General features: G+C 40.2%; 11 protein-coding genes and 1 non-coding gene across 21 annotated transcripts; 7 read left to right on the top strand and 5 right to left on the bottom strand.

Moving 5' to 3' along the window:
* The first annotated feature begins 2786 nt into the window (after window positions 1-2786).
* On the top strand, window positions 2787-24234 carry acsl1a (acyl-CoA synthetase long chain family member 1a). Of its 4 annotated transcripts, none has more exons than XM_035144642.1 (21): window positions 2787-2899; window positions 13664-13876; window positions 15678-15792; window positions 15897-15961; window positions 16045-16146; window positions 16939-17038; window positions 17139-17308; window positions 17590-17622; window positions 17796-17847; window positions 17932-18005; window positions 18584-18661; window positions 19446-19580; window positions 19746-19880; window positions 20258-20353; window positions 20732-20804; window positions 20899-20987; window positions 21099-21215; window positions 21308-21451; window positions 21536-21637; window positions 21740-21811; window positions 22309-24234. In XM_035144642.1, the coding sequence occupies exons 1-21, from the start codon at window positions 2885-2887 to the stop codon at window positions 22447-22449; spliced, it is 2121 nt and encodes a 706-aa protein (XP_035000533.1). In that variant the 5' UTR covers window positions 2787-2884; the 3' UTR covers window positions 22450-24234. The 4 variants fall into 4 exon arrangements, with proteins under 4 accessions (XP_035000533.1, XP_035000542.1, XP_035000559.1 ...); XM_035144651.1 differs by lacking the exon at window positions 18584-18661 and adding an exon at window positions 18724-18801; XM_035144668.1 differs by lacking the exon at window positions 2787-2899 and adding an exon at window positions 3620-3748.
* An 8-nt stretch (window positions 24235-24242) lies between these two features.
* Window positions 24243-29727, bottom strand: primpol (primase and polymerase (DNA-directed)). 3 transcript variants are annotated; one of them, XM_035144687.2, is made up of 15 exons: window positions 29624-29727; window positions 29044-29090; window positions 27833-28129; window positions 27616-27710; window positions 27391-27529; window positions 26893-27040; window positions 26698-26800; window positions 26469-26617; window positions 26221-26383; window positions 26049-26140; window positions 25835-25921; window positions 25281-25389; window positions 25127-25203; window positions 24962-25008; window positions 24243-24858 (listed from the first exon to the last, which is right to left on the bottom strand). In XM_035144687.2, exons 3-15 carry the CDS (start codon window positions 28004-28006, stop codon window positions 24625-24627), a joined length of 1617 nt encoding a protein of 538 aa, XP_035000578.2. In that variant the 5' UTR covers window positions 28007-28129; window positions 29044-29090; window positions 29624-29727; the 3' UTR covers window positions 24243-24624. The 3 variants fall into 3 exon arrangements, with proteins under 3 accessions (XP_035000578.2, XP_035000586.2, XP_035000571.2); XM_035144695.2 differs by lacking the exon at window positions 29624-29727 and adding an exon at window positions 29530-29566; XM_035144680.2 differs by lacking the exon at window positions 29624-29727 and having other exon boundaries at window positions 29044-29313.
* si:ch211-145b13.6 (GPI-linked NAD(P)(+)--arginine ADP-ribosyltransferase 1) lies at window positions 29701-33623 on the top strand. Of its 3 annotated transcripts, none has more exons than XM_035144719.2 (4): window positions 29701-29753; window positions 31276-31379; window positions 31482-32185; window positions 32773-33623. In XM_035144719.2, the coding sequence occupies exons 2-4, from the start codon at window positions 31320-31322 to the stop codon at window positions 32846-32848; spliced, it is 840 nt and encodes a 279-aa protein (XP_035000610.1). In that variant the 5' UTR covers window positions 29701-29753; window positions 31276-31319; the 3' UTR covers window positions 32849-33623. The 3 variants fall into 3 exon arrangements, with proteins under 3 accessions (XP_035000610.1, XP_047200546.1, XP_047200545.1); XM_047344590.1 differs by having other exon boundaries at window positions 29741-29768; XM_047344589.1 differs by lacking the exon at window positions 29701-29753 and adding an exon at window positions 30065-31022.
* A 113-nt stretch (window positions 33624-33736) lies between these two features.
* Window positions 33737-41882, bottom strand: tacr3l (tachykinin receptor 3-like). Its single transcript, XM_035144705.2, has 5 exons — window positions 41364-41882; window positions 38829-39017; window positions 38131-38281; window positions 35048-35244; window positions 33737-34953 (listed from the first exon to the last, which is right to left on the bottom strand). The coding sequence occupies exons 1-5, from the start codon at window positions 41729-41731 to the stop codon at window positions 34728-34730; spliced, it is 1131 nt and encodes a 376-aa protein (XP_035000596.2). The 5' UTR covers window positions 41732-41882; the 3' UTR covers window positions 33737-34727.
* Window positions 41883-46014: 4132 nt separating this feature from the next.
* LOC118121144 (N-acyl-aromatic-L-amino acid amidohydrolase (carboxylate-forming) B) lies at window positions 46015-53441 on the top strand. 2 transcript variants are annotated; one of them, XM_047343629.1, is made up of 8 exons: window positions 46015-46162; window positions 47403-47505; window positions 49083-49309; window positions 49403-49595; window positions 51783-51876; window positions 51984-52091; window positions 52320-52432; window positions 52972-53441. In XM_047343629.1, exons 3-8 carry the CDS (start codon window positions 49083-49085, stop codon window positions 53164-53166), a joined length of 930 nt encoding a protein of 309 aa, XP_047199585.1. In that variant the 5' UTR covers window positions 46015-46162; window positions 47403-47505; the 3' UTR covers window positions 53167-53441. The 2 variants fall into 2 exon arrangements, with proteins under 2 accessions (XP_047199585.1, XP_047199586.1); XM_047343630.1 differs by having other exon boundaries at window positions 46139-46157.
* trnag-ucc lies at window positions 50546-50617 on the top strand. Its single transcript has one exon. It is a non-coding gene; the product is annotated as a tRNA-Gly (tRNA).
* A 295-nt stretch (window positions 53442-53736) lies between the features above and the next one.
* On the bottom strand, window positions 53737-58295 carry cldnd1b (claudin domain containing 1b). The gene is made up of 5 exons (XM_035176853.2): window positions 58139-58295; window positions 57233-57758; window positions 56648-56755; window positions 56338-56475; window positions 53737-55188 (listed from the first exon to the last, which is right to left on the bottom strand). The coding sequence occupies exons 2-5, from the start codon at window positions 57504-57506 to the stop codon at window positions 54968-54970; spliced, it is 741 nt and encodes a 246-aa protein (XP_035032744.1). The 5' UTR covers window positions 57507-57758; window positions 58139-58295; the 3' UTR covers window positions 53737-54967.
* An 872-nt stretch (window positions 58296-59167) lies between these two features.
* Window positions 59168-66959, bottom strand: glb1 (galactosidase, beta 1). The gene is made up of 16 exons (XM_035177294.2): window positions 66776-66959; window positions 65800-65969; window positions 65053-65203; window positions 64771-64831; window positions 64591-64685; window positions 63770-63950; window positions 63141-63199; window positions 62940-63061; window positions 61933-61973; window positions 61729-61841; window positions 61527-61601; window positions 61310-61399; window positions 61097-61210; window positions 60824-60955; window positions 60142-60381; window positions 59168-59764 (listed from the first exon to the last, which is right to left on the bottom strand). Exons 1-16 carry the CDS (start codon window positions 66836-66838, stop codon window positions 59507-59509), a joined length of 1965 nt encoding a protein of 654 aa, XP_035033185.1. The 5' UTR covers window positions 66839-66959; the 3' UTR covers window positions 59168-59506.
* A 403-nt stretch (window positions 66960-67362) lies between these two features.
* ccdc86 (coiled-coil domain containing 86) lies at window positions 67363-70402 on the top strand. Its single transcript, XM_035177305.2, has 4 exons — window positions 67363-68039; window positions 68763-68892; window positions 68984-69058; window positions 69736-70402. Exons 1-4 carry the CDS (start codon window positions 67513-67515, stop codon window positions 69880-69882), a joined length of 879 nt encoding a protein of 292 aa, XP_035033196.2. The 5' UTR covers window positions 67363-67512; the 3' UTR covers window positions 69883-70402.
* Window positions 70403-73889: 3487 nt separating this feature from the next.
* Window positions 73890-75171, top strand: LOC118123974 (spore coat protein SP96). Its single transcript, XM_035181723.2, has 3 exons — window positions 73890-74010; window positions 74145-74199; window positions 74289-75171. Exons 2-3 carry the CDS (start codon window positions 74163-74165, stop codon window positions 74723-74725), a joined length of 474 nt encoding a protein of 157 aa, XP_035037614.2. The 5' UTR covers window positions 73890-74010; window positions 74145-74162; the 3' UTR covers window positions 74726-75171.
* Window positions 75172-76810: 1639 nt separating this feature from the next.
* Window positions 76811-103705, bottom strand: rnf24 (ring finger protein 24). Its single transcript, XM_035166062.2, has 6 exons — window positions 103175-103705; window positions 90614-90763; window positions 87859-87901; window positions 86948-86989; window positions 82324-82403; window positions 76811-81207 (listed from the first exon to the last, which is right to left on the bottom strand). Exons 2-6 carry the CDS (start codon window positions 90754-90756, stop codon window positions 81066-81068), a joined length of 450 nt encoding a protein of 149 aa, XP_035021953.1. The 5' UTR covers window positions 90757-90763; window positions 103175-103705; the 3' UTR covers window positions 76811-81065.
* An 18577-nt stretch (window positions 103706-122282) lies between these two features.
* smox (spermine oxidase) lies at window positions 122283-136888 on the top strand. Of its 2 annotated transcripts, XM_035175665.2 has the most exons (8): window positions 122283-122468; window positions 127737-127784; window positions 128569-128803; window positions 129804-130030; window positions 131351-131524; window positions 132941-133682; window positions 135006-135166; window positions 136313-136888. In XM_035175665.2, the coding sequence occupies exons 3-8, from the start codon at window positions 128596-128598 to the stop codon at window positions 136463-136465; spliced, it is 1665 nt and encodes a 554-aa protein (XP_035031556.1). In that variant the 5' UTR covers window positions 122283-122468; window positions 127737-127784; window positions 128569-128595; the 3' UTR covers window positions 136466-136888. The 2 variants fall into 2 exon arrangements, with proteins under 2 accessions (XP_035031556.1, XP_035031550.1); XM_035175659.2 differs by lacking the exon at window positions 127737-127784 and having other exon boundaries at window positions 122286-122468.
* Window positions 136889-140974: the final 4086 nt, after the last annotated feature.

A 140974-nucleotide genomic window follows, 5' to 3' on the forward strand; every position in this document is an offset into this window, starting at 1 on the left:
ACAAGCCTCCAGCCATTAAGCCTAATTGTATGTTGTGTGTGTGTGTGTGTGTGTGTGTGTGTGTGTGTGTGTGTGTGTGTGTGTGTGTGTGTGTGTGTGTGTGTGTGCGTGCGTGCTGTGTGTGTGTGTGTGTTGTCAGGCGCTGCGCTCTGACCCGTGCTGACCTCAGAGGGTCCCCGACACAATCCTTTGGCTTGGCGCGCCCCCCTCAGCCTGAACTGCAGCAGTTCACACGGTCCTATTGAGTCCAAACTACATGGTTCAGCAGAGTTTGAGGAACAAACAGCAACCAGTTAAGTGAAGGTTTTACTGATTCAAGCTTGTAAACATGCGACAAGATGTATTTTATATTCATTTGCGCGAAGTTTGCAGCTCTATCAGAATATGAGTTTGATTTTCCAGAAGGTAAAAGAGTGAAAGTTCACTCATTGAAGCTCCAGTCAGGATCATCACAGTGATATTGTGACATTTAAAGCAAAAATTGTCAATCTTGATGAATTTATCTTCTATGGGAATTTTTTCTCACTTATGTTACTTTTTGAAAATAATTAACATTCTTAAAAAGTTGATTTGTAAATAAAGAACTCAACCTCGAGTATTCCCTTATAAACGCAAAACTGCTACCTCTTGTGGTACAACATGCAAACTGCAATGACCTGCATGCCATCTGGAAGAGGTAATAAAGAAACTGTTAGATTCATCTTAAAACCACCACAGTAACTGAACGCCCTCCTAAAATTTTAAGATGTACAGTTCCTGTTTTATATCCCATTTGCACATTTTCGGTCGTTTTTGACAATATGATATTAGGCCTGAAACCTGCACGAAAGTTTTGTAACCCACAGTATTTTCTTCTAAGTTTAGATGATCCTCTGTTTATTCATTAGGATCCCCATTAGCTGTGTCTTAATGCACCTTAAAAAACATAAAATGGAACAAACTTGAAACTAAATAACAACGATAATGAAAGATCTTATTTTACAATAATACACCAACAATAATGAAAATAAAACATTTATAAGAACAGACCTACAGATGCTGATGTGGTGTTTAGCCCATAAACTCTCTGCTTTGTGACTTTAAACCTAAAATACCTTCCCTTTGAAATATAAAAGAAGTCACATTCAGGATGTTTTGACCTCAGCTTTTCATGTTGCTGCTGTGACACAGTGTCAATGATTACTACATATTATTACTTCATTTGGATCATACTGCAGAAGGTCCTATTTTTTGTTGTTGCTGTTGGTTTTCTTCTGCTTCTTGTACCTGGGTCTCTTTAGTCGGTGCTTTTTCGTGTATTCACTACTCATTAACAAATGTAAAATGTATATAGTTTCATGTGGCTTGAATTAATTTGACTGACTGTTGTTACAGTCAATAATCAACAGTTAATGTCAGCCCAGGTAAAATGCATGTGGAGTACTTTTTTCACTGGTTTTACAGTGGTGGAGGAAGTAATCTGATTTTTAAGTAAAAGTATCAGTAAAACAAGGTAAAAATACCCCATTACAAGTCAAATGTAAACTTTGAATTTATTAATAATGAGTCAGAAGTAAAAGCACAAAGCACAATGTACCAATAGCATCAAAAGTAAAAACGACCTCTGTTACTGATGTATTAATCTTGATTTCATCATCAGTTTGTTGATACAGTGAAGTACTTCACTGTTATAGCTTATCGAGGTCGATCTATTATCCGGTGGTTCCCAAAGGGCCACAAGATAAATCTGAAACGGTTTGAGATGATTAATCTGGTGTTAAAATGAAAACACTCAAAGCTAATTTTAACTTGATGTTTTGTTTGACTTTTCACATTTGCACTTTTGTGTCACAGCATGATGGTTCTGGGTTTGAACCTGACAGATGACCATGCAGGGCCTTTCTATGTGGAGTTTACAAGTTCTCCTTGTGTCTGTGTGGGGGTTTCCCAGGTAATCCACCTTCCTCCCACAGTCCAAAGACAGGCAGTTTACTTTGAGACTGTAATTGTCCTTTGGTGTGAGTCTGAGCGTTCCTTTGTCTCTTTGTGTCATCCCTGTGATATGTGATCTGTCCCTGGTGTAACATGCCTCTGACACAATGTCCGCAAGGATTGGCTCCATGGGTGGAGGCAGGGATGGAGGGATGGACAGAATTGGATCGTTTTAGTTCTTTGTGACTCAAACTGCCATTAAAAGTCTCTTTGGTTCAACGGATTGTGACTTGTGACAACTAAAACTTCAGTGGAGTCCAGTGGTGGAAAATGACTCACATTCAAAATGTCAGTGTAAAAAATACTCTGTTACAAGTGAGAGTATCCAAAGCAGAAATACTGAAGAATGGTCCTTATCACAAGCATAAATGTTTTAACAGCATTTTACTGTTGTAGTACGATGGTGCAGTTGCAGACAACTTTATATTTTATACTGTTCAGTTCAGTCTTTAACAGTGAAAATGTCACTTATGATAATATTTATGTCTATATTGGGATCAGTGGTGGAACTACGTCCTTAAGTACTGTGATGGAGGGGAATAAAATATCACTGTACTTGCTGCATGTATAACATGTGGTCTAGGATGCTTTGAATTTAAATTAGACCTACAAATAATGAATTAGATTGCGAACAGACTGGAGTATTCTTACTGTCACCTGTTGATGACTCTGTGTATTTATTCAAGTACTAACTTCGGCTCTGATAATAGTGGATCTGAAATGTATTTGGGGGAAAAAAATAAAGGCAGTGTGGGGAACAGGGTTAAGAAGGGGACCAATAAGTGAGGGGGGGAGGTCCATGTGTGATACTTGGGGGAGGAACTCAGGTGGAGGTGCCGGTTCAGGCCGGTGGAGTGAGACAGCTGCACACACAGACACCTCAGTCTTTGTTGGAATACAGGGAGAAGAGCTGATGGCTGAAGAGGAGGTAGGTGTAGACTGGGTTCTGGGGTTTCTATGTGAACGACATATTGTTGGTGTGTAGCGGCTGGCAGTCGGAAAAAAAAGTACATCCACGTACCAGGAAGTTAAAAGTTCAGTTGTGTAAGATTTTAACATTTAAGCAGGTTTTAATATCTGTTTAAGAAAAAGTGGTGCATTGGCTGCTCTTGCTGTTGGATTATTCTCGGTTTATTTACTTTTTTTAGGGGGGGGGTTCTTTTGTGAGTTTGACAGTTTGATTGTTTTTTGTTTGTCAACCTCTTGTTCGCCCCCCCTCCCAAATAACCTCGTTGGTCCCCTGACAGGCAGGCTGGAGGTGTAACGTGTTTTTCATTGTCTGCAGTGGAAGAATCGTGTAATCGGTGTGTTAACCCACTCCTGTGTTGAACTGAGTGGGTTGAGGGCGATGGAGGTGGTGTGAGGTTAAAGTCAAAGTGGCTGAATATGAATTATAAACCTGGATTTCTGTTATAAAACTAATTGTCGGTTTCCTCTGTGAGGGTCGCTCCTACTGACTTAGTGGGTGTAACAAGAAATACTACGGTATAGTACTTGTGTAAATATACTCCGTTACGTTCCACTACTGAAGGTGTGTCTAGTATTTTTTTTTTGAGGTTGTGGTACAGGATGTAGCTGCTTCGATTTACATGCCATACAGGCTCAACCGCCTTTGTCACGACCGATGTCGACCAATCGCAGGGGCTCTCTCAAACTGTAGGCAGAGCATCGCGGCCCGTGATTGGCTGAGAGCCGACCACAGCGTAGACCATCACTGCTGCTGCTGTTGCTTCTTCAAGAATCAGGCTCGAGTCTCCGGATCTGTTGCTGCGCACTGGTCAGTGGAACCCTTTTATTAAACCACAGCTCGGGGTGGATGAGTTCAGACTGTGTGCAAGTTGTGTGTCAGCGGAAAGGACTGCGGGTCTGCAGGACGAGGCCGCTTTGTGTTCTTCTTTGTGTTGGTGTCTTCAAATAGAAACCTGAGATCGAGCCACGTTTTCCATCCGCCTCTCCGAACCTTTTCACGTTCATTCCGCTCCGATCTCACAATGTCCACATCGACTGCGTCTGTCCAGCGACTGTTGTGATCTGATGACTGTGCTCGTCTTCTTCTTCTTCTGTGCCCGTCAGTGTCGCCGAGAAACCCCAGTGTGTGTGTGTGCGTGTGTGTGTGTGTGTGCGTGCGTGTGTGCGTGTGAGATGACAACAGACATGGACACGTAGCGTTGGATCTGATCAGACACCTTGTGAGAGCAGACACTTTGATTTCCTTGTCTAATCTGAGTCTTATCCAGCGGTTTTTAAAGGGCCCTGCGCACTGACGCCATTTTTTTGTGAGTGAGATAAGATTGTGACGAGTGAGGGAGGGAAACAATGAAACAATTATCAAGGACACGTCGTGGCATTCCCACCGTATCAGTTAGAACTGTGTGTGTCTGTGCGTGTGTCTCTCTGTGTCTGTGTGAGACCTGGTAACCCCCTTAGTGAGCCCCCAGAAGGAAGTTAGAGTTGCACACAAACTCCATGCTTTCACTTCCATTCATGCACTATTACGTTATTTTATTTCTTCTTAATTATCATTTCAAGTTACTTCAAGTTATTTATTGCATGTGTATATATAACCAGAGGTCAGCATTGTATCACGTGTAATCATCGACCGTATACAAAGATGGACGACGCCTCTCCACTTCCTCCCGCTATACTGAAATGAAGCCAAAATATCTCGGAGGCCGCCATCTTGCGCCGATGATATTATTTGAGCCAAAGTCTGTGCGGGAGCAACCGATGGGTGTAGCTGCAGTATATACGTCTCCCCCCCGTCATGTTTTATGGTGATGACAGTTCATGTCTGATGCCAGGCTCCTGTCTGTGTCAACTGCTGCAGATTCTTGCTTTGATAGTCACCACCTTGTTAGTCAACATCTCACCTTTCCCTCATATCCTCAGTAACATGACCAGAGGGTGGGAGGTGACTAACAATTGCAAAAATTTGTGTAAACATGATGTATTGTGACGACTGGATCATGTTTCTGCTAGCTGCTAAATGTTCAAAACCACCATCAAACTCTAACCTCAATAGCACAAAATGTACTTAACGCAATTAACTTCAAATACCAGTGATGTGCACAACCTTGTTACTCTTACTAGACAGCATCACAAATACTAGTAACTTAACAAATTATTCATATTTTATTAATAAGCATTGCCAGTTCACTGTTGTGTCTAAGAGGTTACACAGCCGTCTGTCACTAGCTGACAGCATACAGCCGACAAACAGGCTTTTACAACCAAAATATTTCCATATGCGGGCATCACTCTGGGTCCCCAGCTGGCTACTGTTTTCTTTTCCCTGTCCGTCCCTCTCGTGCCATAAAAAGCGGTGTATTCATCTTTTAAAGTTTGGCTCTAGCGGCCTTTAGGTTTGGTCTCAGTCTTGCACCTTGAAGCTTAAACTCTTGCGATCAGCGCTCCCCTAGAGGTCGGGAGAATTTCTGATATGTTGACCGAACGTGCAGCATTTTTCTGTTGAATTTGTTCTGTTTTTAGGGTGTCTATGTTTGGCTGGTTCTGTTATTTGCTCTTAATGCATTTGTTTGGTCTTCTTGCAGCAAAATGCTTTACATTTTCTAAAGTTGCTTCGCGTTTGGGAAAGTTTTGGATAGTTCCAATGTTGTCGGCCACCACAACCATCCAGAGCAAACACACGCTCCTTTAACTTTGCTGCAAACATCAGAGAAACAGCAGTTAAGCAAATCAGTGAATTATTTCTGTAATTTCCTCTTACAACAGAGACGACAGAAACTCTCTGACTGTAAACGACAAAGTTCGATCAAGTTTGGGAGCCCTGTCCTATGAAGTGTCAGGATGTGTAAGGATGTCAAAGCAGATCATAACACCAGTTCTGAGGGGTGTTGCAGTTCAGGCATGTGCTTGGTACTGGAGATGTGTTTAGGGAAAACTTCCTCAAGGAATCTTTGGAATGTAGCTCCACTGTTGCGTTTGTCCATTTACTCCCCTTTGAGGAAAAGAAGAAGAGAAAATGCTCTTTTTAGTCACATGAGCAGTTACATGACAGAGATGGCAACAAAAGTGACTGTGCAGACTCGGTCATGTGTCTTTGCCTTTGAGTACAGGAGTAGCTTTCATTGACGCACACAGAGGGACACTTTGTGGTCTTGTGATTCCGAAGCAGACTGCCACCCTGTCATCACTTCGCTTTGCAGAGAAGCAAGCTGAGGATGTGGCGCGACAAATCAAATATTTCTATCAGATGATTTTCTGATGGAAACTCAAATAAAGAAGTAGAATATTAGTCAGCTACAAAGGTCGTTGACCCCAGAGAACATTGTTGGAAAGCTGAACTCTTGGACTCTAGGCTGCCAGTTTTCTGCATTGAAACAACAAAGATATAATGTGGATGTATTGCTTAAAGTTTAAGAAAATAACTGTTAGATGTATCGACAATGACAGTAGTTTTTAAAACGAATTGCTTTATCTCTACAGTACAGGCAGCACAGCGGTGTCAGTTTTCTCACTTAAGTCTAACCAAGAAAGGGAATCACCACAAACTCTTCCTGTAATAAAAGCGGAAAAACAGTAAGTGAGCCCCTTCTGGAGTTTTTCACCTTTAAATCACCAGAGCAGAAGCTGAATTTCAGTTTGATTTGATCACTGAGCGTTCTCAGAAATGACGGTAGCTTTTTATTTGACCTGCGGGTATAGCGGTCGTGTGGCCTGACGCTGTGTTGGCAGCAGTTGACGTGAGCGTGACCTTTGTTCCACTTCACAAATCCCCCCTCCTCCACTCCCCCCTCCCCTCCCCTCGTACATTTCTCCACTGTTTGACCATGTGACTGTGAGTGTGCAATTTCACCAGGGGGGGTCAGGACCTACAGTCTTGATCGCGGTTGTTTTGTGCAAGGTCAGCCTTTTGTGTCTTACATCAGAGGTCAGGAGGAGTAACCATCTACCCCCTCACCTGATTTCTCAACGTCTTGTCCCTGCATGTCAGCTCATGTCTCTACCTGTTCACCTTCACAACCTCCCTTCAGGCAGTTCATCTGCTTGACTGCTCATCCAAAGTTACCTATGGAGCATCTTTGCTCAATTCCCCCGTTAAACCTTTATATATTGAAGTTTTTACACAGGAATATGTCAGCTCATCCCTCTGTTTAGATCCATCCCCTCGGGACATGCTGCACTGTTTGTAAAACAGTCGAATTATCAATGAGGCCCTGGCAGCTGCATCCACGTCAATACCACAACATTTTTGCATTTTTAGAACTGAATCGATAACGAGCCACTGCATTGGCTTCTACTTGTACAAATCAGTAGTAGGCAAGTTTGGAGAAGTAAGTACTACACCAGTGTGGCCTGTTATACTGTGTCTGGGCCATTTTTACCCCCTTTATGAAGAAGTCGGAAGCAAACTCTGTCTGAGAGTTTAGTTTCAGTTTTACAGAAAATGTCCTTCCTCTGTTGTGAGCTATATTAAGCAGACAATCTGTAACAGACACTCATTGATGTATAGCAAGGACATGGAGGAGCAATGATTTACAGACTTACGTGAGATTATGGCTGTAACGAATAGTCGCTTTCGTCATTCATTGAACGCCTCTAACCTCTGTTTCTCTTTAGAACAACTTTTATGTTGTGACATTTTCTTGCCATTACATACTAAATTGCTCCAATTCTTCTTGCTATAATGGCATATTTCATTAATTTTATGCTGTATTCACACTGGACAAAAAACCCACTGTAAAACACACTAACATCTTGCTTTTGTCTTCAGTGGGAAAGGAAACAATGGCCGATAATTTCCAGGTCAAATGACTCGGCAGTAGTCATGCGTATCTGTATGGAGATGACAATCAGCGCCTGTGTGTCTCCAGCTATTTACAGACAGGAACTCCGGACAATGTCTTTACCCCGCTGGATTCACTGCGAGCGATTAGGGGGGGGGTTAATGCCGCTTCTTACACGCGACAGACGCAAAAAACGAAGCGGTGTCATAGAAGTCAAAAGCCGACGCTGATGTCTGTGTAATGTATCACGTATCATGTATCACGTGATCTCCGCAGCGGAGTTAATTCGTCACTTCCTGCCTCTGCCTGCTGCACCCGGCTGCTCCACCTCTCACCTGAATAATGCGGAGGATTTGTTGCTGTTGCGAACGCGTCTGTGCAGAGAACCCCCCCGCTGCGTTTTGTATGCGTGAAAAGCAAAGTGCGGGTAGGGTCCGCACCCAATTCTCCAGACTTTATCCCCAGGTCATGTCTTCAAAACGGCTTAGGGGACGTTTTGATATTATCTAGCTCATTTGAATGACAATCATGTGAAGGGGGTTTGTGTCAAGAGGCTAAAGCTAAATGGCAACAATCCTCCTCATCAGCTGCTACATGAAGAAGACATGTTATACTAATGCAAAAAAAAAAAAGCAGCACTGTTCTGTACTGTATGTCAGTGTAAAGTTCATCATAGGAACATAAGTGTGGTAATGTTAGACTCATGTTAGTCTAACGTGATGCTCTCCTTGGCTTTGGAAGTAACATTTAGTCACCGCTGTAGATATCAAGCTGCTTGGCCAGACATGCCAGCACTTGCATCTTTACACCACATAAATGCATATAAATGAAGTCTTTACATGTCTGCACTTGTGTTTGAGTATGGGAAAGGCTAGAAGCAAACTCCACCTTTTAAAAACGAGTATTGCTCTTCTATGGCTCCATGCCGTGCCAGGTCAAACTAAACTTCAGTTTAAGGGAGGGCTAATTGGCAATCTGGGACAAGAAGATGTTTGGCATTTTTGTGTGATGATAAATGAGTGTAATAATGACTCATCAAAAATAATTCCGGTCGGTTCACATAGCAGCTGTGAGAAGGATACTAGATTTGAAAGCATCTGTCTAATCAGAATGGGATTATTGTGGTGTTTTGAAGGCTCCATGTGCTAATGCTCCGGTGGTGGGGCCGTAATAATGAGCTTAAATCATCTGACCTGACGCTCAACACCCAAACCCATTATCAGCTCAGTGTCACACTGGTCTGGGTTCTTTTGAGGAAGAGGAACATGTACAGGGGAGTGCGACTGTCCTGCCATCTTTTCTTTGTGCAACTTCCTGGTTGTGGATTGCGCATTTTCAAAACTGACATCTGTGGTCTGCGCTCAAGCTGCAGGCTGCTGCCAACTAATCGTGATGTTCTGTCATGTGTCAAATGAACCGGCTGCCCTCTCCCCCTCTTTTTTCCACTGTCTTGTGTGTGTGTGTGCCGGGGTGTGGGGTGACCGGAGAGCTGGCCCTGCCATTGGCTTGTCATGCACCCAGGCCAAGTATGGAGAGTGGAGGTGGTGGTGGAGCAACTTTTGCTAGCATGTGACTGCTGTTGGCCATTGGACAGAGAGACACACAGTGAAACTGCAACTAAAAAAGAAAGTTCAAATATATGCCAAAGAGGTGTGTGTATGGACCAAACATATCTTAAAGTGTCTTAAATTTCTATAACAGACACTAAAAAAGACAGATGAAGTCATGATTTCAAAGTAATGATATGAAAAGTTTGTAATTTTATAAATATTTGACTATATAAAAAGTAGAATTGGTAACATGATTTTATTAGTGCAACATGACGATATGCTGTGGACAATAAAATAATAATATAAATTTGTTGACCATTAGAGTTAAAGTTATAATATTTCTTGATTACATTTATTTATGGTTTTTGCATCAATGGACAAAGTTCCTTGTTTTGTCTATTAAATTGACTGAATAGCCCAGAATCTGACATATCTGTTAATTCTATCAGTACCAGATGATATCTGACTTTATTGCTGTATCTATACATTCATATAATGACATAATTACATATGCCATGGTGGGATATGTTATAGGATTTTATTGTAACACATGGTTTCTGTTTCACGCCACAAAGATCCATGTGTATTTTTCTTGCCACAGTCACAGCTGGTTAAACTGAATTCACTCTCAGGCTTCTTATGTTTTACTGTCTTTGTTGTAGCTGATAACGTCAGCATGAAATGTGTGAATCCACGTGTCCTTGGTGTCCACATGTTTTGTCCACTTTACACTGGTCTCATCAGCTGAAACTGTTGGAAAATAAGATGTAGATTTTCTCCTGTTTAGATAATTAACTGGGAATCCTAACGTCTTATCCAGCTTAGATTCGGAGGAATTTGCACTTATACTCAGCTTTGTGTGTATTTTGGTTACAGTCAATACTCTGTGATATCCGTATGCAAATAGGGTGATTTGTCAACATATCTATCTTGAAGAATACACAGACTCTTTGTAACTGGTGTAATTCTTTATTCATCCGAGGTTCGGACGCTCAGCAACACTAGAATTGGAAAAACCGTGTTCAGATAATGTAGGATAAGGTGTTGGTCTTTGACCCTTGAATAAACATTTAAAATCACTGTTGCTTCTCAATAGTTTCGGACATTAGTATGTTTGAACGTCTCAGACACGTGGGTTTGCATTTTTAATATCCGGTTATAGACGACCTTCATATATACAGTACATGTTGAGTTAGGACAGTTAGGACAATATGCTCAAGCCAGTCAATGTGTGAAGCAGAAAAAACCCCTTACATCATCCTGGGTCTTGAATTGCTCTCTGAGTGGCTAGCGGTGTCTCATGCGTCTGTGTTTCTGTTTGAAAGGGGCGTGTTCCTGCTATTCATAGTGGTGAGAACCTCGGAGGTGTATTAGAGGTCAGTGACAGTCCTGCTTATAGCAACTATTGCAGCACGCGGTCATTCAGATAAACTACACCTCTAAGAAACTGATTCTGCCTCCTCTCATACAAACACTGCTGACTTGTGAGTACTGAGAATTTATTTTTCCTTGGTTCGGCATCTAATTCTTGACAAATGTTCTCGAAATCAATTGAACCGCTGTTACGACTTTTACCCATTTTATCACATTTTGTCCTGGAGAGGACTTAGAAGTGGTCCGATCACTGCTTGTCTTTCATAGTGGCTCATAGCTGAGCTTTATTCTTGAATGTTTTTATTATACATCTACATACAACATTTACTTCCATAGAGAATGAATGGATCCAAACCACCTAATCCTGCTGCTGCTACTTTCTCTTTAATCCTTTAATTCTTTCATATAAAAACTAATGGGATTTACCATGATCTCACTTGAGACACAATTTGTTGAATTGAAGTTGTAATTAAGGCGCGTTTGGCTGCTTTTCTGCAACACTTTGACCCAGTTGGCACCAGCCACATGTGTCATGGGCGAGGCTTTAATAATAGAAGTAGGTGAGAAGTCAATTATTGCCACTGAGGTGGTTGTGCACTTGTTCATCTGGCAGCGGAGCCGTTACCTTACAATGCAGAGGTCAAATGAGTTTAGCTTTGAGGTGCGTAAAGCCGCCTGTCTGATAACTAATGAGATTATAATGAGAGATAAAGAAACATTAAATGAAAGATAAGTCATTCCTTAGATGTAGATATCGATACTATATCTATACGATGGAGACATCTATATTAGTATATCTATTCTGTATACTATCTAATAGATTATTATATATAATAGCAGACTAATAAATTAATTGTAGTAACTGAACAAGTTGGATATCTTAGTCTGATACAGGCTCAGGTGATTTGCACTTTAGCATGTATTTAAAAATCCTCATTATTTCTCAGTTTTAGTCACATTTTAGTCAGACAGGGGGATTTATCTGGCACTCCAGATAATGTGGTTTCAACCCAGTGAGCTCATTCCTTAAACATCCCGACCTCAAAACCTCATTCCCCTTCAGAAATGAGTTTCAGTATTGCCGGAGTGTGTCTGTGGGTAGTGTCTGTTGTCTTGTCCTTTTTCCCCCTTGGAGGCCCGTGTTGCGAAAAATATGTGTGGAGTCATATTTCCTTCCTGTGCCTTTTGTTTCCAAAGTGCACAGCTGTTGAATAGGACAGCACGTCTACCTTCTGTGTACAACATGTGGAAGTGTTGAATAGAAACAACAGCAAACACAAACACACACATGCAGCCCGCACAGCTGCTTATTTTTCCACCGTTTGAATTTTCTTTTGGAAAAACCTCTTCTAGGTTTTATAGATTTGAAACTGCTCATAGAAAACCTATTCAAAATCTTTTATAATAAGAGGAGACCGTCTGTGAAAACCTTTTTTAATACAAGGACTTTAATTACAAAACATTACTCCAAGGATTTATTTTCATGTTCTGCTCTATTGACTGTAATGACTGTTTTGACAATTTAACAATGACATTCAGTGAGTATTCAAACTTTTTTAATTTGATCACATTTTGTCGTGCTTCAGCATTGCGCAAAATCTGTTTAAATCCAAAACAGAATTTTAGAAAGCTGAAAACTGAAATATCACATAGACACATTGAAAAGTATTCTTCTGCTATGACGTGTGAAATTTGACATTACTCTCCACCTTGACCTGAATCCACCTGCAGCATTGTGTGGAGGCCCAGATCTGGAGAAGGCGACCTTCTTCAGTAGCATTGAATTCCCTCATGAACACAGTGACCTCCATAATTATTAAATATATAAAATAGAAGATGCTTGGATCAACCAGGACGCTCGGCCAAACTGAGACATATAGGGGAGAAGCTGGTCTCACACATTCATATAGGGCACACGACAGTGGGACTGATACAGATGACTCTATAGAAGGAATCGCAGCTTGTTCGTGTACAGTTATTTATTTACGTCAAACGTAAACAAAATAAAGTAGCTGGCTGAACTAAATTGAGTTGTCGGCCGTTTGACCAGCAGCCCTGGAATGCTCTGCGCCCACTTCCCATTAGGTTTTGATGTAAAAAAACCGCTGGAAAAAAAGAAACCCTTGTGTAGATTTACATCCTTAGCTGACATGAGTATTTATGCTTCGGTCATTAACTGTCTGTTTACCTTCCAATCAGCCCACATTCTTTATGTAACATTTACATTTTCATAGCGATGAGAGCGCTAATTCTTGGAGAATGTCCTTAATAAAATCTTCAGCGCTCAGGACTTCAGTCTCGATCGTTCACCTTCCAACATGACAACAACCTTTTGCACACAGTCCAGACAACACGGGAGCGGCTTAGGGACAACTCTGTGAGTGTCCTTGAGCCCTGACTTGAGCCCACTCGACCAGCACTCCACAAATGGCTGACAGACTCGATAAACCTGACGGAGCTTGAGAGGAGCTGCAGACAAAAATCGAAAATCCCTAAATCCTGGTTTACAAATCTTGTTGAGTCGCACCAAAGAAGACCTGAGGCTGTAAATGCTGCCAAAGGTGCTTCAAGTGCTGAGGAAACCACTTATGTCGATATATTTCAGTTTTGACTTGAGACTGAAGGAAGGAATACTGAATACTTGCTGAATACAATGTGTGGGTGCCTGCGTGTGTATGTATGTATAATCAAGTCTTACTTGGTGATTTGTAACTTCTTTATTTTGAAGGATATAATGTCAGGATCTCAGGTGTCTGTCATTTTTTGTTGTTAAGAAATATAAATTGAATGTCGCGCCTTGTTGGAGCCATTCATGTACAACAGTTTTCAGATTACGCTGGTTTAACAAATCCTGAAGTATTAAGATAAAGCTACAGTTTTTTTGGTAAATAAATCCCTGAGATTTGAATAGACTTAAAGATACAGATATTTAAACAGAAATATACATATGGTAGAAGAGGTGCTGCAGAATTGAGACTAAAACCTTCCATGTGTAATGCTCCCTTCTCTGTTTGGCTGCAGGGTGAGTGCAGATCAGCCATGCAGGCTCAGGAAGTCCTGAGACAGCTGCGCATTCCCGAGCTGGATGACCTCCGGCAGTACGTGCGTGGCCTGCCTACCAACGCGCTCATGGGCATGGGTGCTTTCGCCGCCATCACCACCTACTGGTTCGCCACGCGGCCGAAAGCCCTCAAACCTCCCTGTGATCTGGAGATGCAGTCGGTGGAAATGCCAGTATGTGATCATTTTCTTTCCTTTGGTCCTTTTAATGTAGCAAATGTCAAATTGGGGAAAAAACAAGATATCTCTGTCCACCCACTTTCCTGTAACACTGTGTGTTACTGGAACAACTGAATCATGATCCAGCTACGAGAACGAAAGGGGGGAAAAAAAACCTAAACAGCAGGTCTCATTCTGAAGGAATGTTAATGGATCCGCTCCAGGAACGTAATCACAGCTGTAGTTCTTCAAATTACATGTTTGTTTTGACGTCCTCACATATACAGAGCTTAGAAGTTTATCTCGGACCTAAACCAGGATGTGCTGGTAAAGAAGGCTTTGATATTTTTGGGTTTTTATGGTGCCACTTTCTAGTAAGGAACCCTTTAAACTCCTTGGGTGCTAGGTTGTGACGAATCCCTTCAGTTCACTTAATTCTCCTCCTGGAGATGTTCCGATACCAGCATAGAAAATCCAGGTCTGAAAGTGAATGTACCAATCTGAGAGCACATGTTTAAAGTATATTAGACTCACCCAGAAACGGCTGCAACTAGAGTGGTGAAGAAGAAGTGATTAGCCAGAGCTAGCTAAAATGTCAATTGGCAATATTTCAATAAAATGTCAATTGGCAATATTTCATTCTGGAACTTCCCAAAAGTAAAACTGTAACGTGCACCACATGAAAGACTTCAGTTTTGAGGGGTGGCACTAGTGTTGCCAATCTCCACACAAGGAAATAGACCATACAACAATGATGGTAATCCTCATTTCCATTCAGGGTTAGTAGCACACAACTGTTAAAATCTGTTCTATAAGTTATGTTTTTAAAATGCACTGGTACGGGATCGGTACTCGGTATCGCTCGATAAGCAAAGACCAGGTATTGGGATCACTATCTGGCAAACTGGTATCAGAACAGCTCTACCTCCCCCTGCAGCAGAGTGCTCATTGGTCTTTAGTTCTTGGACTGTTGACAACCGACCTTCCAGAAATTGGCCCAACAAAATCAATCTATTAAACTGCCAACTTAATGGATAAAAAGCAGTTTATTAATAACTTACTGACATCCGAAAAATGATTTGCGTATAAGAAAGATGAATTGATGAATTCCAGAGTTTATAGTGATGGTTTACAAATGTATCTTTACCAAATAGAACAAGGCTGTTCCACAATCTTGCACGATCCAAGATGACGTCCTCTAAAAGTCTGAAGGTATTTCATTTGTTATTACATGAGGCAAACAGAGAAACATCAGATCTGCCATCAGATGAGTTGGAACCTGTGAAGCAGTTTTCACAGATATTTCGCTGGAAAAAAGACACGAAGCAAAAAGACAAATCAATATCTTTCAGTTGATCATTTCAGCTTTAGCGGCAGCTGTTGGTGTCTGGAACGAAACATGCAGATCGGGAGATAGCGAACTGGAGTGTGAACTCTGCAAAGACAGGAAACGGATGAAGGAGAAAATGAACAGCATTGATTTCAGTCTCCACTGACAGTGTCATATGACTGATGACACAGATGACCTGTGTTGGGAACTGACTGAGTTTCATAAAGATGAATTACATTACTAACACAGGTCTCTGTGTATGTAGTGTACATGTCTTGCAGCTTTTTCCTTGATTTTCTGGTTTTTAGCCACAAACCAAAACAGCACATGATCCATGTTTGTGTCAAAATATCAGAGAAACACATTCTCCAGAGAGCAGATTTACCTCAAAATAAATCTGTGTTCTCCATAATAAATCTTGTCGTCATGTGCTATGTGGAAGGTTTGCCCTGTACTGGTTGTAAGGTTTTGACTTTCTCTTTGTAGGGTACAGAACATGCAAGGAGATCGGCTCTGAACGAGAGCAGCGAACACATGACTCACTTCTACGACGATGCACGCACAATGTACCAGGTGTTCCAGCGAGGGCTCAGAATATCGTGTGAGTGCAGAGCTTCTATCGGATATATCCAAGTCCCTGGAGATAAGAGATCAACCTTTTTTCCTGTGAATGTAGATAAATGTGTGATTTGTTTACCCTCGCAGATGACGGACCTTGTCTAGGATCGAGGAAACCAAACCAGCCGTACGAGTGGCTGACCTATAAAGAGGTGAGACGAGGGGAATGGGGTCTGCTGTGGTTCTCTGTGCCGAGGAACAACTGAACAAGCCTTTGTGTTTTTGTTTTGCACAGGTGGCAGACAGAGCAGAGCACATCGGTTCCGCTCTCCTTCACAGAGGACACTCTCATACAGGAGACAAGTTCATTGGCATTTTTTCCCAGAACAGGCCTGAGGTAAAACAACATTTTACATTTACACGCCTGTTTCTCCGTCTGTCACTCAATCTATAGAGCAGAGATTTGTCTGTCTCCAAAATCGCTCACCGCTCACTTCAGTCCAGTGTTTAACATTTTAACCATTTTTATGGCCTCATATAACAAACTGAAATGATCAAACAGAGCAACATTATTGGTGGTCACTAACCCAGAGCTAATGACCCTCTTACGTAAAAGAATGATGTAATAAACTTACATAAACTTATATAATTACAAAATACATACAATATTATCTGAAATATACAGTCTGCATGCCAGTGATAGCTTGTGGCCAGACGCATCATATGTTTGAGTTGTCTGTCCATTCGTGTCAACATAATATCTGAACAACACCTTGAGGGAATTCTTTCAGATTTGGTACAAACGTTCACTTGGGAACTGATTTTGATTACGGTGATCAAAGGTCACAAAACCCTTTTTGTGAAGGATTTCAAAAGAATAAACTGATTGGATGTGGTTTGTCAAAGGTCAAGTTCACGGTGGCCTCACTAAACATGTTTTAGTCTCTTCAAGGAAATTTTTCCAAATTTTGACCATTTGTCACTTGGACTCAAAGATTAATAAAGATTCACGATGTCTTCATGTGAGTCTGAGAGAATAAATGTATACAACCACAGGGCGGTAAATGTAGTTTAACCCAGGTTAAAATAGTCCATTAAGTTTCTAGCCTTAGATTCATTTGGTACTGAAATTGAAAATCATCGCTACATTTTTTTATTGTTTGTTAATAATGTTTATCTGTTCCCTCAGTGGACCATTTCAGAGCTGGCCTGTCACACATACTCCATGGTAGTCGTTCCACTGTACGACACACTCGGCACGGAGTCCATCTCCTACGTTATCGACACAGGTGAGAGCACCAACCACGCACGTAAACCACGCACCACCGGCGGTGCTTTAGATCCAGGACGCTGATGTAGTGGGTAATTTGGCGCCACCTTGTTTTGCAGCTTCCATCTCCACCGTGATCTGCGATGTGCCTGAAAAGGCTCAGATGATTCTGGACGGTGGGAACGAGCGAACCGTGAAGACGATTGTGCTCATGGAGGCGTTTGACAGCGAGCTGGTGGCCCGTGGACAGGAGTGCGGCATCGAGGTTCTCAGTTTGAAAGACTTTGAGGTGAGAATAACAACTTCATCCTTATGTCTCAATTATCTTTTCCGTGCCTTATCAAAACTTGTATCTATTGAGCTTTTGCGACCATCAGCGGATGCTCTGGAAAAGGACACGTTCTTGTTATTGTCCTTCGCGTCGCACTGTCAATAACTCATTTTCTGGTTAGATCTAAATTGATATTAGGGCCCCGGGTGCTGTGTGTTTTTTAAAGTGCGATTATTATTAGCTCTTCCTGCAGACACACACTCTGTAACTCAATCTAATCATTTGTTTATATTTTCCAGGCCTTGGGCAGAGCCAACCACCAGAAACCAGTGGTGAGTAGGAACAAAAAAAAGTCTCTTTATTCTTACTAAATTCAACTTGGAGCATTTGGATTATTTGTAACCACAGGACACTGTCAATGTTTTGTACTTAACATCATGTTTGCATCATGCACCAGCACCTTAGCCTTCAAATGCATTAGTGCAGATCTGTGCTCTGATTACAGCCCCCCACAGCAGAGGACCTCGCGCTCATCTGCTTTACCTCTGGAACCACAGGTAACAACACAACAACAACACAACCTTTTACAAATGTTTGCTTTTCTACGTCGTGTTTAATCATGAGCTTTAATGTCTTTTCAGGGAATCCTAAAGGTGCAATGCTCACTCACGGAAATGTGATCTCCAACACTGCAGCTTTCCTTAGAGTAACGCAGGTAAACAAACACAGCAGGTGACTCACCCTCAAGATTAGAGCCCAATTGATACGGATGTTTCAGGGCCGATGGTGATACTCATATTAGAGAGTATCAGTATAAATATACATATTTATCAGCTGATAAATATGTATATAAAAATTTGGCAACAATTCCTAAGACATTGTTCTCAAACCCTTACGACAAAGAAATGTGAATAAGAAGATTAAAAAACTATAAATAAAAAGAAAACACAAATACAACCAAATACATAGAATTTTAATTTTAAGTAATGTGAGTAAAATGTAAACTTAAATGCATCTTTTCTGCATTTTAAAAAAACAACCAGCAGGCAAAACTCAGGGCTGAAAAAAGTAGTTCCTCCTCTTCCCTATTTGTTTTTTTGACCTTGGACTAAATTGTGCCTCTCCCACTTCTGAGACCAAACCTGAGATCTGTATCTAATCCAACATGAGCGTTTTGTTTTTTCTCAATGGGCCTTTCTTCAGTTCTAATCTCCTCTCTGACTCACACTGACCTTCTCTGAACCTCTATATTTTCCTTTCCTCTTCATCCCCTTCGTCTCTGACGTCCTCCAGGCCTCACTGAGGCCCAGCCCTAAAGACGTGCTCATGTCCTTCCTCCCTCTGGCCCATATGTTTGAGAGGGTGGTAGAGGTACAGTACGCCGTGCTTGACCAGCGCACGTGCGTGGGTTTTGCTTTGTGTGTTCTCCCCAGGTACACTGCATGCTGGACATTCGTGACATTCACATGTCCTATCTCCCTCTAGCTCACATGTTTGAGAGGGTTGTACAGGTATGTTGTGGACTTGTTTACTTAACATTTGTCATAATGAAATGATAAGAGATTTAAGAATCAGGAGCATTAGGTCGAGTCTGTGGCTCTTTAATGGTTTTTAGAGCATCTCTGAAAACAGCTGTATTTTACGGTAGGTTAATTTTATTTGTGAATGAGAAAAATAATAAGTCAGATGTTTGGAAATGTTAAAAGCATCAGTGCTTTGTCACTTTTAATTCAAAGTTTTAGGAGCATGTTGTGATTTTCTTTTGAATCTAACATCTGCCGCTTGCATCATACGTTTTGAGAACTGAAATTTGAGCGTCAAATGTTTATTTAATTTTCATTTTCTTATCTTAGTTTCATATTTAAATTATAAATCTGCTAATTTCTGACTGTTTTTTGTCAAATAAAAATTTAAAACAAAAACATTTTTACAAATGTGACACACACAAGTCAAGTTATTGTCATTTGTAGCTGTTTAAATTAATAATGAATGTTGATAAATGTTGATTGCTTTTCAAAAATATCCAATGAGCTAAACAGTAAATAAACAGTGGCAGTGTAGTGTCTCCTAGTGGAACAACAGTGCCCTCTTGTGGCTAGAACATCACACTGACTCAACTTGTACATGGAGGAATAAGCAGCTGTGTCTTCATCAGGGCGTCATCCTCATCCACGGGGCTCGAATCGGCTACTTCCAAGGAGACATTCGACTTTTGATGGACGACTTGAAAACGCTGCAGCCGACGGTCTTCCCCGTCGTCCCACGTCTCCTCAACCGCATGTTTGATAAGGTCAGACACAGCGTCCCTCCTGTAGTTTATTTGATGTTAAAGTCTACGAATATTATGAGTCGGAAGATTCAAGATTTTCCTTTTTGCCTGCCTCACTTTTCTGTGGTCTGTCTTCTCGTGTAAACGTTTTGTATAAATGCTGACGGTTTCCTCCCGTGTCTACAGGTTTTCAGTCAGGCCAACACGCCGCTGAAGAGATGGCTGCTGGACTTTGCCTTCAGGAGGAAGGAGGCCGAGATGAAAAATGGTGTGGTCAGAACGGACAGCATGTGGGACAAACTCATCTTCAAAAAAGTTCAGGTAAATGCGAAAAACTGCAGACAGTTTTTAACTTCCTTTAAAATAAATAAATCCCAAATATGACATATTTATCTTTGAATATGTTTTTTTCCTTTTAGCCGCCACATAAACTGATAAATATGAAATTCTATCTTTGTGCATCTTTAAAAGTTTTTTCTCTTTTACAATGTTTCATAAAGTTTTTGTCAATCCTATACGATGCATAATAGATGACGGCAAGTCCAAAAGTAGCTACATTTATTGTCCCCGACAGCACAAAGTGTGAAATCGCTCTGAGTGCAACTAGACAAGTTTGATGTTATTACAGTCAATTTACCATAAAGACCATTTATTCAGTTTGACATTTCAGTCTTCTGGTTTTGTTTCACGCTCTGCAGGCGAGTCTGGGCGGACGTGTGAGACTCATGATCACAGGGGCGGCACCGGTGTCACCGACCATCCTGACGTTCCTGCGAGCTGCTCTGGGCTGTCAGGTGACCACACGCACATCTCCCTCGAACCGTTTCTTAGACATGAACTCAGGAAAATATCCAAACATTCAGGCGATGGGCGTTTGGGTTGAGCAGACAGGAGGCAGTGACGCGACACATCAATTCTTCTGCGGTTATCACGTGTTTTTGATCACAGCACATTGACAACGGCATCGACCACTTTTTCATCCTGAGATTTTGTTATTCCTTCATCCGTCATGTGTTAAAAATGGATATTTATCTGGATATTTTCCTGCTGTGTTCTCACATGGGCTCACTTGGACGTTTTATCAGGGGGCTGACAGGAACAGTTCTGGAATATTTATTACAAGCTTTATAGTTTCCATGAATGTGACTAATAAGTTGTTGTTTTCTTTGTAGTTTTATGAAGGCTACGGTCAAACTGAATGCACAGCAGGCTGCACCATGTCCTTGCCTGGAGACTGGACAGCAGGTAGAGCTTCTGCTAACTGTTGCAATAATTTTATAATAATAACGATAATTTCTGTCGACGATGAAACTGACCCATCTTCAATCTGTGTCCTCAGGTCACGTCGGGCCTCCTCTGCCCTGCAACGCTGTCAAACTGGTGGATGTGGCAGAAATGAATTACCTGGCAGCCAATGGAGAGGGAGAGGTGAGGAGCTCTGCTTCATTAGAAATGAGATGCATACAGAGGATGAGGAAAAACCTTTGTTCCACTCCGAACTCACCATAACGTCATTCTTTTTACTTGTTTCCTCTGTAGGTGTGTGTCAAAGGACCAAATGTATTCCAGGGATACCTGAAGGACCCAGAGAAAACAGCTGAGGCCATCGACGATGAAGGATGGCTGCACACAGGGGACATTGGGAAATGGCTTCCTGTAAGCTGAACAACACTGATCTTAAAAAATCTGATTGTTATTATCACGGTAAAGTTGAGCTGAAGTCAAGTTTCTCTTGTGGTTCATGGCAGAGCGGCTGTCTTAAGGTCATCGACAGAAAGAAGCACATTTTCAAGCTGGCACAAGGAGAATACATCGCCCCCGAGAAAATAGAAACTGTCTATAACCGCAGTGATCCAGTGGCGCAGATATTTGTCCATGGTGACAGTTTACAGGTGAGTAATTCAGCTTGTATCCACATCATCTTGTCTGATAGTTTGTGCTGTTTGATCTTCATCTTCTCTGTGCTGTTTTTTAAGGCGTTCCTGGTGGGGATAGTTGTGGCTGATCCAGAATATTTACCAGTTTGGGCCAAGAAAAAGGGGTTTGAAGGATCTTTCACTGAACTGTGCAGTAAAAAGGTCAGATTCATTTCCGTCAACAGTCCGACTTTAACCTAACTCAACCTTCAACTGTGTTTTTCTGACTGTCATTTTCATTTTGCTGACTTGACAACTCTTTAGGAGGTGAAGGACGCCATTCTGGAGGACATCCTGAGGTTGGGTAAAGAAGCAGGACTCAAGTCATTTGAACAGGTGATTTCTTCCATGTTTGACTCCATCACAAGAGTTCAGCTTTGTTCATTTAGCTACATTTGGACAGGAAACTATAAAGGAGTATAGAAAGAATAAATTTGTAATATTACAAGAAATAAAGTCCTGAATTTATTTTTTTCATAATGTTACGAGAATAATGTCATAATATTGTTGTGAGAAAAAAGTTGTACACTTACAAGAATAAAGTCGTAGTATTATGAGAGGAAAGTACAATTTACAAGAAAAAAGTAAAATTTTTAGGTGTCATTTTACAGGGAAAATATTAGAATCAGCCTGTGACTTTTTTACTCGTTAAATTATGACTTTAATATTACGAATTTCTTCTCAATTGCGATATTCTCAAAATCTAGCATTTGATTGTAAACACTACTTTACAGTTTTGGACACTTAATTGATTGATATATATTATTGATGATAAAAAATCCCTAGTTGCAGCACTATATGAAACTCAGTGTTTATCTCTGTTTGTTCTGCAGGTGAAAGATATCGCTCTACACCCCGAGATGTTTTCAGTGCAGAACGGCCTCCTGACTCCCACCCTGAAGGCCAAGAGGAACGAGCTGCGGAGCCACTTCAGGGAGCAGATCGATCAACTTTATGCCAAAATTAAGTTGTAAACTGGGATCTGGGACTAATGTAGGGAGGTGAGAATCATTTAGAGCAAAGCCAGAACCAAACTAGTCTAGTTAAGGGGCCTTTACTCAAATTTTTCTACCTGTTACAGTTTTGTGGGGACAAAAAAAACCAAGTGAAACTTCAATTAGTGATTGTACGGTTTAATTTCCCCTGCTATTACTGGCTAATTAGTTCAGATTATCCCAGAAGATCTTGTTATTGGCATAATTTAAAAAATTTAATTACATTCTACTTGTACAGCGCCAAATCACATCATACAATATTTCAAGGCACTTTACAGGAATAAGGGTTAAAAAACAAACGGGGAAGATGTGACATGCTGATGCCTTAACCAACATAACTCTTCATGGTTACAAACATTTCTGTCAGATAAACCCCCACAAATATGCTTTTAAAAACACGTATGCTGTGTCTCAAATCAGATGCTTTCATTCATGCAAACCCACCATGTCCATGATGTGCCCCTTTTCCATATAGATCTCATTTTCACAAATTTGAAAATGGTGGTGCCCTCTTTTCACTGTGTTGCCAAAATGGCGAGAATTTAACTTTTTTTGATGTTTTTTCTGTGCAACATGTGGGTACTTATGCTGCCTTAAAATGGAACTCATGAGCTTGTGGTTCCAGTGCGGTGACACAGGAATTTGTGTACGCAGTTTTTTTCAGGTCAGGATAATAGGGCTGCTAGGCGACAGCAACATGGACGCTAAGAGAAACTTTACCGTCGGTGTCTAGAAGCCACAGAGGTTTGGCTACTTGGCAAACGGGTAACGCAAAGACAGAATGAAAAGATGCGGCTGATGAAAGAATATCAGCGTTTGCCTCAGACATGTTAGGAATTTCTGTCACTGTTAAAATTGCTATATATCCATTTACCATCTATTGAAAAGGTGTAGCATCTAATGAGCTTGGAGCTTTCAGAAAGGTCAGAGGTTGTGAATTCCAGAGGGGTGCATTCACATGAACTCTTTCCGTAAAACACGAGCCCAGTTGAAGGCTGCGTTACAGTGCACTCCATACTTGAATTGAGACACAGCACAACAACATGAACTATTTATAAACCAGACTATTTAATGTTATGGTTATCCGCTTAAGCCGATAACCTGTAAATATTGTATCTGCTGAAAATGTGTACGCAGTGTCGTGCCTGATACTCCGGCTTGTTAATTCCCTGCATTCCCATGTTTCTCAGTGCTGAAGGCTAAAGGACTGATGAACCTGTTCCTGGCGCACAATGTAATGAATAGCCGACTGGGAATCATGTCGCTGGAGAGACGTTTTTTTGCTCTTTGGGGCTGTTTGTGTTTTCTTTTAAAGACAGCATAGAAAATATTGAAGGTTACATTATTGTACATGCAGCTTCTCCTTTGAGATTTCAGTGCCACTAGCTGCGAGGTAAAATAAAGTGCATTCATTCGAAGGTATTCAAGGGGAAATATGTGGTAACACTATCACATTTCATATTAAAAGCCCAGTGTTTTTAATTTTAGGCCTTTGTCAACATTTCACAACAACTTTCCCTGATGGTCACATCAGTGTCGTGAGCAACGGAATGTGCATTTCAGTCGTTAAAGTAAAGGCTTTGTGTTTTTCTGAATTGTGATCATAACACACATCTAAATCGTGTTGGTGACGGACAGATCGAGCCATATTATAGTTTTTGTGAAAGACTTATGATCTGAAAAGGGCAACAGTACATTGTGCTGGAGGAAAAGAGTACAGTATCTATATTTGTCAACTGTACCAAATAAAAACTTTCTTCCAAACGCAGGTGTTGAACTTTTGTTTGCTAGAAAACTGTTTTATTGCAAATGACAAAGTGCATTAAATATGTATATCTTAAGTAAAACAGCATATAAACATTTAATTCCTGCTTTACAGGTAAGTGTTTTTATGTATGTGCAGTATTTGTCAGCAATTTTAACTTTTCCTTTGAAAACATTTTATATTTTTATAACTTGACAAGGTCATTCACTATCTTAAAATACAGCAGCTCCATTTGTATGTGCCTACAGGGAGAGCTACAGTTGATGGACTTTTTCTTACAAATATGTTGCTAAAACATTTATAACGTTTTTTAAAACCTTACAGGGAGTACAGCAAATAAAACAGTATGTGTGATGCTTTACAGCCAGTGCAATATAACCTGTTACCTTCTACTGGGAATCAAACTCTCCCATGCAACTGAGCAGCAGCTGATCAGAGATCTCCGCACTGGTTTGTTCAAAGTCGTCCAGGCTCTTTAAATAGTCCTGCTCGTCCTGTCCGTCTCCCCACAAGTCAGCTGGTTCTTCCTGTGGACACACTGTTCTCTGCTGGGTCTGGTTTGGTGCCTGGCTGGGCTCAATGTTTCCAGTGTCGTCCATTAAGTAAGCCTGGTCCTCATCGTCCTGTCAGTGAATGAGAGACGTGATCAGACGTTGAAGAACATTTGTCTTTGAACATAAACAGACGACAGAGTTTCCTGTCTGGATTGAGGAAACGCAAACAAACCAGTGTCATGATGTAGCTCACGCAGATCTCCTGTGGCAGAGGGTAACCTACAACAGGAGAAATGTTCAGGTGGTGTTAACACAATTCTGCAATTACTATAAGGTGCCCTTAAATTATTTTAAATATGAGAACTAAGAGGAGCAGCTTTGTAGATTCATAACCTACTTGAGGATCTGAAGTTCCTGCAGTCAGGATCGTGACACTTCTGGTACCACGCTTCCTCTTTGAGATCCACAACAATCCTACAGAGGGGGATGAGACCACATGAGGCAGGTGGCGCAAAGTCAAAGAAACGTGTAACATGAGACACTGCACGTACATTATGTTGTTGCTTTTATGAAACGTTCCCACATTTTCACACCAGCGGTATTTGACAATGTCGTAGACGAGCAGTTGTTCTGCGACAAAGTAGTTCCATCGCCTGATGCCTGTTGAGGTAAACAAGAGGAACTGGTGATATCATTTGCATTGTCCAAAATAAATAAACATTAAAATCAAGGGGCTGGATAATATGTGATGAAAGAAATATGACAGTAATTTGGACCATATACTATGTTGTTTAAGTGTGAGGTTATTTGCATAAAATTACTTTCCGAGGAAGAAAATCTGTAATTTGTAGTGGATGATCAAACATCTACTAAGATAACCCTTTGTTTACTAACTCAACTACAACACACCAACGCTTTTTGTCGTTTAACTTAAAAAATAAAAACAAATAAAATAAAATAGAGTCTGAGAAAATTATTCCCAAAAAATCAATTTATGTTGTTATTTTGTCCAAGAAAAAAGATAAAAAAATAAACATTAATTGTTCCAGTTTTTCATACATGAGGGTCTATAGAAAACACTTCCTGTATCAACCCAAACACTTACTTCCTTGAATACCGTCCTTTCTAACCAGGGTTAAGACAAAGTTGTCCACTTCTTGGTGAGGGGACGACAGGGAACCAGAAAGTGAGTCTGTGAGGAATGGATTGAAAAAAAAAGTTACATACATTTAAATGTAAACTATATACATGTTAAAAAATATCAAGGTAAAATGTTGTAATATATTTCAAAGAATCCTTTGTTTTCAGTTCAGTGTCACCTGGAGTAGTGGCTGATCCCTGCAGAGGTCTCTGGGTCATGGATGTCTTTGTTTCTGGGACATCCCATGAGAGAATCCTCTGACCTGTGAAACTGATGATATTCAGAAATAAGCTCTGGTGCTGTGGTTTAATGACACTTACATAAGTGAGTGTCAGAGTGCTCCAGTGTACCTCACATTACAGACCAAGGACGCCAAGAACACACTTTCCTCATAGGAGATCTCCTTCTTCTGTTTGGCAGTAAACTGGTTGTTGTCTGCCACACTGAAGGCAGCGTTCTTTCCCACTTTTGATGACTTGTAAAGGCGGAAATTTCTGTTCTTGGTGTAGACACCTACATTGAAGACATTGCAAATAAAATCCATGTGTACATACTAGTAAGGTTCACAAAGAATGATTTGTAAAGTGGTTTGTCTTACCAAGATCAACAAAGAGACAGTCCTGGCCGTCCTTGTTTTTCACCTTGAGGAAACTCAGGTCTGTCTCTTCCTGCTTCCGTCTCTTGGTCTGAGGACTTTCAACGACATCATCCATTTCTTCTGCTTTTCCCTCAGGAACAACACGTGTTCTGTGTCAGAATATCAGTGATTTAGAGATGATGAGGACAGAGATCAAAATTTGTGCATCACAGTCCTAAAGAAAACGAACCGTGTTTCACCGTTTTCTGCTTCCGGATGAATCCCACCATCCAGGCAACCTCCATGTCTGGCTTTGATCAGGACGGGTTGAAGAGCTGCGTGGATAAACCGACCTAAAAAACAATGAATGATCAAACAGAATATATGAATAAGATACCAATTAAAAATTATGTTTTTGGTTGCCTCCATGTGACCTGAAACATACCAACATGTATGTTGTCTTTGAACACTGCGTTTTGCAGATTGAAGATGAGATGTTGACTGAACTTCTCCTCGGTGCTGGACTCAAGAGTGAGGACGTTCTTTACAGAGCATTCAAGCCCATAAACCTCCATCAGTTTGTTACAGACAAACTATGGACAAACAAAACACAGACAGGTCATAAACATACAAACACCCTGGATCTCTAAAGAAAGAAAGTAACAAGATACAGAAAATGATTTCTATCGAGATCTTTCTTTAATATATACAGTAATTATTGAATTATTATTTTTAAAGATTTACAGTGGGCTCTGAGAAACTGTTTGATAAATTTCTGACATTTTATAGACGTAATGAATGATCAATCAATAATCAATAGATTAAATGACTCGTCCTTTGGCCTTATAACTCATAAACTAAACAAATAAATCATTATCTATATGTAAAACAAGCTGCTCAATAAAAACAGAAAGTAGGTAAATGTTGAAAGAACGAACCCAACCTGGATTAGAGAAGACACCATAGTTTTCCCATTAGCCCCTTTGTTTGAGGGCTTGTGAAACTCCAAGTCAAAGTAAAGCTTACAAACGGCGCCCTCTGGAATCACCTCGTAGCAGTGCATCAAGGACTGAGGGTAGGTCCTGAAGAAATATTGACAAAATCCCCATCAAGGCCCAGAGCACGAAAAAAGGCGCATCTGATTTTGCAGAATGAAGCTACTAATCACCTGTAGTAATGCCACAGCTCAGTGTAACTGGTGACCAGGTAGATCCTCTGACCTTGACTTGACTTTTCTTTTTCGAGTGCAAAAACATGTATAGCCTGGAAAAACAGTAGCGTACAAATGTGAGAATTTTTTCCTGATAAGACAGAAAACAACTTCTACAACAAGGTCAAACATCAGAGAGATGAGACTGTCCAGTGTCACCAGTGTGTCGCGTTACCTCTTTGCAGCTCTGAGCGAAGCCGATGGCCAGACTTTGACGTGGGAAGAGCTTCCAGACAGACGAAGGCTGGCACGGCCACAGTCGAGGTTTGTAGGGAGCGGAGAGAGGTTTGTGCTGGAATGACTGAGCGAGCTGCTCGACCTTCTTCAGTCGCTCTCCCCACTTACTCATCCTCCAGGTCAGAGGTCAGCTGCGGCGTCCTGGAGCTGGTAAAAATTCAGAGAGTTGGTCGAAGACAGTTGAGCAACTCTCTGAATGGATGGATGAGCCGTGATCGTCCCGTCATTCTCCCACCTGAAAAAAACAAACACGTTAAGCAACAGATCATATAAATCGGGGTTTCTACCCTCACCGAAAAAACGTGTTTTCAGATTTTTGAGATCCGACTCAATGTTTACTTGATAAACTCAGTTTCTTGACTGACTGCTGGATTCTAAAAATTAAAGAATTCGCTGAGATTAGTGGAATCCATTCTTCCCTCTCTGCAAACCGGCTGCCACGAAACAAAGCCAAAGCTGATTTCCTGCCACCTGTTTTTAGTTAGCGAGCTGGTGTTCTCATGAAATGCTGCTCCTGTTCATCTCCCAACACAACTTTGGTCTTTGAGGCTCTTTTTTAATTTGTGTCCAAAGAACTTGTTTCCTTGCTTTGCAGACTTTTGTGATGAGGTCGCAGGTGAGATTTCCCTCTGATGACTCTTCCATGCAGATGATGTTGTGCATCAACAACACACAGTGTAAGCAGTTCACCGCCACCACAACTTTCTGGTCTAAACCCACCTGGAGCTCCTTTGCACTGACGGAGTTGTGTTGCGACTTTTGCCGCTGTGTCGTGGTTTTCGCAGTTGTTGTGTCGTGGCATTTGTAGTATTATTGTGGTGTTGGTGTTAGTTGTGTCGTGTAATTTTGCATTCGTGTTTTCCGTTGATGCACTAGTGTGAGACGTCTCGGCCACCGTAAATAAGAACCACAACAAATAGCAGGACGTGGAGCTAACGAGGCGAATCAATTACATGTCACCAGTTTGTTTATAGCTCGATACACTTCATGTGACACAATCACATTAGGATTGTTATTAACAACATCGTTCACCTGACACAGTTCAGTGGAGGAACCAGGCTGCTCCTCCTGTAACACAGACTGAAACTCTACTTCAGCAGCATTAACTCTACTGTGGCTGTCAGCAGGACACAGTCGGCCATTACTCACCATTAGTTGAAAACAAACCAGTCCGGGACGTTTCTCTTTGAGTCGAACTGTCAAAACAAACACAAGCGTCTGTCACCAGCGTCCATTTTCTATTTTGGCGCGCCTGGAACCGGAAACGGCGCTATTTCCGGTCATAAAACTATATCCGTTATCTATAACAGAGATAAACTGACTCTGATATTATTCCTACATGTTTATCGCACGTGAAGAAGTGTGACTGAACCATAACAAAAACACACAATGGACCGGATCAGCATCGACCACACAGGGGGCGTACTTCCGGTTGTGTTTTTCAAAATAAAACCCCCCACCACAACGACAGTTGAGTGAAAAAACAAAGTCAGAAAAAATGTATATATATAAAAGATATTATAAATTGAAACGCACATGTGACACACAAGGTGACACTGAACACTGAAGGTGAGTAATACGAATCCTCACATTCTTCCCTAATAGGTAAATATACTTGTACATATATGTACTCACATTACACTGTAGTTTATTTTTTCTGATCCAATTCAAATTATAATCAACCACAGAGAAATTGTCAAAGTATTCCAGACTTCACATTGTGACTCACCTACAGCCTGGAAAAACTGTGTCAGTGAAGAAAGAAGGAAGGAAGTGAGAGGAGGTCACAGAATGGGAGGTGTTTATAACAAGCCCTATCTCCAGGGAACACCAAAGAAAACGTCATTCACATTCATCAGGTCAGTCTTTGTACAGTAAGGAATGTTATTTCACTTTATAAGCTGTTGAAAACCGGATGGGCATCAAATTATTTGTCTGTTATTGTTACGGCTGCCAGGCTACCTCCTTGGGGTATGTCATTTCTGTGTGTATTTATGTTAAGTAGCTTGCGAGAGGTCCGGGTTCATATCCCGGATGAGCCCCCATTTATGTTACGACCCAAGCTCGTAGAGGAAAAGGGAAGTACATACACCAGTTTCAGTTGCTAGTGGAAATAAAGTCATTTATTTACAGAACAGAAAATAAATAGTGTACTTACCTTTTCCTCTACGAGCTAGGGTCTTAACATAAATGGGGGCTCATTCAGGATATGAAAGTCATTTATTTCTTTAAAAAAATTACTTTAATTTCATCTACCAACTCCCACTGGTGAATGCACTTCCCTTTTCCTCTATGAGCTAGGGTCATAACAGTAATGTTTTTATGTAAAGGAGCTTTTTTTCTCACATGAAACAAAAGACTTCTGCATTCCTTCTGTACTAAATGACAGTAAGAAACAGGCCATTTGAAAATCATACAGCAAAAAAATGAGAAAAGATTAAAAAGAAGATTTGAACGAGAATTGATTACAACAGTCGTTAAGATCAGGGCTAGGAGAAAGCAAATGTGTCTTAAAGATAGATTTAAAATTAGACAATAAGTTTACCAGGATATCCTCAGGGACATTGTTCCAAAGGAGGCCCGGTAACCTCTGGTCCCCCCCAGCCACGGTTAAATGGCGAGTAGCACCTGAGGTAAGATATGGTGTCAAAAGATCCAAAATGTACTTAGGTGCAAGTCCAGAAGGGGCCTTAAAAGTCAGAAATGAAATCTTTAAAACAAATCTAAACTTTACTGGAAGCTAAAACCATAGTAATATATTCTAGATTTGGTGAGGAGTCTAGCTGCTGTGTTTATAGGGGGTCTTACAATATTAGAAAAAAAGATGAACCTGTATTTTCAGAAACAACCCGAGAAAACAACCAAGTTTGTTAACACATCACAATCTGGAATGAAGAAAATAAAAAAGTGTATCTTAAAAAGCTGGCGTAGAACAAGTAAGTAGACATCAGGGGGCCGATGAGGTTTCCTTCCACAGGAAAGGAGAAGGAGCTGCCTGGTGAGATAAGTATTTTTTTTCCACTTCCCAGTAATTTGATCTGCGTACGATCATCACACCCCTGCAGTTTTCAGTGTGTGGACTTGATTTTATTTTCACTGCTACCAGAAATAAATTCTCCTGACTTAAGGTATGTGCTTTTCAGCATTTTCAACATCTGTTTTTCATTTTAGCGTTGACACTTTAGTTACATTTAGTCTTATCTGGTGTCGGGTGGTGGTTGCTGTGTTCGGAGGAAAAAAGAAAACTGATAAAGGGAGATTGAGGGCTTGTCCAAACAAGGAAAGCATTAGAGGAACTAACCAGACCAGCCAATCCTGACACAGACATTTTTATTCAAGTTGGGTCCTGAAATTCTTCTCTCTGATTTCTGGTGCATGCAGCAGTCTGTGTGTGGACGGACACAGACGAGAGGAAGCCCTTTAAAATGTGGAACAGACGAAAAGTGCTTCTTGCTGCAGTTGTTTTCACAGCCCTCTACTACAGCGTAAGTATTCTTTACCGTACAAATAACAGTTGATTGTTATGATGTTATATGATAAAAATGTTCTCCTCTCAACAGTATTTTAATTTCCATATTCAAATAAAGGTGGCAGCAGAGGAACCGAAACAACTGGACATGGCCCCAGATGCTGTGGACTACCTGTATGATAAATGCAGAAACAAGGCCATGGATAAGTTCATCCATTCAGGCCTGTTAAGACAAGAGCTGAACCTCACTGTGGGTTTCCGGACAGCATGGAACGTCAGTAGCCAGTGTTCCAAGCTGATCCCAGGAGGAATCAAAGAACATACTGCTGCACTGGGGGCATACGTCAACGGGGACTTTAAAGACACCTTTAACAGCCAAGTGGAGACCATGGGCGGGAACGTTAGCACCTACGAGAACAACTTCAGTTTCAAGTCGCTCCACTTCCTGCTCATGGATTACATGGTGCTGCAGAAGCCCCAGACTTGCAAGAATGTGTATGTTTTACCAGATAAAGCAGTCACGGCACAAGTTGGTTCAAAAGTGAGACTGAGGAGGTTCACCTTGGCCGAGTTGAGCTTCAGCACGCTAGAGAAAACACATGATTTGGACGACGAAGTGATTTTGAACATCACGTCTTGCTTCTTTGCCGAAGTGGGTGAAAACATTTGCATGAAGCAAACAAACACTGTCTTGTTGAGTCCAGCTGAAGAGTTCACAGTGGAGAGTAGAAATGTCACAACTGATCACAATGGGGAGTACACTGTGATCGTCTTGAAAGCCTCAGGTCAGCAGGGCTCGAACAACTGCGACATCTTCTCACGGTAAGAGACAGATTCTTATTGAACTCAGATATGTTTCTCAATGTCATGTGCATTGTTGTAAATTGTCGGTGTTATCTTAGAAAGTTAGTCATATAATCCTCATAGAGGTTGAATGCACAACCTACCAACCCTAACCTCTAAGAATTGTTTGGTATCAGATATATGTAATAAATACAAAAAGCATACAACCTTATGTGCTTTCTTTGTACCAACTCTGCTACATAGTGGTTGCAAGCTGTCAGTCTTTCGTGTCAGATGAAGAAACTGAGAAAATGGAAATAGAAAGAAAATCTCTCTGTAACATTTGTCAACAGAGCTGATTAGTTGTCAATTCAATATTTGAAGTTAAACTTGTTTTCTCAAAATCTGTTAACTCGGCAGCTTTATACATGTAAACAACTTTGAAGTCATTGTTCGACGAATTCAAGTTCAATTGACTGGCACAGAAATAAAACAGAAAACGGGAACATTTCTCACGTGGAATGACCAGAACTTTAGCAAAAAATCTTCTTTTTGGAACTTGAATGTTCATGCATGAATGTTCATGTATGACCAACTAAACATATTTATCTCTCTTTGTCTCATAGGTCTCCAGCTGTCGTCTCCACCCATGTGTGGCTTGTGTTGGTGCTTTTGTCTTTGTCTCTTTCCTTCTTTTGTTGAGTAAAAGAAATCTCAGACCAGTCGTTAAAATGCAAAATACTGGTTTGATTTTACAGTTGCACAATGAACAACTTGTTTTGCTGTCATGCAATTAAGATGTTGCAAGCTGCAAAAACATTGTCGCATTGCTTTTTAAATCACTTCTTCCATATTTTAATCATTGATTGTGTAATAAAGATGTATAATACGTCCTCCCATTGTGCAAAGCCCAAATATTCCAGATACATCTTACGCTGGTGTGGAGCCAGAAGTGATTGAAGAGTGGAGCTGTGGTATTGAGGTCCCGCTAATACACAAAATTGAGCAATCGCAAATCAGTCTCAGTTTAATATATCATGACGTTTAACCACATTTTTATAGCATCAAATAACTAATTACAACCAGACTGGAAAAATTACCACTTGAACAAACATCAGTGTGATAAGAAATGACAGAAAACAACTTTGAGAAAAATATATTCCACTTGTACTTATACTGAGTTTTTAGTTGTCTTTTGAAGGTTCTATTTTATGATGTACAGCCACCAGGAGGCGATCCAGATGTTTTGGCCTCCCTTTCGAGGTGCTTTGTTTATGCAAATCAAGCAATGCTTACTTTAGTAATTCAAAGATAGTCTAGTTCCTTTTTATCGATGTGTTTGTATTTTATGCTTTTATCAGTGAACGCACGTTAAAAAGATGAACTCTTACCTCACCAGGATGCTCCAAAAGAGGCAGTCTCAGTTGAGAACAGCAGCTTTTAGACGTACGAGTTGAAATAAACTGGTTGAACTCCCCTCGTCTTGCTTTATTTTGACTGGTTGAGAGAAAGGGGGCAGAGCCAGTAAGCTGCTCCTTTCATGTTACAATAAACAGGTCCAACAATATTACAGAATGACAAATATAAACGTCAAGTTCTAAGGCACATTTATTACGTACAAAAGTCCACAAGAAAGCATAATTTGCATAAAGTCCACAAGAAAGCATAATTTGAGCACATTTAAAGATGGCACAGGCTTTCTCCAACTAACAAAAACATGAGCGAGCCCTTGTGAATTTACATTTGGTCATAAAATGCAACGAGCTGCATTTCATTTCAGATTTAAGGGCATCAGTGTTGTTAGAGCGTCACTGCTGGATGAAATCACTGAGTCGTGGTCTGATGGGATTAAATGTACAGTATGTCTACAGTGAGTATGACATTTAATAAATCCATAAAGTACCAAGTTATGTAATATAGCATGCAAGGATAACGTGACGATAATGCAGCTTAAAGTACATGATGCTGACAAAGAATCTTATAAAACATACAAATATGATGTAATCATTTAAAACACCATGGCTCTAACCATCAACCATGTTTTACCAAAGCGTCAACATTATTTAATGACTATAATCAAAATGTATCAAACCCAAGGAAGTACAGCACATGAGCATGAATGCGATATCTCATTAGGAAAATCAAAGGCATTTAGCAACAAATGTCTTCATGAAACACTTTCTAGTAATACTACTGTTACGAATCCACATATAAATTAATTACTCACTGACTAGTTGGACTAATTTTTTGGGGATTTTGTTAGGATACATAATAGCAACAAAATAAGATTGCAAATTTATGAATAGCAGCATTTTACAATTTAAAAGACATTCAACTCTAAATTCTGAAATAAAGACATTCATGTATTGGGTTGAGTTAAAATTCCCTAAAGCTACAATATGAAACTCTTTTTATGACATTTTTTTATTATTATATGTGCTCGAAAACATCCTCGCCCCATATTGTACCACAGCCCATCCCTATAGCTCACATCTCTATAATTAAACAGCAACAAAAAACACTGCAATCTGCATTTATCAACTCGAACAACCCTGTCGACATTCAGCTGGCGTGTGTCCAGCTAACTGTCTTTATTATTGGGCTCAGAGTTGAGTCTTCTTGACCTGTTTCCATGACAATAAACACTCTTGTCTTTGCTGAGGATGCTGGTGTCGACCCGTGAGAGGGTGCACATGCTGCTCTGGTAACCAGGTCGCAGTCTCGTGTTTCGGAGCTCCAGCTCATCGTAGCTCGAGACGTGGACAAAGGGACACCAGCGGAACACATGCTTGAAACCGGCCCGAAACCTGCAGCCAAAATCAAACCCGTTAACTACGCTGTTGTGTATCGTGTAGTGTACTTTCATGTGGGTTTTTTGGGTTGTGCCATATTTGTACCCACCTGCTGTTGAGGCAGCAGTAGATGATGGGGTTGTACATGGTGGAGCTCATCGCCAGCCACAGCACCGACAGGTAGACCTGCTGGATGTTCTTCCACTTGCTCAGACGCTTGTTGAGACCCGTCACGATGAAGTAGACGTGATAGGGCAACCAGCAGAGGGCAAAGGTCACCACCACAATGATCATCATCTTCACCACCTGCAAGAGAGAGAGGGAGAAACGCAAACGTCATCACAACAAAGTCCAAAGATAACGCTGAATTGACAGATGCTGAAGTGAAACACTGCAGAGCTGAGAGGATGTCGGATGATAATTTCTTCCGCCAAGCAGGTTATATTTGCTTCTGCGATTGTTTGTTTGTAAGCAAGATTACGCAAAAAATACTAAACAGATGTCCACAAAACTTGGTGGAAGGAAGAACCCATTCAACTTCGATGCAGATCTAGATTTTTTTTTTTTTCACTTCCTTTAACGTTGTGAGATACTGCGTTTGTGTCCACATTTTCCTTTATTTCTCATAGAATAATTGATGGATCTTGATGGAAAAATGTTTAGGGGACTGACGTCTGTGAGTGTGTGGAATTTGGTGCAGCTTGATTTAATTCTAAGGGGACTGTTGGGCCTTGGTGGAGATAGGAGCTCTACTGACTGACATTCTTGTTTGTTGGTTTGTTTGTCAGCAGGATCACGTAAAAACTACGAAACAGATTTCCACAAAACTTGGTGGAAGGATGACACATGGGTCAAGAAAGAAACCATTAAAGTTTGGCACTGATCCAGGATTTGTTTTCCATTTTCTTTAGCATTGTGAGATGTGATGTTTGGACATTTTCAACAATTTCCCATTGAATAATTAATGGAATCTTGATTATAAATATATTATTGGTTGGATTGAAGGGATAATTTGGCCTTGGCGGAGCTTCGCGCTCTAATGAGTAGCATTCTAGTTTGATAAATTATAAATAAAACTAGACGGGCACTACCGCCAAGGCTAACGTTCTATTTCACCAAGTGACCAACAAATTCATGGTTCTATCAAGATCCACTCTTCTTTGGGTCATGCCCCACCCCTCCACAAAATATTTCATGGAAATCGGTTCAGTAGTTTTTGCGTATATCAGACCAACATTTTTCTGATAGACTTCCTCTCTGCATCATCTCGTCCTGTCAACTCAAGAATCATCGACAAAAAGAAGGAACACACTCTGACTGACACACAGTTAGAACCCATGGCAGCTCTTTATGAGCACATGAAGAGTCACTGAAGAAGTGGGTTTGTTGTCTGTTTCTCTTCATTCTGAGAACAATGGCGTCTCCGGCCGGCGGGTCCAGAAGGTCTGCCATACGAGGAGAGGGAAATGTCAGTGATGACGCACCAGTCCCAGCAGGTTTCAGGTAGAGCAGATGAGAGAGAGAGCTCATCAGTGTGTTACGGCACAAAACAGAGCTGCGGGGGGTTAAAAAAGGGAGTAGGCGTCCGGGCACCACCGAGCTCATGTGCGAGACTGTGATGAGAGAGCGACCTCCTCTTATCTCCTGTCCAGATGGAATCCTGTCATCCTCTGCCCCTTGAATCAAGCCCGACATTGTCTTGTAGCTTTCCCGACATTTAGAAATCTCTTTCATGTTTCTCGGCTCAATTTCGCCGGCAATTTCGGTCTCTGATGATTTTTTTTCGATGAAACCCCTATAACAAGATTGTTGCTGCACCTGCCGCCGTCTCTATTTCTGTGCACTGAATATGTGCTTGTGTCTGTGGCACAAAAGAAAATGGAAATGTAGATCTAAGGCAGACATCTATTCTCCAGTGAAGTTCTATTTTGAAGTTTACATTTTTCATCCCACTTCATCAACTACAGTTTATCAGAAAAATATGAAAGTTGATCTTTTTTTCCCATCCTAAACATCTGAATACCTCCGCAGCCGAACCTTTGTACCATGTCGGAAAATAATCCGACATTATAACCAGCAGTATTTGTGACTTTTATCAATCAATGTTGTTCTTTGGCGTTAATCCCAGATCTGTCTCGATAGATGCTCGTCATGACAGCTGTGATGACCTTAATCCCTGTTGAACCCAACCCTCTTGCTCTAAAGCACACTGTGTCGTCTGGCTGAAGACGCCAAACTACGATAAAGCAGGTGCCGCTCGATGCTTCTCTCTTTTTCTCGTGTGCAGCTGAATGATAAGCGTTTATTGCTGCATCACGACAAAACATGATACAGTTTCTCTGCCTGTGGTTTTCAGATTATAAAAATAAAATAAAAATGGGAGTTTCCTTCATTAACCAGCTCTGCACGACACATTCAGCCGCTGTTTGTCACACGAATGATCAAATTGCTTTTACTTGTTTGTGCGACAGGCTTCTCCAAACAGCAGCTTTCTTAACATGGATCCTTATTGCTGCTGTAGACCAGAGTCCCTGCTGCTCAGATATGATGAGGACAAACAAGTAGTATGTGAGCTTTGGAATCGCCTGGTTATTAATTAATTAATTAATGATTAATTTATCATTAAATGAGATCTGATCTTCATCTAAATCACAGATACAGGCAAACACAGTGTAACTAGGATCATTACAAACAATATGTAGGTTTTAGTGAACATTTAGAGTGCGTGCGTGCGGCTGGAAAAGCTAAGTGTACCCTTGAATTTAATATGTGGTCAAACCTCCTTCAGCAGCAATAACCTCAAACCAGAGCTTCCGTTGCTGCAGATCAGAGCTGCACAATGTTCAGGCTTCAAAGCTTCTCTATTGGTTTGTGGTCTGTGTATATAAGTATATAAAAGTAGTAGATATGAAACTTAACTTTATTCATATTGAATACCTGAGGTCAAAAAAATTCAGTTTAGTTGCACTTATATTGCACTTACATGTAGCGCTTGTAGTTTGGCTTTTTTAAAGCTAATTGTATTTACTTGATTCTTGTAGTTCTGGGTTTGTACCCTCATGGTTGAATGTACTTATTGTAAGTGGCTTTGGATCAAAGCATCAGCTAAATGAAATGTAAAAAGCATAATGCTTCCAAACCAAAAAACAAAACAAACAAAGTGTAAATATGTTAAATAAATGTGTGGTTTACCTTCCGCTTGGCTCGGAGCTGCCCGTGATAGTTATCGGACGAGTCTCCGGGGATCTCCCCTCCCCACAGAGTCACCCCCACAATGGTGTAAGTGATGCTCATCACCACTAAGGGCAGCACGTAGACCAGAACTGTCACTATGATGTGATACCTGCACAATTGAGGAGACAAATCACCAGTGTATTCTGATGTACTGGATCTGGAGTTACACATTAAAACGTTTCCAGAAATATTCAAACCAAGAGAAATCCATCATTTTAAACAAGGCAAACCTCTTACCGCTTCTGAGCCACATTTTTAAGTAGTTTATAGATCATTGTAATTTTTTTCAGCAGTGTCCAGTATGAGACAAATAATGTGTATTTTAAACATTACAGCATGTTAACGTAGTCTTCTACATCCCCAAATTAAAATCATGAATCTGTAAATGGCCAAACTCTGCACCATTTAAGGATACACAATCAGCTGATGCACAAATAAAGATAAATGTAAGAAACTTGATTTCACATTGAATGATACTGAAGCCTGAAATGAGCTTGAATAAAGACAGTTGTCAGTTTGTGTGTGTGTGTGTGTGTGTGTGTGTGTGTGTGTGTGTGTGTGTGTGTGTGTGTGTGTGTGTGTGTGTGTGTGTGTGTGTGTGTGTGTGTGTGTGTGTGTGTGTGTGTGTGGGTGGGTGTGTGTGTGTGTGTTCTCACATGAAGGGGTCGTTGGCCATGCGGGGCCAGGCCACGTAGCAGAGCGTCCTGTGAGGCAGAGCTCGGGTGGTGGAGAAGAAGCAGAGGGGGAAGGCGAGGACCACGGCCAGACTCCAGATACAGGCGATGACTCCCATGGTGGCCTTTGCCGACAGACGCTGTTTCAGAGGGTGGATTATGGCCATGTACCTGCGAGGGGCAAAAACGGACTTTAGAAAAATAACAGTTGCTTGCTGTGCTTAATGAAGACCTGTATTTATAGACATGACCATTATCACAGCTGGCATCTGGTGGGATAGGTCACTGTGTCCCACTCACTCAAAGCTAAGGACGTTTTCAAACCATTATAAATTGAATTCCCTGCACTGAAAAGACCTATTTATCATTATCCTTACTGATCACTAAAGATTTTGTTCAGTGCATGTCTGAAAGCAACTATGGAGACATAGAAAGTAAAATTCTTTCACTTTTGTAACAATTATGGTTAAAAAATGCTTTTTCAAATTGTTTTTAAAATGTATTTGATTTCTGGAATACATCCTGCGACCCTCCATCTGTGGCTCGACCTGCCAAGGGGTCCAGACCCCTAGTTTGGGAACCACTGGTCCAAGTCATCAAACCTTTAAGCAACATACACTGATCCTAATTTCTGAGTTTGGTGAACAAATTACTGTAAAATGTAAGTTGTATGTGCATCACAGCGCTGCACCGACTGCCCGACGGTCTTTGCTCCGTCCACTGCTGTTTTAAAAACCAGGTTAAGAACCTTTTTACTCATAAGCTCATCGCTGTATTCTATGCTATTTTGTATCTATTTTTCAGAGTTCTATCTGTTTTATTTGTATAACTTTTCCACTTGTTAAGTTTTCATATCCTTTTTATTTCTGCAACAATATGTTTTACCTCTTTTATTTAACCCTTTTAATTTTTTTATTAGGGCCCGAGCACCGACGGTGGGAGGCCCTATTGAAATTGTAAGGATTTTTATTATTAGGACCCGAGCACCGAACGGTGGGAGGCCCTATTGTATTTCAAAGGATTTGTATTTCCCTTTTGGGGCTTTTTCGGGGCCTAGACATGCTCAAATTGTTACCAAAGTTTGCAGGGAATTCAAAACCCCAAAAAGTAATTGTATTCTGGAGTAATTTGAAATGGACGTGGAAAAATGTCTCAACAGCGCCATCTAAGGAAAAGCCCCTCAGTTAGCTTTCACCGATCTTCACAAAACTCGTAGCCCAGGTGTATCATGACAAGACAAACAAAAATGGTCAGAGGTGCAATTGGAAAAAAGCAACAGGAAGCCGGCCATTTTGACTTTAGTGGCCATATTGGCCATTTTCCACATTTTTACTTTGACGAACTTGTCGTAGGGCTTTCATCAGATCAACTTCATATTGAGATTAGTGTCATTTAAACAAGATGGAGATAAAAACTAACTCAAAGATTGATTGTTCGTCACACGGTGTGACCGTGGCGTGGCGTCAAAGTTTGATTACACGCCATCAAAACATGAGGTTCTGTATCTCTGACCTATTTGTTCCAATCGAGTTCCAAACTAGACATGTAAGACAAGAGTCCCGGCCTGATGACATCGACACAGAAATCTTGACTTAAAATCACAGCGCCACCTGCTGGCTACAGGAAGTGACATGTTTTTACTTTGATGAACTGCTCCTGGCTGCTTTACAATATACAGCTCAAAAGAGCTCAGTCAAGTCAAAGGACCATGGTCAGAATTGTGACATTTCCTCAAACCGTGTAAACATTGAGGTGCGGCGAAAGTTCATCCTTCGCCAAAGGACACGATGTTGTCATAAGTCCAGTGTGCATTGTCCTATCACCGCCAAACTGATGTCTCATGATCAGAGACCAAGCCTGAACAGCTCTATGGTCAATATTTCCTCAGTGTCATAGCGCCACCTACTGATTCGCCATGAAACAGGAAGTACTTTGTAAATCCACCCTGCAGTATCCAACCGGCTCCGAACTACTGACCTATGATCACATTCCTGACCTGAACACATCCATATATTAATATTAGTTCAGGGTCATAGCGCCACCTACTGATCAGTGTGATAATTACGTTGTTGTAACATTGTCCAATTGACACAAAATTGCTCACGCTACATCAGAGCCCCTACTTGAACAGATATATTAGTCTGTATGTAATAATAGTGATGGCGCCACCTACTGGGAACAGGAAGTAAGCTATGTTTTACAACTATCATTCGATTTACATAAAATGTTCACAGTGTGATGTGCAATTGATAGCGTGGACCTTAATGAGCAATTAGCAGGCAAGGATCGACATCGCGTGAAAAAAAACACATGCAACGCAGAGACCTGCGCTTGGTCATTGATCCACTAACCGCAACAGGCTTCAAAATGTTGTTTTTGAATGGCCCCATACAGCAACTGGATGTGTGTATGAAATGTGCTTTATAAATAAAACTGCATTACAAAAATAAAACAAGGAAAAATGAATGATTATAGGGAAGAAGAATTAAATGCATGACACACATGGAGGTGTGTTACCTGTCGATGGCTACCGCGGTCATGGAGTAGATGCTGGCGAACACAGCGGTGACGGGGAAGAAGTTGTGGAACCGGCAGTAGACCTCTCCGAAGTACCATTCTCCGTGCGCCGCGTAGATGAAGTTGACGAGCGTGTTGAACGCGGCCATGGAGACGTCGGAGAAAGCCAAGTTGAGCAGAAAGTAGTTGGTCACCGTCCTCATGCGTTTGTGCGCCAGGATGATCCAGATCACGATCAGGTTCCCGAACACGGCCACGGCCAGCACCACGCTGTAGGCGATGGACCAGAGCGCGACGCGCCACGGCGGCTGCACGAACTGGTTGGTCAGGTTCCTGGTGGAGTTGGATCCGTCCCGTTCAGAGGCCATTCCCCAACGAGGGTCCCGGCTCGGGTCTGTTTTAAAAGCGCTGCTGCTCAATCACTCTGGCACATCTGATGCTGAGCAGTGCGAACATGTGACCAGCGAGGCAGAGGACAGAGGAGAGAGGGATGCAGACACTCCCCGCGCCATCACCCACTGAGGCATCGAACACTCAACATCACTTCATCAGGTGCTTTTGTTTTTTAACACAGGAAGAATCACTGATCTTAATACAAAAGAAACCATGCGAAGCTGATATGAGCTATTATAAAACCTTTATTTTGTTCTCATGAGGGTAAATGAGACAAGTATAATAATATAATATTAATAAAGTTTATTTTTGTGGCATAAATAAACGTGCTGAACATATACAAGCAAAATAATCACGACAATTATGATAAAACAATAGAAACAAGGAAGATAAGATAAAATACAGTTGAATTATATATACATCTGACATAAAACGATAAATTACACAGATATATAAATACATAAAACACACGAAAAACTCTCAACAAGATTTTAAAAAACACTTCAAGAGAAAGCAATGTTAAAAAGATGCATCTTAAGATTTCGTTTGTAAGCGTTAATAGATTTTGAGGCCCTAAGTCCTTCAGGCAGACTGATTCAGAGTCTTAATTGTTTTATTGTTTTATTTGTCTTTTATTTTAAACGACATTGTAGTACATTGTTTTTTGTATTTGTGAAGCACTTTGTTTTGAAAGGAGCTAAATAAGTAAAGTCTTTATTGAATGAAGTTGTTATTAAATAAAGTTTTGGATTTTAACAGGGTTTCCTCAGGTTTAGTTAAGACCTTTTAAAGGTCCAGTGTGTAAGATTTAGGTGAAAGGGATCTATTGGCAGAAATTGAATATGAAATAATCCTAGTGACGTTTTCACTTGTGTGTGTTGTTGTTTTCTTTACCCTAGAATGGGCGTTTTATATTTACATCAGGAGTGGGTCCACTGAAGGTTACCACAGGTCATCTTTCATGCAAGGGGAGGGGTATTCAGCTGCAACATGATACTTCACCAATAGATGTCACTAAATTCTACACACTTAACCTTTAAGACCATAATGACTGAAATTAAAGACCAATATGTCAAGTGTGACACATATGAAGGAAAAGCTGAGTACCATCATTTACATGTTTTGACGATAAGGTGAAGTAGCTGAGTGGAGAATAACCTGGGAAAAGCAACGTTACAACTACAGACAGAGACAATAGCCTCTGACCACAGTGTTTGTAGACTCTTCATCATCAGTTCCACATTGGTCTTTTTTTGTAATGACTAAACATGGAGACATTACAAACTTTGCATGTCGTACGTACTGAAGCTGAAATACAAACCTGATCAACAGGTGTTTATCGCATCTGTTTTTGTACAAGTTCTGCCCATTGGCTTATTTTTCTAATAATGACTCTGAGTGCAAAACTCTGGTAAAAGTCCAATCTTTGTTTTATGCCAGAGATTAATCGACTGTGATATCCTGCATTAGCACTGTAGGAAGCTTGGATCAGTCTGAGTGTGATACAGTTAATCCTCAATAGCTGTGACACAAAAAGCAAAGCTCAGCTTCTGGATTTAGATTTGTTTGAATTATGCAACCAAAAACTGATCACTTTAGGCCAACAACAAACACGTAGGATAATTCATTCTTCAATCATTTTATAAAATGTTTTATTTTAGTCAAAATCCTGATCATGAAAAGTTGTAGAACTTTTAATTGCATTTTCTAAACAATAAATGAAACATAATAAATGTTAAAAACATGGCGGCCGCCGTAGAGAGGACCCGCCCCCAATGTAAATATAAAGTATTAAAATATAAAGGCCCCATTCTAGGGTAAAGAAAAACAATAATTTGTACAATTTAGATGAAACACACTAGTGAAAACATCACAAGGATTATTTTAAATTCAACGTCTGCCAATAGATCCCTTTCACCTAAATCTTACACACTGGACCTTTAAGACCACAAGAAGGTCAGAAAGGCTGTTTCCTCTCAGCGAGACCTCATTACCCAGAGGCCACCTCTTTTGGGCCACTCCCTCTCTCAAATGTCACAGTTCGAACCTCCTCTGAATACGCCCTGTCGTCCATACTGAAAAGGTCACAAGACGATAATCATTAGCTGCATCCAAAAAACTTCTCCTCTATTTTACATAATTCAGGCTTGATTTAATCACAAGTGGAGTGAGCAGGAGTGAGGTGTGTGAGTCTCTGTGTCTCGTACATGTGTGTTTGACCTGTGTAAAGAAAATAACAGTGAAGTTTCATACAGTGGAGCCAAGTAAACACAATCCTGAAAAGATGTTTTTAATCATTTTATGTTTTCCTTCACAGCTCTTGTATACTAAATACTATTTTACTTTTTAAGTTTGTGCACTTTCTCTTTCCATTCCACAATTTCAGAGAAAAAAACTACTCCTGTTGTACTATATTTATAGTTACTAAATACTTTTCAGATTGATATTTTAAATTAAATACACAACAATGCTTAAAAAATGTTATTAATTGTTTCCAATCTTTTTCAGTGTATAGTTTGAGCCTAACTATACAGATAACAAAATAATAATACGTAAACTAGTAATCAACTTTAAATGCAGAACTTTTACTTGTAGTGGAGTATTTTCATTTTTGAATAAATTGATTTTAGTAAAGTAAATATTAATACTTGTGCACAGCCATTAGAGAGATTTTCAGATCAATCATTTAAATATATTTCACTCAAATCATGTTGAACTAAAGTGATTTTCAAAAAAACAACAAAGTAAGCAAGAAAATGTCAAGGTCCTTTAAACCCACGTCAAACTACTGCACTTCCTGTACATCATTGCACACAGAACAGCAGTAATAGTAATGCGTGGTTCTAGTTCAGTAGAATTGGACATTTATCTTAAATTTAACACTGCCCCCTGGTGGCATGAGGATGGTATGGATCAGATCTGGGGACACTGACAATAAACCTGCGAAAAACAACACAAACCGCACACAGCACAAACTTTCCCCAGTAACATCTTTACAAACAGAAAAGTCTGCGATCAGAATCATTTCAGGGATGATTTCAGCTCCAAGTACATTTGTTGGACAGCGACACGTGTATATATGATCCATCTGAGCTCAGTCTGTTGGAGGGAGGATCAATGCTATTTATATCATGTGAGCTATAAATACATTGTGCAGTTACCGGATATTACAACAGGAACTCGGCTGGAATTACTAAATATGATAGTTCAGTTAGAGTTATAATAATGAAGGCTGTTTAGTGCAGAGTTTTTTTGTTTGCTTTTGCCTTTTATGATATTCTTTTTTTCCACCTTTAGTAAGTCAGTATATTTGTCTGTCCTGTCCAAATTGTGTCTTTCAATTTATTTCTTATTCTTTATGAGTTATAGATGAAGTAAATTCGGACACATGCAGCGATATGTAAATTAACTATGTTCACTCTTACAAATAAATCATTAGTCGGCCTCAAGGTAACGTTGTAATTCCTACATTTATTGTTTTATTGTACTATTTGTTCCTGTCACAACAAAGTCAGGATAGTCGTTATCTGTGTCTTTCCTCGAGCTGCAGCACCTCAAGCTATTGACCTTATTTAGAGAACAATCCTTCAGTAAATGGATGACTACAATCATTTGTGTTCAGGATGATACTATGTTAAGTGAAATTATAATAAATGAAAAGCATCATGGTAACAACCTGCATGCATTATGTATATACCTCAATAAGACAATGCTAACTTTTTATTAATATAGTAATGATAATAAAGCTCCTTCATCATGGTTCATTTAAACCATATGGTAATCAATGATTGGTAAATCAATATAAATTGTAGACCATAGCTCTAATATTATTGTCTGCAAAAGTGAATGCATTCCTACAATATATGACGTTATTTTTCTGACTTATGGTCGTGAGATCATGATGACATCTTCATGATTTTAAGTGAGGACATGTCTCTAGTCCAATAGGATACAAAGATACCTGGAAAAATGCACTTCTGAAATATACCTGACGACATTTTCGGACTTCTCCATGACGTCGCTGATCATAAGACACCTGATGGGGACATTTCTGATCGATATAAGCTTTAGATCAGGAGAGGTCAGCTCCCAGGTCATTGCTGTCACACAGGACAATGAATTGAAATGAACTGAGGGAAGGAGAGAATGATGGAGTGAGAAACAGAGTGAACAAGTGAGAAGAAGCAGCTTACGATCAAGTGACTAATCCTGCAGGATTACATGTCTAAATGGAGAGAGTGAGAGAGAAAGAGAGAGAGAGAGAGAGAGAGAGAGAGAGAGAGAGAGAGAGAGAGAGAGAGAGAGAGAGAGAGAGAGAGAGAGAGAGAGAGAGAGAGAGAGACCATGCAGGAGGCTTATGGGGAGGGGAAAGACATGAAAGACATGAAAGACATGAAAGATGTGAGGTAATTACATTTTTTTAACATTTATAGATTAGTGATTCCCAACCTGTGGTTCAGGACGAAACAAGACCAGGAAGAACAAACTAAGTTCTGCTTCATTCGTCATCCCTGTTTTGTTTTAATCTTGAAACCTTGAACCTTGCAGCCTTCTGAGGGGTCACTTATAGAGACCGCTTCACTATGAACTGAGATAAGTCAGAGAAAGAATGTAAAGAGAAAAGGTAAAAACAAGTGGGAGCACATGACTGAGCACCACGAGAATGATGTAAATGTGATGTTTTGTCTGAGATGGTTTATGCAGCTGTTTTGGCCAGCTCTCTCCAACTGGACTTCACTAATACAATAAAGGCTATGTGTGTATACTACATAGTTAAATCTTATATAAATATTCATTCAATAATAAACCAGCAATAATCAAGAGTAAATGTTGACATCTGTGTGGTTACAGCTCATGATTAAACCACTTAAACTACCATTATCCTTAGCATATTTGCACATTGCATATTTGCACTATTGTTTTTCTTTTTCTTTAGGTGTATATATATATTTTAAATTTTGATTGAGCATTGTTATAAGAGAGCCTGTGACCCAAGCATTTCATTGCAAGCGACTGCTTAATGTTATCGTTGTGCATATGACAATAAACTCTTGAATCTTGAATCTTGAATTAGACGGACTTGTGTACACCCTGTTAAACAGGTTGGACTGGTGAAAATGTTTGTCACTTTCTTCTTGCAAACATCCACCTCTGCCTGCAGCACTTTTCAGAACCGTCACAATATTTACAGTGAGAACCCTGCTTTCCCCCCCACAGGACCCCACATTTAACAGACTTCACAGACTGATCATTATTCAATTATGAGATGTAGCGTTTCAGTGCAGCTGCTTCAGTAGATTATTTTGTTTTGCAGCAGCGGTGAAACTTAAAACAAGCTCTTGTTCTTGTTGGACCTCAAAGTTTCAAAACAGACCACAGAGCAAAGCGGCTCCCACTGGTTTGAAGGCAAATAATAGAGTCTGAGGTCACGTTGCATCATAAAAACTCTGACCGCTTGAAATTTGATCTGCAGTAATCAAAAGAGGATGGGCAAGGGAAAGATAAAGAAACACCAGGAAGAAGGAGGGCCAGTTGTAAAACCTAAACCTCGCATATGACGTCTGGTTCATGCCTGATTGTGCACGCTGCAGGACCAGGACAGGAGAGCAGCTCGTGGAGTTTCACTTGTGCTTGCTTTGGTTGCAGGTCATGAAAAACTGCATCGCTCTCTTCATACAACCTGCTGTGCGAGTTCAAAGGTTTACTGGAGTTTAGCGAGTGGCGACCAGGGACGAGTTTTGACAGAAAGGTAAGGCTTGCAGCCGACTTTTGCAAATGTTGTGTGGAACTGACGGACATGTTAATGTTTATCTCACTGTGCAGATAATGTGACTTGAACAGAGCAGCACAGTCAGCAGTTTGTGAAAAATAACTGACTTTCAAATTGTTTTTTTCAATTTGTTTTGTGATTGTTGGATCAAACTCAATGTTAAACCTGCTGGAGCTGGAACAGTCTTAAAACTGAGTGTTGACCAATGCACATGTGGTGGACAGATGTGTACAGATGTGCACAACAATGTCACACTGGCAGCACTAATTGTGCAAAGATTGATATTGAAAAAACAGTTTCCATTTATTCTCAGTTATTTCTTTCATTCAAATTAGAAATGTAAAATGCAGTTATCTCCCAATTTAATTTTTTTTTTTTTACAGAATCTTATTATAAAGTATCAAATAAATTATTAACTGAATGAATCAGCAGCATTTGCAGATAGAATAAAAAATTATTTAAACTATTTAAAATTGCTGCGAAAAGGGTGTGTGTGTGGGGGGGGCAGTAGCTTCTTCATCAGCATTTGAAAACTCTGAAAAGTTTCTTCTCTCCTCAGTGACTTGCACGTACTCGCTCACACATCAGGCTTCAGTGATTTTATACAAAAACAAATTAATTGACTAATTGAGTGGAAATTTTATGAATTACACCTGAAGCTGTTAAACGTGTGTCCAAGAAGTCGTCTGTGCAATTACTCACAAATACAAACTGGAAAAGCTGCTTTAACTGTGGCAAAACAAAACTCCTGGGAACTGCAAGAATGTGTTTGAGACTGAGTCAGCTATTATATGAAATGACTCACTGACCTGTGATCCCGGACAACGTCTGCACTTGTCACCCTAGTTTCTTACCAGGAGTCTGGTTTATATGTAACACGCTCACATTTTAGACAGGTTAAGCTAACTTCACAAATAATTACTTTTGAACTTACTGGCTCGTTCCAGGATAGATATTTCCAGGACTGAAAGACAACACAATAATCACCTATCTGTGAGGATTCTCTCTCAACCAGTTGTACAAGTGGACGTTGCGACTGGACTTTGTTTCTTGAAGAATGTGAATTGCTGACCTGCACATTATGGAAACAAAACAACCAAAGCAGAAACAGATGGATGAAGGAACGTTTCTTCATTCCCACCAATCAGAAAGGAGAATAAAAGTTGCACTGTTTTTCACATCAAAACTACTCACCATTACTTAAATACTTAAATGTTCAACTTAAACTTAACACAAAATTCCTTTTGCACATTAGTGTCCTCTTGCACGCTTGACTTTTTATCTGTATTATGTATTCTAATAATATTATTTCACATGTATGACTCTTATTGTGAAATTCTCTCCACACACATATAGAATAGACAGACAGAAAGACAGAAGAAGATAGAAAGATAGATAGATAGATAGATAGATAGATAGATAGATAGATAGATAGATAGATAGATAGATAAAACATCTTCAAGAAACACAAGCATGCCTAATTGCCTATGTACACTTGAACAACTCCTGACGAGAATAATCACTTAATAATCTCGTTTTTTTTCTCCTGCTGACAGATGGAGTGTGAGTCTTTACCGCCACTGTCCCGATTTGCCATTTCTGGTGGCACCCACGGAAATGAGTGGGCCGGCGTGTATATTTTCAGGGAACTGCAGAAACACAAGGCAAGAGAGGCTGATTCTGTCTCAATAACCACCGTCCTGTCAAACCCTCGAGCCGTGGAGGCTTGCAGAAGGTACATAGACACAGATCTGAACCGCTGCTTCACAGAAGATTTACTGAGGTAAGTTGAACAACAAAAACCTTTGTGGGAGAACTGATTCCCCTGATGGACAAGAATATTTATTCATGAGAAAACTCTCTGTCTGGTTTCCAGTTCCCCAATAACAGATTCCTCAACCTACGAGATGAGGCGAGCCCAAGAGCTGAACGCTCAGCTCGGGCCCAAAGGAAGTGAAGAGGCCATGGATCTGCTCTGCGATCTCCACAACACCACTTCCAACATGGGCCTGTGCATCATATTTAACTCCACAGACTGGCTCATCCTGCACATTTACAAATACTTGCAGGTACGATCAGGGACACAGGGACCCATGAAAAGATATGAGGCCCCAACAGCAACACCAAGTCACTATTTGATGCTTGACTGATATGGGAATTAATAATATGGATAAATAACAATTAACTTTCCATTGCTCCTTTCAAGAGTTACAAGGTGCTTCACAAAATAAAATATAAGAGCAAATTGTATAAATGCTAGATCATACTCAGCAATGCAATAAAGCAAGACAGATAAAAGAACAACATTAAAACAATAAATAATAACAAAATATAAACATAAAAATGCTCTATACAAGTGACTTTTTGAACCGAGGCCCTGATTCTACTGATTTGCTGTTGAGGGCAATAGACAACTGAAAGTTTAGCATTAACAAATAGCATATATTAAATAAAACTTAAATTTACACTAACTGGTTCAATTAAAGTCAAAAGAACATATATAAATAGTTGTTTATATATTAAGAGAAAGCAATTATAACAGTATTAAAATCATCAACAATGTTTAGAAGTATACACACCAAATATATAAACAACTGTAAAAGTTGAACGAATACAGACTAATTTTGGTGTTTTTTAAATAAATGTTCCTCTCTCTAGTAGAAGGTTAGTATTTAAAACCGTTTAATATTAATATCTATATACTTATATTTAACTTATATCCAACAGGCTAACACACGGACACACACTCGAGGAAAACACCCACTTTCACGTGTTGGTAAATTCCATCTGATCTTCAGCTTAAGGCCTGGACCGAACCATTTATATAAATAAAGGAGGGGTGGTCAGGTCGGCCAATAAACGGCTTCTCTGGTTGTTTACTTTTGGCCAAACACAATAGAAGAAAAATATTTTTGTACATGTTGACTAATGAAACGTTTGAAAGTATCAACCTAAATCTTTTACAGCGGCCCTGTACGGTGAAGTTTGAGTTGTTAGTTTGAGCCACATGACCTCGTGAGCGTTGGTGGTATAGTGGTGAGCATAGCTGCCTTCCAAGCAGTTGACCCGGGTTCGATTCCCGGCCAACGCAACCTGTGTTTTGTTTTTCCCCAAGACTTTTATGATTCAGATTCTAAATACAGATTTGATACAATTTAAGGAGATTTAAATGGTGAATGATTGTTTAAAAATGTTTTATCTTTCAATATGTTCAAGTAAATACTGCGAAGAATGTCAGTGTATAATATTTATGTTCATAACAACAATAGGTTGTATATATACATATGCTACATGATAGATAGATAGATAGATAGATAGATAGATAGATAGATAGATTCTAAATTAATTTTCACATCAACACAAATATTTATATTACCTTTGTGATGGAAATCTGGAAATACAAGAGGCTGGAAACACCAAAGTTATCTACGTGTATTTTAATAGGGGCTTTCTGCAGAAAGGATCAACACAGAGAGTCACAAGGATCTCAGAGTGAAAATGGAGAACAGCCAAATACAAGGATCTTATATAGGAGGACTAAGGCTGTCTCTCTGAACCAGTTCAGACTGGTTCTGTAGGCGCAGGTTGAGAGAGGAATCTAAACACAGACAACTGATTTACATATGTTTCCTAAGGAGATAAGCAGACATACATTCTGTTCTTTGGAGAGTAAATAAGTGGCAAAAGGGTCTGACAGTTTTCAGGTCATAAACAGTTCAGACCATAAAACAGCTCAGGTCATAAAGCATTTGGACAGTTCTTTTATATATGTAGATACAGGTCATAAAAGTCTTTAGACAAGGCTGCAAAAACTTACTTTCCAAATACAAAATAGTTTGTCAACCATACTTAGTTAATTTTTCTACTACACCTTATATTTATAACAGTTTACATATCTATTTTACTATTAACATTTCTCTGTATATATTATTTCTTTTCTACTTATATAATCATATTTTCTTGCATTCATATTGCATGTTTACTTATTATTACTTCTACCGTCCTTTTTATTTGATCTTATCTTATTTTACCTTAAATGTATAAAAAAGACTTTACATGTTAGCATGCTATTATTTAGCACAACACAAAGTGCAGCTCAGGTGTTTATGTTTGTTTGACCTCCATCAGGTAATTATGGTCTCGAGGGGATACACATCTGTCTCTTTAGTTAACCTGCACTTCAGTTCCACATGTTAAAACTCAGAGCTGTATCGAAACATGCTGTGCTGTAAATAGTTGCTGTGTTTGGTTTTCAGAGCAAGATAACCTCTGTGCCTGTGAGAGCGATCCAAATAGATGAACCTTGCTCTCAGGCGTTCTCCTTAGATTCACTTGGCAAACATGGCTTCTGTAAGTTTGTGTATATATATTTGAGTGTTTTTTCTCCATGACAGTAATATTTTTTTTCTCTCAATTACTAAAACGATTAAAGACTTTTGAGCTATTTATGTCTTCAGCAATTGAGATGGGTCCTCAACCCAACGGTGTCCTCAGAGCAGACATCTTTAACACGATGAAAAATGCAGTGGATCTCACTATAGAATGGCTGCAGCAGTTCAACTCTGGTAGGAAATCGCCCCTGATGTTTAACATGCTGACTCACGCCCTCACATGCATACATTCAAACAAACCGTTTTCAGATGCAAACCCAGAAAAGTGGCCTTTCACATATGAAGATTTCAGCGAGGGCCATTGCCCCCTGACCCTGCCCCCTTGATCGGCCCCTGTTTAAATGAGCCTCCTGGGCTACAACAGCATGACTTATCATTACTAACACAGTCCTTTGCCAACAGGGACAACTTTTGAAGGAGGAGAAGTAGAAACATATACTACAGAGAAGAAAATGGACTACCCGAGGGATCCTACGACCAATGAGATCACTGCTGCCATCCACCCTCAGCTACAGGTACAGGTTATCTGGGGAGAATGCGTGCACGCATGAGCTGTCACGTTGACAGTTTGGGTAGTATGCGTATTTGCTTTCTTTGCAAGAGTTAGATGAAATGATTAAAACCAGTCTCGTGTCAGTACGACAAATATGAAGCCAAAGTCAGTTCTTGAGCCTTGGTGTCACTGTAAGGTTGATAGGGAATTTTAACTACAAAATGGTACCTCTGTTGGTCAGCTTTATAGGTGCTGGAAGGTGGATTTCATTACCTGTGATTTGCCAATCGTTGAATAAGAAGTTTGACATAATTCAAGTCTTTATGCTAAACAAGACAGACATGAATTATGTCAAACTTCTTATTCAACGATTGGCAAATTTCCCAAACTGTTTAAGTATCCCTTTAAACAGCACCTGATTTTCTCTTTTCACTTGCACGGTTTACACACTGAAACCCATGAAGCGATGAACCCTGTTTCACGTTAAATGCCATATTTGCATTAAAAAGCTGCCCTGGTGCATAATGACTCACACTGTTAGTGCTGCCTGTTTTCCTCCAGGATAATGACTTCAAGCTTCTGCGACCTGGCGACCCCATTTTCCTGTCATTTTCTGGGGAGACGGTGAGGCACGAGGGAGAGGAACTCTACCCGTTCTTCGTCAACGAATGTGCCTACTACGAGAAGGGGACAGCTTTCAGTTTAGGTCGCAAGATCACTCGGACGGTCCCGTCCATAAGCCTGAAGAAGGACTGAGAGCAGAGACAGAACGAGACAGATACTGTAGAGATTTTAAATGATGGATTTATTTCAATTTAATTTAAACACACACACCAGCTGTATAATGATGTTTTTAATTGTCTCGTTTTTATTATGCACTGTTCTTCACTAAATGATATTACACAGGTACTAGAGTTACAATCATTTATCCCCTGAATATTGATTAGTTAGGATTATTCTCAGGACATTTGCAATGTGGCCTTAATTCAAAATCAACATGTTGAATAAATGGAAACATGGATCATTTTAAACAGTTGTGTCTTGAGTTGGATCTTTATAAAGTCACAAGCCTTTACAGAAATTAAATTCTAAGGGACCTGCACAGCTAGAGACAGAATGTGGTTGAGAGTCAGGAAGGTTACTGCACCGATTTCCATGAAAATTCAGAGTAAATCTGCATCAAGGGGCAGATCCAAGATTTATTTTTCACTTTTGTTGTCTCCTCAGAGAATAACGAATGGATAATGCTGAAAAAAACTGGCAAATTTAGGTCTGTCATTCTAGTTTTCTATAATAAGATAATAAATGGTCATTAGTACAACGAAGTCAGCAAATTTCAAATTTATTAATACAGAAACCAGTACAGTGTGCATCAGAATACATACAAACATTTACAAAAGCCAGAGTGTGTACACATCAGATGTGTAACAAAACACTGTGATACAAAAACATCACAATTTGTCTTGTGATGCTGGTACAATGAGTTGAAATTTGACTGACAAAAGTAAATTTGTTCAGTTCCACACACACATCCGAGAGTATAAAGTTATAGAATCAGGAGGATTCACACTTGCAAATGAAGATTTTTGCAGTTGTTCAAAGTCTCAATAAACATTTTAGACTTAACAATTCATGTAAAACCTGCATTTGGCTGTCGAACCATGTCAGTTAATTAAAAGTCAAGTAATTGCTGAAACAGAGTGTGTGGGATTAACAGACAGAAACACTCCATCAATACAAAGGTACAAATGGCAGCAGTTCAGTTTGGGGCTGAAACATTAAAATCTAAATGTTACAAAGTATCACAGTTATTTTTTTTTCTTGAGTGGCGTCATTTAAATTTTAATCTTTTAAAACGTTAACCGACTTAATAAATATTAGATCTATAAACACGGGTGACAATGGAGGATGAGTGGTTACATTTTTAGTGAGTGACATTTAGTGACATTTAGTCGACGCACACCAGACAGAAATCGACAAAGACCACAGGTGATGGAAATGTCAGCTTTAAAAAGGCATGCACAGCAAAGGCTCCATATTTAACACAATGCAAAATTAGAACAGAACAAAACCCAGCAGAAATAGAAAAAAATAAAAAGTCTGTAATATTTTTCATGCACTATTAGAGAAAGATATCCCGACTTATTTAAGAACAGTCGAGTTATTTGTCACAGTGCATGTAATTGTGTTTATTGCTGATATAAGAGCAATGTGGTGAGCAGCGTTAAAAGCAATGGCAACTGAAAAGAAGGCAATAAAGTACGGCACAGCAACAACACCAGAAATAACCAATGATCCTTAACTGGGTGTTTAAATACACAGAGCATGCTTTGGGTCAAATATAGGTGAGAAAACACAACTCAAAGATATTACATCCCTATAAAAAGACCACTTATGATGATTAGCAGTCTGGTTTACTTTAGGTCTATAAGAAACAGTCACATTTTTTTTATTAACATCCTTTCTTATATAGACAAAAGATGTGTAATGACGTCCTCCGACCAGCAGGTTGTGTGAAGGTACTGCACCCTGCTGTTTAGAGTAGTCTCTCGCTCCTTTATGCGACCCTGTAAGCGGTCATGCGGGTGTAGCTCTTGCGGTGACTCTTCGCCGCCCACAGGAACAAAGTAGCCGCCATCATCTGAAGAGGGAAGGAGATGAGGGCGAGGTAGAGGGACCAGCCCATCGAGCCCTCTACTCCCTCTGGTGGCATGGAGTGCTGGTGGAGCAGATCCATCCCCGCCAAGAAACAGCAGACGGAGCCCAGGGATGCCAGACCTATAGGAGTAGAAGAAGAAACTGCATGAAAACCTTCGCCAAGGAGGTTATTTTTTTCAACCCTGTCCATTTGTTTGTAAATTTGATTGTTTGTTTAAGCACAATTAGATAAAAAATGAACGGATTTTGGATAAGCCTGGTGGAAGGATGTGGCATAAGAGTCCAAAAAGAACCCATCAGATTTTGGTGCAGATCCGGGTCAGGGGGCTGATCCAGGAACCATTTTCCTTGTTTTCCCAGAGTATAATTCATGGATATTGATGAGAACAATTTTACATTTGGGGAACTGATAACTAGTATGAAATTCAATGCAGATTGGTTAAATTTAAGGAGACTGTTGGGCCTGAGCAAGGTGTCATTCTAATTTTTATGTTGTGTCAGTTGGATCTAGCAGCACAAACATATAAATAAATAAAAAATCTAAACTGCAGCTGGATTCCAAAAAAAGTGTTTATTTTTTCATTACTGTTTGTTTCTCTGACTTTCAGTATGATTCCTAAAAAACTACTGAAACAGTTTGCTTGAAAATAAGTGGAGAGGTGGAACAGATTCAGGAACTTTCTTTCACTTTCTTAAACATGCCGATATAGATCATTAGCCTTGGCAGAGGAGTGAGCACTCCAAAGGGCCTTTAATTACACACTCATTTAATATTTACCACAAGCAGGGTCAAACAAATATAAAAATCTGAGAGCAAATACAGCACAAATAAGAAATCGTTTGCGCTTGCTATCCATTTTATTCTTACTCTCATTTCTGAGGAGAAGCTGTCACACGATGTGCAGTAATGATCACTTCTACGTCTTTAGTTATTTATTTGACAAATTACAATGATTTAAATAAGTTCTGTCATTATTATACCAAAGAGCAAACAAAACTATGCTTCTCTAACACATCCTGTCTGGGATTCCACAATCTTACACATTACTATATGTTTGTAAGGAAGTCTACTGAACTGACAGCTCATTGTGATGGCGGATGTTTGCATAAACCTCTGCACTTCGCCTGCATTTGTCTTTACTTGTTTGTACAACTGTTGAAACTGGGGTGAACATCAGGCTAAAACCCAAACAATGGCTGACATGACAACTGACATCTCAATCAATGGTTGAATCCTGGTTAATAATATGCAGCATTTCTCTCACTCACCTGCGAGGAGATGGAGCACTCCCACTCCAATCGTAGGGGTGAAGCTGCGGCACAGACAGGCGCAGACTCCAACAAGGCCACTGAGGAAAACCAAGGCCAGCGACACCAAAGGCAGGAGAAACTGACATCTCCAGAGATCTGCACAGACAGACAGTGATAACCACGGTTTAAAAACATCATCTAATGGTCAAAGATTCTAAAAGACAGTAAAGGGACGAAACGGAGCAAGTGTTCGCCTTTAAGTCGTGTTTATCTGGGTGTAAACCAAGATATGATAAACTAAAACACAGTGTCTAGGGGGCAGACTCACATGTCCTCAGCAGATCTTCTTCACTGTTGGGGTTTCCAGGGTTTTTGTACTTTGGAGTAAACTGCTGAGGAAGAGTGAAGCTCACACACCGGGTTTCCATCTTGTGATCTAAAGACAGAGAGCATGAATCCAAATGAACTTCACTGATATGAGAAAAAATGACATTTATAACCTTCACAGAGTTTGAGGTGTCTTCAAATAATTTGTCTGACCAACATCCATCCATCCAGCACGTCTAAAACCTACAGGTGGACAAGGAGAAAAAGCAAATCCTCCCATTTGAGAAGCTGGAACCTGAGACAGATTTGCCTTTTTTCACTATTTTTGCTTTAAATTTACTGACATGGTTAATTGATATGTATTTTGAGTTGGCGATTATTATCCTGTTGATCAACTAATCTATTAATCCACAAATCAGATTAAGATTAACACGAAAAGCTACTTTCAGATATGCGCCGAAGTCTGGGCATTTTCCTGAGGTGTCCTGAGCACAACATGACCTTGTAATTACAGCTCATAGGGTCTAAATGATTGAGGACGAAGTAATAACAAATCCATTAATCTCTTTTAAACAATAAATCTTACCAGGTACTTTATACCAGTGAGAATCTCTGGACACCAGAATGCACCTCCACCACAGTCCCAGGGTGCCGTTCAGCCGGAACATGGTGTCGCTGTAGGTTTTCTCATCGATCTCTACATCGATGAACTCATCTAAGAGCCCGGACAGGTTGCTGACCGGTGGACTGCTGTACTGGTACCACTGCTGAGTCCCCACAGCCACAGACAGGTACACCGTGGCCAGCAGGCTCAGCACCGAGCCGATCACCAGAGCTGTGGCATATCGATTATCGACCATGATCGCGAGGCAACAGCTCGTTCTGAGCCTCTCGTCTATAACAGGGAACTGATCTGTGATCAACAAAACTAATTTGGCTTTAGTGTAGAAGCCTGGGTGCTGTGGTTAGAAATGAGATTTCCTCTTGGTGTGTTGGCACCACGACGTGTGTGTTAACATTACGAGTCTGTATCTGAACATTGTACTTTATTCACTCCTTTTTAAATTTGGTGCTGCATTTTGAGCCACGTCCCAAACACAGGAGATCACGACCTGCAGAGGAGAAGAACACACACACACACACACACACACACACACACACACACACACACACACACACACACACACACACACACACACACACAGATGTTTAGCTCATAGACACACATGCTCCAGTATAACGCGGTTGACCGCCTGCTTAACTTTACCAACACACAACAAAAGACAAGACTAAAGCACTTTTAGTTATTTGATAATTAGATCATTTGATAACAGCTTCATACAGATACTATCAACAAGCACAGCTTCCTGGTCTGTGACAACGTTAGCATCTTACTTGCTAGCCGCAGTTAGCCGCAGCTGGCTACGTGATTACTCAAACATTTAGCCGACAAATAAACGTGAAGTATTTGAATTGAAGGTCTGTGATTTACCTCATCGCTGGACAAAGTGTCCGGACATTAGCGAGGCGAGCTGTGCTGGGTATATTGTCCGATGAGCCTCAGCCCCTTTTCCACTGTTACTAACTTTCACTCTTCTTCTCGGTTTGATTGACGGTTGGCAGCCCGCCCGTTATGCTCATGGCCGCCACCTGCTGGTACAGTGTGGACCCGCCAGATGTCAACTGAATATTGACGTATTTGTATACGTATTTATTTCCTGTTACACCTTTACCTGTCCATACTTTGATATTTTCTTTTGAATTACATTTCTTTTATTATTTTTTTTTTCCATTTTTCTTCGCAAAGCACTGAAACAGTCATTGAAGTATGTCAATAAATTAATCAAGTTCTCAACACTGCTACCAAATGAACACACCCCAGTTTCCACCGTCACTATGAGAGAACATTTACAGCAAATTGAACAAACTCATGTCATACAAACATCCTTCAGTTCTTGATGAAATCCTGTGACAACGGAAAACTCTACACAAGCTACCCATACAGTATACATGAGTTTGGTTCTTATATTATGCACGCAGAGAAAATTAAAACCCATTGCACAACTATTCTGCAGCAAACCACAATTTATATCAATACACAATCAATATCGACTTAAAAAAATAATTATTTTTCAGACTTTCATTAAGTCTGTTATGTGTCCATTATGTATATTGCTACAAATATGTCCCTCGTAGATTCATTATCAGGAGTGTTGCTGCCACTTGCTCACTCGATACGCTTCATGTAAGTCTAGAAGATTATGTTTTCTTCCTACACAAGACATAACAGAAAACACACCATTGATATATTTTATTATTTATTATATATATATATATTTTATTATTTATTATTGATTTTAGTTTGTGTAGTCACAAACTAAAATCTTTATAGTCTCCCTCTGAAGTGAAATTTTACTTTATCAAGTTATATAAAATATTATTCATTTATCTATCTTAAACACAGCACCCACAGACTGAAAGCACCATTTCAAAAAAGGAGGGTCGTTGAAGCATCATGAAATACTTTTAGATTTTTATTTTCTTGCTCGTTTCACAAGGAATAAATCAGACAGGTTGTAAGAAAAATCTAAATAATTCAAAAACGTAGTGCAACAATGTTGCATGATAATAAACTCATTATTTCCCTGATTTGTTCTTCACATAAAAAAATAAAATGTCCTCTGAAACACCGGTTGCTGTGTGTTGGCTTTTCTTTGATTGGCAATAATCCCTTTGTGTAGATAAAAACAAATAAAACAAATAAAATCCCATTTGTATAAAACTCACACATCCTGATTTGGACTTGTTAATCAGTAAGTAGAGCAAACTGATTCAGTTTGTTCAGCAGTGGGTTCCTCCATCAATCCAACAAATCCTCTCTAGTAAACGGGCCCCAGCGCTGCTTGTAGTGAGCGGGGGCTGTTGCATTTAAGATGGGGGTGTCGGTGAACTCCACAGTGCACGGCCCCGAGCTGCAAGGAGCCCCCTCCAGCTCCAGGACAGTCACGTTGTTGGGGGCCGCCGTGCTCAGGAGGCTGGCCGGGACAAAAAGCGTCACCTGGGGGCCTCGAACTGGCCAATAACGTCCCAGGTTGAAGCCGTTAATCCAGATCTGGCCCTGAAAAAACACAAAATTATACAGACCGATTTATTCATTGCTTTACATGCATGTGCTTTCAGGATAAATCATTTTAAATGACCAAATATTTACATTTACATTAAATTTACCCATTTGGGCCAACACTAAAGCTTCAGTAGCAGGGTCTTAAAAAGATCTAAAAGAGTTCAAATTCAATCGTCTGAATGTTAGGTCTTAATAAGTCTTAAATACATTAAGAAGGTCTTGATTTCTTTTGAAATATATGTAGATTGTGTGAGCTGAGACCAAACACCTGCATTGAGTCCGTTTCCATTTGAGAAGCTATAGAACCAGCAAATATTTCTTTTGAACTTAAACTGATTCATCTGGAAGGTTCTTACATCCTGTGACATTACCTTTCTCCATTTGGGCAGTTTGATGAAGGTGTCCTGGGGGAGGTCTGGGATGCCGTCAGGGATGACAAAGCTCCCCCTGTAAAAGGCTGGGAGGGAGAGAGCAGCAGGCGGAGGGGGGGCTGATAGTGGGGGCTCTTTTTCCTGGATGAGGCCCTGCTTGATTGCTTCATCTATACTGAGACTGTACATGGTCCAACCAGTAAGGTCGTCCTTCCCCAGAGTCAGGTTGGTCACCAAACCCTGTGAGGAGAAGACCAATAACCCCGTCATTCTGATACTTGTACTTCACACCGACATCCTGAATACTCTTTATATCACAGACAAATATAAAATCAAAGTATAAAACCTTCTTTAGGTTGTATTTGAATATAGCTTTGCAATATTTCAGTCAGCGTTACCAGATGTTCATAAATTATAATTTTGTACAATAAGTTTGCCCACTGTACGATCAGTAATTTCAAAATTGTACAATAATTTAATCATTTTGCGAGAGATTAAGAAGATATAATTATCAGCATAGTAAAATATGGATCTATGTTTGCTTTTGTTTTTATTCATGAGGCTAGATTTGTAGGCAGTGTCAAGTGTTTGTATATCTATAAACAGTGTATTTATTGTTTTCTAAGATATGACTCAATAGTTTCCCCCAATATAAAATATATATAAATATATTTTTTTAAACCTTGAAATCGTTGATTTGTTTTCCATAGTTGATTCGTCCCGTGTTCTCCACCAGTACGTCCAGCTGACTTCCAGCCTTCCCAGTCACATTGATGCTCAAGACTTTGTTCCTTTCCAGAATCCCAACGGCCACCTGGAGAGGAGATCGGCACAGTTATGAGGACAGACCTTAAAATTCATATCCTGTTTATAACAGTTTATCTGTAAAGCATTTTCTATGTGTGTGTGTGTGTGCACCTGAGTTCAACAATAGAGTAAGGGCAGACCCACTCACCCCATCGATGGACACATACGCTCGGTCATGGACTCCGTTCAGAGGGGACGACAGTGGAGTGGGTGTGTTGCAGGCGACAGGCAGAGTCGTCCTGTACAGCACAAATCCAAAAGCCTGAAAGGACACAGCAGAGAAAATGTCAACAAATCGATAAAAGATAAATTATTAATATTACTAGTTCACGTGAAAAGAAAAAGCATTAAAAAAAGATACCTGGTTCAGGTCAAGGAACGTCAGAGGATAGATGCTTTTGACCGGGCCGGAGAAACACAGTAATGCTACTGCATCTAGGATCGTCTGGAGCTGCGGTGGGAGAGACGGTTGCTTTTTATTATCCGTTCTTGATGTTTTAAACAATGTGGAGAATTGAAATGAACAATATGGAATTTATCGATCAAGTCTAATAACTTAAAATAAGTGGGACACCTACCTTTGTCATTTTAACAGCACCGTATGCATACTTTGGAGTTTTCGGTGGAATCGGTCCGTCTGGTATCTTGCGGTACTATTGAGGGAGCACACGTTATGTCAACTCAGACTCATGATTGAAGTAGGTCACATGTTTTATACTCTGTTTTTTTTTTTAACGTTAAAGGTGACAAACGTGTAGTGCTGCTCTATAGTGAACGTACCATGCTGATGACCTCTCGGATGGCAAAGTACTTGTCCGTGGGGTCTCCTGCCTCTGAGAGCGGGGCATTGAAGTCGTAGCTGGTGGGCTGCGGGGCGTATGGGGTGTTGGCACCTGACGGCATTGAGAGGCAATTAGAGGATGAGAGGCACACGAGGCGTTTGTGTGAGTCACTACGAATCAGACCAGTGCAGGTAAAACTCACCGTTCCAGAATCCGAAATTTGTTCCACCTATGAACATGTACCTGTGAGAGGAGACGGTTTGTCAACTTCAAACAGGAGACACGGGTCCTTTGTCTTGTTTATATTTGCTGTGATTTCTCCTTATTGTAATATTTTTTTTAACAAATTCTTCTACAACATTTATACAGAGATATATACACATAGAGAGAGATATGACCAAAACAACATATAACACGTGGGAGGTGAGACAGTGGGACACAATCACATGATTACCATAAAATGAAGCATCATATTTAGTTACTCTCTAGTAAACCTGAGCTGTAAGGAGAATCAGGCTAGAATTACTGCCCAGTGGTTGTATGCCTCCGACAAAGAGTGTAGTTTAGGAAAAAAAAAAAATGTCATACTAATTTTGAGTCTTTGACCTTTAATCACCGGATTCTAATCCATTAATTCATGAGTCTAAGTTAATATTTGTGCCAAATTTGAAAGAATTCTCTCGAGGCATTCTTAGAAATAACGTGTTCAGGAAGCCCAAAGGGTTTCACCGGTGCAGAGGCATAAAAAGAACAAAGAAAATCTTATACTACTGGAGTGATGGCGTCACAATGTTTTACATCTGCAACTCTTTCCATATATAAGATGTTTTAAAACCTTAATTATCTGTTTTCTAGCAGCATCAAAGAACCAAGCGTATATCTGCTAATAACAGGATACGGTGAGAGGTTTAAATTCATAACTGGTCATGAGATCATGGGAACCTGGGTTCATTTTACTGGTATAAATAGAGTGATATAATATTCTTGTGCATCTGCAGATATACTGTGTTTAACTAGAGAGTTATTTGTTTGAATGGGAGGATGGTACCTAATGTCGGAAGGTAAAACATTACACTCTTCATTACAGTAGCCTACATATTTGTCATTAACTGATAAACTTACAGTGAGAGCCACAGTCTGTTGTGCACGTGTCTTTATCTGTTTGTACAAGAGTTTCTCAACACTCTCTGGAATCTCTGTCTGACTCACATGTTGACGTTTGCTCCCGTGGCCAGGATCTTGTTCAGGTACTTGGCCACTTGGGCAGTCGAGACAACAGAGTGAGGGGATCCCCAGTGGTCCAGCCAGCCGGCGTAAAACTCAGAGTTCACCTGAGGAAGGAGAAGAAGCCCCATAAGCATCTACGTGTGTTGTTAAAACCAGAGATTACAACCCAGAGATATAAATTACCAAAGGTCCGTGAGGTTCAGCATGTCTCTGTGCCTCAAAGGCAGCGGTTACATTTGCACCTAGAAAACACAAAGACAAACACACATGTATTCATAATATATATAATAATATATATACATCACTAATATAAAACGTGTAACATGGAATCAATTACAAGTTTGTCTTTTTTGTAAAAATATGTGTCGGGGTATTTGAGAGTGTGACAACCCTGGAGTTGTCCTGTTGTGCTTGTGTCTGTGTTTCAGGCTCCTGTAGGCGGAGTCTGACCCTCGTGATCAGCAGGGATGTGGCACACCAGGGCTGACCAATATTTAAGAGGCCTGCAGACTGGGATCTCGCTCTCTCTCTCTCTCCTTCACCAGGTCTACCTCCACATGGACATCCCAGCTTGGCATTTTCGTGACTCTGGCTTCTATTCACCCACCCACAGAACTGGTTACCATGTCTACATTTAATTTAGCTTTCTTTGTAAAATAAATAGTGCCACTGCTGAACTTTGTGACCTTCCTTGTTTCTTGTTGCACAACATGAGCCAATGTGTAACAGAGAGGAATTGCAGGGAACTGACCACAAATGAAAAGCCTTTGTCAAAGGCAGCTTTCTAGCAGAACAGAGTTTCTGACACGTACCAGGCCCAAAGTCAACAGTGGCATAGAGTTCTTGTATTGTGCCACATTTCAAATAGGAGACTCCACTTCCATCTGTGGAGAAGAGCACCACCTCGTTGCCCAGGTGGAAGCGGAACAGCTTGGTCAGGTGTCGCAGGTAGTTGTAATCACAAGTGTAGTAACTGCCATATTCATTCTCCACCTACGGAACAAGAGCCATCAGGAGAGATGTGTTACTCCTTTAGACTGTTTATATGCATAAATATGTTGGTTTTCCTTGTTTATTTTTCAGTTACCTTATTGCTTTATATCAGATTTCTTAGGGAAATTTACCAGAACGAATGCGTGAATATAAAGCTGGACGACACATCTCCACTTCCTCCCAATATCCAGGAATGAAGCCAAAATATTTCAGATATGACGATGCCATGTTGCTCATTTGGAGCCAGCGTCTGCGCGGTAAGTGTTCGGGGCCTGGAGCCATGACATCGATACATACAATCAACCAATCGTGAGTGAGTCTCAGCTGTCAATCATCACGTCTCACTCCATTTTTATACTAAATAATTAGAAACTGACTTTTAAGAACAATGAATACATGAACAAATATCGTTGTGATAAGAACTACCTAAAAAAATGACCCGAGAAAATCATTTTACGTGTACTTTGACTTTTTAGTTTGGTCCCTGTCCTATCCACTAACATGGAGGAGGCTGGGTTTATGACCTATACTCGACCGAGACACTGTGGCTTCACTTTTGGGGATCCGTCATGTCGTCCATCTTTATATACAGTCTGAATAAAATACTGCCCTGAATACCCCTGAGTAGCCCCTCACTCACCTGCACAGAGATGATGGGACCACCGTTCTGATACAGATAAGGTTTCATCATCGGCAGTAGCTTCCCCATCCACCGGTCTACTGCTGCGATGTAATCTGAACAGACACACAAAACAGATGTTGTTCACACTGAGGCACGTAATCCCCGTCACCACTCATCCTCTTTCACTTTGATTCTCACCTGGATCTGAAGACCGCAGCACAATGTTTTTCTTCTTGAGAAGCCAGGCCGGCAGCCCACCCTGTTCCACAGAATCACACAAACAATGAGAAGGAAAAGCTACACCACTTTGTCTAAATACAACAGAATCCAATTTATAACTCGACTTAAAATATACATATCTGTCAGTACTAAAATTATGCAAAATTAATGTAATGCTCTTTACTGTGTGTTCAAGTTCTTAACTTTGACTTTGAACGCCCTTAAACAGAGAGAATATTACTTTCCTGCAGCATCACTCACCATGTCCCACTCTGCACATATGTACGGTCCCGCCCGGAGGATCACCAGTAAACCAACGTCCTGCGCCACCTTTAGGAAATGTGGCAAATCCCTGTCTCCGGTGAAATTGTACTGACCTGGAGACTCCTCGTGGAAGCTCCACGGAATGTACCTTTAAAACAAACAGCGGTTCAGTGTTATCCTTGATAAAACACAAAACACTGAATGCAGTGACTCTCCATACACAATAAGATTTCAACAGAATATTCCACTTCACACCAACATTGGTTTCCTGACAGTCCAGGTTTTATATGTCAAAAACAATAACATAAGTGAGACCCTGCACAGTGTCCAGAATCCATGGGCTGAGATGTGAAACGCACCTCTACAAAGTCTTCCCTGCTGATCTTGTGTGACCAGTGGGGGTTGCATTTGTCATTTAATCGCTTATGCTAATTGCAGAAGTCTGTCTATGATTTACAGTCAGTAAAATTAAACATTTACAACAAGTATTTCTGTTTAATTCATCCTTTATCCCTGATTTTAAAGAAAAAAAATATAAACTTACTTCCTGGTGAATTTCATTCCCGCAATACACATGATGCATTTACTGATATTTAATCATCAATGTTTTTAAAGCTCTTCCTTTCGTCTTTTCTATTGAAGTCTGTTACAAAATGACGCCATCCCAACAGCAGCCTGAGGCTGAAACAACAAACCAGTTAGATGTGTTTAATTTCAGAGGATTGAGACCTGAGGCAAACCTACGTCTGGACGGCATTCAGCCCCGCCATGTACATCTTGAGCAGCCGATCTTTCCAGTAGACCCTAGGAATCCTGGAGTAGTGGATTTCTCCTGATATGTAACGAAACGCCTCCCCATCTTTCCGAAAGCAGTCGTTCTTGTAATCAATGCTAAACGACCGAGGGGCGCTGAGCTGCACGTAAACACAAACAACATGAATCAAAACTCGTTTAAAGGTATTCTATAGTTCAATAATGTGCAGAAAGCTGAGTCCGTGTATAGAGGGTTTCATTATGTGAGCAAAGTTTCATTTGTTTTATGGCAAATGGCCGATTTGAAGAAGTGACACTCAAACATGGCAGCCATGATTTCTACTAAAGGTTGTAAAATAGACAATCATGGTAAAAAAAATATACAATACTTTCACAGCCTAATACAATTAATAACACATACTGGAGAGTTTGACTGACAGGTGAAAAATAACTGCATTAGAAAGTATAATTAACTCCCACACAGTTCATTGTGTATTTGTCAGTTGGTCTGGAACTGACTGTGGACTCCAATGTTGTGTTTTGAACTATATGTATAACAAAGGAGCTTTTTAAAAACATTGATTCTACACGATCGTAAAAAATGAGCCTCACATCATGTGTCAATGTCGACGGAATCTGTTTTGAGTGCTGGTGCTATTTATGAAAAAAAAAAAAGGACAATGCTATAACAGATTTTTTTTTATTGTAAATACTAATACTTCTACTACCCTACAACTAATAATAATGTCAATAATAGAGCACTTTTCAACTCAAAGTAGCACAACAATACAAATGGATAAAACACAGGTAAGGTTTTGCTGCTAAAACATTCCTCAAACAATCTGTTTCATGCGGCACATGAAGGGAAAATCTAAAGCATTGAAAAACAAGAAGAAGTGGTTCCTCAGACTTTAAACAAATCTGATGTGCTGCAGAGAAGTGAGGATAAAAAGCCTGAGTCACTCACTGAAGGTCCAAACATCAGCATCAGCAGCAGCAGCAGAGAGTTTCCAGCTCTGGGCAGCGACATGATGATTCTTCACCTGATCTCACGTCTGAGGAGCAAAGTTAAAAATGCACATGCCGGGTTTATTTCACACGATCAGCTGCGGGACTTCCTGAAAAACACAAACCGTATGGTCACGAGATGCGGAAGTAAAGTCATGTGATGCGGTTCTCTGGCTGTGGTGCAGAAACGGCTTCTCGTCAGTAGTTGTCAGTGTTGTAGAGGCTGTAGCTGCCATAGACTTTACATGGAGCATTTATTATCATTATTTTGTCAATTTTGTGCATGTGAATTTGTTTGTATTTTCATACTTTCTCAATTAATAATAAAATTGGGTAATACATAATAAGAGCAAGATTAAAAAAGACAAATAAATTTAAGATAAAGGGAAGATATGTTAATTATTTATTAGCCCCATAAATGTGTATCTAGTTTCACCTAGGTGAGTGTAATTTATTATTTTCATTTATATTATATTTTTCTTTACCTAATAAAAAGATCAGGGCTGAGCAGGATGAGCGTCATTGTAACACTTGTGATTCTCCTCCAGACCCGCAGGGGCGGTAGTGAGCTCCGCGCGTTGTTTACTATCCGTCGTGACTCGGAAGCAGAGCAGCGCACACACCTCAGGCTGCGGTCACACGTGGATCCAGAAGTTTTCTCAGTTTGATGCGTAGTTGTCAACTTCACTAGAAAACATGTCGAGGAGGTTGAGATCTGTTCCCGAAGCTGCGCACATGGAGGTGGAGGAGGAGGAGGAAGTCCAGGAGCCGCCGCCGGAGACCAGACGGACCCGCAGCGGCCGCAGAGTGCGCACTCCTGCCGCACTGCTGGACTCTGAGGAGCCGCCGAGGACTCCCACCAGGAGGACCAGGAGGACGGTGCTCCAGGAGCTGCCGGCTGTGGAGGAGACAAACACCGGGGAGACAGAGCACAAACCCGAGGCTGTGCCCGAGGAGAAGTCCGTCGTGCCCGCTGAACCGGAGCCCTGCACCGGGGCAGAACCAGCCGGAGGAGACGCGCATGTCCCCAGGCCTGCAGCAGAAGCAGCAGCAGCAGCAGCAGCGGAGACGGTCCCCGCCGGCCCAGAGACCGTCCCAGAGACCGTCCCCAAGAAGGTCCCCAAGAAGAAGGCCCGTCTGGCCCCGAGTGTGAAACAGAATCCGGTCATTCCGCTGGGGAAACCCAAATCTGGAAGAGTGTGGAAAGACCGCAGCAAACAGAGGTGAAGAGAAGCCTGGAGACAGGATTCATTCACTTCATGCGTTTTCTTATTTTGGTCTGAGGATTGTGACTAAACCCTTCTGGTTATTACACATTTTAAGGTTGTAGTCTGATCATGGACACAGAATCAATCAATCAATCAATCAATCAATCGATCAAACTTTATTTATAAAGCACATTCTAACAAGTCAAATGCAATTCAAAGTGCTTTACAGGTGATTCAATGTTACAAAGGAATTAAAACATTCAGATTTGGACACTAACACATGGAGAACACTGAATAATAGTAAAGACAACAATCAAATAAAGATGAAAGAAATAGCAAACTAAAAATAAGCAGTAAAAAAAATAGCACCACATAAAATAAATGATCGTAAGTGGCTTCATGACTACAAGCTACTAAGAGCTACGTTCAGCCATTCAGTCTTTTAAACTGCTGCTTATAAATGAATTATTGATTGGTACTGACAGCAGCACAGATCAATAACTACTATATTGTATTTATTGTAAAGTGCATGTAAGGCAGTTTGTGTTAAAGCAACACGTGTAGGTTGAAATCAAATTCAAAACATGTTTACACTCAGCAAAGTAAGGTAATGTACAATGTATTGATTTAAAACTAATGTATCATTGTCAACTGTACTGTCCAGTGAAACCCAGAGAAGCTCTTGTAGCATCAGTTAAAATGGTAGATGTGATTTTATGTTGTTTTCTTTGCCTCCAGGTTCTCTGCGTTGGTCAGAGACAAGCCGCTGTGCACCTCTTGGGAGAAGAAGATGCAGGCCAAGCAAGAGAAGGACATGGTGAAAAAGTTTACTACGCAACTCAAAGACGACAAGGCCAAACAGAAGGAGGTGAGCTAAACCTGTGTGACGATGCACTTCTGACTGGCCGTCGTGACGCGAAACCTCGTGACTTATTCTGTTTTTCCCTCCGTCTTATTAGGATAAGAGGAAACGGAGAGAAGACAACTTAAAACGACGCACGGAGAACGAACGCAAATCTGAGATTGTGCAAGTGGTAAGTCAACTGCTGTTCATGCTCGTGCTGTTCAATCAAATGGTGAAACGTTGTTGGAGACCCTCACATCTCTATCAAGCATATACACATCATTTCTAAAAAAGATACAAACTCGACGACAGTGTTCGTATTGTACCATTTATGCAAAGAAGTAGATTAGATTCACAGGGTGTCATGATGCACAAGAAGCTTCTCAAAGATCAGAGGCAGCTGAGAGACGACATTTAAGAAAACACATCCTTTCAACAACATCATGTACTGAAGAGATATTTGTAAAATATACTGTGAAGAAGTCACAGAATGTACCAACCCCACCTGGCACTTAACACAAGTACTATATAAAATGTTTGTACAGTTGAATTTAACAAGACCCTTCTAAATTCGAAAGGGCACTCGCTTACCCCCACCAAAGCTGATTGGCCACTTTATCACCATATTGCAATATGTGGTGCTGAAAAGTTAATGTGCATGAGTGCATTATCTCTTCAATACCAGACATAACCACAGTTTTCATAAAAACAGGTGACATTTAAAGATATAAACATCTTTCATTTAGCTCAGACTTCAGTTTTTCGTAGCAAAAACCGATATAATGAAGATTAAAAGCAGTAAACATCAGCACATAGTCTTTCTGTTGGTTATTTCGCCACCTGTTACTTTTCTCGTCTGTGTCACAGATCCGGAACACAGCAAAGATCAAGAGGATGAAGAAGAAGCAACTCAGAAAAATCGAGAAGCGAGACACGCTGGCTCTGCTGCAGAAGACACAGAAGCAGAGAGTCAAAGCGAAAGCACAAAAGAACCCCGTCAAAGATTTAACCTAAAGACTGAGAAAATACAAATGCATCTGTTCAGCATTTTGTCTAAATGTCTCATATTTGATGTCTGAAATACAACAAACGCTATCGGACATATTTCACACAAGAGGATTCATTCTTACATTGACTCAAGAAAGTTTTTTTTAAACACATTTCTTGCGGACAATGCAGTGTGCGTGATGTCACCGCTCCAAAAGCCTTACACAGACACCAGTTTTAAATCCCAAAATAGGGAAAAAGGCTGAATATTTCAAAAAAGTATGAAGAATTGGAAAAAGAAAAATGGAAACAACGATGTCCTGAAAGAGCTGAATGTTTTGATGGTTGAATGTTTACAATTGGTTGCAGTATGCAGGAGTTGATGGTGACAAAAATCTTTAGGACCAAAAAATAACTGGTAAAAACGATCGTGTGGCTGCAGTGTCAGCATTCACACTCATAAAGACGTAGTCCCAGATAAGAAAACAGGAACAACTACCTTGTAACATGATGTTCAATAGCTATGAATAAACAATCTTTTTGCATGGCAAGTTTCACATCATTGATTTCCCTATTGCCCTGATATGTTTGATATGGTTTGGTATTAACTAACATTTTACTTTTACTGTTAATCAAACTTACACACTAATGGATGTCGAGGAAAGCTGCACACAAGGTTAAAAAGGCGCAATGAAGCTACACTGTACCACAAGCACAGTGATTAAATTCCTCCATGTTAAGTCTAGGTGCTGTCACACAGTACATTCAGCGTAAAGCACAAGTGATATAAATGTGTTTATGTTAACATTACCTGACATGAACTGTTGTATTCTCAGTTCCAGTGTCTGCCTCACAGATCCTGTTTTGATCGGGCTTCAGTTTCCTGTTGGTAAATCTCAATTATTCTCACTAGGGGTCAGCAAAGCACCACGAGCCTTGAGCTTCTACTTCATTTTTACCTCACTGGTTTTTCTGTGTTGAGACTCTGGACTTCCTATGGAGAGAGAAGCTACAACCAAATCCTCTCCATTTGTAAAACTGTGGAAGGATAAATATAGAACAATAATGATTATAATAATAATACATTTTATTTATAAAGCTCTTTTAACAAAGCTCAGACACTTTACACAAGTTAACAACAAACCAAATTGAAGCTAATAACTAGAAATATAAAAACATTGATTACACATTAAAATAGGACTTGAGAACATGGTTGAATAGTTGCTATTGATAATTATCACGTTAAATACAGATTTTTACTCCTGAGTGAAGGTTGTGGTTTTAATCTCGACTTTATGAGAAGAACATGAGAAAGTTTTACAAATTTGAGGTTATTCGAATATGTTTTATACCTCCTCACTGTTCTTATACAATGCATAACCAATATTATATAATATATATAGAAATTTAAAATTCTTGATCGATTCTTGTGAAAATCAAACACAGAATGTTTTGACTGTTTTTTAATAGTCAAGTTGGCTTCAAGTCACACCTCCACTCTTTACTTTTTACGACTGACCCACCTCTTGTCCTCACACATCATTCACAGTGAATGACGTGTGAGGACAACAGGTTGTATTATGTTTTTATGTTTGTCTAATGGCAGGTTCACATTTTTTCCAAATCTCAAATAAAACAAAAGCCATGTCCTCATGCTCATGTCCTCATCGAAACAGGTTTTGCTTGTTGTCCTCGTTCCACCTGCTCTTAGTCACTAGACATTACAATTCCCCTTTAAAAGGCCCCTTCAAAGAAAGTGATGCGCAGAAAAATCCACATTTCTTAGTCTGTAAAAATATATATTTGAATAGCTTATTCTAAGAAAAAGTAATTTCTATATATATATATTTTTTTTGGGGTCATTGTACTTTTTTTTTGGGACACACTTGGAGGGAGAGGCAGAAAAAGACACACCTTGGCAAAGGCCCAACGGTCCCCTTGTGAAACCACATTTAAATTTACATTCACTAGATCCAGTTTTTTATTTAGCCCCATAATATGATTGATTTATTTCATCAAGATCCATGAATTACTCCCTGGGGAAACTTAAAACGTTGAAGTACGCCTAATTCCCCAATGGTAAAGAAACTGAAAATGTTTTTCTCCAGACCCACTAAGTTTCATAATAATCCGTCCACAGACAATGTGGAGGTATACGCCCTTACTGTTCAGCTATATAACTATAAAGATCATATGAAGAGGATTCATTCATTCATTTATTCATTGCTTCTGAAGAAGAGGGATTGTAACACAAACACTGAATTTGACTGGGTTTCATCACATGCCCTGACATTGCCATTAGAAGGGATCCCAGTGGAGTCACCATACACCGGAGGAGTGATAACAACAGGCGTAACCCGTTTCTGTCGTCATGTAGGCACCTGACTAATGTTTTCAGAGAGACTCGTGGTCCTTTACATTCTCTGAGAGCGTGTTACTGGTGTGGGAGATGAGAACCACTGAAACCACAGACTCATTAAGTTGTTGAAACAAATCAGCAACTTGCATGTTAATTAGCGAACAATACTTTACACACATGTTCTGGAAATGTGAAGATTTTATATTTTTCTTTGTAGGGTAGTAAAATATTTGAGTTTTGAATTGTGGGACAAAACAGGCTTTGTCACAAAGTGTCAACTTGGACTTTCGGAAAACTGTGATACAGACAAAACAATTGATTTATCAAGAAGAAGACAATTGGCAGATGAATCAATAGTGAATGTAATCATGAGTTGCATCCCAAACTTTCAGTGGAGTTTTAGTTTTGTCCATCTGTCTGTCCCATTGCTCTGAACACAATATCTCCAGAACACCTTGTGGGCATTTCTTCACATTTGGTAGCAACAGTTGGACTAAAGGAGGAACTGTTTAGACTTTGGTCATCAAAGGCTAAGGTCGCTTTGACTTCACAAAGCACATGTCTTGTATTGTGAAAGCAGGAAGACCTCAGGGATCCGTTCAAATTTGTTACAAATGTTCACTAATGAATGAACGGATTAGAATTTAGTGGTCAAAGGTCAAGGTCGCTGTGGTCTTGTGAACACAAAATCTCAAGAGTGGCTTTAAGGCATTTCTTCAAATTTTGTATAAACTTTCAGATCAAGTGAAAAATTAACTGATTTGATTTTGGTGGTCAAAGGTCGAGGTCACAGTGACTTCAAAAATCCTTTTTTGCCTTGTGTTATCTTAAGAATGCCTCTAGAGAACCCTTTCAAGCGTGGCACAAACGTTCACTAGGACTCATTGATTGACTGATAAGGGTTGGGTGGTCAATGGTCAAGGTCATAGTGGCCTCATGTATGTTTTTGACTTCTTGATCAAGTCTTCTTTTAAGTAATTTCGAACGAAAGATTCACAGATATGTAGCGTTAGGTTCATAAGTCATAACACAACCCATGAATAAATTCAGGTGACTAAGAGGTTCTGAATGTTTACGTCTGTTGTGACCAGGAGCTGGGTGTTGTGCAAAAGGCTGACGTATCAGCAAGTGAACAGAATGAAGCAATCCAACCACGAACTGTCACATCAGACGATAGTTATCAGCCAAGTTAAATTAAAGTGCTCAAAGTCATATTATAATGTATAAAGTCGACTAAGATCATCACATGAGCATATGAGCTGTAATCTTTAGTTAAAGTTCATTAATGGAACTCTTACTCTGACCAGAAACACACCGGTGAAGGTCATGACACCGGTGAAGGTCATGACACATGTGACTGTGCAATGCAACATCTACGTAATAGCCGAGTTAATTTGGAGAGCAGGTAGGACACAAAGGCATCCATCTTTCCCCCCACCTTTATTCTCATTCCATTAGCTGTACATGGCACATTCTTGGTTTAAGTGCTACCTTCGCACAAATAATTCAAAATCGTCATCGACACAGTGAAGTCTTTGTGACACGCAGCGGGACAACTCCTTCAGGTCGTCACCAACATGTTTGCTTTGTTGATCCTTCAAGTTTCAGCAGAATAAAATGCAGGGATAGACAAAGCTATTGTTACTCTGAGGTGACATCATTTTTCATGTCAACCGTCAACCATATAAAGGCTGTGACAAACACTGAGGTTAAGTTAAATCTGAAGGTGAAGTGATATTGGACTGAGGCAGCTTCCATCTCAAGGCAGCTACAGACATACAATTCGGAGAAGCTTTGTAAGTACAATATTATTTTATAGAAAGTAGAAAAACGGCTGATTATACCGCACAATTTTCATCATTTTCTGTTTTGGAAACTGTTTAAAGGTTTTCTTTGATTAAGTGAGACAATATTTTGCTTCTTCTTTTAGACGCAGAAGAGACTAAAGATGCTCCTGATCATCCTGATACAACTCCTGATCGTCGGTGAGCAAAACGTGTTCTTCTCACAGACAGCAGCAGTTTTGGGAAAAAGGAAACTCTCGTTGACTTATGTTTTATGTTTTGATCAATAGCATCAGCAAATGCCCAGGCAACCACCACCACTGTGGCAGCTACAACCGCCACCACTGTGGCAGCTACAACCGCCACCACTGTAGCAGCTACAACCGCCACCACTGTGGCAGCTACAACCACCCCTGTAGCATCTACAACCGCCACCACTGTAGCAGCTACAACCGCCACCACTGTAGCAGCTACAACCGCCACCACTGTGGCAGCTACAACCGCCACCACTGTGGCAGCTACAACCACCCCTGTAGCATCTACAACCGCCACCACTGTAGCAGCTACGCCGCCACCACTGTGGCAGCTACACCACCCCTGTGGCAGCTACAACCACCCCTGTAGCATCTACAACCGCCACCACTGTAGCAGCTACAACCGCCACCACTGTAGCAGCTACAACCGCTGGTGCCACCACGACGGCTGCAGCCACAACGACTGCCACTAACACTGCTGCACATGCTGGGATCGTATCCGTGAGCAGTCTGGTGTTCTGTCACTTCAGTGTTGTTGTCTTCATGTCCCTCTGTACAGTGTGACTTGGTTGTAATGTCTTTTTTTAAACACATTTATCAGTACTTACAAAGTATGTAATTTATATTTAGATACACAGAATAAGCACTGGTGTTGATAGGATTAACAATCCATATGATACAAAGTGTTAAAAATAAGTTTGTGCCTATTTATTGTCACTGTCAAAGTAAAGTTACTGATAACTTATAAATCCATAACTGATATTTTAAAGATTGACTGTTAAAATGATGTTTAACAAGCTAAACTGATATCAGTGTTTTCTATTGTTGAAGCAGTGTTTCAGTAAACTTTTCAACTGTTGTTGAGGCCTACATTGAGGCCAGAATTTGGACAGATTAGGAATGAAGTCCTGATCATTTATTTGGGTCATTGATTTGTTATTTTACAGCAGATAAATAAAATGACACAGCAACAAACCAAAAATATCTTTAATTCCTTTAGATAAGATCACGTCTGATCTGACTGGAAACATCTTGTCCTCTGTTTACTCATAGTTTGAATTCTAGCTATGGTTTTACATAATTCACAGTTTATTTCTTTATGTTGAATCAGGCAACGAGAACAGGCTCTGACCTTAAATGCATCTTAATCCTGGGTGTGGCACCATACATCAAAATTACTTGTTTAGACTGACATTATTTGCCCTAATGGCCTCAGCCACAGTAAAAGAAAAAGGCTTAAGACCATAATTTTTCATTGTTGCCTCCACCAAGGAGGTTCTGTTTTCACCCCTGTGTTTATGCGTTGGCTGGTTTGTTTAAAAGCAAGATTACACAAAACTAGAAACGCATTTCTGTGAACCAGGTGGAAGCACGTGGTATGGGTCAGGGAAGATATGGATATGGATCAGGAGGCAGATCCAGGATCTTTTTAATCTTTAATATTGCAAGATAGGGTGCTTTTCAGTATTTTACAATTTCCCCAGGGAATTATGGGTTTTGGGTTGCATCAGTTAGAGGTGAAACACAAACACAAAATAAGAACATAAGGCAACTAAACACATCATAAAGAAAATAAAGTAAACCATAAAAAGATATGTTCATAGATTAAATAATTTAAAACCCGACATGGTGCAGACTTTAAATACTTGTAACTAGAAGCCTTATTTTTACCAGGAGTCACTGATGTCAGTCATGTGAGACCCGTCAGTCATAGTCATTGTTTGAACATGGGTGTGTAAATGTCGTACTGTCAATGATCCCTGAGTGATTCACACTGAGGGAGCAGCCAAGAGAATGGAAATAGTCCTTTATATCTTAAAGGGGAGTTTCAAGTCTGTTAATAGTTACCACCACTGCATGTGTAGAAAAATAAATTCAGCACAAAATCTGATATGAGGATCAGTTGAAGGAGAAAACCGCAAGTTTGAAAAAGTTTGAAATTCTGGGGATGAGTTTGACTAAAGAAGTGATCTCAACCAGGGTTTGTGCAGTTTTCAATTTAAAATGAAGTTATTTTAACTGGCAATTATAATTTCTAATCACAATTAATACAATTAGCACAACCCTGCTGCATTAGATGGATAGGTGTATTAACCAAAAAAAAAAAACTATTCAATTTAAGCTTTTTGTTAAAGAAGTGACATTATGTGCTAATGAGCTTCTAAGCTATTGAAGCTAATCAAAAGTCCACAAAACCACATTTATTTTAGTGTCATGTTGTAAATTAGCATAAACCCTGTAGCAGGCAAACATAAACAAAAACATTTTGAAACTTATTTTAATGATATTGAAGATTTTTAACCAGCTTCTAAATTTCTGAACAAAGACAACAGCGGTCAAGGTGTATTGTGGGTAATGTAGTGCTGAGACTAACTCATGATTGGTCAAGTGTATGCATGGGCGGGACCTCTCTACTGCACCCTTAACCCCCCCAATCAACACTGTGCAGACTCTGGCTCCAATGCACTATAATGTTAACAAACTGTTATTATCTTTAGATCATGATCAGGGACACAGCTTTAAATAAATACATTATGAACACACATGAGAGTAAAAAGTCACATCTTTCCAAAACCAGGAAATTTATTTACAGTTCAAGTCAGTCACATGCAACTTTTTTCCTAAAATGAATAAACATGAAATTAGCAAAAAACAAGAAAAGAAAAAAAAAGCACATTATTTTCTCCAAAAAAAAACATATACAAAAATAGAGCTTACAAATACTGTACAGCAATTGTCTCTAAAAATATTCTGCTGCAGAATTTTTAGTTTTACAAACAATGTCTGTGAGAGTCCACAAACATAATCAGTGTTAACAAAAAAAACGGGGAAGGTGTGAGGGCAGAGGGAGGGGAGGGTTTGTTTGGAGAAAGTGTGTGTGGGGGGGGGATTTGTGAGTTGGCAGGGCACCACTAGAGTTACAGAGGAATAAATAACACGATACAAACAAGAAAGTTCACTTCAGGGAGGCAGTGATAGAGAATCCTACATGCTCTGGTCGCTGGAAGTATAATGTACCAATTGCGTATTGTTTGTTAATAAATCAGCCCGTCACTTTCTACTCAGAGTACCGGTCATGTTTTCATGTGAAGTGACTGAACTATCTGATCTCTTTATAATGGAGTTAATGGAGTCAGAACCAGCAGTGACATTAATGGTGATTTTACTGGTGGGAAGCCATTTATTACTATATTCACCACTGGCTCAGTTTGCTTTTCTATTTTTGGCTAAAACCGTACAGACTCTCCTCCTGTTCTTTTCAAACTGCAGGACCTTCTCTCTCATTGGCACTGACAACATTTTGAGTTGACTGTGATCAGGACGGCACACGAGGGGGTACAGGTGGAAAGGTTGAAAAAGTGTTTACAATCAAACACAACACTTAAGATCGCCCAAATGGCAGGAAGTGTTCAGCTGCCATTTAGTTCAGATGAAGGCGCCTTTCTTGTGCACAAACACAACTATTGACACTACTGTCTACATACACTTAACAATGGTAATATCAGTGGCAACTTAACAATGCAAAGTAGCATGCTTACACATTGAATGTCCTCGTGTTCGTTTTCTTTCTCTCGTGAGCCGTACATTCAAAGACGAAACACTTAGCAGGAACGTAGCTTTAAGACTTCTGTTATTAGCACTGAGCTAAGAAATGTGTCATGGTTTCGGAACAAGTGGCAGAATTATTAACTTATGTACAGTTTTGAGGAATAATGTAGGACCACTCCCTGTTCGCTGTGAGAGGTTAAGTTTTATGAAACAGTCACAGCCTCTTCATAACCAAAGACTGAGAAGGGAGAAGGTACCAAATGAAAATTCACACAACAGAAGGCCCTTATGTTGCATATTTTGTTCAACATAAAACCACAGCCTTTCCCGTGATCAACACACACTCGATTAAAGAGGTTGTGATATGGCCAATTAACACAGCCCTGGTCTTTTGTTTGGTAATTGAGGCAGTTTTTGTTCAAATAAGGCTAATGTGGGCAACATCAATCATATTTTGTATGTAGGCGTCAATAGTTTTCTCATCAGTAGAGGGCGTAGCGAAGTAGAATGTATGAGGATCTTTTAGGGCATGATAACTATCAACTGAAATGCTTCACACAGCACAAAGAAATCCTGTTTTTGCTCTGATCCGAGTGTTGACATTTGACGAAGGTTGTCGCAGTCGGGTGCGGGCCGACACTCAAACCACAGAGGTGAGAGCAACAAGGCTTCTCTGCCGCAGACGGTGAAAGGCGTTGAAATGACGGGAACCTGTGCAGATATGTCCATAAAAGTATTTGGTGTTGGAGAATATAATCTTATTAGGAATGTTGTGTTATTAAAGACACAATCAGTATATATTTTAATGTTTGAATCTGAGGTGCTGTTTATTCACAAAGTTATTTCAAGCCGTAGAGTTTTAGTTATCTCCATCAAGGAGGTTATGTTTTCATTCGTGTTTGTTTGTTTATTAATTAGCAGGATTATGCAAAAACTACTGGGATGGGGAATGACCAAAGTAAGAAGCCTTTGAATTTTGTTGCGGATCAGGGGTGGATCCAGGAATTTATTTTCACTTTCTTTAAAATTGCAAGATTAAAAATTTCAACATTTTCGTGGATTTCTTGCAGAATAATCTGTGAAATAATAATAATAATAATAATCTGTCATCTTGAAATAAATAAGACATGTTTAGGGGGCTGGTACTTAGTTTGATTTCAGATAGAAATCTGGATCTAATAAATTGAAATGTGGTTTCATAAGGGTACTGTTGGACCTTGGTGGAGGTAATTCCATTTTGTTGAATAGGGAGTGTAGTTGTGTTTTGTTGTTAATTTCAACAACAACACAAATCTCTAACAGCTTCAGAATTAACATTTGTTTAAAAATGTGTCTAATGTATTTCATTGCCGATTTCATTTTTCAGTCAGTGGGACTATTTTTTCTTTTACCCTCAGATCACTGATTGTACCTTTAAATATAATATTTGATTATCTCATCACAGGTTATTGATAATCTCCAATTTATCTTAGGTTCATCACTGTGAAGCGAGGTTTTTATAAGCTGCCTTTCACATCAGCGCTTTACCCCACTACACATTTACTAAATGCTTCTAAAGAGAGAAAAAACAAAAACATGCACAATAGCCAGGCTCAGGGTTCCTGTGTTTGTGGCACGGAACAAAAAGCTTCCCTGTACTGTACAGAAAGAGAGAGAGAGAAGCGAAAGCACCAGAATACTGCAGCCAGAAAAGCTGAACTGTGTGTGTGTGTGTGTGTGTGTGGTTGTGTGTGTGTGTGTGTGTGTGTGTGTGTGTGTGTTGCTTCATTACAATCTGCTGACCACTGACTCTCTGGCAGCCCATGTGAGGTGTGTGTGTGTGTGAGTATTGGGGGGGGTGGGGGGGCTGCCTCTTCCTTGGTGCATCTGTATGTATTTTACACAGTAGTGTGTATCTTAAGCAAAAGGATATGCTGATGATTTGCCGAGAGCAGGTGTCAAATCATCCAACTCAACTCAGCTGTACCAAGAAATTGTAATAAATAAAAAAAATAAAAAAAATAGAAATACTCGACTGAAGGGTAGAAGCAAAGAGGGGGTTCCTTCTGATCTCTTCCTAGAACTAACTGTCAATACATTTCAAGCAGGATATGTGACGCTAGTTTAATATATATCAAAATAACAATTTGACATTTGTTGCTTTATTTTGTTAAGAGTGTTAACTGTCAAGCCATCGTAATATTCACGCAGCTCTGCTTCAATAAAACAAAGCAATGCAGCAGCAGAGCAAAAATAAACCTAAAACGTTTGTCATATAATGGATTTTTGTTTAATATTGCCTCGTTACTGGTGTTTGTTCTGTACAACTGGTTTATGCACAAAGCACCAGGTTGTTCACATGAATACTGCTCAGATAATCACAGATTTTCTGTTGGAAAAGGTCCTGAAGGGTGTTTTGAGTGTTTATCTTCCAGGTAAATTTGTTTAGTGAACTTAAAATGTGTTCACTGTATCACCATTGTGTTTAGGCAGTAAGATAACAAAAGGATTATCACAATGCAAACATTGTTGTGAATGACAAACAGTGTGTTAGTGTTCGTGTTTGTAAAATTGTGGGTTTCAACACATTGAAATCTTTCACATTTAGTCAGACGTAAAGTCTCGAGGTTGATTTCAGGTTATTGTCTCGTGTGTGCAACTCGAAAAGAAACCATCGTCCAAATTTTCCTGACATCTACCGGTGTAAATATTGTTGTCCCTTTGCAAAATATTTATATTTTAATTAAAATAAAATAAAAACGCTTGGCTTTGCACTCTGCACAGAAATAATAGTTAATGGTAAAATACAAAAACATGACCTTGCTACTACGATCACAAGAAATTAAGTTTTGACTTCTTGTAAAGTGCTTGTTAAATAAAAAAGAAAGAAAAAATATATATATTTTAGCGTAGCGTAGTTCTTGGCTTTTGTGTTTTTCTTCATCCAGGTCTTCAGCTGGTGTTCCCAGAAAAGTGCTTTGGTTGTGAAAAAGTTATTGACCACATCATGGCCGAGAAAGAAGCTTCTTCTAGATCAACTCTTCTTCATTGTCCGCGAAAAAGAAAAACATGAAAATAGTTGATTATCAGTCCGAGCTGATAACAGGAAATCCTCTTGTGAACCAATGGAAAGACAACAGAGTCAACCCTGGCCGCCGCTGTAACTCCAGTTTCTCCGGTCTGTCCGCCATCTCATATCAAAGTGTACCTGTGCAGGTGAGAGTATGACTGATGGGATGTGCGTTTGTGTGTCCGTGGTGTATTGTCTGACAGGATGTGAGTCTGCTACACCAGGTTCTCGATGCCGGGCAGAGGCTGCTGTATTGGCACGGCGGGGTCCGTGCTGCCAGCCTGCTGAGCGAGCTGCAACACGGGCATGTTGCACAGTGGACACACTTTTCTCACCTCCAACCATTTAATGAGGCACCTGGGAGTGAGAGGGCACAGTAGGGACAGAGTTCAAGTGAGGAGGACAGACACGAGCAGAGGAAACTAAATGGAACCTTGATTTAGTTTGTTTTTTAATTGAACATATATTATGTTATGTCATACTGCATTTTATAATCATCAATATTGGCACCAAGCTATTTAGCTTCTTACGACCAAAACAGTAATGTAGCTGTCAATGTGAGCTCTTGAAAGTTGAGTAGTGATTTTCAAAAGCACAGGTAGAATGAGCATTATATGACATTATGTATTATTCATGAAAGTATGAGAAGCCAGCATGCTCTTTACTGCTCATCACTGTAAAACAACATGGCTTTACACACACACACACACGTTTGTACAGCTGTCTTAGTGAGGACCCTTATTGGCATAATGCATTCCCTAGCCCCTAACCCTAACCATCCAAACTAAAAGCCTAATCCTAACGCTTAACCTCACCTAAACCTAATTCTAACCCTAACCCTAAAATCAAGTCTTAACCCCCAAACAGTCCATTAAAGGGAGGGTCACAAAGTGAGGACCGGCAAAAAGGTCCTCACTTTCCCCAAATGTCCTCCGTAGGTTGTAGACTCAAACTGGTCCTCACAAAGATAGCTGTACAAGAGCACACATACACACTAAAAGCAGTGTTTATACAGTAGATTCATTGAGCAGTGACCACTCTTGCTGCAACTGGGGGAAAAGAACTAGGTCAAGGGGGGTGTCGTGCTGATATAAACAACTCAGTTGAAATGATTGGAACACAGGGGGAGGTGTGCGAGGAAGTTGGCTCAAGCAATCTTTCATGTGTAGTTTCTACCATACACACATTAACTTTTTGTCATTGTTGTGGTTGCACACTAACCCACTCTGCACTTGTACACTGACTTGAGAATATTTTATTCATTGTTTTGGCAGAAAGGTTATTTTTCTCACATCGTTTCACTGTGGGTTGTGATTTGTCCTTCACTCTCCTCCTTACTCTGTGTGTGTGTGTGTGTGTGTGTGTGTGTGTGTGTGTGTGTGTGTGTGTGTGTGTGTGTGTGTGTGTGTGTGTGTGTGTGTGTGTGTGTGTGTGTGTGCATGTACATGAAAGTCAACAAAACCTTATACTTACTTCCTATGAAAGGCATGTTTACATGGACAAATCCCCAGCTCATCTTTCTGTTTGAACTCCTCCAAGCACACCGCACATATCTGAAAGGGAGACGGAGAGTCAGAGATATTTTCAGAAGAAGGTGGTGCAACATCTTTAAATACGTTGGCTCCTCTCTGGTGTTTGGCACTCAGTCTTAGTTTTGTGTTGATGTGTTGGAAACAAATGATCCAAATAGCAAAGGTCAAGCACACACGGAGGAAGACAATAGGCCAACACGCACAAAAGTAAAAACAAACAACAAAGCAAAATCTTTACGTGAAACTTCATTGTCACATAGACTGTGGGAACTTAGAGCACTAGGTGCAAAGCTGAGTGGAACTGAGAGACTAATTCACGCTTCTACAACTAGCAGGTCAGACAATGCTCTCCTCTCTCCTAAAACAAAGAACTGCAATTTATTCAAAACTCTGCCACACGACAGCTGACTAATATGGAGAGCACACATCAGACCAATTTAAAAATCTTCACATATCAGTCTATGAAGGCATAGACAAAAGCATGGCCTTCATGGTTCTCCACTGAGTTAGGACATAGATAGAGCATCGCTGTTACAGATCGTATTCAAGACTGATTACATTATATTGAAAAACAACTGGAGGTAGTTTGTAACATATATTGACAATGTCAACATAAGTAGATAAGGGTCATACAATTCCAATGTCAACAGCAGATATCCAGGCCAAGACTCTTCGTGCACTATTTAGAGTCTTATTACACTAGTCAAATGTTTCTCTACACAAAACACAAACAGTGATACTTTATAGGGAAGATCTCTATTAACAGCTATCTGCCTATGAATGCAGATTATTCAAAAAAACGATAGCCAATGCAGTTCGGTCAATGTTTACCTGCAGGCAACCAAAGCCTGCTCCAACATGATAGGTCAAAACCCCTTAAGCCCCAAAATCTTGCCTGTTGAATATTCACATGCAGAATCTGTTTATCGAGATTAAGGGTCATATAGTCAGATGTTTTATTTCTATTATCTCTGCCTCTTGCTGAGTCATGATGGAGTTTTCATTATTGTTGCTCCACTGGTGACTCCTTGGTAGATAACATAGGAAGCACATATCTGACTACACTCTCGCCACAATATATTTATATTGTATTATATTATACTAGAATGTGTAGTAACAATGAGAGTGTGTTACTTTATGCATAAGGCTCTAGATATTTGGATTTGTGAGAAAGGAGACAATAATCAGCAGAATTCAGGAAATCTCCTCACACTAAACTTCATCCAGCCAGGGGGGGGAACGCTTTCATGAAAGAGCTTTTAATTTGGCAAACAGGTTTTTGTGGCTGTCTAACTCTGCAACAATTACCCCTTTTAGCCACAGAGATTTTCTTTTTCTTAGCTCTGTTTTATGGGGAGTGGATGGACAAGTGAGGATAAAAAGAGCAGCATGTGGGCTCCTAGCTTTCTATCCCGAGGACTTTTGGACACAGAGCGATCCTCTGTAAAGACTTTTAAAGACTTCTGCTTTGCTCTCTTTATTGGTGAATAGATCCGTGTTTTTGTTCAGTGCCTTGTCTGCGGTGTCTCACTCACAGTCGAGATCCGGGACCCTTCGCCAACTTTTGACTGAAACTCTTTCCCCCCGATTAAATCAATTAATCCCGTAAGCTTTAGTCGAAGACTCCATGCAAAAAACATGAGCTTAATTTTGTGGAAAATCGTTACCAGATCACGAACTTGATCAAAGTAAAAATGTTAACCTATGCCCATCAAGACTAATATGTTAAGATTCAAGGTTCAGAGGAATCAAATGTTTTCTATGTCAAGCACCAAACACAATTTACAAGTTAGTAACGAAACAAATGTTTAGAAGAAATAAGTTATAAAGTAACAGCCTTCAAAAATGATTGATCCAAATTGAGTAAAAGGCTCAGAATAATCCTCAGAAAAAATGTGTGGTCACGATATACGCTAGTTAACTAATGTGTGTTCAGGCCAATGTGTCCTCTCCCTCTAGATCTCGAATGATGAGGACATGTTGCCTGGCTCCATGGCAACACCTCTATATCAGTCACACTCACTTTCCTATTACTCTCTGTTGCATAAAGAATAATTACCAGGTAAATTACTACTCATTGCTTCTCATTTTGTCTGTCTACATCTGCATGTTTGCTTCCATGTTTTTCTTTCCACACACTTGTATTTCTGCCTAGAGAACATTTATGTAACTCAGTCTTACAGAACTGGTTAAACTCCTGAAATCTTTGTAACACACACATGAAGCTGCACTAACCTTACTTTCTGGTCACCAATGCATACATTAAAAATGCCACAAGTCTGACGATGTTGAGAAATAAACACTGAGCAACAGCAGACAGACTATTGACCAAAATCCCTTAAGAAGTTTTCACAATCAAAGTAATGCATTCTTCACTAATGTCCGGGCAGTAAACATCAACAGTCCAATAATGTAATACCAATAAAACACTGACCCAGTTTCACTTGACTTTCACTTCACTCGAGTATGGATTATTGTCCTGGTGTGTGTTGTATTGTTGTGACTTATCTTTTATGTGTCATTCTACATCAGTCCATGTCTTTTGTGTTTTCCTTGATTACAGATATTTATTGCATTAAGTTTACACATCTTTCATTTGTGCCAGATTTGAACAGATTTTCATGAGGCCCTCTGAAGGTAACACCCTTCACAAGAGAAAAATAGGTTTTGTGAGATTATCATGACCTTATACTTTGACCACCAAATGTTACTCAGTTACTCCGTGAGTCAAAGTGAATGTCTGTACCAAATTTGAAGAAATTCCCTCAAGGCATTCTTGAGATATATGTTCACAAGAGCTGTTGCCAGCCTATTTCTATTTCAACATCGCCACATATTGATTCATATATTGATTGTTATTTTCTGAACTTAACAACATATGTATAATAATAACAATATATAATAATAATATAAGGAAAATCTCCCCATTGGACTGTGCCTTTTAATCTCTCCTTCATGCTCAAAATTACAGCAGTTTGTCAAAGTAGCTGATTAATAATGACCTGCTGACTATAGGTAATACAGACACTGATTGCACTACAATTGTAAGAGCAAACTAAATGAGCATAAAAAATGCCCCAGCTCGTTTGTAGAGCACATCACCATCAGTGGAATATTACTGTAATTCTGTTTCCTGGTTGTTTGAGGGCTCTGGTGTTTGAGTATCTGCTGCATGTGCCGACTGTTTACACATATGTACGCTTGTAACTGAGACTGTGAAAAACTGTCAATGAGCAGCTACTGTAAACTCTGATGCCATTTTTTATGACTTGAATTATTTATGATAGTATTCATTGCACAAAACCTATGAATGAGTCAAAGGAAGGCAGGGGTCTAACTCAAACTAAAAAAAGAACAGTGATCTCCTAACTCCTGACTGCTCAGGTTACACTTGAACATGACTTGAGCAGTGAAGTGATCCTATATTATCACTCCCCTTCTACATACTCTACAGACTGAATCTGTGCAGATCCTTTGGTGTGGGAGTCTTTAAAACTGGGTCATGCGGCCACGCGGGTGTGTGTATGTTATTGTCTTTAAAAAAAATTTTTTTTAAAATACAGCTTGGCTATTCTGTCACAGCCTTCACTCACATGACTCCCTCTGATGCTTTCTATCAGTTACAAATAACATAAATAATAAAAAAAGCCTGAAGGGACACTGAGAAATTCTTACACTCCTGTTGATAATCTGCGTTTCACCCTGTGCAAGAGCACGCATGAAGATGCTATCGGTGACATTTCATTTGCACTGCCATGTTAAATTGGATGGTGCTCTTGGCTGGCGATGACAATTTCTCCGCTGCGGAGCCAGCGCTGTTGCTTTACACGCTGTTTGCTACTGTAATTTTCCAACCAAGCTGAGCTGACACACAGCCTTATGTAACGGTAACAGAAACGGTAGGGAGGACGCTCATGACTGAACCACAAGATGCTTGCTTTCACATGACACTGTGTCAAGGCAAATTTGCTCAATGTTAAATGAAAGATAATGTGTATGTCCTTTCTTTTGCAAAACAAGATAAAGCCAATGAAACAGTTGAAAACAGAGGCCCACACAATCGCAGAAACCTTGAGGTTTATAGAGCTGCACAGATCGCGCAAACAGTATTGTGCCTTGAGATGTTCAGACATGACACATATGTTCCCTTCTGATGCAAACTACAAAACAGTGATTTGTACCTTTTAGAGGCTTTTATTGTCCACCTTGAGGCCAATGACCTTCATGGTCACGACACATAAACTGCCCCTTCAGAGTCTCAGGCCAAAGCACTGTATTTGAAATTATTCAAGGGCCGAGCACATTATGGGTCTCCTTGTAATTTACGCAACCAAGAAAGGATGACCTACATTAAGTGTATTGTATATTAAGGCTGAAGCATTATTCAAATTAAGTAACACATGACCAGTTAGTCCAAAATTGGGTGATAGAGCAGTACGGTCTGTACTTGTCAAGCTACATTACAGTACGTTCTGCCCACTAGATATTCTGTGTTATAAGGAACAATTTTTGCAATTCGAGTGTCATCAACTGATAATAACTAAACAAAGAAGATAAGTGCTTACCTCATGCAAATTTGGCTCTTTGACTTTTTCCTTCTGAATGACCTGAGAGGGATAATAAGAGACAGGGACAGATTATCAACTAACAGATAGAACAAGTGTGTGATGAGAAATCGACCAGTCAGGCCGAATAAAGGACACAAAAGAAGATAAGATTTACCATAACATACTGTCGCTGCTAGCAAGTGTGTGTGTGTGTGTGTGTGTGTGTGTGTGTGTGTGTGTGTGTGTGTGTGTGTGTGTGTGTGTGTGTGTGTGTGTGTGTGTGTGTACTACATGAGCTTGAGGATCTTACGTAACTCACAGAGGATTTGGACGAGTTTATGTTTTTAGCTGGCAGGTAATAATTTATGCAGCGGAAAAAAAATACTTCAGTTATAGCACTTGGTGATGACTCTAGCACCTACCATGCCAGTTTGTGCAATGTGTGTGTGCACGCAGATGTGGCCAACTCTGAAATAACTGGGTGGCTTTGCATGCTAGTATTACATAATTCCAGGATATGAGAATCGTCCGTCACTCCCTCTTTTCAGTCTATACCCCCCCCATCTCTGAAACGCCCCCAGCTCTGAAACGCCTCCAGTGAACTGTGAATTGCACTTTTTCCAGCACAGCCACTTGCTTCCCTTCAGCTCAAGTGTAATTGAGAATATTTGGTATTACAGATATGCTTGCCAAATGGCGCTAACGATTTTTGAAATAGTTTAAGCAGCTGAACCCTCGAAAATACCTGCAGCTGCCAGAAGATTCAGCAAATGAATTACTGCAAGAGCTGAACAGACCTTTTGGGACCAGAGGGGAATATAGATGATTTTCTCCACACAAGTTCATATCACTCTCACACTTCATCTCTGATATGATATGCTTGTTTGTGTGTGTGTGTGTGTGTGCGTGTTTGCCACTGGAGTGCTTACTTGTTTGTATGCATATAGCTCTTTGTGCGCCTGGTGCCGTAACCTTGGGAAACGTAAAAACAAAAACATATTTTTGATTATTGAGTGACCATCTCCAGCAGACACCATAACAGAGACAATCTATCCATACATCCTGGGAAAAAAGTGAGAAACGACAAACACTGATTTCATCTCCTTATAAATACTTGCCTTTAGACACCAGTCTACAAATAGGCATTAAAATCTAAAAGTCCATACAGAGTATCATAATAATTTGACGTATATATATATATATATATATACTGGCCCTATATCTTACAAAGACATATTCTGCCTCAGGCAAAACAACCATAAGCCAATAACTGAATAAATATTGACTGGATTAACTAATCAAAGAAAGAAGTAAAAACATAACAATAAAATTAGACTTAGACTTAAACTGTTAAATGTTTCTTTGCTTAATCATGCAATAGTCAGCCAAGATACATATTAACTGGCATCATTCTGGGATTGCATAAGGACTTGATTTCCTGTCAAAACAAACACTGAACTGAAGTGTAAAACATTAACTCACAATATCTCCCAAAATACACTGGATCAGATTTTAAAAGTGAAGTTTATAGTTAACATCAAGCTCTTGAGCAAAAGCAAAGTAACTAAATGAATGAAGGGAAAACAGGAAGTGATTCTAGGTACTGAGGATGAGAATAAAATATATACAGAGAAAAGGAAAGAAAACAAGAGCAAGACAGATAAAAGAAATTCATAGGTTTGTAAGATTTACCTCCATAACAAGTAACCTTAACCTCTCGCAGCAGAGTGAGAGGGATCTGTAAAACAAGCAGCACAGTCTAGGAGAGAAACTGACATTTTGAAAGAGGTCAGCAGGTAAAGGTGCAGAGACTCCCAAGGGTAGGTAGGACACAAGTGGACAAGAGTGAGGGGGATCGTGGATTACTGGTGTGGGTGTTGCAAAATGGCCCTTTTTCAAAGTGGGTGAAGATTAAAGCCTGCTGAGAATTAAAAACAGGCATCCAAATTGACGTCCCTCTCTAAACCATCATTTTCATGATTTGACAGTGGTCAATGGAAAATACAAAATGAAAAAAGTCAGTCACCATTACAGTCTGTAGTATGTTGGTGTATTCATGAACACATAACATGTTACAGGAAAAGCAATGACTATATTAGGTGACTGATTCAGCAACTGCTCTGCAATTCTTAACAATACACATTAATAACCGTTTATGTTGTTTTCTGCTCCCTCAAGACAGAAGTGCTCAGGAAAAACCCTTCACTCCTCCTGCCTGCTGCATTGCATATTTCACACATGTGTGTGTGGCCTGAGGACTCACTGATAGAGGCGGTTGAGTATTTCTGAGAGTTACTTCCCTCTGTCAACCCCTGCGTGCATGTTTGTCTTTGTCGACCTAACAACCCATCACATGTAAACTCTAATATGTTAAGTCCACGGTCCCTTCAATCACCCATCCTTGGAAAAAAAAAAGCAGTGATGATTACTGTTTTAAAAAGTACGACGTTTACTTTCAGGCGGTCTATAAAGTTTTAACTGAAAAAATTTAAATTTAGCCGCCGGTCTTACTAATTGTCGAAGACCAATAATCAGCAATGAGTTTTGTATATCTTCATGCCTGATGGGAGATATGATTAAAGTAATTTGGGGCGTGTTCCTTTGGGAGACTGCATCTTTAGATGCCTTTTGTCTTTCACCTTTAATACCTAAATAGCAATGTTGACTTTAAGTACTGAATCATGGTACTGCATCAAAGCATCTCTCAGTTTGATGGAGTTGTGGGAACACAGTATATGATATATAATGTAGGAATATGGTGAGAAAATTAGGGAGGTAAAGAGGCCCTTGGGGAAAAAAAGGGTTATTACTATTTTCTTTGACGCAAAGTGCCGTGACCATGATAATGTCGACAAGCTTTGGATCTCAGCATATTACTGTTTATACTATCAATTCAGTTTATCAAGTCACCAAATTTTGTATCGTAGCCACCATCTCCAAACTGTGCTGTTGAAACATTTTCCTTTATGTGAAAGAACCATAAGCAAACACGTACAAAAAAAGACATTTCTAAAAAGAAAAACAGAAAAGTCTTTTAGTTGAGACTCAGCTAAAAGCCATAGTGACAAGTGTCATACAGTAGTTTGTATAGAAAATATATGATTTTTAGATATGTCATAAAACTGTTTGTGTGCAGACTTGTTTAGTGCCAATCTTCACTGCAGGGTTTCTGCTATTTATACTACAAGATACTGAGTTCTCACTAATAAAAGCCATTACATTAAGAAAAACCTGAAAATGTATCCTGTTTATGCATAAATAGAAATAACCCTCCAGTAGCTAGTGAAATAATACACAAAGACACTTCTGGATGAATAATACATGAACCCACATCACCTGAAATGTAAATGTGCTGTTATGAGGAATGTTGCATAATAACAGTGTGTGAGAAGAAACATTCAGTTCTCATTATAATTTTCAGGTCTCACGTAAGTATTGGTACTGACAGCCTGCTCGTCAGAAGAGGTACGAAGCTCAAAGCTTCAAGTCAGACTGCACAAAATCTTCTCTGCACAAAAACATGTGAATTGTATTTCACACGTAAATTTTGTACCTGTATAAAAAAGTGAGAAATGAGGGTAAATACATTAGGAAAAAAAACCTGTATGACACTTTGCCACTAACCCACACAAAAAAGCAACGACAAAAGAATTCAAGCTTAATTCAAAGCTGCATGGATGTTACCTTATTAAGTAGCAGCAGAAGAGGAGGCTGAGGATGAAGACAAAGATGGCTGTCCCAAACACCACAATGTAGATGTTAAGGGGAAGGTTCTGGAACCCTATATTTGGCATCCTGAAACTGTAGTGTGGGAAATCGGAGCTCATGGATATTCTGGATGGAGGGAGACAAATGACAAATAAACATTAATTTAATTTTAACATTACAGGAACAGGTTTTTTCGGTTTTACTCTGAGCCCGTCTCATCTCAGGCAGATTTTCATTTAGTTGATTAACTAATTCAACTTGAAGCTTATGGTCAACAAACTGTCAGAGAACATCAGGTAGCTCAGCAGCATTTCTCACAGAATTATTTCAACCCATGGCAGTAACGGGTGCACATGCACAAAGGACACTCTGGCAACAGATTCCGGGAGACAGCTAAACAGACTGAAGAGTGAAAGATAAGTTCTTATGTGAGGGAAACAACTGCATTGCAGGCCTTTTTCTGTATGGACAGTAAAAACGTTATGGACCATAGCGTGAGCATGCAGTAGCTCGATCAACCGGTAGTGCAACAGCTCAAGCTAGCGGCAAGCAAATAGTGCTGCATACACCAAGATAGAAATCTCTCATGTTATCATGAGAAGTGTAAAAGTAAGTTTTGGTCCATAATGAAACTGTGGTGGGACAAATTAGAAAATGGCAGGCCGCCAGAGTCTAGATACTCAACAGGAAACATTGTTGCTGAGCAGTGAGCAGAAAGTTAAACAGTTACTGGTTGATCATGAGGATTTACTCACTGTGACAAACTGACAAATTCCAAACTAACAACTGGTTTACTTGTGGATGCTAACAGGCTAATGGGCTAGCTCCTGCAGAAACCATTAGATACTATCTGTTATTGCACAATCTCAATATAAATAATAAATACAATATCTATTCAGAGACCAGCATGACAATTCTAAACTCATTAAAAAAACAAAAGTACTGTGTTACTGAAGTTAATCAGTCTTTGTGCCACCTCTAATCACGAGACATGGGGAGGAGAGGAACAACTTTTATTTGGTAACCCCCTCTTGTGCCCCTCCCATTCCAAAACGCCAAGAGCTTAACTCCTCTTCACTCTGCTGGACAGTGGAAAGTTTTGTGGGTTTTGCCATGGCCACAATCCCCTCCTGCTCACGATTGCATCATGCTTGTATCACAGTGACCCAAAACTTTGCTCTCAGTTATATAAGGGAGGTGTCTCACTATGGGAAATAGGACACTCTCTGAAAATTATCCTCAAAAGCCTCAATATAACATTACTCCTGCTGATATTGGCAGTCATGACGGGCGCATCAATGCGGAGCCACTAGTCTCCCCTAAAAGGAGTTGGCACAGTGTCATTTGGCATTTACGATCTACTTGATTCTGTCTAACTTTACACAAGGACAGCGTTCTTGGTAAAACAGCTGGCTCGTGATATCAGACACCAGGGATGACAGCAGTTGTAATTTAACTAAGTTCTCTTTAGTGTCTCACTATGACTTTCGTTTAACAGATTGCTTTCTTTTACTATTTTTATATGTTACATACAAAGAGCTCTCAATGCACAAAACAAATGCAGTCACTAGTAAACAGAAGAGAAAATATATGAGGGTAAAGGGCCACAAAATGGTTTGGCACTGTTCAAATAAAGCACAGTGTGCATGTACTGAATGCAAATATCACTGGTATGTTTTGCTGATGTTGGAGCCAAAATAAACAGTCAAAAGACAGAACCATCACATCCATTGAGGTTCATGTGGAGGCTGGAAGACTGTGTCCATACACAGCTTGGAGCTAATGTGCGAAACAAATAGGATTGCTGCTGTGTATTAACAGTGGTAATGAATTTATGTATAATAACACAAATGAATGTGAATATAAGCCTAGTATATCTCCTTTAACTTAATTCAAAATATAAATGAATTCCAATCCTGTTCTTGATTTATATTTTTTAAAAGTGCATGCGTCAATATGCTTCAATAACCATTTTATGCATTGAATCAAAGTGTGATGTACCAAGAGATTCCCATCCATAGAATTATGCAATCACATACAAATTTCAACACTTCATATTGAAATCAAGTCTGTGTCATTCCTCCTAACACGACCCTCTGCCTCTGATTATCTGAACACGCAGCTAAATGGAGCTAAATGTATCTCACACTAACTAACATTCACTGTGGCTAATTAAGTAATCTTGTAGACTTTTGTCAATGTATTAACAATGTATTTACTCTTCTCTAGCTACTTTAAAAACACAAAGATTGGTGTCGACCTCAAAAAGTAACAACTACTACTTGTATCTAATAGCTGAGCGGTGCCTTCATGCTCAAGAGTGGAAAAGTGAATAGATCTATCACACAGACCTTTGAGTGACATGACTAGTTCTTGAGAGCCTTGTCAGGGGGTTGGCTCTTGTATTTGGACATGTTTGGACCAAAGCCTTTCTCTTTCCTGTTCATAAGGCTCCATGTGTCCCCTCTGTCTCTGACTCCTTCTGATGTCTCTATCTTAACAGACCCACAGCAATCCTCTCCCTGCTTATCTGAGCACACAAACATATTGCAGAGCAAACACTTTCCATACACTTAGGTGCCTCTGGAGACATTTGAGACCAACACTGACGATCCATCTTACCTCTACGGACCAGGCAGAAACAACATTTGTCATTTCTATTACTTTGTACAATAAGCAAGTTTCATTATCAATGTATACTATGTAGATTTTAGTTCCAATAAAATCAAATAGTAGTTTTCCTTTTCGAACCTTTTGCCTGGATCTCATTATTTCTATAATCACTGCAGCCGAACCACCGATGTAAGCAAATGGCAGGTCTACATTGAGATATAAAAAGTTTCAGTTATGTAGCATCTACATTTAAATACTATGTACAGGTATGCGAGTATACTCCACAACAAAATCACAGTTTGCCTGAAGGACAGGTGTTTCGCTGGTTACCTAGCAACAGCAAAAAAAGGACACAAGCTAAAACTCACTGCACTGCTGTTTTTCCTTTATGTGTAGGCTTCAACAAAGAGGCCAGTGCGATATGTGCCTCATATTTTGCCGGTTAGAAGCTCTGTCTGTTCGGGGCCTTACACTGTTCTGTGGCTGACTGAAAAATATTTGGTCCGTACATTTTTTCAGGTTTTCCACCAAATGGCAGACAGACCAGAAATTAGTTTTGGACCCTGCGTGGACATAATGTAGCAAATAATCCGGAGGCTATGACAAAGCATCCTTCACAGACATTGCTCTTTATCATACAAGAATGTAAACAGAATCATTTTACATATATGCGTGTACATGGACTGCTTTATACAGCGTTTTTCCATTTCGTCATTGACTACTCAAAGCACTTTACACTACAAGTCTCATTTACCCATTCACTACAGCTACTATATGGTGTGCTTTACTATCACACATTCACACAGACTAGTAGTTAAGAGTTCAGTGTCTTGCCCAATGACACTTTGGTATGGAGTGAATGTTAGTGGATAACCCACTGTACCTCATAAAACACAGCCAACCTTGTGTATACATACATGCGTATATATTGAATGCATAATATGACCTCATGATCTTTGACACATCCATAAATTGTTGCAGTGGTGCTATTACAGTCGACAGGTTGACTCTATGCTGAGCAATAACTCAGTTCCTACATCCGAGGCAGCTACAGCAGACACGGGTGGTATAACAGTCCTGCATAAATCCTATGGGATAGACATGTGGGTCAGTCAGGTGCTAAGTGTTAGGGATGTGTTAGTATGTCATTGCAGATATGCTGGTCATTGCAAATGCAGGTTAGACTGAAGGACAGATTTAAAAAGTCTTCTTCCCTGCAGCACCCATATAGTATCAAGATTCGCTGACCTAGAGGATGTTGGGTACATCAAGCAATCTAGAAATCCAACCCGTTTGCAGTAAGCAACCCACATACCACAAAAGTTAGAAGATGAACCCATGTGTTCTGCCAAACTGCGACTGTAAAAGGATAATAAAAATTCACCAACGAGAACAAAGTCATTAGGACATTGAATAATACGATATTTAAATTCTTGTAGTAACTATCATGGAACAAACGGGAGATGACAAACAATGCCCTGTATGAGTTTGTGGAGAAACACAATTAAAGCAGATACATATATACAGGCCACAAGGGGTCACTGAATGGTTTGGCAAGATGTAAACAATGTGAACCACATGCTGTGGCTATGCCAAGACTCATTGAAGGCAGATTTGATTCTGAGCTTACTTTAATTTGTCACCAATTTCTTTTATACTGCTATAAGTGCAGACACCAGGCATTAAAATTGCATAGCACAATGGAAAATGTGATGATATTGTGAAGGTGTGTCACAGGGAGGATAATACAGGATTATGAATAAATGTGAGGACTTGGCAACAAACAGCGCCCTGTGGTTGAAAAATGGCAGGCGTGACTTTCATCTGTTCTCCTCATCCCAACCATCTGCCTTTATCATTCATTTTCACATGGCCTCACCCAATTACATAACCAGCAACAACACCATTCACAGCACATCATTAATGGGAAGGGAGTGAGAGGGTGAATCACTCTTCACATTCACTGTTTCCTGTAAAATGAAAAAAGGGGCAGGGACAACTTGAAAGGACAAATTTAGCTTGTACTAACACGGAAAACCTATGCATCACCAGGGAAAGATGCAGAAAATAAATATTTCAAGTGTTCTTTATGCTATTTCATATCAAGGGTTTGCTAGTTTTTCGTACATCTGGACATGAAAAATAATCACACTATACACAAATGCATGTAAAAGCAGCTTTTAGGCAACACCAAGAAGCCTACTAATAAATATCTAGAATCATATTTTGTAAAGATGAGATCGATTGAGTCAGTGCGGCAGGATACAGAAGATACACAACATCCCTCATATTTTACCACTTCTATTTTGAGGTCACTGAACATAATATGTTCACTCTTCTCTCTCTTCTACCTGAGGTTGAGAAACAGACTAACATACAAATTATATAGTGTTTAGCTCAAGAGACATTTCAAGTGATAGTAAATGCTTTTCATTTCTAATGAAACCTTCACAGAATAGAACCCCTTCATGTGCTGCTGGTGTCCATGTGAACTCTGAGCTGTGGAAGCAAAGACAACGCCCCAGTATTACACCTTTCCATCTGTTTGCTGCTAGTAGTTTCACTTTTCATATGTTTAACCATAAACACTTCCGAACTTTCCCTGTGAGTCATTTGTGTAACAGATTAGTTTCAATTTGACATGTTGGTATGCAGGCTTTCGTTTTCAAAGATGAATTAACTTCCAAGTTCAGTGATATGATATCAGCATCAAGTCAAACAATGTAGATAAATATAGAGCGTATAAAACCCCATGTTTGGACACTCAACTTTAACCAAGCATACTTTGGTAGATGTAGAGTTGCAAAAATATGGTTATAAATCTATTCATCCATAAAAAGAAAGTTATTTGGCAAATAAAAGAATGACAGCATTTGCTGCTGTTATTTGTCAAACATTATGGTAAATTGAATATACTGAATATATTTTGGGGGTTTTGTATTGTTGGTCGGGCAAAAGAAGACCTTTCATATTACATATTACCTTACATTTTGGGTTCTTAAGTGCTTGTCAACCATTTCTTTGGGAAATAGTGACGAGCACTTCATGATGTCATGTCTTTCTGTTGATTTATATACAATTGAATTGATTAAGAAACCAATCGGCAGATTGATCCAAAATAATCATTAGTTGTCCAAAATGTGTAGGTGGAAAGGTTTATACATAACCATCCTTTCCAGACAAAACATCTGACCTTTCACGTGACATCTATCATGGGTTTTGTGAGTCATTTCCCTACTACACATTAGCCAGTAACAATGTAGTCAGGCTCGAAAAAAATTCAACCTATACGGATCATTACACAGCCATTCAAACACTGAGACCTACATACACGACGGCTAGACACAATTGTAGAACACTCAATTCTTTCAACAAACTATTCGACAATAATTCTTTAACATCGTATCAAAGGACGCTCCTTTTCTCCTTGCTCAGCATTAAATGACACATACACCTACAGGGTGAGGACTGTGGAGCTTAATCAAACATAACAAACATGCTGTTCATCCACCCATCATCCTCTTCAGGACTCTTCTACACTGTGATCATTATCAATAATGGCTTGACCATTGTTAAACACTTACATGGTCAAATGATGACCTCTGAATATTTTTGTCATGTGAGAAAATGGGTTTCAGGTCGCTGCTGAGGAATACTGCCATTAGGAATAAGTAGCCTCTGTCCATTTGTACTTTCTAAATTGGATTTACCAAAAGAGTTCATTTTCCCAATCCCAAAATATCTGCTCTGTTGGGGATTCCCATGTGATCAGCCCTCAACAGTACATTCACAAGATGCAGCCAGAATAAGAAGTGGAAATTTCCACTAGCAACCAGGGCTGGCCATGAGATTTGCACATCTGAAACTTAATATGCCAAAGGGTAGCAACAAACACCAGGGCCTTAGAGGCAGAGCAAGAGACTCCTCAAAATGTGCTGGCTGTGGGAACTGAAATTTCCATATTCATGATACTGACTCATACAGCAAATTTTCAGCACAGCAACATGGTATTTCACTTCATACATCTGAACCCATGCTAAACAAGCTATCTAGTGATATCAGCCTATTTTGCAATGTACATAACACCTAAGTGGGTGTCACCCAGCGATACATTAATAAAAATTATGAATTTAACAATAAATAATGAAAACATTTACATCTGATGTATTCTGTAAATGCACATGTTTTTCTCAACAGCAAAGTAAGTTTTGCCTCTTCAGGACAGAGCATAGGTCCCCATGAGGTCCACTGGTCCTGACAAGGTCAGTGTTTATGTTGGAAAAGATCCTAGTGATAACATTAATGAACACACACACACACACACACACACACACACACACACACACACACACACACACACACACACACACACACACACACACACACACACACACACACACACACACACACACACACACACACACACACACACACACACGGGATACAGGGCCTTACTCAAAGTAAGGTACATGTATCTGTAGTGCTCCCCTGACTGTCTGCCCTAAAATGGAAGAACACGCTTCAATAGCTTCAGTTTATTGTTCTTTTATAATATTTGGACCATATTAACAATGTTTTCTCTTTCTCTCTCACTTTGAAAAACTAAAAACAAATTTCTCCATTTAAATTCTGAGATAATGCACAGAGCTGGATCATGCTTCCTCCTGAGATGAATAATTATGATGATATTGATGATCACGCACTCCATTACTTACTGTATGAAAGTAGCCGGCAGTGTCTCCACTTCAAGCCCTGAAATATGCATTACTAAAAGCTTGTTTTCCTGGGCCAAGTTCTACAGTAAGTAGGTCGCTGTAAGTATGACTGCAGTTATGGAGATGTGGGAGACACAGGACTTGAGTAGAGCTGACCTTGGTCAACGTAATGTCAGCTGCTTATAGAATTGTAATTACCTGATTTACATTCAGTATCACTCAATGTACTGTCCAGCACATGCATTGGCATATAATAAATGGTACATGTTATCATGACTTTACTGGGAAACGTATTTATTAAAAAGCTTTTACTGAAGGCACTGGTCTTTTGTAATAAGTGTCACATTAATGTTATCAGTAACTGGTTATTCCATACATGCAATCTGCCTTTAATAGCAACAATGTTTGTGTGCATCTCAAATTCAAAAGGGACAACTTTAGCAAAGGACCTGATGTGCTGCAGGCTCGTGGTCATAGCGACCGCAGACAAACAGGAGTGTGAATCATCATTTAAGTCTGCTGTGTGGGAACACCTCAGTTTCGCAGTCAACTATAATGACGACGGACATAGATGAGTAGATCGTACAATCGTCTGGTTGTACATCAAACATGCCGACTCGTTAGAAACAGCATCACCAGAGTGATGTCCGCTAACATTGGGAATAACACTAACATTAGTTGGATAAGTAAAAAACGAGTTCCGTGCAAACGTTAATTTCTTATATGCTGCACCTTATAGGGATATTTATTTTACTCTTTTTATTTATTAGAGTGTTTGTTTTGTTATATTACTTATAGTTAACCAGTTACCATAGTTGACCAGGGTTAAATAAAAAAATAATACAAAATCTGTTTAATTTTTTCTGTTTCTTGTTTCTACTGTCACGAAAAACCTACCGAAAACATACCAAACCATGACCTCAAAACTGAGGTACGTGCCGAACCACGAATTCTGTGTACCGTTACACCCCTAATCAAAGGCTGAAGTTATCAGTTTGTTCGTTTAATATAGTTCCAGACTAACCCTGACCTAACCCTGTTCTGAAAATATAGTCAAAAGCAAAGTAAATTATAGTTTTGAACTGTCTCTTAATCTATGCTGAGCTCCCAGTAAGTAGGTACTTCCAGTCTAAGGTGGTTTGCAGATACTTAATAAAAGGGTGTATTATAAGTGAGTGTAGAATAGATAATATAAATCAGCCAATGTATTACATTTGTAATAATTGAAACTATGAAAACAAAACTACCCTTGACTTGTTAGGTTGTTAGAATACATTTATGTGTAATTAATTAACTAAACATCTTGTAACTATATGTAATCAATCCCTACCTGGCTGGATATGTTACCTTCTACAATAAAATATAAACAGTCAAACTATCAACAGCTCACTAAAACATACAGACTGTGAAAGAGGAGAGGATCAATCATCAACTGAATTCATCTAAATAGAAACAAAAAGAAAAGCTTTTCTGAACTTGCTCTTTCTCCCTCCCCTTGAAGCCCAAGTGGACTCTGACAGTAACACAAGCTGACACAAACAAGAGGAACTGACACACACAGCTGTCCCATAGCACTCTTGTCTCCCGTTTCCAGTGCTGTGCTTTATTATAAGGATTTGTCCTACTTTCAATGCTCCATGTCAGCTCAAGAACTTTCACTATCTGAATGTCAACCCTTTACTTTCTTCTTCATTTTAATTCTATTCTCACTTGTGTCAGGGTTTGTCTGACATGTAAAATAAGAGTATTGAATGATTTAATTTGAAAATAAAAAAGCATTTTCAAACTGTATAACTTCAGAAAATGATACTCAATTTGTAACTAGCCGTATACCGTGTCTTTTTAAGGCTACCTGAGAAACAGGACCCCCTGTCTACAGCGTACAGGGTCAAAGTCACTAAAAATAAAACCTGTAGTCATGTGAGGGTGAGTAAGTCAAGCTGAAGCATGAAAACAACCCGCACCCAATACAAGTCATATCAGTTCTTTGGCTTATCTGTTACTGACCTGCAGGAAATAAACAAATAGTCTAACCCAGACAAAACAGAACTTACAGTGACATAATTCACACACTTTGACTAAATTCTATCATCTACTCTCAGACAGCGCTTGAGGTGACCATGTGTTTTGTGCTTGAGGCAAAGGGCAAAAACCTAATGAATAGTGGATCCGTTTCTTTTATTCACATTATGGCTGCCACCCACAGTCTCACCATGTCACAGCTCAAGTTGACAAAGTAAAAGGTGTCATCACCAAAGGGCTTTAGTGGTGAGTCTCTGTGGGTGGTTCTCATGAAAATCTACTTGGACCACACCTAAGCAAATTGCATGTTCAGCAATAATTAACCTCTGAAAGTTAAAGACTGGCCGACCTAATAACAACACAAAGGGCAATTTGATTTGTTATGGGTTCACAGCTCACCCAACAAGTTGCATTAAGCCACCAATGACCTGGCACCTAACCTAAAGGCAAAACTGCATTTCATAGTTAACTTGAACGGCACTCAGTAGGGCACGTACCTCCGTAAAGACCCCACACACTCATCAAGATCCGTTAACAATTCCATGAGAAATCTGTGAAAATGTCAAAAAATGCCTTTTCTCCAAATGCAGAAGAAAGTGATAAAGATTCCTGGAACTGCCCCTTGGTCCAGATCCAGGCCAAAATTTACAGGGAACTTTCTTAGCCCATATCCCACCAAGTTTCATAAATCCAGTCAATAGTTTTGCTTAGTAACGGACAGAAGCAAAAACATAACCTCCATGACGGAGATTAACATCTCCTCATGCTCTTTCCCACTCTTGCTAATTGTGCATAATGTATTTTAATTATATGTGAGCACTGGCTGTACTGAAGGAGTTTGAGGAGTCAGAAGGAGCACTCCTGGACCACCCATGTCTCAAGTGTAATGTGTACATTGGAACACCAAGACAGTTTAAAAAGACGCTAAAATCTGTGAACTGTGGGATTTGAATATTTAAACTCTGCCTTCAATGTGACACACAAGTGCTCTTAAGTAAGATCCTTAAACATCATGAGTGTTCAGTAGTGGACATTTCCTGTAAGGTGGAAAATGACACAACTAGTATTAACAAAGAAGTAGTATGAAGTATGTACATCCCCCAAGCTGTAGATGACTACTTTTCTTTGTATGTGGATGTTCACAAGCTGTTTACCAGCGAGATAATCTTACTATAAATAATCCCTTCCCCCACAGGAGGGTGGTTATACATTTGGTAATATTGGGTGTCAAGAAAGACCGCTGATCCCTAGGATATCTACAGACGTTTAGCACGAGTCTTCTAAATACCAGAACAACCATTAACAATCTTCTGTTAGAAAAACTGTCAAGTCAGAGGACAACCAGCACCATACCGTCACAGAAACCGTCGGGTGGGTTGCTGTCTGCTTTGGAAAGTGTTTGACTGACACATAGGGCAAGTAGACTTGATCCAAAATCCTTGTCAGATGGTCCGACACCTTTCTAATGCGAGAATGGGGATTGGGGAGTTCTGACCATTTCTGGAAGTTTCGGAAAACCAGCAATTCCGACATTCACACCCACTTCACTCTGTCTTTATGTGTGGCCATTTGGATCAGGTATTCAGCACATTTGAGGAAAAAGTAGGGTTGCATTCATTCATTTATATTCTCTGTGTGCTTCTTAGCAAGTCATGCTGTGAATAATTACCTCTGTTTTGACAAGACCTGCATAAATAAAGTCTGCTTGCTTCGCTTATCGAGCTCCGGAAATTCAGGCAGATTACCAGTTAATATTTTCTCAATTTTCAGTGGTATCACTGTTTTTGCAGTGCAGTCTTCCATAAACTCTACAGGGCTCTAATCATATAACCCCCCTTCAATACAAGTTAAATTGATTTATATAGTCAAAAATCTAAAAGCACGAAACCCTCTATCCTCAGACCTTCGATGAACATAAACACACTCATGCTATATGTACACCAGAATGTGTTCCTGTGAGTCATCCTTCTGACAACCTGTGCACTGCAAGGTTCATCCACAGTTCAGTAGGAACACCACTGATCAATATCTCATCCCGCTCTGGATATCGAGTCGTGTGTCCGAGTGGGTGTCCAGCTAGTTACACGTAAACATTCTCTGAACTTATTGATACAAAATACCACTCTATTTGTGCTGCATTGGGAACGTTTGTACGGCCGTGTGCACAGAGCCGTCCCTGGTTTCGCACTCAGAGGCCAATGTGCAGAAGGTTCGACAGATTTGAACTTTTGGTGGAGGCCAGCGTCTGCCACATACGATCAACAATCCCCTTTCGCCTCTATCAGAAATCTGAGAGCACGGATTTGCCTTCAGCAGCTTTATGATCCGTTTTACGATTATAGATGCGGTTAAGATGAGTTAGGAATTATGATGAAGACCCATCATCAAGGCTGCAACTAACACCACTTGCATCCCAGAGACCACAGTCATTCCCATCCCAGACAAACACACGGGTGGTGGGTGCCATACAAAGAAAGTTGGATGAGTGCATGGACACATTCAACGTGAACAGACTCACACCCGCACTGCTGCCAACCAATGCCCACTGGGGATTAGCGTGTCAGGGCTGTGGCGTTGTTGCAGCTCACACAATGCTGTCAGTGTTGACGGGAAACCCAGAGAAAGCCCCACTGTTTCCCAACCATGCGCTCCCCCCCGCTGGTCGAGCAGCGGTTTAAACCACAGCGGCTGCCTGTCACCGATAACGAGGGATGTGCGGTTTTGGACCATGACAGCCACCGCATCATCGATTATCGGTTATAATCGGGCGCTAATTGCATTGATTCCCCCGTGTTGCTGTGTCTCTCTGGGATGGTTCGGTCGCGGCTCACCGACTCCTGGCGTGGTTCGATCGGTGGGTTCGCTGCAGGATGGGGCGACAGCTGGGCGTGGGCTCGGCAGCTAGCAGCGTCGAGGGCTAACCTTAGCTGCGACTGGCATAGCTTTACTCAACGTTAACGAGTGGAGCAAGTTAGCTGAGACAAAACGAACCGTTTAAGAGGTGAAGTCAACGCAGGGACAGCCGCACACCCCTCCGGAAAGTCCTTTAAATGATCTCTATCGACTCGCGGGGTTGAATAGTTTCCACATGACACGTTTGACCGATGTGTGATAGCGTCAGTATCAAGTTCGTCAATTAACAGCGATGGTTTAACGGTGGTAAAGAGACACTGAAGCATCCACTCACCGGCGTTTCCCTCAGCCCCGGTAGCAGCTTCGTTGTCCTGCGGTGTTTTTCTTCACTTTTCCCGGGCTGACGCCGAGCACCGTCCCGACAGCAACAACCGAAAACAGCCGCTTTATCTTGGCGTTACCGAACCGCTGCTGCAGGGCGACCTCATCACACAGCTCCCGCCGGTACCGGTGACGATGGTGGCTGTGGCGGTGGCGGTCGGGGGTTTGTGGAGGGGTCTGGAGTTAACAGGCAGAAAGAAAACAAAACACGGGGAGAGAGGGGGCTCCTCTGGTCGTGACTTCCCCCTCCTGAATTATAAAACACAGCACTAATGGTTCCTCCTCGCTGGAGATCTGCTCCTGCTGCTGCTGCACGGTCCGCACGTAAACGTCTGCAACCAGCCCACGACCACCAGAGGCTAGATGTCACCTCCTCCTCCTTCTGCGGGTCAGCCCCGCGTACACACAGGCCGAGGCGGGTAGGAATGCTGCGGGAGGGAGGACAGCGTGTACGTGGAGGGTGATGCTGGCCAGTCCGAGAGAGAGAGAGAGGATAGAGAGAGGCAGGGGGAGAGAAAGAGAGAGAGGGAGAGAGAGCGAGGCAGTAGGAGAGAGGGGGAGGCAGGAGGAGAGAGGGGAGAAAGAGAGAGAGAAGAGAGAGGGAGGCAGTAGGAGAGAGAGGGAGGGAGAGGCAGGAGGAGAGGGAAAGAGGGAGGTAGTAGGAGAGAGAGGGAGGGAGAGGCAGGAGGAGAGGGAAAGAGGGAGGCAGGAGGGAGAGAGAGGGTGGGAGAGGGAAAGAGGGAGGCAGGAGGAGAGAGGGGTGGGAGAGGCAGGAGGAGAGGGAAAGAGGGAGGCAGGAGGAGGGAGAGAGGGAGGGAGAGGCAGGAGGAGAGAGGGAGGAGAGAGGGAGGCAGGAGGAGAGAGAGGGGGAGAGAGAGAGAGAGCGAGGCAGTAGAGAGGGAGGGAGAGGCAGGAGGAGAGAGAGGGAGAGGCAGGAGGAGAGAGAGGGAGAGAGGATAGAGGGAGAGGGGGTGGGGTGGAGGAGAGGGAGAGGCAGGAGGAGAGAGAGGGTGGGAGAGGCAGGAGGAGAGGGAAAGAGGGAGGCAGGAGGAGAGAGAGGGTGGGAGAGGCAGGAGGAGAGGGAAAGAGGGAGGCAGGAGGAGAGAGAGGGAGAGAGAGCGAGGCAGTAGGAGAGAGGGGAGGCAGGAGGAGAGAGAGAGAGAGAGAGAGAGAGCGAGGCAGTAGGAGAGAGGGAGGGAGAGGCAGGAGGAGAGAGAGAGGGAGAGGCAGGAGGAGAGAGAGAGGGAGAGAGGATAGAGGGAGAGGGGGTGGGGTGGAGGAGAGGGAGAGGCAGGAGGAGAGAGGGAGAGGCAGGAGGAGAGAGAGAGGCAGGGAGAGAGAAAGAGAGACAGAGAGAGAGAGAGAGGCAGTAGGAGAGAGAGGGTGGGAGAGGCAGGAGGAGAGAGAGGGAGGGAGAGGCAGGAGGAGAGAGAGAGGGGGAGAGGCAGGAGGAGAGAGAGAGATAGAGAGGTAGGGGCAGGAGGAGAGAGAGAGAGGATAGAGGGAGAGGGGGGTGGGGTGGAGGAGAGGGAGAGGCAGGAGGAGAGAGGGAGAGGCAGGAGGAGAGAGAGAGAGAGACAGAGGAGAGAGGGAGGGGGAGGCAGGAGGAGAGAGGAGGGAGAGGCAGGGAGGAGAGAGAGAGAGAGAGAGGCAGGGGAGGGGGTGTCAATGGTCACGTAGCTGATTGCAAGTGATCCTTAAAAATAATGGTTCAAGTTTAGAACCAATAGAGGTTCTTTATCTGGGACACAATGCTGGAGGAGACCAAATAAAAGCATTAAAACACACTTCATTGATCTTGGATATTATTTATTTTTCCTTATTTTTTATCAACATATCAAAGCTGTTTACATCATATTTTTAAGGTCTGCTCCACGATCATATGATCACAAGCTGTGACTAACATCTTCATCAGGTTACTAAATGGTCGGACACTCACAGAGACCTTACAACACCATTTCCCAGAATGGGGAACATTCATTATTAGCCTCTATATCTTCAACCTCGGGTGACCTATAGACTTAATACCAACATATTTTAAAAAGAGGCATCTAAATTGCAGATACAATTTAGACCAATTTAGTTGTTTTACTAGATTAGATTTGTTTATTAAGTCAGAATTATATTGAGTGCCTAAAATAGACAACTGTAACACTCTCCTTTCATTAAAACCAAAGAACACAATTAATCAGCCACAATGAATTCAAATCTCTGCTGAACGAGTGCTGACTAAAACTAGGAGGAGAAAGAAATACATCTATACCACATGGGTTCACATCAGCTCGCAAGATTATCAATGAAGCTGGGAAATGCAAATTTACCACTGATTTTTGAAAGCAGCTCTCGCCTGGACTCACATATCTGTAGATGTCGTTCCAGTGCAATTATGCTTTCGTGTAGGTTCAACAATCAAACTTTACAAACTTAAAATAAGGCAGAACTTAATTCTTGATATAATTCATTTTTCTAACTCCAACACAAACAAAGGTAAATGTTTCCACACATGACTATAACTCTACCACCAACACTTAAAGGTAACTTTTCCCATTAGTCCAGTCTCTCTTGTATCATATGGTGTTAACATGATTATTGGTGTTCAGCATTTTCTCATAGTACCATGACAGTGTGGGAGGTTGGTGTGGCACATTTTCTTAAACGTGTGCCAACTCCTGAAACACACACACACACACACTTCCTCCTAAGAAATATGAATACCGTATCCAGGAAGCCACACTTTGGCCACCCAGCGCGACACTTCATTTCCTTTGAAACTCGTGGAAGAGCACGACCATTCCCCGATGCGCATCACTACGAGAGCATGTCAATGAGGTGCAAATGACAGGGGTGCATTGTGAGATGGGTGCAGAGTGGGAGTGCCATGTGACACTCCTGAATGGGCGGCCGGGGGTTGGCCGGGGGGGAAGGATGGCAGCATCCACAAAGGCCCATTGAAGGATTGCAAACTAGGTACAAGACTGGCACTGGTCCTCCTTCCCTTCCATGGGACAGCAGGAGGAGGCTGCTGCTTGGTACTGACTGAATGGAGGGATTATTTCAGATGAACTGGAGAGGAGGTTTATTATCACCATGTTACACTTCCTTCGTTTATTGAGGGCCACTTTGTCCGCTTCATACACTGTCTAATGTGATTAACCACTATGTCTTGCTCATACAGTCAAGAATAGGCTGTTGTTTTGTAAGCGCTATAAAACTTTAGAATTTGTCATAGAAGATGGTTTGTTCTATATGACAAGGCTCAAAGTTCATTCTGAAGCTAATTTAGATGAGCAAAAAAAAAAAAGTGGATTAACTGATGACAATCTGTTTGACATACAGCAAAGGATGACTGCTCAACCCAAAATAACAAATATGTGCTATATGGAGGCCCTGAAATGAGATGTTCTTTTTTTACATAATCCTTTGATCTGAGAAGATTTATTGACTCTATTAGCCTATTTGGTCTTTTTATTTTAGGTCTTTCTGCCAGAAGCCCTTGAAGACAAGCTTTTTCCCAGGCACACCCCAAATGACACATGGTATAGAGGGCAAATAAAGATACAGACAAACAAGGCCATTTCTTTATGGATTCATTTGAAGGTCTACCGGCCCACCCCACTAATGTGGCTGTCCTCGGGGATTTCTCCCAATTCTCTTGATGGCCACAGCCTCTGTCTCTCTCCTGCCTATAACATGTAACATCCATCATAGTGGAAGATACATAGGTTACAGTGTTTACAATTCAATTATATTGTGTTAGGTTATGTTTTGTTTTTCTTTTTTCTTTCATCATCTTAATTGTACATGGCTGTATTGAAGTTTGTTTGCTTTTTCTTCTTATGTAACTGATCCAAAATTTAGACAAAAACTTAAATAGGAAAAAGAGAAAGTCATGTGATTGACCCGTGCATCCACCACAACCTGCTCTGTGTGCAGACTCTGTGTGTTGCTCTTATTATTACCTCATCTGACTTCCAGATGCCTCTTTGGCAGAAGATACATTTCTAGAGGCAAAAAGAAAGTGAGTGATGTTATGTAACTTGCTTACTCATATAATAAGTATGATTGTTTTTAATAAGCATTTACTTTTAATTACAAATATCGAGTGGTGCCCATTAGCCTCTTATTACATTTTTGTATTACATTACAAAAACAAACTCCTTGCACATTCACAGTTGCTCAAAAAACATCAAGACCTTAATGTTTCTTTAATTGTGTTATGATCGTGATGTTCCTTGAATTCTGCCAAACCTTCTTCTTTGTTCAGTTTATTGGAAAGTGGCAACCAACTTCAATGTGCATTACCACCATCTACTGCTGTACTTCTCTTTCCTTTTTTAATCGTTCCTTCCCTCCTCCTCTATTAAACCATGGTTTAAAAAAAACAAATGTTTACCACAATGATTCCCCAGTTATAAATCAATGTTTTATTGGGAATTAATTTGAGTATTTTATTTTCTGAACAGTGGGTTATAATATATATTCCTGTGATACATGTATTTAGGGTATACATATATAACTCCTGCTTAAGACAGACCACAGTAAAACTACAAAAGTCAAATATAGGACTGAGTTCCGTGTATTAAATGAACAACCAAACAGAAATACATATCATTAGATAAAACTATGATACATCTGTGATACCACACATCATGATCTCAAACTTCTGTGTCATATCCTGTTTCCAGTTAGTTTGCAGCCTCTTACCACCAACATTCTCAGTGTGAAACAGGTACCTTTCTTTTCAAGTACTTCAAAAAGTCTGGATGTGTTTGAAACCTACTGCAAATAGCAGTGGGTTGGACCAGACCAAAAAACAAACCTCAGAATTATTCACTGTCTTTTTGATTTTCCTGAGTTAAGATACATCTCACTTGCCTTTTTACGTTCTTCTAACATATGAGAGAATAAGAGTGATAGACAATGTGTATGTTTTATTGGGGCATTTACAAAGACGTGCTGTTACACTAATGCATATTTGCTACCCTCTAGTGGTGATCACAGTGCATCAAATATTTAGATTATTTGCTTCGCTGCAGGTCAACGCAGGACACAAAAAATGGGAGGTATTAAAACACACTCACATCATAGTCACTGGATGTGAAAGGGATGAGGCTTCAAACCTACATGAGGCCTAATTATTTGTTAGGTGAAAGTAAACAGTAGAGGTTGATTTATGTGAATCATGATTTGCTCTCTAAGATGAACTGTATTAGTAAAGCTGAAGTCTCAAGGCCAGAGTGGTTCTTTGTTAGAAAACATAAGAGTTTCGCAAAAATTTGACTCAATCACTCTATAGCATTTATTATATTAATGAGAGATGTCATGATAATGTTACGGGTACTGAACCATTGTCCAGCACACTCACACAGTCACTGCTCAGTCTACAATAGAGTTATGACGAGGGACAAATAAAGCAGAGCTCACTATTCCAGATCTCACTGTATGATCACTGTACTGTTTATACGATGAAGCACTCAACCTCTCAGGTCGTGCAACTGTTTTTTGTATCTAAAAGAATCTCCAAGAAGATCTTGGGTCTGCTCCATCTTTATAGAAACAAAGCTCAACTTGGCCTTTATTCATTTGGCAGACACTTTTATCCAAAGTGACTTACAGCTTTAGGGCCAACACTAGCTTCAGTACAATACCAGACCTTGAGTGCAAGGTGCTTATTCACTTCAAAACAGAGATCAGGTAAAAAAAAAAGTGCACCACAGTAAGTGTTAGTTGGGTATGTTAGGGTGTTAGAGGTGGTAGAAAAGGAAGTGCTCTTTGAGATAGGTAAGATAAGATAGAGGAATGTCTCTAGCATTTGGTAGCTTGTTCCTCTACCTGGGAACCAAAAAACAGAATAGACTGGGGTGTGATTACCTTGTGTGGAGGGTTGACAATGCCAGAAAATACTTCCATGGAGGAACACAATGGCTGAAAAGAAGCACGAGGCCTTTTCGGCTATTCAAGCTGACACAGAAGTCAGAAGGTATTAGTGACGTGAATTTGTTTCTGGTAGCCTTGGATAGGCATGGATACTGCATATGAGCAGTATAGATTGATGGGAAGCAAAGTGACTATTGCCCTTTTAGACTTATTGAAGACACCAGACACACCATCAAATTCTGGAGCATGTGTAAGGAAGTCATGGCGCATGAACTAGGGCCCATAGGAGGTTACAGAACAGGTTACAGTTGAGGTGAGAGAAAACAAAAGCTTGCAGTCAGACTCAGCCTGATTTTTCGTATGTTGTATAATACAAAGTGGCATGAATTGGAAAAAGATCCAACATGGTAAGAGAACGTTAGCTGCTCATCAAACAAGACACTCGCATTCCAAGCAAAGATCCAGGCCCCGTTCAGATGTGATATTGTTATGGAGACATTGACTGGCTCGGTAGACTTCAGTTTGTGTTCTTTATTCCATGTTGATATGTCTGAGAGACAAGCCAAGATTTGCATTGAGACATTGGGGTAATTTGGCAAGAATAAAGGAATAGTTGGGAGTCGTCTGCATAGCAGTGATGTGAAAAGCCATGTGAGCGGATAAAATCCTCAGGCCCAAGCCTTGAGTCCTCCCTGTGTGTAGGGGTTTGAATTAGAACGTTTAGCCTTGCCAGAACACATGAAGGAAGGGATGCCCAGTGAAGCACTTTACCAGGGAGGCCTATAACATAGACCGCAGAACAGCAGGATGCAGTAATTCGGTGTGTCATACGCAGCTCATAGGTCCAGCGAGATAAGAAATGAGGACTGAGTTGCAGCTCTTGCAGCCCTGAGGGCTTCTGTCATAGACAACAGAGTTGTTTCAGTGGAATGGCTGATCTTAAAGTCTAACTGATTTGGATCAAGGAGAGCATTCAAGAGGAATTCTGAGAAACCTCTCTATAGATATCCTCAGATGAGTTCCGAGACCAGTTGATAGTTCTAAACTTGAGCTGGCTTGAGTGTAGACTTTAATTTTAACAGAGGGGTTTTAATGAACCCGGAAATGTTCCTAAATTCAGTGAAACATTTATGTGTAACTGGTACAGTGGTGGGAGGTGGTTCAGACAATGGCTACCACGGTCCAGTCAGGAGTTTTAAAACCTGATATAATGATTAGATCAATATCAGATTATATTCATATTCAACAAAATGTGTTTGCACCTGAGGGCTTTACATGAAAGAGAAATAAAAAAAAAAAATCTGGATCTGGATCTCTTATGCTAACATAAAATTAAAGTTTAGTTGTAAAGAACAATATGGACAACAGGACATTGCTCAATAAGCTATATTAACTAAGCACATACGAATAATCACATTGTTAGATATGGTGAGAGAGTTTCTTACAGTTATCAATACTCCTGCACCATTACTGCAATATGTGAACTCTGAAATGTTCTGATTCTTGGTATCTCAGCCAATAGCAACTGTGTGGTGAACAACACGTTGGTTAGATCTTTGCTTTCAAATGCTCTTTCCTCATTTTGGTTATATTTTCATCTACATTTACATATATGAAGAATCAAGGGCAACTTATTTGCCGTGTATGATGTAACAGTGAGTTGTGTGTACGGTATCAACAGAGCATTGCTTCAGTTCAGTCAGAGGATTGATCCTGTGTTTGCATCAGCTGATCGGTTATCAGCTGTTTTTATTCATGCTTTACCATCAGTGGCTCATTGTTAATGTACCACACACCAGTTGCTTAGTTTTAAACGATGAAGTAATAACAAATAAAATCCTGTTAAGTGAGCAGACGTTTCCGATGCTCTCATCTAAGTTGACACAACACTTTGTTGAGTTTTTTAAATGCTGCACACAATGCATTCTTATGTAGCAGGTAGGTGCGGAGAAGATCTTCTTTTTTTCCCCAGTGTTTCCCTTTTGGTTTCTGTTCCAATCCTGAGTTTTGTTTCTTGAGTTTTATTTTTATCTAATTTGGGTGATATCAAAATAAAACAGGAAATAGTCCAAAAAGCCACTTTTAAGGGGCAGATAATGACGATACTTAACTGCTTTAAGGATATATTGTCTTAACTTTCAGAAATAGGCTACAATAATCCACTCCTTCAGGCCAATAGGAGCATAGGAGCATCTTCCACATACCAACTCACTCACAAACTCAGATTGAAAATAAGAGGAACGTGTATGAGGGAGGGTCAGCATCTTCTGCAGCCTGTGCTACATTTAAAACCAGTGAGGTTGCTGGGCTGCAGTGTATGTTTTGGAACAGGAGAGGTCGACGGTCACATAACTCTCCCGAACTCTCCCAGCTCGACCGGCTCTCCCACTGAGACTCACATCACCAGAGCCGCCTGTGAAGAGGCAGCACGATAAACACAGGCGAGTATGTTTACTGAGCTCACAAAGAAAGTTGTGGAGGCAACAGTGCTGTTTTCTTTAATTCATGTCATTGTTTTTTTATCAAATGGAAAAGTGTATTCAAATTCATAATATTCTTGTTTTTTTTAATTGTAACTATAATTACCTCAGGCTTAAAGCCGCAGTGATCATATTTCATAATAACAATGGGTGAAATGTGTAACGAAGGTAGTCACTCAACCAAACAGACCCGTTTTTTTGGTTCCAGACAAACTGTAGTCAGCAGGCAGCTGCTTCAGTGGAAAGCTCGAATAAATCCATTGTTTCAGTCAGAGCTTTGCAGGCAGGATTAATAAAAGGGGCGTCATTTTCCCTTCATAGCTGATTAGTCTACACTGTAGACTAATCAGACTAATGTAGACTCTACAGAATCAAGTCAGTGAACATAACACATGTCAGGCTACTCTGATAAATAACTCTTAAATCGACTCATTACAAGTGGACAACATGGCACAGAGACAAAATTTGTATCTATCTAATGAACACAGAGGAGCAGTTTAATTTACTTGACCTTTAAAATGTAAACTTAAACATTGATAACCATAATAAAGTTTATGAAGTGTGATTATTACAATATGCAATTAGCACAATAGTGGTCATTATTAAAAACTTGCTGGTGTATCAACAATCCAAGTATAATGCCCCACTAAAATCTTACAAGAATGGTAGTAGAGCACAGGCCTCCACCAAGGTTAAACAGTCCCCTTAAATTTAATCCAGCTGCACCAAATTGCACAAACTCAATGTATACCTATTAGTCCCATAAATATCCCCTGATATTTGTTTCATTAAGATCCACGAATTATTATTATAAAAATCTGTGAAAACTGTGAAATTCTCACAGTTTAAAATAAACAAAAAGGTTTAAACTAATAAATGAAAGTTATTTTATTTTATATCATTTGAAGATTATAGCATTTGCTGACATGAAACATCTTGCTGTTCCAAAAATGTTATTGTCTATGTAAGTGATGATTCCAAAGGACCACAGAAGTTGTCCCAAGTAACTGAGGACAGAAAAATGCATTCAGGTCATAGAGTGACCGGATCAAGGGCGTTGGTGTCTCATCCCTTTCCTGGACGTCTGAAATAACCTCCACGTGTGCACAGGTCGGAGGGTTATCCTCGCTGTAGGACCACCGGAAGACACACAGCAAAGGGCCTGGATATGAATGTAATTACATACGTCACTTTTTTTTGTTCTCCAGGCCAAAGAAAAGGCAGGAAGCGATATTTATGATCACGCCCCTCCCTCTTCATGTCTATCCCTGTCTGCTTCCTCCTTCCTACAAGCTCAACATCTATCTTCCTGCTTCTTGTTCATTTGCTGTCTCTGTTTGTGGTTGTTTCCTGACTGTTGTTGTGAAAATCAGGAATAAGTGGAAGAGATCAACATGTAGAATAGAGGGAGAGTTTGTGGCTGCATGCTCCCCAGGCAGATTAAAAGCATTTTACTCTCTATGTATAAAAAAAGACTCCTCTGTGAAGTCATTGTACCAAGCTAAATCCATGTCAACATATAACACTTTGTTTTTAGATGGATTAGACCCTCAAGTTATAGCATGTTGACAAATGAGCTTAAAGGATGTCAGTAGAAGGATTTGGTTTGCTTTGAACAGAGCGAGGCTAGCTGTTTCCCATTGTTTCCATTGTCCTGTGTTAAGCTAAGCTAATTGTATTGGCCGTTCAGAAGTGGTGCCAGATCTTCTCATCCAACTCTCGGCAAGAAGGAGAGCAAGTGTGTTCCTTTAAAACCTTAATTCTCTTTACTTAGATTCTCAATTACATGGTAGGAAAAAATCCTCAGCCTGTTAGAGCTCAACCCAGGGGCTTCATATGATCATATGAAAGACTCTTTTGGAGGTGGAATTGTAGAATACACACTTTAAACAATAACGTAAGAGTCAAACAGTTTATTATTGTGGATATAGCCACAAGTATATGTGTGTATGAAAATGAGACATAGAGAACTTTTGACCAGAAGCCCTCTCCATGTGACAGGGTTTCTGGTCAAATCGGCAAATTGGCAATTTTTTTACTGGCATCTTATAAGAGAGTTTCAATAATTTTCACAATAGTTTAAATGTAGTGAGTGAATATGTATTATGTGCTCCTTGCTTTGAGGCGAAACCATTTCGTTGGGGTGAAAACAAAAAGGGTTCGACTTGATCTGTTCCTTTTTCATTTGCATTCTTTTCTGTCCTGTTAGCAACTTGTTTTCCTCCATCAAACCAGACAGCTCAAGTTGAAAAAACAACTGAGGATTAGCAGTTTGTTGTTCTGCTGATTCAGATAGAGAAGTGGAAATGGACTTATAGGAATTGAATATGCTGAGTAAAACTAGCATCCAGACCAAAAGGTGCCAGAGTTACACCAACAAAGGGACAACGTTTGAGTTATAACAGGGATTTATTGGTAGATTAAGTTATGGAAATACAAAATTACAAAAGAAAAACAAGTGCAAAAAATTGAAGATCAAAGGGCGCCAGTGAATACAACCTAAAAAACAAACAAAAACAGAAGAAATGCTAAAACTTATAAAAAATATAAACAATACATATAGTTTAATACAAAGTAACAATTAAATGAACAAATATCTTCGACCTAGAGGAAATGAATTGTGTCATTTTTAATAGTTATGGAATCATATGGAGTCTGTGACAAAAACACACAGTTTACTGATGACAGGCTTCAAATTGTTGTCATCAATACATCAATATGTATTTTTCTGTTATGTTTATAATCAATAACTTACAGAATTGGCCCAAGAAACCTGGGAAATGTGGACATTTATTTCTATGTAAAAACAAAAAGTGTTACTTCTTTTTTGTAAATTGAATTTATTAAAATTCTAAACAGCTTTTCAGATGGATTATTAAATAGTTCTTCAGAAACAGGTCATAAGACAAACTAGTTTGGATTTGATTTATATTCATCAATGCTGACGCAATTGGTTGGGAGTTAGGCAATTCTTCTTCTTCTTTGTTGCAAGATATTGTACAATGATTTCTATGGTAAACGTGACAATGTCATGACTCATTTAACTTATCACACCCGACCCAGCCACACCTTTAACACACCTTGTTGACTCTTGTAATGACTTGACAAAAATATAACATTGACTTGTCTCAAACCACAGTAGCAGACATCGTGTCAGAGCGTGTCTTCCTATTAGTTAACAACAATGGTCTCTATTGGGCTTTTTTGATTCAAATGTTTCCTACAGCAGCAACACAATTCTTCTAAATTGCATCCTAATCATGATGCTTCTGTACACTTCTGTATGTATACCTTTCAGTCTAAACAAGATAAGCTGCTTTGTCCATTGCAGTGTTGTGAGAGAGGCAGCTTATTGGTTAAATATGTGCTTCTGAGAGAGACTTGGGAGTCGGGGGAGGAGGGGCGTCACTGTGAGCAAGGAGGGGAGGATTTGGCCAAAACACTTTGTGACAGGGCTCCTTGTTACTGTATAACGACAGAAAACTCAGAGCACTGGCCAAGACCTGTTGCGCAACCGGTAGTGTGATCGGGTGCACAAAAGGCAGTGAAATAGAGTAAGGGGCAACAGAGAGGAAGTGGTTAGAGGACGAAAAATAGTATATACAAATTAAAATGTTGATACCTCCGTCAAGGGCCAGCAGTCCCCTTGAATTTATTCACATGCTCATAGGTATCAGTCCTCTAAATGTGCCTGTTTTTTTCCACCATCAAGATCCATGAATTATTCCTGGGGAAAACGGTGAAAAAGTTGAAAAATTAATTATCTCCAAATGGTAAGGAAAGTCCTGGATCTGCCCCCTGATCCAGATACACAGTGGATGACCCATTCCGCATCCTTCCCATGTTTTAGACATGAATTAATAACTGATGATACTGACTTCTTTATTGGAACGTGTAGCCTTTAGCACAGTATCATACATGAAGCCACCAAGTTTATATTTAACACCTCTTTTTACAAAACTAATTGTTATGAATTCAAATGGTTCCTCATTCGACTTAGCCAAATAAGCAACAGTAACTAAGGAGAGCGGCTTTAGTGAAACAGCAAATAATGTGTATCTTCACCCTTAAGTTTTGGTGGAGGTGTCTCTCCCAGCATAGATTTGAAAAAGAGCCTGGTTTTCTAGATTTAAATGTTAAATGGTTGACTCTACATAAGCATTGGCACGGCAAAGTCCAAGATGCTTATTTTTTGACAACATGAACTTCAACTATAAAAAGTATCATGTCCTGAATGTGCTCCTCTCACATGCAAAAGAATACTTATAGTACAAAATGTTCTGAATGGATATGTGCAGATGACTCCCGGAAGCTTAGTGGTGCATATAGTTTCCCATTCAGGAACTTTAAGTCTATAAGCAAGGTACACTATTACAATAAACCTGCCATTATCGAGTACAGCCTGATTGGTCCTTTGTACCCTTTTCCCAGCGTCATGGTGGTAATGGAGGTAATGAGTTGCATTCATGTAGGTTACTGTGTTGCTGGGGAATGGCTCCAGGTCATGAAAGGCAGTTGTCACCAGTTGACTGACGCCCCTCTTCGCCGAGTTCCTCTGCATGCTCCGACTGACCCATCAATGAAAAGCCACTTTCTTCCCCCCTCTGTGGTGCGTGGCTGCGCAGGAGAGCAAAAGGGAGGTGGGAAAACGATGGACAATACAGTAACCCAACGCTGGACGGACTCACAATGTGAGGTCTCTGTGCCCTGGTGGACCAACAGACAGAGAGGCCTTTCTCGTGATCCAACTGCTCCACCAATCCCACGCCAGCATTGCTGTGAACTTTAATTATGCAGCAGACACATGCATATTCGCGTGCTAATCACGTCACCTCGGCCAGGACACCCTGTAAAGTAATTAAGATGGCAAAAGAACCATGTGACCCCAGGGGACCAATAAAGAGAGCGCACATAGCTGTCTTGTGATTACATAATTCTTCCAATAAAAGACAGGCTGATTAGGACCCGGAGGATGTCCAGCTGTGCCACAACAATATTAGCTTCAGTGAGCACAGCAGGTCTCCATCCCATGTCAAGACAACAATCATATTAATGCACATATTCAATTTTGATATGGTAAGTGTTGGAAATACTAATGTGGGCCTATAGATTATGAACTCTGGGTTTGATTTCATTACATTATAGATATTTGCTTGTTCATTATAATAATAACAATAATTATGATAGCAATAATATACATTTTATTCTTTCAGAATGCAATAAAATTATAATTTGTGTGTCTTCAAGTTGCCTTTTTGTCTCTTTTACATTTTGTCTTGTGATGTGAGACTTTTACATATAAATGAACCTCTGTTATTTACAAGCCCAAGTCAAACTAGTTCACACAATGGACTAAGCCTCAGCGCCAGGTAAGTCAATTATGTAATACCCTGCAGTTTTAAATCTGGTGAATCTGTGGCGACATTCCCAAGCTGGGCCACCAGTATCAAACTCTGTGTTTGACATAAACCAGCAAATAATGGTTTGCCAGAGCTGAAGAGGGGAGCATGTGTACAAATGGAGTTGGAGTAAGCTGAAGCAACTAGGAGAAGCAGCGCATGGTGGAAAAACCTCAGAAGCGTCCACGTTAAGTTTCTTGCGAAGCAGATAAAAATAAATTCTGTCTTCAGAGGAAGGATTTAAGTCCCCAAAAAAATGATGACAAGGTCAAACAGGGATTATCACTGGTGTTGCTTTCCCTCGCTGGAGAGCGTCGAGAGTTAGTGTAATTACTGTCACTGCCGGAAGAGTGATGCCAGCTTTTCACTGCAAGTTCAACACATACTTGTGTGTTTGTGTTGTGGAAAGCATTGCATTTCCTTACCATGCACTGCTGTACAGATAGTGTTCCCATGCTGCTGTTGTGCTGCTTTGCCTTACTTTGCCTTGCTATTAAGAATTGCAATTTTAATATAATTCAACTGCATGCATCTATTCTTCCTCCATGGAGGGGTACAGGTTGCCTTACTCCTGCCTCTGGTGCATCGATTATGGTAAATATATATTCACAGACACAGTTTCATAGAGTTTGAGTGGCTGATCATTTTAGTGAGTTATGTGTTGTGCAGCATGGGCAGAAGCAGGACGTGTGGAGTCGAGATCTCTACAGTGGCATTGTGGTTAATGGCTTTCTTTTAATAGATGTTATCTGTGGGACCTATTAAGAATAAGCGTGTTTTATCTGGTCGACCTTTTACATGAAGATTTGTCAATTTCGTTATGTACAACTAAGTCAATGTATTAATCTTAGAGCAGGTGGCGAAGCAATAAAACTTTGGCCCCAAAGTTCATATAGGCAAAGTCCCTTAAGATTTTGTTCTTTGAACACTGGCAGTTCCACTGTTACACAAGTTTCCGACAACTAAGTGAATGTATTGCTTGGATATTGTTAGTGCAATTTTCATTTGATATATACTGTTTATATACCACGTGTGTACCACTAAATGTGTTTAGTATTTTCAGTTTGGAGTATGGTGAGGTGCACACCTTTCAAACCATAAGACTAGGCCATATTATTAATATACCAGCTACATAAAGCAAATAGTTTATGTAATCAACACGTGTTAGACCTATTGTACTATGATAATACTGTGCTGATGCTACAAGTGAGTTTATAATTAAATAAACATAATTGCACCAGCTGTTATGTAAGTTGAACTATGACTGTAGCAGAATTAAGAAATGATGTGTTCATTCTGCTCATTCAATATTTGCTAAGGGAGTAAAAATCTTGTGTCAGTCACGCACCACCTTCACTGCTTTAAGCTACACTTAGTCGTACTGTACTCAAGCGAGTTCGTGACAGAACTTAAAACTTTATATGCTTTCATAACTTCCACCAACAATGTTGTTTGCCATTTATTTGTATGTCTGTCTTTTCGCAGAACTCCTGATCCTGATTTCCATGAAATTTTATTATAGCATGATAAAAGGAAGAACCAATAAAAGTTTGGTGCAGAACAAGATAATCGAGTCAGGATCTTATTTTGTCTTGACGTTAGCTTTACCAAAACAATTTGTTTGGCAACATGAATTAATAAATGCAGCCGAGTCTGGGCCCTGAGATCTGTGTTAGTATCCGGTGAATGTGATCCGTTTGTCTTAATGCCAAACCACAGCTAACGGTAAGTGTCTATGGAAGCATTAGAGTCCATAGAGGCTTCCATACGATCAAGCTGACCAAAAGAATCCTCACCATTAAAGCATAGTAACCATACAACCTAAAATACACTTCACTTCACTTCACTTAAAGCCAACAAGAACCCAACTCCAGTTAGTAAAGGACCAGTTGAAAGATGAAAACTGTGGCCTCATTGAGACAACTCACTTTTCCAAATTTAACCTTCATTAACAAAACAAGTCTTGCAATCAGATTTATCTGTCTAAACTGGAGTTTAAGTATCGCCAGCAACTATTCTCTGTTGTTCTTGCACCGTCATACAATGTTCTTGTGCATTGTGCGAGGACAATAATGGCATTCATTCATTCATTAACTCATTCATTCATTCATTCATTCATCTGGAATTTGAAAGTCAATCCTGAAGTCACTAGTAGTGGTACAAAAGTCTCATGTGAGGATATTTAATCTATTTTAAAGGTTGTTGATTTCAATAAAATCAATGACCCACTGATCAAAGCGAATGACTGCTTTGTTCTGCCGCAGCCTCCAGTCCTTCATAGAAGCAGAAAGCCACTGGTTCTAGTGATTTTGTCAGTCTGCTGATAGTTGTAAATAAGACTTTAGGTGTGATATATTGTGCTTGTCTGCAGAAAAGAGCGGACAGGGCTTTGTACTACTTTGAAACTGTACCAGTGGATTTCATAGTTTATGTGACACTTCAGAAACTGGTGCAAATATGGTTAATATACTGATTGTAGAAATACCAAAGTCATTAGTTCTATTTTTCAATAAATACATTTTTGTCACCAAAATTGGATACTTTTTTCAAATTATTCTATTTTTCAAATTACATTAAATAATTTAACGGTTGAATTAGATTTTGTAAAAACAAAACTTTTCTCTGTGTGTGATCATCTAAATGCAATTTAGAGACAGCTTCAATTATACTACATTTTTGTATAACACATCAGAATTTAAAGATGTATATTCAGCTGCTTACTTGATATATAAACCAATGCTTACATCTTAATTTTCTGTGACAGCTGTGATTTATTCACAATGCACAGATTGGAAATATTACTGGTTATGTATTTAGTTTCTATATTTAATTCCTGTTGTTGTGTTGAACTTCAAACTTTAGACTGTGTCATTTTCTGCTGATTATTCAAATGATTGTCTGACAACCTTCCTTCTTAACAAAGCACAGACAAAGGAACAGGAAGGGAGGCAACCCTGCAAGATGAATTTCAGTGATTATTGGCCCGAACACAGACAAACAGTGATGACATTCGAGAGGTGCGCTGCACCCCTGAATCATGCACATGACTTCCTGTTGATTTATGGGTTTGGACCTGGAGACAAAACCGCTGGGGTGGCCTTTTGGACAAGTTAAAGGGTCAAGCCACCAAAACAAACAGAGCCTGTGCTTCCCGAGGGATTTCCTGCTCGACAACATGAAACAAATCCACCACCGACATCAACTTAGAATACTGTGTCTTGTCATTGAAAAGACTCCATAAAAACAGTTTTTTTTCTAACCACCATATAAACAAGATGTTACGTCTGGTGACTGATATATTTTTTGGGTATTTCTGATTTCTGGTTTTGTTCAGTTGCAGGATGGAAGTTAGGTTTTAGTTAGGTATACTGTTTAGCTTTGCTGTATTTTTACAGTTATATACCACAAAATATACAGTAAAAATACAATAAAACATATTTACAGTTAGTTTCTGCAATTTGCAAGGCATTGTGGGTAAAGTACATGATGCAAAACGTCTTTTTCAGTAGCATTGGGTATGTAGTATGAGGCAATATGTCATTTACAATAGCTGTAATTGGATTGAACTAAAATTACGGTAACATACTACATTTGCAGTAGTGCTACTACATGATGTCAATGACTGTTTCTCTGTGTTTTACTCTAAAGACGTTTTTCGAGTTATATCTCTATGCTTTATAATGGGAACCAGCTATTTCTCAGTGTTTAATCATTGGAATTAGTGAGAAGGAATCCAGTTTGTTCTTTGTTTGTACTTTGAAGTCAATGTAAATTCGTACCAATATTTGTTTTTTATGAGTCTTTTTCATGCAGAAAAGCTTCAGATAATAATACTGAGGAGATTATTTACTTAGGCCTATTACATGTACTATCAAGATAATGCTGTAAAGTTACATAGGAAAGTACATGTTGAGTTTGCCATTTTGTAGTGTTGTCTGAATGTTTAGTGACATTTTGTATGCCCTATATAGTGCACTCATTGTTTCCCACAATGCATCATGAAAAGTAGTGTACAACTGATGGTCATTAACCGAGCAATATATACCACAATGCATCACGCTCATGAAGAAAGAGCGCAGCAGGAACAGCCCCCTATGTCGTAGAAATAGAAACACTTTCATCACAGCACAAACTGCAGGAAACTATTTTATTTCTACATTTAAAGATGGTCGTTCAACATGTCTTTTACCTAAACGTACTCATACTGAGTGTAAAATAAACATTGTAATATTTACTGTCGGATTTTCCACCGGCTGTCGTTGTTGTTGTTTTGCATCTTTTGCTGTTTTTTACATATAGGTCCCTATAGATAAGGTAGGGGTCAGTGAGTGGGTGATTTCAGACGCAGCCATTAAATCTGACATTGTGCAATGTTGCTTCTGAAATAATGTTAGTTAAGGTGCTATTTGGCTTTGAGGAATGACTTTAACAGTTCAGCATTTGAGTGTAGGGGTGGTTATAGCCTGTTTGTGTGATATTCACCTATATTAAGGTAATATCCTTCTTATGGTGTGTTCAAATGCAATCTTGTAAAGTATAGATTTTGAAAGAAACAAGTTAAGTCATTTGATTGAGTCATTTCTTGGGTGTTATTTAAGTCATTCATGTATATGCAAAGTGTGTGGGGTAGGTAATGTGGGAACCCACATGTGAACACACTCTCCCCTTATGGGAACTTATTGTCTTTATGGAGACTCCATAATGTAGATAAAGTTATGGCAAATGTTTGGTTAAGGTTATATAAGAGTTAGGCAGGTATAAATTATGGTCACGGTTTAAAATGAGTCTCCAGGAGATTAAGATAAGAAATATGTGTGTGTGTGTGTGTGTGTGTGTGTGTGTGTGTGTGTGTGTGTTTGTGTGTTCCTGTACTTGTTTGAGTGTTAAGACTTGGTTTTAGGGTTAGGATTAGGATTAGGATTAAGATTAGGTTTAGGTTGGGTTTAGGTTTAGGTTTAGGTTAGGTTAGGTTAATGTAGGTTAAGGTTAAGGTTAATGTTAAGGTTAGGGTTAGGGTTAGGGTTAGCCCTCAGGGGTTAGTGTTCGGGGGGTTAGGGGTTAGGGGCTAACCCTGTACACAGTCATATTAGGAGGACTTGGGGAAAAGATGCAATAATTAATTTGCATAAGAAGCATTAGTGTGTGTGTCATTTTCTGATACTGACACAGGAGGAGGAGGGCTGTGTGTGTTTGCGTGTGTGTGTGTGTGTTTTACTTACTGATAGTGACTCAGGAGGAGGAGTGCTGTGTGTGTATATGTATATGTAGTGTGTGTGTGTGTGTGTGTGTGTGTGTGTGTGTGTGTGTGTCGTCATGGCGGCTCATGTATAGTGAATGAGGAGGCGGTGTCCTCGCAGGAAAACTGGCTGCTTCTGGTTTCCAGACATAAATACAAAGCGGAGCCGGTCTGCGGGAGAAACGGGCACAAAGGAAAGAGGAGCAGTCCTGAGGTTGTGTGTGTTTTTAAAAAGCTGAAGAACACGAGAGTCAGGTAACCAGCTGATCGACTCACAGCACACACACACACACACACACACGCGCGCGCGTCGTCTCTAACAGCGGTGTTATCATGACGGTGTACAGATTTGTACCAGAAAGAACAGGCGGATTTCAGTGTGAGGCTGGAAACACAGCTGATCTACTGTAGCTGTCATTAGACGAGCTGTGTACATGGGAGATTATCACACGTCACGCAGTTGTTCGTGTTGATAAACGCAACACAACGGAGGAAACGTTATTTACACCGATGTGTTGCAGTTCCGCTCATGTATGTGTGTGTGTGTGTGTGTGTGTGCATGTACAGGCGATGTAACAGGACACATTACTCTGCCGCTGCTGCCGTGTGTGTTTTTGGCGTGTCCTCCGCTTTAAAACGCGTTGAGCTTTGGATTGTGTCGATGATTTATTGTGATGATAATTAGTCCGAGTTACTTAGTGAAGTTTGCTTGGTTCCAAACTGCTGCCACTGTGGCTCCAGCGCTTATACGTGGCACTGACGGCTTCTACTGTACAGCTGCATTCAGCAGCGAGGAGACAGTGTCCTACTTTTTTATCACTCTCATTTATCTCTTCACTTAACTTTCTAACATCACACGTTCAAACTTTTAGTCCTTATTGTGATTATTTTGATTTTCACTTAATCCTTTTCTAGTGTAAGTCAATTAATATGCTAACCGACCACTAATGCTTTAGATAGATCAACATGACAACAAGTTCAAGGTCCATCCAGGTCATACTTAGGTGTCAATTAAGTCGTTAACCAAAAGGTTTTAATCCAATCAAAGCTGCAGGTGGAAATGTCAACAAGTTGATAATAAATGGCTTTAAGGCTGGGTGATACTGCCAACATTAAATCAAGATAAAATCAGTTGATATTGGTAATTCTTATTATACTATTATAAGAATAATTAGTATTATAATAATAGTAATGATTATTATTATTAAAATTCAAAGACTCATGTTTTGTCCTGAGTGAAGCTTGTGGTTTTAAACTCTTCTTATGAGCAGCAACACTTCATTGATTCGGTTTTATCACCCGGCTCTGAGTGGCTTCATTAAATCAACTATCGAAAGGGATTTTTAACCTTCAATTGGATTCACTGTTTCTTTGTTCAAATGTGTTTTATTATATTTACCTAAAATGAACCTTTCTCGTATTATCTATCTTTCTTTTTTATTTATGTGCTTTTTTTAATCTAGTGTATAATCCGTTTTAGTGATGATAATTTGCCGGTCATCATACTGTTATTCTGACTGAATGTGTTGAGCCGGTTTCCGAGTGTGTCCCTCTGTAGCTTGTGTATAACTGCCGATAATAGTAATCTTTCAGGGCACTGTTCTCCTCTTTATATGCACCAGGGGGGAATCCAATGTGGTGTACAGTATTACAGAGATATGTGTGTGTGTGTGTGTGTGTGAGTGAGTGTTTTGTCACTTCATCATCTCATCTTGGGAAAACCAGATCTGTGAGAGAAGTGTGGAATTTCTGGCCTTTGGAACAACCCCCCTCCTTCCCAGAGAACGTTGTTTGTTTTTTTCAATGTATGGAAGCAGAATTGTATGTTAACATATACAAACAGTGACATGGGCCTGATAATGGAAACACACAAGTGTGCATGTGGACACGACTCGTTCCAGTGAGAGCCACATAGTCATTAGAGATATTCCTGCTCAAGGCTGACCCTACTCTCGAGAAGGCCACAGGCAGATGCTCTGACTGCACTGTAGATTGCCATTTCTAGGTCAGTGGTAGCCCCGCCTCCCCCACCTGCCCCCTGCCCCTTCCGCCTCGTCCTCCTCTGCCTTTCTACCGAAGCCCAGCCCACAAATTAATCTGCAGAGAGCGTGGCGTGCTGAGAGTGTATGGATGGGATGGATGCAGTCTGTCAGCGAGGCCAGTGTACGAGTTAGATCATTCATTCATTATAATCAATGTTCCTTTTTCTGTATCATGGCAAAGGGACTATTTCTCCTGACCTCAGGAGACTTTTATTTTATGAAAAATCAGAGCCCGAACCTTCTTGGTCATCTTGTTGCTGGAAGTAGAGAAGGGATTTGTGGCACGACCTCACCCACGTCTAAGGGAAAGGGTGAGAGAAAATTGTTTTTTTTTTAGACCTCCTACAACACTTTCTTTAAAGCTACATCCATACTCTTCTCTTTGGCTAATGCCGGTTGTATTCTTGTTATATGGTCATGTTATACATTACATTACATTACATTTCATTTAGCTGACGCTTTTATCCAAAGCGACTTACAATAAATGCTTTTAACCATGAGGGTTATAGGATCCTGACAAATCAGCGAAGGCCACGTGGTGACCAAAAACCCTAATCACCAAGTGGTTGTGAGTGTCTTCGTCATTGTTTACAATGATCTCGCAGACCTAGAGTTTAAAACTTCTCGTTTTAAGCGACTCTGAAACTCAGCAGAGTTGATACGTTTTTGACAGTTAGAATAGGCGAAGTCAGAACCTGAGGCAGTGATTGACAACTGGCAGGAAAACCAGGCAAACAGGAAATGTCTGCTAATCACATCATCAATGTGAAAATATTAAGATATTTGGCAGAGCCAGTTTTGCTTTGAGGTTTGTTTGATCATGAAAACAAAAGAAGTTGAGGCATTTATCCAATGTACGATGACAATTACTGCACAGAGTTGGGGTGTGTGTGTACCTGTCTTTTACTGTCCAGGAAGCCTAAATACCAGTGATTATCAATTAAGAATACGTATAAAACCTGCTGCGAATACATACATGTTAATATCGGAATATACATTTTTATTAAATACATCCTGTATATACAAAAACATGCACACAATACCTCAAATCAGTTGTACACAGTGGAGGTCAACAGTTTGCAAATGACTGAGAATATGTGCAACCGCATTCATGCAAGGGCACAGTCAACAAAATCAACTCATAGAATATTTGACAGCAAACAGAACAGCACCACCCACCACTGCATCCATTTTTGTCAGATACGTTGTCTACGCCAGCTCTGCGCCACAAAGCTGTGTCCTCCTGTGACCCTCATCTCTGAGCAGCTGCAGAATATAAAGGAGCTGCAACCACAGCATGGAGAATACTCACAACACTCAGTGATAAGTTCGTGCCATTTATTCTATAACAACATGTAGCAGTGTAGGAAACACACATGAGATTCAAAAGCACCGACTCAATAAGCAAATAACACCCAACAATCACAGAAAAGGCCTTTTTAGCCTGAGGTCTGTTTGTGAGACATTATAATGGGTCTAATTTTACAACCATTATATTAGGTGATTCTGCTATTAATATTTGATCCTTCCAGAAATAAACAAGCAACTTCACTTCAACAACATCCTTTTTTCTTGAAGCACAATAATGAGTCTATTCATCGTGATGTTGTTGTATCAATATTTCAGCCTCAGTTTCTCAGAATCCAACTGATGAGTCTTTAAACCTTGTTTCATGTGTGCAGTGGAAATTTATTGCGAAGCGTTAGTTTCACAGAGGGAGACAAAACTGGAACTGAAGCTTTATTTGGTCCATGCAAAAAACTGATTCAGTACAAATCTGTGGTTCAAGCAGCAGCGAGTGGGAACTACAAGTGCAGACTGGAGTCTGATTAGAGAGTCAAACACATGTCTGCCAGGATTAAACAATATGGATAAAGAAGAAAGTATAACATTTAATGAATTAACAGTAAAAATCCAATATTGCCACAGTGAAGTAATTGATTAGCGACATGGCCTACACTTAAAAATTAAGATTTTTACTAACTTTCATAATTCTATTAATAGCACTTAAATTAAGTTCTTTAGTGAGCAATTTTAATAGTATAACTTATTAGAGTTGAACAAATTAAATACATTTTTTTATGTTGGTCCAACAAAGTTCTTTTTTCAGTGTAATACACTAGCTACTGAACTATAAACAACATGATAAAAATCTATTTTCCTTCCCTTCTATGTGTTGTCATATTGCCACTTCCAGTAGAAACGCCTGCTCTGTAAATCCACGCAGGGTCTGACCCACATTCGGGACAAGGGTCAGGAAGTGAGGTCAGGTGTTGAAGCGTCCAGATTAGTAGGTTTAACCCACATCTGTGTTGGAGGTCGGCGGTCATCTGGGAAGTGTTGAACCAAGAAGTGCGAGAGATTTACAGAAAAGACTGTGCACAGCATCTCCTCTTCATATGTTGTCAGCTGACACACACACACACACCACACACACACACACACACACACACACACACACACACACACACACACACACACACACACACACACACACACACTGAGGTGCTGACTGGTGGTTTCTCCTCTGACAGTCTTTGTCAGCTCTTGTTGATCTGAAGACGAATTGACTGCGATGCAGTTTCTCAAATGTCAGAGTTCAAGATCAGGGTTAAACACGTGTGAATATGAGCAACATCATATGTCACAATAATCTGTGGTGTAAAAACTGTGCGTACATGTTGATTTCTGACCTATCAGAGGAAGATGATTTGAGGATAAACAAATAAACAGGAGGGCTTATTTATCAGACATATGAGTGTTGATATTGAAGGCCATGGATTTCTTACTTTGTAAACTCAGAGTGTATTTTCGACACTATCATGTTCACCGCTCTGTGTCCATCGTTGCTGTGGTAACAAAGAGGAGAATATGTATATGTATGTGTGTAGCATCAGGATTTTGCTGTCGATAAATTGTTGTCCTTCCATGTCAAGACGAGGGAAAACAGAGTCATTTCACAATAAAAGCCTCACAACAGTTCCAACTTTACAGGTCTTTCATGGAAAACTGCCACAATGTTGCCTCTTTGTACATTTCTCTACTGGGCTATCAGGAGCGTCTTGTGAATAGACTCCCACTGTGCTGTTCTTACACACAGCTGTCCATACATTCAGAGCGAGCGGCCCTGTGTACTGGATTAACAAGGTCACTTGTGTATTCCTCGCTTTTAACGTTTCTGTCCTTAAGCAATTTCCCTAGAAGAAGAGAGGCTGCAATAGGAAATCTTTTTATTTGAGCGCGTGTGAGTGTGTCAAGTCTTTTTGCAGATAGAAATGACAGTCATGGTGGGACCTCTGCTTTGTTCTAATGCTCAGCGAACAGTGTGGTGCAACAGGAAACACATTTGGTAGGATGAGGATTATCAGTTGTCATAGAGGTCTGTGTGGTCAGTAGTTAAACAATACGAGGCTAACATTTTCCTCAATTAGATAAAACGTTAAGCAGCCATAATGACATTTTTGATTTATTTCTTTTCCAGGTTTTGAGACATGCATCTGCTCCCTGAAGAATCAGCAGTTAAAAGCAGGCAAGAACAAGGGATATACACCGTCAGAGCACGGGCAGCGATTAGCAACAGGCAACAAAATGAGCAGGCAAAATTCAGAAATTGCCAAGTCGTTGAAAACAGTCATGCTGAAGCAGAAAAAAAACCAGATAATCAACACTGTGAAGTTACATCCTGGTAGGGACAATGGACTTTGTGGCAGAGAAGGGGTAGAGATGGGAGCTATAACGAGGAGCTGGTTAAGGAATAAAGAGCAGAGGAAGATGCACGAGGAAGAGTCAGGTGGCTTGAGGGTGGGAGGGGCTGGGGTTGAGCCAGAGTTAGCAACAGGAAGAGACAGGAAATGAATGGATGGAATGATGGATACACAGATTCTGCTGCAACATGTATTTATAGCTTGTTCTAATGACTATCCATATTGTTGTTTCTTTGTTTTAGTGCATTTATTCACTGCTATTAGATATTCCTTTATCTTGATTCTCCATTTAATAAGTTACAATTACACTCAGTTACATAGATGAGTTATACAATCATTCTTAACTGCAAAGCAGCAAAGATAAGAAATGATCACTAGTAGAGAATAAATACTGGGGGGGGGCGATATACAAGTGTACAGGTTGTAACTGCAGTCATTCATTTTATTATGTTCATATGTCATTTATATGACACACAACCACAAAAATATGTAAATTTTTCTGTCATTCACTCACTGTTATCTTCTGCTGTACTTGTGTCTGTCGCCTGATGACTCAGTGCTGAATGTGCCATGTTTGACGTGCATCCTTGTCATTAATTTGCCCCTCAGACTCCATCGAAGAGGAGCTTGGACGGCATGCAAAGTTGTGAAATTTCGCCAGACAGCACTGATGATCCTCTTAGTAGCGACCTACACACTCATCGACAGCCTAGAATAGTAGTGATTGGCGCTGGCTTGGCCGGCCTTGCTGCAACTCGGGTCCTACTGAGAAACGGCTTCACGGATGTCACTGTTCTAGAGGCGTCAGACCACATCGGCGGGCGAGTCCACAGCGTTCAGCACGGTGAGAGGACTTGTCCCTGTTTACTTCATGTTACCTTCAAACTTTGTGATTCATGAATAAGTGCATTTATTTCTCATTTAGCAAAATTTTGCAAAGTACATAAATACAACTAAATTAAGATTGCTTCACCTGTCTGGTGCATAATAGTTAATACAAAAGTTAAAATGAACACACTGGACACAATATATAATAACAACCTAATGAAAATAGATTAAAAAAACTAATGAAATTCATAAACATATCCCAATGATAATACTAAATAATAATAATAGTAAGAAGAAGAAGAAGAAGAAGAAGAAGAAGAAGAAGAAGAAGAAGAAGAAGAAGAAGAAGAAATCATTCTAATTAAATTTCATATTGACATGGAAAACTGTCCAATCAGCCTTTCGTTCACACACTCACATTGTTTCCCGGATTAATCTCAATGATGTTCAGATTTAAGAGAAATAATTGTGCTTCTCCTCGATCTGCTTGAGTGACGCTGGTACATTTTGCCAAAACAGTCAAGAAGTGCAAGTGATTTCCATTAGAACAAACTCCTTCAACATGTAACGACAAACAAATGAGAACAGGGTCGACTCGAAGCGCTGATACTGTAGCTAGATTTAAAAACAGAACACAAGTGAACTTACTCTAACAACAGTTAAATGCAAATGTGTAAAATATGTCTTTTATTTGAGTGCTTCTTTCGTTGTCGAAGAATTGTTTGAGCCATTTCTGTCTTTTATTGTAAAATGAATGTAATAATACTTCCTTTAGAAAAATGATATAATTAATGTTATTCCAGTGGGCTTCAGTAACTACAGTATGTTAATTGAATTGACCTTCCTCTCGAACAGGTTAATTATCTAAAACTTAACTGACTTTGTAAAGCCTTTATCTTTGTAAAGCCTTTATCTTCTGTTTCATTTAAAGCCACACGGGAGACTTGAGTTCCAAACAGCTCTTTATTTTTGTTTCAAACTCACACTGATCTCTGTGCTTTTTCTTTGGTTTGCAGGTGAAGCAACTTTGGAGCTCGGAGCCACCTGGATCCATGGCGCCAATGGGAACCCAGTGTACCACCTGGCAGAGGACAACGGGCTGCTGGAGCACACCACAGATGGGGAGAGGAGCGTGGGACGCATCAGCCTGTACACCAAGAATGGTGTCGCTCACTACCAGACCAACGTTGGGAAGAGGATCCCCAAGGACCTGGTGGAGGAGTTCAGTGACCTGTACAACGAGGTGAGGGGGACGCATATGCACACATTGGTTCACGCATGGAGTCACAATTGCATCAGAGAGACTCCAGAGAGACTCTTTCCATTTGAGAGAGAGACAGACTGGCTGCTTTAAGAGAGAGAGAAAATGTACCAGTTTGAGAGAGAGAGAGAGAGAGAGAGAGAGAGAGAGAGAGAGAGAGAGAGAGAATCACAAGACTTGGCCGAACAAGCAGATATCTACATTATTGGTGAGAGTTAAGAAATGGGGCCGTGGTAGCGAGTTAGGATTTATTTTTCCGTTTTGCTCTTTCCAGAAATTTCTATCAAAATTAACATGAGACCCAATGGAGAGTCTGCGCCGGAAATAATTTTGCGATTTTTCGTGACAGACGGAAGTAAAGCTCCGAGAGATTTGAGAGTGACATGTCTGCGAAGGAAACTATTTGGACTTCGTTTTGATCTAAAATCATGTCTGACAACCTCCATTTGTGAATTTGAGAGCAGTTTTAGTGAAGGAAAAAGGGCCTAAAAACAGTCATTTTCGGCCTCTCGCTCTTTTGGGCGAGAGACCTTGAGTCCCATTGTACGTTTTCGGCCGTTTTATCGCGATTTGTTCGCGAACCGTTTAACGAAATTCTTAGAAAAGTCATAGCACACCATTCGACGTAATTCCGCAGGTTTTTTGTAGGTCTTGTGTATGTGCGACAAAATTTGCGGGAGGAGTAGCGTGCCGAAAATGTACGGAAGAAGAATATGAAGAATATATGTCGTGGAATAACAACATGAGTGCAATGCATTGCCTAGTGGTGCCTGCACCACTAGGCCACTAGGCACTAGACAAAATAAGCCTCCATCCCAAAGTGTTAGTATTTAACGTCCTGGAGATGAAACTCAACAATCAACTATTTTTGTAGTGATCCCACCTACTGCAGTTTTCATGTATTTTATCACTACATGGGTTTGAGTTGTCGGTGCATCCATTCTGTTCTTGTGAACAAGATCTCAGGAAATCCTGAAGGGAATTTTATTTACTGCCATCACAAACATCCATTTGGACTCAAGGATGATCTGATTAGAGTTTGGCGGTCAAAGATGGGGGTCACTGCAAATCATTGGTGTAGGCAAACATTTCTAGTTATTTTCTGGTGGTTTCTTTGTGATAGTCAAAGCAGAGTTCAACATTTGACAGAATTGACACAATCAAATGTTGGCCCCATCTGCTCTGAACTGAACCAAACTGGTTTCTTTGTTTCCTCTTTTTGTGTCTTATGCTTTCTTTACATCCTTCCTCATTCTGTTTGCTCCAGATTGACCCTGTCTGTCACCTCTCACCCTGCTGTAGGTGTACGAGCTGACTCAGGAGTTCTTCCAGAACGGGAAGCCAGTTTGTGCTGAGAGCCAGAACAGCGTTGGCATCTTTACACGAGATGGGGTCCGCAAGAAGATCATGTTGGATCCCGATGATTCAGAGAGCATCAAGAAGCTCAAACTGTCCATGCTTCAACAGTACCTCAAGGTGTGTGTGTGTGTGTGTGTGTGTGTGTGTGTGTGTGTGTATTCTCAATGTCCACTGTGTCTGTCAGTGTGTGACACAGGTTTTTCTTCTGGTGATGTTTTGCTACAGCTCTAAAAAAATAAACAGGCCGTAACAATATAATAAATGATATGAAAACATAGTTCTTTAACAAACCCAAATCTGTTTGCCTACTGGTTTTGTAAATGTGAGGGTTAATTAGATAATAGTCAGCTATTAATTACATTTAAATTGATTTATTAATTAGACAGTAATTGAGCTCTTATTTACTTATTTACTTCTTACTATTCTTCTTGTAGATAGCCACAGATAAATATGCAGGCTTGCGCTTTCGGTTTTTTGGGGCAAATTGTGGTTTATTCAGAAGTTGTTTACCGGTAGGACTTTTATTCTGAGAGCCTGAATTCAATGTAAAAACATCCAGTCTTCATACAGACTTAATTCTGAATAGCTATTAAGTATAATCATGTTATTTATCTCTTGACATACACAGAAACACACTGGAGTGTGTTATTAAATGCAGCAGAGAGGAGACGGAGGCACATTAACCACCAGGTACCTGTTACCACACTGGCTCAGCAGCTAACGAGGCCGTGGCAGTCGCATAATTTAGCGTTTTAATAACTCCCCACCAGTATGTTTCCTCTAAATAAAACAACATGGTTAATCCGGTTTAATGATGCTGGTGAGTTCAGAGCTGTAGCTGTAGAAATGAGTTGTTGTAGAAAACAGTACAGTACCGACAGGAATATATGGATTCAAAGGAGACATATTCTGCCTATTTTCAGGTTGATAATTTTAATTTCTGTTATTATTTGAAAAGGTTTTCATGCTCTAATGTTCAGGAAACACATCTCACTCCTCAGACTGTCCATTGCTGCAGCTCCTCTTTTCAGCCTCTGTCTGAAACACTTGGTTTTAACTCCTGTTTCTTTAAGCCCCCCCCAATAAAGCCTAGCCTGCTGTGATTGGCCAGCTGATCCACTCTATTGTGATTGGTCAACCAAATCTAGCGCATGCAGTAAAATGTCGGCCTCAGCTCTCACTTCACCTGGCTTAGCTAGGAGCCGTGCCAGAGTAGGTGCGCATTACGCAAAAAAGTGGGAGTTTCGGCCGCGCCACCAACGAGGCGTTTCAGGAGCTTCAGGTGTTTTCTGTGCTGGAGTGGAGATCTGTTTACCACTGACTTTGGGCTTCTTAGCTTTGCAGATCTTTTATATACACAAAAACCTATACAACATACTCGAGGAGAGGAAAAAAATGAAAAAGCATCATATGTCTCCTACATTGCAAAGGTTGTGTCTCCAGAATCCTTTCTATGGATGAAAAACTAAACTGACGATTGACAAGTAGTATAGCAGATCTAATTCTCTATGATGAAATGTGCTCCTGTTTCAGGTTGAGAGTTGTGAAAGCAGCTCTCCCAGTATGGATGAGGTGTCTCTGAGTGAGTTTGGTGAGTGGACAGAGATCCCTGGTGCCCATTATGTTATTCCTGAAGGCTTCATGAAGATCGTGGAGCTCCTGGCCCGGGACATTCCCTCCCGCACCATCAGCCTTAGCAAACCGGTCCGCTGCATCCACTGGAACTATTCAGCCCAGCATCAGGAGGTGATCGCCAAGAGCAGCGACACCAACCAGGACAACAACCACAACACGAACAACCACACCTGCCAGCCTCAGGACCCGCTGCTACTGGTTCGCCCCATTTGCGTGGAGTGCGAGGACGAGGAGTGGATCGTGGCCGATCACGTGATCGTGACAGCTTCTCTGGGCGTACTGAAGCAGAACCACGAAGCCATGTTCTCCCCGTCTCTGCCAGAGGACAAGGTGCTCGCCATAGAGAAGCTGGGCATCAGCACCACCGACAAGATATTCTTGGAGTTTGAAGAGCCCTTCTGGAGCCCGGAGTGCAACAGCATCCAGTTTGTGTGGGAGGATGAGGCTCAGCTGGAACAGCTGGCCTACCCCGAGGAGCTGTGGTACAAGAAGATCTGCAGCTTCGACGTCCTCTACCCCCCCGAACGCTACGGCTACATGCTGAGCGGCTGGATCTGTGGGCAAGAGGCACTGTACATGGAGCGCTGTGATGACGAAACAGTGGCTGAGACCTGCACTGAGCTGCTGAGACGCTTTACAGGTCAGGACATGAACACACAGGAAATAAAGCTTTCTGGTTCCCCAACCTCCTTCCTGTTCATGCTATAGAAGCTTTGTGGGATTTAATTAACTCCCTTTTTTAAACTTTTTACTTATTTGCTATTTGATTTGATTTGATCATCATTTAATTAAAGAAAACTTCTCAAGGACAAAATATTCTTTACAAAAACAGCCAACTTTTCTTTGTAATTCTTTGTCATTTCTGACCATTTTAGTAAGAATCAGTAATCTAAAGCTAACACAATAGCCTTAGCTGACTGAGCCTGTTAGTTCAGTGACTCATAGGATCCGTGGCAACTATGGGTCATTGTGTTTCTTCTGAAGGAAATGAAATAAGCCTTACGTGACGTAAGTGTCTTTTTTCACGGGTAAAGGCTGACAGATAATACAGCTGGATGACTCAGGTGTCTGTTTTTGGGTCCAGTGAGGAAAAAGTGTCACCACCACAAAAGCAACACTGAGCAAGAGGAGCGATCACATGTTAGATAAGAAGAGGAATTTTCTTCAACCGATACTTGATCATTACACCTTTTGTAAAAATCACTTGAAGAAAGGATTTCATTTATATTCATTTCATCAGTAGATTAGAAAAATGTAGAGAGAAATGACTTTTACTTGGTACGGAGCCCCTCAAGTGATTCTTTTATTTCATCTTGTGTAGTATCAATTTTTTTATTCTTGTATGTACATGTTAGAAAATATCTAACAACAAGATAATAACTTGTACCCACAAGATAATTCTTATCTCTAGTCATTTATCTTATTTATCTTGTGTGTTATTGTCATTGTGCGCTAAGATATTTTTATCGTGTGCCCACATGATTAATAACTTGTGCCCACAATTTGTATTTATCTTGTCCACACAAGAAAAAAAGGGCGTTTTCTGTACTGCTGGGCTTCTGTAGCCGCTTCAGAAATGGGTCACAGTGCGAGAGCAGAAACAGCGACTGTCATTGTCGTGATGAGGTTGGTGGACCTATGGATGCATACTGTAAATCACACACCCACACACGCACATTTAGGTCATTGCGGTTTAATCCTCTCAGCTGTTGCTTAATTACATATAGACTCGCTGGTGCCTCTCCGCTCACAGAGGGTCACAAGTTGATTAGTCTCGACAGATGGGACGTCCCAGTAAAAGGCCTCAACTGACGGCCGCCACAGTCTTAGTTTGAACTGGTTTGGATCTGTGATGCACTGGATGTTTGAGAATCCAGACTGTCCGTGATTGTCGTTAAGTTTCTCCCTCCACCATCTGCACTGACTCCCTCTCTCCGTCTCTCGTCTGTTTGTCCGTCCACAGGGAACCCTGACATTCCAAAGCCCCGGCGTGTCCTGCGCTCCTCGTGGGGCAGTAACCCGTTCATCCGAGGATCCTACTCCTTCACCAGGGTGGGCTCCAGCGGTGGGGACTGTGAGAGACTGGCCATGCCACTGCCTTACGCCAACAGCACCAAGGCTCAAGTAAGAGAACCACAACCAAAACACAATGCAACACAACACAACACATGGAGTGTACACAATAGTTATAAACACCTCTACCATGGAATGCAGTTCCTGAAAGTAACTACCCATGTGAAGTTTATAACATTAGACTTAGTTGTGCTGTTGTAGTCATTATTTTCATGCATGTTACTTTGTCCACTAGGGGGTTTGAGCCTTTAGAGTAATACTAAAATACATTTTCAAAAAATATATATTTTTAATTAAGATAAAAAGGAAAAACTTTCTTGTTTTTGGTCCTGGCAAATACAAATAATTCATGAAACCGAGTGAGTGAGTCACTTAAAGTATTGTGTAATTCTGTATTTTACAGGTTTCCCTAGGAAAGCGCCCTGGAGGTTTTTGAATGCATTTTTATTTTTATTATAATTATTTTCATAAATTATAATATATGATTGCGTATCAGTGCACTTGAAGGGGGGAAACAATCTGAGATACTTTTTTCTCAATTACGACTTTATTTTCATAATATTATGACCTTTTCTGATTAAATTCTCATTATTCTCATCAACATTATCCTCAAAATCTCATTTTATATCTATATATCTACAAAAAAGATATTAAATTAAAATATTAAAACAATTATTCACAACTGGTGCAGATGATTCGGGAGTATCTTCTACGAGAGCCTTTACTCAGACTGTACATCTAGTTGTTTACAATCCCTGCTCACACTCGAAAGCATCTCACTCTAACGCGACAGTGTCACATCCCAGCACATGCAGGGCAAGTACAGCTGGTGTCGGGGGGTAATGAATCCTGACTCCTGGCCAGGAGTCTAGACCATGAAACCTGACACCTTCTGGGTGAAGGGCAGGACAGGGGGGCTGAGGTTCTGTTTGCTCACATGACACTGGTGAAGGAACGGTATGACCCCTCCGCTGACGGCCTTCAGCCCCCCCGTCAAACTGAAATCTTAAGCCCTGAGGAAAGTGACTGTAGCCTCCTACACGTCGAGCGCTAACAAGGGAATCACTGATGGAAATAGAAAATACTTCAGCACGAGAGGCCAAGAATATGCTGACAGTGACGGATCTTGATTCTCTCGTCTAAAAAGATTCTCTCCTTCTCTCTCTTTGCTCGTTTCTCCCCTTCCCTCGTCCTCAGCCTCTGCAGGTCCTGTTTGCTGGAGAGGCCACCCACAGAAAATACTATTCCACTACCCATGGTGCTTTGCTGTCAGGACAGAGAGAAGCCACTCACCTGGTAGAGATGTACCAGGACCTGCACAGAGCTCAAACCACGAAGCCTAATATGTAAATAAAACAAACCTCTGACTAATACTGAAAAATAAAAACACAAACAATAGAAAACTGTGGGTTTTTAATCTTTTTATTTTGAAGATTAAGTTATACTTAAAAACATAGCTCGGGCATTATTACATTGTTAACAAATGAATATTGTTTCTATTGTACTGTAGATTGAAATCACGCTAATTTTCTTTGGGATGTACTGGTCAAACGTTTCCAATGGTGCTGTCATTTTTGTGTCTTTATCATTTTATCTTATGTCGTTCTTTTTTCAATCAGTAATTTAATGGTTATAATAACAGCTTCTGTAATTTAACTTGTTTTTGTAAGTGCCTTCTGTATGTAACGTTATGTTCTTTCAAAAATAATGGAAAATACTAAATAAGTATTCAGAAAGTTTTAACAAAATAAAAACTCTATGATCATCAAACAACACCAGCTCCGTGATGTTCATTCAGTAAACGATTGACTGTCTTCACTTCTTGAATCAGTGAGAGAGAGAGAGACAGAAAGTGATCGCACATGAGAGGAAAAGAAAAGGCTCCGGCGCTGTAAAGCTGTGCCAACGTGACAGATGGTGTTGGAACAGACCTCAACCCAGTCCTCACTTCTGTTGGACAACAGTGTTAATCCTCCTCATCGGTGACAAAACACAATCAGATGCTGAGAAGAACTGGGAGAGTTTTAATTAGCTACGGAACAACTGCCTTCCTTCCAACTCACAGTTGTACGCTACATATTTCTTTTTAACTGTTCACAAGGTGGAAGGAAATCAAGAATTGTTTTACTAATTCTCCATTTTGTTATGCGCTAACTGAAAAATAATGGAGAACATTGTCCATTTACTTTGTAAAATGTCAGTCTACATGTTCTCTCAGTGTTTGTGTGGAGTTTTTCTCCAGATGCTCCGGCTTCCGAGCACGACGTGTAGATTGGGGTTCGGATAATTAGAGATTAAAAATGGCAGTAAGGGTAAAAGTGAACATGGATGGTTGTTTTGTCTCTCTATGTTGGCCGTTCAATACGCTGGCGACCTGTCCAGGGTGGATCCCGCTCCCCCCCAACGCCAGCTGGGATTGGCTCTAGCCCCGTCCCGTGACCTGCCTCGACCATTTGGGTTGGGAGGAGAGAGATTAAGGAAAAGAGAAATGGAAGAGCGGGGGAGAGAGAAGATAGAGACCAGGAACAGCTACTGCCAGACTGTTTGGTATAATGACAATAATTATAATTTACAGCAGTAATAATAAGACAGTAGCACAAATTAATCTAATTGTTATTTATTTCTCTGTCAATGCATTTGGCCCATCTGTTTTTAGGACTGCAACACAACTCTAATTAACAAACATATACATGTTCTTACACGATTACATTTACAAAACGTGGGGGGGAAAAGGAAAAAGAGAAGACAGTTTCAGTTCGCAGGCGAGAAGTCAGAGGTTCAGGCAAACATCTTACTGTGAGAGACAAAGAGAAGGTCACGGGAAACTAACAAATCAATAACCAGGATCACTAAACACAAAAGGAACGGGCTGGAACATTTGGTATTAAAATGCAACTGACACTGAGGGAGGGGACCACAAGGACACAGATGAAACTAATCAGAGTGGGACGCAACGTCACAGACGGGAAACACACAATGGCAGGAAGTGAAGAATGAGACGAGATTTGAGGAGAGTATATAAAAATAAAACAGGAAACAATGAAAAAAATGACATAATGAAAAGCATAACCCAGGGAGCAGACCGGGACATGACACAGAAACTGGAAAAGACAACAGTCTCCTTAAATGAAACCACATTTAGATTCACTTGATCCGGATTTCAATTTGGATCTGTAACAAATTGCACACACTCATAAATATCAGTCTCCTAAATGTGCCTAATGTTTTTTCATTAAGATCCATGAATTATTCTATGAGAGATCAAGGAAAATGTTGAAAATGGCCTCACAGTGTTTAAGAAAGACGGAAAAAAGATTCCTGGCTTCACCTCTTGATTTGGAAACGAAGCAAAACGAGTTCTTCCTTGGGTGATGCCCCACCCCTCCACAAAATGTCATAGAAATCAGTTGCGTAGTTTTTGCACAATCCTGCTAACAAACAAACAAACAGATGAAAACATAACATCCTTGGAAGAGGTAAAAAGCCTAAACAGCTGCAGAGACCTGTTTATGTTGTATCACTGTGAACAAACCTCTTAAAATGACAAATTACACTCTTTCAATTACACATTGACATTTGTCTTGTTAGTGTGGAACCATTGATTTGTGCAGCTCTAACACATGAACTTGTTTCATTGACAAACTTATGACGGGGGGCGGGGGGGGGTTGTTATGCTGAGTCTGTGTACGAGGATTTACAGCTGAAACCTTGTGTTCTGTGAGGCCAGTGTACTCGCCCTCCCTCTCTCCTCCTTCATTCAGACGGCTGGAAAGCACAGAGGGAAACACGGGGACAAAGTTCTGGCAGGAGTCCCAGTGCAGCAGGAGGACACGTGAGGCTGCAGAGGCCAGAGGACTTAACCATTCAGCTGCAGCTCCATCACCAGAGGGTGAAGTCGTTTGTCTCACTGCTCTGTTCAAACAGGCTGCTCATTACATCTGGAAACAGGTTTTCAAAGACTGGGAGAAAGAAAGAAACGGGACATGACGGGGGCCCTCAGGTGGAAACAAAGCTGAACTCAAAACAAACCACATTAATGACCAGCGGTTAAATAGAGTTAGTTGCAATTCCCGAAACATTAGAGGTAATTCCTTTTATCATTTGTACAAATAATAACTTATACTTAAATTGTATAATAAAACATATAAATTGATTTAATTTACACAGTGAAAAGTATTAAAAAACATAAATTAAAGAATATCATTTACCTCTTATATCGTCTCTTTTCACTGGGACTATTTGTCTTTAGTATGAAGTAGTTCTAAAGAATATTGGACAATTCAGATTAAAACATAACAGTGTTTCTGAAAAAAGACATTTTACTTTTCAAAATAAAACTTAAAGAACACCAAAAATCTGGCTAAATAAAACTAAAGTTGTATGCATCGCTCAGGAAAAATATTCGGTTTGTAAATTGAATTATCCGTCAAAATATATATATTTTTTAAGAGCACATAACCTTTGTAGTTGGCAGCTTGTAGCCTATTATTCATTTGTCATCGTCAATGATACGTGATATCCTGTTTCCTGATTTCTAAAATATACAACCAACACCTACATGTTCCCTAGAAACATTTTTCAGGCATAAATCTGCCATTATTGTTATTTTCTCTCAGCTAAGACGGAAGTACACTGAACACTGCCCTCACGACCAATTACACACAAGCAGGATATTGAGAAGCAAGTAATGAGGTCAGACTCCTGAGAGGTGCACTGCATTGGTCTTAGTGTTAGATACTGTCTGACCTTTTGTCAGATTCAGTGAGTTCATCACTGTCTCAGTGATTTATCCCGTGACCCACAGAGGCAGAGGTGTGCAATTCAATGATTTATCACAAAGAGAGGAGCACAGGCTTATGGCATGGTGAGACAGGGAAGGGTTAAACAGCAGTGGAGGGACTCAAAACAAGTAAACAAGTCCATGGGGAGGAATTAGTGATGGTATGTTTGAACCCGAGACCCAAACGTAGGCTACCATGTGTAAAGGGGGTGAGCCAGTTAAAGTCCTGTTTCAAGACGTGTATCATTCAGCAGAGAACTAAATGACTCATGACAAATCAGTCTTCACATTACACATAGGGCACTTCACTGGTTTGTTTAGAGTGCTGGTTCCAGCACGTTGTGGGTCAAGAATGGAGAACATGTACAGTTAAGGTCTTCTCAGGTCCACAACCGAGCAGCTTCGTCATCATCAATACCATCTGACATCAGAAGAGAGGCAGCTCCAGCCACTGTATTAAGCCTCAATTACGCTGCTTGATTGCCCATTTCAAACGTTGTAACTGCTCACTCACTTTCATGTGTCTTTAACGTTGGCATGATTGTTAAGCAAAACATCCACTAGAGGGCAGCGCAGAGTCAAGCGTTTCCGACAACAACAAATGGCAAAGGAACACGATTTCCAGTAGTACTGCTCCATTTCGTCCATATCTGCAATGTGTATAAATATAGACAAAGTAAACAGACAGAGTACGGACAGAAGGTTCCCTCTTTTTTCATATATGTATCAAACATTGAGCAAAAAGTTCTTCTGTTCACCAGCATCCTCAGAGCCAAGTGAGAGACGTGAACATTTCAAGAACAATTTCCGTAACATGAGAGAGGCTTGACATAAATTCCACTGTGAGGTGTCGGGCCTGATAAGCTCTCAAATGTCTTTCCAAGTTAATATCTTTGCCAGCGTCTTCTACATGTTTGACACCTCCTTTACAACCTGAGGTAATTGTATCCTTTTAGTTTTTTTCGGTTTTGCATTGGTCATGTGTTAGAAATGTCAACACATCCGTTCGCTCATTGTTCATTTCCCACTTTTTCCTGCTGTATTCTCACAGGGGCTCACTCAGACATTTTACTAGAGGA

This window comes from Hippoglossus stenolepis, chromosome 2 (genome assembly GCF_022539355.2).
Source record: "Hippoglossus stenolepis isolate QCI-W04-F060 chromosome 2, HSTE1.2, whole genome shotgun sequence".
NCBI classification, from domain to species: Eukaryota; Metazoa; Chordata; class Actinopteri; order Pleuronectiformes; family Pleuronectidae; genus Hippoglossus; species Hippoglossus stenolepis.

What these genes read in the sequence shown, in the direction of transcription:
- acsl1a (XM_035144642.1), top strand. An exon ending in ACATTGGGAAATGGCTTCCT is followed by an intron (nt 21,216 to 21,307) that starts GTAAGCTGAACA and finishes GGTTCATGGCAG; the next exon opens with AGCGGCTGTCTTAAGGTCAT. An exon ending in CTGAACTGTGCAGTAAAAAG is followed by an intron (nt 21,638 to 21,739) that starts GTCAGATTCATT and finishes ACAACTCTTTAG; the next exon opens with GAGGTGAAGGACGCCATTCT.
- primpol (XM_035144687.2), bottom strand. Translation starts at nt 28,006, where the DNA reads ATGAGTAAGTGGGGAGAGCGACTGAAGAAGGTCGAGCAGCTCGCTCAG. An exon ending in CATAAAAGCAACAACATAAT is followed by an intron (nt 25,204 to 25,280) that starts GTACGTGCAGTG and finishes CCCCCTCTGTAG; the next exon opens with GATTGTTGTGGATCTCAAAG. An exon ending in CAGGAACTTCAGATCCTCAA is followed by an intron (nt 25,009 to 25,126) that starts GTAGGTTATGAA and finishes CTCCTGTTGTAG; the next exon opens with GTTACCCTCTGCCACAGGAG.
- si:ch211-145b13.6 (XM_035144719.2), top strand. Translation starts at nt 31,320, where the DNA reads ATGTGGAACAGACGAAAAGTGCTTCTTGCTGCAGTTGTTTTCACAGCC. An exon ending in TCACAGCCCTCTACTACAGC is followed by an intron (nt 31,380 to 31,481) that starts GTAAGTATTCTT and finishes ATTCAAATAAAG; the next exon opens with GTGGCAGCAGAGGAACCGAA. An exon ending in AACTGCGACATCTTCTCACG is followed by an intron (nt 32,186 to 32,772) that starts GTAAGAGACAGA and finishes TTTGTCTCATAG; the next exon opens with GTCTCCAGCTGTCGTCTCCA.
- tacr3l (XM_035144705.2), bottom strand. Translation starts at nt 41,731, where the DNA reads ATGGCCTCTGAACGGGACGGATCCAACTCCACCAGGAACCTGACCAAC. An exon ending in AGCTCCGAGCCAAGCGGAAG is followed by an intron (nt 35,245 to 38,130) that starts GTAAACCACACA and finishes TCTCTCTTGCAG; the next exon opens with GTGGTGAAGATGATGATCAT. An exon ending in TACTGCTGCCTCAACAGCAG is followed by an intron (nt 34,954 to 35,047) that starts GTGGGTACAAAT and finishes TTTTGGCTGCAG; the next exon opens with GTTTCGGGCCGGTTTCAAGC.
- LOC118121144 (XM_047343629.1), top strand. Translation starts at nt 49,083, where the DNA reads ATGGAGTGTGAGTCTTTACCGCCACTGTCCCGATTTGCCATTTCTGGT. An exon ending in TTCACAGAAGATTTACTGAG is followed by an intron (nt 49,310 to 49,402) that starts GTAAGTTGAACA and finishes TCTGGTTTCCAG; the next exon opens with TTCCCCAATAACAGATTCCT. An exon ending in ACTTGGCAAACATGGCTTCT is followed by an intron (nt 51,877 to 51,983) that starts GTAAGTTTGTGT and finishes TTATGTCTTCAG; the next exon opens with CAATTGAGATGGGTCCTCAA.
- cldnd1b (XM_035176853.2), bottom strand. Translation starts at nt 57,506, where the DNA reads ATGGTCGATAATCGATATGCCACAGCTCTGGTGATCGGCTCGGTGCTG. An exon ending in TCACTGGTATAAAGTACCTG is followed by an intron (nt 56,756 to 57,232) that starts GTAAGATTTATT and finishes CTCTGTCTTTAG; the next exon opens with ATCACAAGATGGAAACCCGG. An exon ending in AGTGCTCCATCTCCTCGCAG is followed by an intron (nt 55,189 to 56,337) that starts GTGAGTGAGAGA and finishes CTACTCCTATAG; the next exon opens with GTCTGGCATCCCTGGGCTCC.
- glb1 (XM_035177294.2), bottom strand. Translation starts at nt 66,838, where the DNA reads ATGTCGCTGCCCAGAGCTGGAAACTCTCTGCTGCTGCTGCTGATGCTG. An exon ending in TATGTGCAGAGTGGGACATG is followed by an intron (nt 64,832 to 65,052) that starts GTGAGTGATGCT and finishes TCTGTGGAACAG; the next exon opens with GGTGGGCTGCCGGCCTGGCT. An exon ending in GCTGCGGTCTTCAGATCCAG is followed by an intron (nt 64,686 to 64,770) that starts GTGAGAATCAAA and finishes GTGTCTGTTCAG; the next exon opens with ATTACATCGCAGCAGTAGAC.
- ccdc86 (XM_035177305.2), top strand. Translation starts at nt 67,513, where the DNA reads ATGTCGAGGAGGTTGAGATCTGTTCCCGAAGCTGCGCACATGGAGGTG. An exon ending in AAAGACCGCAGCAAACAGAG is followed by an intron (nt 68,040 to 68,762) that starts GTGAAGAGAAGC and finishes CTTTGCCTCCAG; the next exon opens with GTTCTCTGCGTTGGTCAGAG. An exon ending in AATCTGAGATTGTGCAAGTG is followed by an intron (nt 69,059 to 69,735) that starts GTAAGTCAACTG and finishes TCTGTGTCACAG; the next exon opens with ATCCGGAACACAGCAAAGAT.
- LOC118123974 (XM_035181723.2), top strand. Translation starts at nt 74,163, where the DNA reads ATGCTCCTGATCATCCTGATACAACTCCTGATCGTCG. An exon ending in GATACAACTCCTGATCGTCG is followed by an intron (nt 74,200 to 74,288) that starts GTGAGCAAAACG and finishes TTTGATCAATAG; the next exon opens with CATCAGCAAATGCCCAGGCA.
- rnf24 (XM_035166062.2), bottom strand. Translation starts at nt 90,756, where the DNA reads ATGAGCTCCGATTTCCCACACTACAGTTTCAGGATGCCAAATATAGGG. An exon ending in TTCTGCTGCTACTTAATAAG is followed by an intron (nt 87,902 to 90,613) that starts GTAACATCCATG and finishes ACGTTTCCCAAG; the next exon opens with GTTACGGCACCAGGCGCACA. An exon ending in AAACATGCCTTTCATAGGAA is followed by an intron (nt 81,208 to 82,323) that starts GTAAGTATAAGG and finishes TCTCACTCCCAG; the next exon opens with GTGCCTCATTAAATGGTTGG.
- smox (XM_035175665.2), top strand. Translation starts at nt 128,596, where the DNA reads ATGCAAAGTTGTGAAATTTCGCCAGACAGCACTGATGATCCTCTTAGT. An exon ending in TGCTTCAACAGTACCTCAAG is followed by an intron (nt 131,525 to 132,940) that starts GTGTGTGTGTGT and finishes CTCCTGTTTCAG; the next exon opens with GTTGAGAGTTGTGAAAGCAG. An exon ending in CCAACAGCACCAAGGCTCAA is followed by an intron (nt 135,167 to 136,312) that starts GTAAGAGAACCA and finishes CCTCGTCCTCAG; the next exon opens with CCTCTGCAGGTCCTGTTTGC.